We start from the raw sequence: 113,739 nt of genomic DNA, 5'->3' as shown, positions 1-113,739 counted from the left end.
ACGAGAGGACGACAGTTCGGCGAGGCTCAAATAAATCGCGTGCTTCTTGCCAGGCGAGAGTCGGGAGCAGCCGCAGATACAGCGATTAGCTGCGATACTGTTGCGGCTGTTTCTCAATCAGAAGCTCTTTGAAGTCAATGGTTATAGCGGCTGCGCCCTGCGATCTCAAAGCGCATTCGTTGTTTGATCTCTAGTACCACGGCCGTTGGGTAAAAAAAAGCTATATTGACTTTCCGGACAGAGGGTGCGTCGCAGGAAATTCGAAGATCTCTCACGTGTATGTTTGCAGCCTGTGCGCCGCTTGCATCCTACGGTTCCCACAGCGCGTCGGATGCTCGAAGGTAGTGTCGTCACGTGTCGGCGCCTGCCTTATTGCGGGCCGCGCTGCCGCCGTGTCTACTTTTGGGGAACTCCACATGCGCGTAGTCACCGTATTTGCGAGTGAACTTCGCATTCTTCTGCTCCCCGAAACGTGCTCATTTTGGATGGTACCAATTGCTATGTCATCTAGTGTATGTTAAAACGACGATGGCATTTGTACACCGGCGAAGAAATAAATCGTTATGAACTTGGGCGGTCAGGAAGCTAGTCTAACGCTGTAGTTTTTACAGAGCGAAAACCGCTACCAAAGTGGAGCGGTCCCGGAGATAGGTGCTTGAAAGCGCCAGCTGTAGCAACAGCACGAGGAAGTAGCACGCTGCGCACGCGCCAAGCATTTCAGAACTTACTGGCTTTCGAACGAGAGGAGCATGCGCGCGTTCGTGGCCTAATGGTTAGAGCACCGGGCTCGACGGCCGACGTTCAATGCCACCCCATCGGTAACACATCATTTCCTTTTTATGAAAACGAGGCGAAAGAAGAACCTACCTGCCGCAAAGTGAAAGGAATGAGGTTGGAATGCTTCGCATTAAATTTTTCGAATGTCTTCATATGCGAGTCCTAATTATTGTATACTGGACTCAACTGCTACACAACAAAAAACCACTGCAAAAATGAACACAAGTTACCCAATAAATTGTTTATTGAGAGCACTCAATGGTAATATTGATGTGCAAATGTTGAGCGAACTAAATTGCTTTTGAAAATTTGAAGTCCGTTGTTTCAACAATTCCCCAACAATATATCAATGGTTAATCAACAGTCATTTTTGTACGGGATCGCTCAGCGCGAGACTCGCCTTCTTCTACCAAGTTTCCTAAATATTACGGATGGCTTCATCCGTTGTCTGTTGTCACCAAACCTTGCGTAACCAGATTTTATGCGCGACCCGAATTGTGTAGTATTTTCTGGAAGGCACGCGGGTACCAGCTATTACGCTGGAACCTTCGATGAATTATATATAAAACCTGACGAACTCGACCCGTAGATCGGATTTCGGTGATCGCCGCGGGTACACGCCGCTATCGGGGTGCTTGAGTGTTAGTTGTTTTGTAGGCACAAGAGTTAGTTTCGCGACTCACAGTGATGCCACCGTGTTATGCTTCAACGTCATGACAACGTGACAATACATATAAAATATAGTGTTTGTATGTTTTACGCCAGCATCATGGTACTGTGAAGTGCATTTCTTTATCCTGAAGTGGCGAATCCATTGACCCTCTAATGCAGGTGAGATGCTGGAACCATGGAAGTGGCTGCATGAAGGTGATGGCTGTCTCTGAAGTCTCGAAGCACTTTCACAAGGAATGCGAGTACCACTGCACCCCATGTCCAAGATGCTCAGCAACGGTCCTGTGCAGCTGTATGCGCGAGCACCTCGGAGCGAACTGCCACACCCTTACAGTACCTGACGTAACAGAGTCTGATAAACACTTAGTCGACGCTGTCGAAAGAGGAAGCTTTACAGACTTAGAAAGGGCACTGGAAGAGCGGGCAGGTGAAATTAAGGCACTTCTGGAGCGAGCATTCTGTCATAATGGCGCCATTTGCGACAGCCTCACCGAGCTATCCCAGACCATGAACGCTTTGAAGGAATCAGTCAGTCAAAATGCTAGACCCGTTGGGCGAATCAGTGATGAATTACAACGCATTCTGAACGACATCAGCACACTACATAAGCAGCTTAACATTAAAGTAGCAGATGCCAAAAAGCACAGCACACAACAATTTTCCCGTTTCGTAGCTGCTGTCGAAAGCGCAAAAGAAGATACAAAAGTAAGCAACAAAGCAGTGATGCAGAAGGTGGAGGAAGCACTAGCACACATGAAAAAAAATGTAAAGCGTTGCGAGTTTTTTGTTCGTGGAGTTAATTCACTTGAAGCCGCGGCGATGGAAAAAGGCGGCGCGAAACACCTCAGTGGGCCTGTCTACCTGCGCGGTTACAACATATCGCCTGGTGTTGAGCTCGGAAAGAATGAAAAGTCTACTGTGTCCCTTTTTATATGTATTAAACTGCACAGAGGGGACCTCGACGAAGTCGTTCAGTGGCCATTTGAGCACCAAATCAAGCTAACTATCCTACACCCGCTGCAAAGGGGAGACAAAGCAATAACAGTTAAGACATCCCGTAATATAAACTATTATCGGAAGCCAACTGAATCTAACAACGAAGTGATTCGGATCGATCATGCGTCCATAGATTTAGAAGAGCTAAAGTGCGGCGGCTATGTTTGTGACGACGAGCTACGCGTTGTGTGGGAGCTTCTTTAGGGGTCACTGGAACCCGCCGTGGACGTCCAGGAAACGTGCAATGGATGAACGAGTAGGAAGGGAGCGCAATGGGGTGCTACAGACTGTTAAATGGAGGCTGTACCATAAAACATTGGTTGGAACTGTTGGAATTACAAATGTTGACAAACACTCTACGTCTGTGACGTCACATTTGGATTTCTCTTTCTCTTGGATAAAAGGCAGATGGAGGGGCAAGTAAGCCCTAAAAGAAGAGTTCTATATATTTGAAATCATGCACCGTCTCTATCCACGGACCAGTGATCGTTGAAATGCGTGGGTACGCAGCGCATGTTTGCCAAGTGGTTGCTGCCAGTAATCTCGCCTACGAAGTGTGCGAACACTCGCAGTTACGCAAATATAGTTTGCAGGATGAGTAACCAGGGAGCTAAATAAACCTATTTAAGACGCGATGATTTATTTGCCCCACATTTTAGTGTAGACACCAGAACATCATTGAAGATTTATGCACTGTTGCAGTGTTATCAAGAGCACACGAGCAGCACGCTCCAGAAAAACGAAAGCGCTGGTCAAGCGTCATCGCTTTCAAAGTGCAACGCTAGCAGCGTATTCTGATCTGCTATCTCGCGAGCCAAACTGAAGAAAGAACGAGGACGGGAAAGAGCGTCGCTCGTAACTAAGTTTATCTAAACTGGCTGTTTCAGTTTTATATGAAAAATATGGCAAGGTGCGCGAAAGCGTTCGCGCACAACAATAGGACAACGGTATTGAAATTACGAAAAACACATTTTCATTAAAGGATACAACCAAAGAATCGACGTTCTGTGCTGTGCAGAGGAACATACGTATCACTAATACAAATTTCGTGTTCTATTCTGATAAAACCAGCCTCTATTATTTATCGTAGCAAAATATTTTCTCCTGTCGAATATGTGAATGTCGGGAAAGCTTGGCTGACATATGCGGGAAACATACAGGAAACGTGTTGCAACGTTTGTCTTGACAGAAATCTCCTGTTCCCTTGTCCTGTCATTCACGCAGCAGCCTTCACGTCCGTGTGATGTATCAAGCTTAGTTCGCGTCGTAATGCATCGGAATAAGTATGAACTAAGTTGGCCCAGCAACGATTAGTAATACTTTAGCAGCGTAGCCACGAATGCACCTGAGCGCGCTACATTGATGAGACCAGCCGGCCCTGCCAAGCCATGCAGCGCGCCCACCCGAGCTGGCTTCTCGCATGCTCCACGCAGAAGGTATGGTGTCCGTACATGCTACGTACATTTACAACACTGATTAGTGTCAAAATACTCGTCGGAGTATGACAGACCGACATAAGAGGGATTTTTTGAACCGCCGCTTTTTATCCTCTTGCCCTCAATTTGACCACCATTTATATCCTCTCGACTTGATAGAAGCCCACATCACATGTTCTCACTTATGCGGAGTTGAAGCTGTCGCTTAATAAAACAAAAACGAAATGTCCGATGGATGGATTCAAACCTGGTTCTCACAGCAATAAAGTATGCTACAATGGGGGAGTGGGTCCAGCGAACGCCGTGCAAGCGGCGAGGTTGATGCAAAAGACGTTAAAATTGCGGCGGCACGTCCGTCGTCTTATCTTGAAGCTGTCCTCTTTTTCAGTGTAAGAAGTAGCAAGAACAAGGGTGCTCAATGCACCGTCGTTTTTGTCTCGTTTTCAACGTTTTCTCCGCTGTTTTTCCGTCTTATTGACCACAGGTTGGTGTGGAATAAAATCAGTTTCCGCCAGCGGGTATCAAAAGTAGATGCAGCAGAGTGAAATGCCTGTCAAAGCTTCATGCAGCTGTGGTGGGGCATCCGACTCGACAAGCGTCCAGCCGGTACGCAGGGCCGCTCATTCAGGGGAAGGCGACTGTGTCGCCACCAACTTTTCAATAAGAAAAGCCTCAGCCGAGAGCCCGTGCTGGACCCTCTCCCCTTAAGTACACTCTACCCCGCACGAAGCACGGTGCTCTAACATTTTCTTTTACTGAATACGCTTTATTTAACGTTATTAATCAATGCTTCAATTTATTTTACTTCCCCATCCCATTTGCGTAAAGGTCGTATTATTGCTATTCTTAAACCCTACCTCCCTCCCAACTTTCCTTCCTCATGTGACTCCATCGTTATGAATTCGTTGTTCGGAAAAATCCTAGAACGATTAATAAATTCCAGCCTTTATTATGTTCTCTATTCTAACCACGTTCTTCATACGAATCAACCCCGTTTTACCCGTGGGAAGAGTGCGCCCCTTGCTTTATATCGCTTTAGGAAAACACTCGACACTTACAAAAGCAAAAAGACTACTCGCCCTAATCATTTCTTTGGACTTTAAAAGCGCTTTTGACAGCGTTTGACACCCTGCGGTCCTCCACTTTTTAAGTTCGCACAAGTGCTCGCATAACTTGTATCACCTTCTCGGACACTCCTACATAACCGCACAATCGCTTTTCGCTCGCAAGCCGGCGAAGTATCCGCCGCACCTACGTTAGGTGCGGCGGATACTTCGACAGCTTGGTTACTTCACCAGCTTGGTTACTTCGCCGGCTTGGCTACGTTAGGTGTGACGGAGCTCGCAAAGTTCGCCTATTGGCCCTCTTCTTTGGAACATTGTGATACATGGTCTACTGAAACTTCCCTTTCCTTCAAACGCGTTTTCCAGGCTTATGCCAACGACACTGTCATGGTGATCTCCACTGCGAACCGGTTGGAACTAGAATGGAAAGCCTCGACTGCTCTTAATCTCATATCTGATTGCACACACAGAAATGAGGTAAATATCACTACCTAAAAATTGTATTTTCCCCACTGCCCAAATTGCCACTCATCTTCATCACGCACGCGTTGACTCATTGTTCGATTTAATGGTACTACACTGAAATCGTAGTCAAGCATTAAAATTCAAGGCGTTTTCTTCGACACACAACTCACGTTCAATGACCACTTAAACTACCTTCGAACCAAATCAGATCTCTCTTCCAGTCTCCTCCTCTTTCTCAGAATGCACTATTCGCTGTCTCCATCTGTTATCTGTCTCTTCTATAACCAGGTTCTCCTTCCTTCCTTAACCTAGTCATCCTCTGTCTGGTGGACGACTTCTCCTACGTCGAAATTGAAATCCAAAATTACTTCTATTCAACGCACTCTCTTATTAGCAATAACCGGCTCATTTCGCACGACGCGAACGACATCTTTGCAGGTCCTAGCTAATGCCCTTCCACTCCCCATAAAAGGAAATCGCTTGAACGCCCAGTTTTCGCTATTTGCGCCTAAAGCCCTCACTTTCCATGGTCCTACCACGTACAACTTAGCGGGCGTTCAACACTCCTTCAAACCTTGGGATTTTCATCCTTGCCCTAAAGATCGCTTTATTTTTTACCGCATTGAACTCAACCAGGTTCACACGGTAACAGCGCTTCCTGTTTACCATCTGTACACAGATGGCTCTTATTTTACTTATTTCGCAGGCTCAGCTTTACTATTCCATACTCGTGGCCCCGTTACAAAAGTTGGCTGAATCAAAATCATCGGCGCCGCAAGCTCTTATTTATTTATTTATTTATCTATTAATTAATTAATTATTTATTTATTTATGTAAGAATACTGCAGAGTCTCTTGACTCCAAGTAGGAGTAGGCACAAATGGAAATAAATCAGAAATTCACAACATCAATAAAAAGCAAATACAATAAATCAAGACATGAAACACTGCATATAACACAATGCAAGTACCCTTTATCCATGCATTTTGAAGTTTGTAAAAAATGCTTCGACACTTGTACTGTCTACAATATGTTTCGGTAATTTATTCCAGGAGCGTATGGTTTTCGGAAAAAATGAATATTTAGAAGTATCATTTAGAGCACTGTCTTCCTGTAACATTTTCCGATTATCAAAACGCGAGCTTGTGCGCAGAGTATGGGGAGTAATGGAATGGGGATCGTTGATTCGTATTATGTTGTTATACATTAAGTACAAGTATCTTAATCTGCGTTCGGTATGTCTAGCTTTAAGCGCATCGATACCAAGATAAGCAATCGTTTCTGTCACGCTGTCAGTGCGCTTATACCCGTTGCAAATGAATCTAGCTGCGGTTCTCTGAACGCTTTCTAATTTGGCAACGTTTTTTTTCTGTATAAGGGTCCCATATACACGAAGCATACTCAAACGGCTGGTCCAACGCTTTGTATGCTGCTAATTTTACGTTCATAGGGGGTTTTGAAAGCTTTCGTCGAATGAACTAGAGAGATTTAAAAGCTTTGGTGCAGACTGTATCAATATGAAGGTCCCAACTCAGATTTTCTGTAATAGTGATTCCGAGGTACTAAAACGCAGGTGATTCCTTAAGCACAATGCCATCCACACAATAAGAATGTTGTAAAATGGTTTTGTTGCTGCACACACGGAGGACTAAGCACTTGTCAACGTTTAAGAACATGTCCCATTTCTTGCACCAGACTGAAACTTCTGCGAGCGTTTCGTTAAGCGTAATTTGGTCGTCTACAGATTTAACCGAGGTATAAAGAACGCAGTTGTCCGCGAAAAGCTTTATCTTAATACCACTGTGTATGACTTTCACAATGTCGTTAACATAAATGAGGAATAAGATCGGTCCTAGAACTGACCCTTGCGGTACCCCTGATGACACCTGTAAATTATCCGAGCAGTACTTGTCAACTTGGACATACTGATAGCTATTTTCTAGATAAGCCCTAGTTATTTAATCTGATGGCGGAGAGTTCCTGTAATAATTTATTATGGGGCACTTTATCGAATGCTTTCGCATAGTCTAAAACTATAGCATCGATCTGTTCTTTATGATTAATCTCGAGGGCAAAATCATGGCACGTGCCAAGCAGCTGCGTCATCCTTGACAAACCGCGCCTAGACCTGTGCTTGGCATCTGATAAGTTTGTAATCTTCGAGAAATACGCTCAGGTATCAGCAGATTATATGCTCTAATATTTTGCAGCTTGTTGAGGTCAGGGAAATCAGGCGGTAATTTGATGCGCACAAGCGATCAGTTAATTGACTTGAATATGGGAATGATACGAGCACCTCTCCAGTCTAACGGAAGAGAACACTGAGCAAGGGACGCATTATAAATGACAAACAAGTAGTGCGAAATCCATTCTGCTAATGGTGCAAGAAAACTGTTGGATTATCAGGGCCTCCGGCCTTTTTGGGATCAAGGTTAAGAAGTGTGTTAAGAATACTTTTGCGACTCACAATGACGTCTGGCATAGAAGAAAGAAACCCTTCTGGCTCGGCAACAAGATCAGTATCTCTACGGGCGTACACGGATTCAAATTATCTATATATATATCTATAATTGTATGAGGCTGGGACACGTGAGTGCCGTGTGCGAGAACACGAAAGTTTGCTCACGCTGCAGCGAACCCCACGCTGCAGACTCTTGTGCAGCCAAGGTTCTGAAATGCACAAATTGCCTTGGGTCCCATGATGCTTCCTCGAAGGACTGCCCCAAAATGAAGAAGGAAAAGGCGATCTTGAAGCAGATGGCGAGAGACCATTCGTCTCGTCGGGAAGCTGTTGCAGCCGTTAGAAAGCGACGCTCCCGACGCCGCCGGACTTCAAAGAACGCTGATGGCTCTGTGAAAAGTACGCCCCTTCCGACAACACCTCGTCCTCTGCCCCCTAGGCCTGGGGCAATTCAATCTAAATTTGACAAGGCCATGGCAGAGAACAATATAGCTTGGTCCTCACTACTAAAGCAACATCCAAAGCCAGAACAACAGCGGAAGTCACAACCGAAGTCACAGCTGATGCCGCAGCCGATGCCACAGCCGGAGGAGATGTCACAACCGGAGGCGATACCGCAGCCGATGCCACAACCAGAGGCGACGCCGCAGCTGATGCCATAGCCGGAGCCGGAGCCACGTCAAGTGATACAGCTGCGCACACCTGTAGAGCGAACACCACGTGTTCCTGACAAATTGCCCAAAGAAGACCGGCAAGTGGTTATGATGCTCCTGTCTCTGATGAATACCTTTCGAATGCTCTTAAATAACCTGCACACTCCGTCAGCGCGAAGTGCAATGCAAGTGCTGGATGCTCTGAATTCAGTACTTGCAACACTTGAGTAAGCATCATGGCTCATCCGCATCATTATATTCCCACTGAAGTCAAAACGGCTGGGGTTTAGCTTTAAAAAAAAATATACTGCCACGCGCTGCAACGTACTGCTGACGCCCACGAGATCCTTGGTCTTCAATGGTGACTTCAACGTGCATCACCAGCTATATGAGCCACCAAGATTGACGGCAGCCTAACGTATTGACGGAGCACTTGCTTTGACTTGACTGATTTCCACGCACTTTGCTGCGTGCACAGACAGTGTTCCCTCTATCCCGCTTTCCTCTTTGTTCCCCCTTTCCCTTCACCGGTGTAGGGTAGCAAACCGGATGCTCGTCTGGTTGACCTCCCTGCCTTTCCTCTCTTTGCTATCTCTGTCTCTCTCAAATTATCCATTAAATTCATCGGCTCTTGCTTTTGTATCCGAGACTGGTGAGCCGTTGATCATTCATGATATACTACTGGGTTTGTTGCCACCTATATACCTCCAAAATTTCCCTGGTGCTTCCTTGAGAAATTGAGTAAGGTGACAGTGAAGAAATTGTCCTTAGATTTTTTAACCTCAGTTTTCAGTGCTGCTCTTAGCGCGTTAATAGCGGAGTCTCGAGGCCTTCCTGAGCGTCTCAATCTCTTAAGCTTTCTTTTCATGTGAATTTTATGTGAATGTGATTCTATAGAGACTATCGTACTATTAGAAGCCTTAGTATATATCGGCACCCTTTGCGTCAAAACGACACACTACACATTTATGCAGATTGCCTCTCATTACGGAGGATGATGACAAAGTGTCTTTTGGCAGAGTGTTGTTTTTCTACCTCCGTCTATTTCTGTGAAACCTTCAGTATATCTAACAGCCGTCGCGCCTAGTTCGGTGGTGATGGAAATGGACCGTCCAGGGCATCTGCCGGAACCGGTGGCGTCAGCGATGGCCATCTCAAGGAAACAGATCGGATTACAGACTGAGAGCGACAGCGAAGGCACCCATGTCTACTTGCTCAGCAGCGAGGACCCTTCTGAGGACCCCGACTTCGAGCTTGTGTGGAGCCGCAAGGCGAATAGATGAAACATTAAGACGTCTTCGTCGCGCAGTACACAAACTGTTGGGCCCACGCGGAGCCCCGATGCCAACACCATCTTGTTTGTGCCTGTGATACCCAACGGTAGCATGAAGCAGCTTAATAGGCAATCTGTCTCGATCCTGCTAGAGACCGTTGTGCCAAACGAAATCACGGAAATTAGTGTGAATACGCGCAGCAATGTACTGGCGGTTGATCTTCTGCATGCGGGTGCTTTTAGCGCCCTACGCAAGGTAACAGATCTTGGTGGCATGCAGGTGCCATATCACATCCCGCTGGGCTCTGATGTCAACACAGGTGTCATATATGGCGTAGACGTGGCTATCCTCAGCAATGCCTTTTCGATTCTGCTTAAAGCAGCGAGTGATCATGACGTCATTGTCGATTTCTTGCACCTGGGAAACTCACGTTGCGTGAAGATTGAGTTCGATGACAACTGCCTGCCGTCGCACGCTGAGGTAGGCCACTTTCGTCTTTTTGTACGGCCCTTTATGCCGAAGCCTCTGCAGTGCCGCAACTGCATGAAACTAGGACACGTGAGGAGCGTCTGTGAGAGCGAAACAGTGTGCCTCTGCTGCGCTCAGCCACACGCCGCGGATAAATGTGCTGCTACTGTCATGAAATGTCCAAACTGCCATGGACTTCCTGAGGCTTCATCAAAGGATTGCCCTGAAGTTAAGAAATTGCTATATTAAAAGAAATGGCAAGAGATCATTCATCTCATCGGGAAGCCGCCACTAAAATCGGGAAGCGACGTGAGCGTCGCTGACGTTCTTCAAGGAAAGCTGCGTCGGTGATGCATGTGCGAAGTCGCAGACGCATTTAAGTATTAGAAGACAAGCTGTCGTAATTAATTATGTGCGTTCGTCATTTCAACCTGTTCAGTCCGGTGTGCCTCAAGGTTCCGTTTTGGGACTCACTCTATCTTTAATTTATATAAATGATATTCATCGGGGTATAGACTCGGAGATCCGGTTATATGCCGACGACTGCGTTCTGTATCGGCCATTAAAATGTAAGGCTTACTGTGATAAATCACAAAATGACCTGAACAGGATTGAAAGATGGTGCTAAGACTGGCAAGTGAGCGTAAACACCTCGAAACGTAAACTTATGAGATTTACTACTTGCAGTGAAATTATGAAACACACATACTTTCTTAATGGTGAGGCTCTAGAAACTGCAGAATGATTTAAATATCTAGGTATTCATCTTTTTCCGACTTTGTCTTGGCATAATCATGTGGGTTGTATTGTTTCCGCTGCATGCAAATCTCTTGGCTTCATTCGACGAACGCTTCGTCAGGCTAATAGCTTCTTGCATATACCACCGTACTTCGTTCAAAGCTTGAGTATGCCTCATTTTATGGGACCCGCACCAAACGCATCTTATTAACAAATTGGAATCTTTTCAGAACAAGGCAGCGCGATTTATTACAGGTGACTATTCACAACATTCAAGCATCACCAAAATAAAGCATGACCTAGGAATCATCCCATTGCAGACTACAAGAAAGATATCTCGGTTAACTTTCTTCCATCAGCTTTTTTATCACCCAAATATCTTCTCTCAGGCACACATCTTACCAGCCAAAATACGATTCCTATGAATTGATCACGAATATAAGGTTAGACAACCATTTGCACGTGCTCAACTATTGCAGTTTTCATGTCTGCCCTAAGCCATTTCGGAATGGAATCATCTCCCAAGTAATATAGCCGAAATAACTGACCCTATTATATTCAAACAAGCACTTAATGAAACATTCAGAAATTAGAAACATTAACATTTCTTCCTGCAGTTCTTCAGATGTCGGAGATGTAATATTATTGTTTGTATAATGTAAGAATTATTGGCGTACGATGTTGTCGAATGAGAAGTGATGTAAAGGTTGCATAGCATGTACGACTTCATATAAGGATATGTGACTAACATGCACGTTGCCTTATACCTCTGCATATCACTTGTTCCCCCCCCCCCCCCCTACGTAATGCACAAGCTGGGCCTTTAGCGTAAATAAATGAAAAAAAAAACGTCCACTCTCCTCGTCCAATGCCACGCAGGCCTCGCTCAACAGAAAGGTCCACAAAGGACAAGGGCACTGAGAAGAACATGAACACCGAAGCCTGGCTTGCGTTGCCAAAACGGCAACCACCAGCAGAATCACTGCACTCCTACGAAAGTAGTCCATCCCCAGCATCTCCTGCCGGTGAATTGACTGAACAGGATTGGCAAGTGGTTATGATGGTGCGATCACTAATAAATACGATTCGCATGCTACTGAACAAGCTGCAGACACCGGCAGCTCAAAGCGCATTGTAAATACTGGATCCAGTACTTGCGTGCCTAATATGAGCACCATGGCTCACCGAAACCTTTTTTTTCGCACTGAAGTTAGAAGTGCGACGATTTTTAATGGAATGCCAGAGGGCTTGAAGTCCCGCATCTCGGATTTGCGCCAACTTGCCTTGAAAAATCGATTTCCTATATTTGCTACTTGCAAACCGAACGTATCAACTCCTTACAGGTTATCTGGTTAAGAAGCTTTTGCTTCTTCCAAATGCGAGAAACGAAGTAACGTTCTCATTTACATCCGCACAGACTTGACCTATGTTTCGCATACTGTTCAGCCTCATGACTACAACCAATACGTATGCCTCCGCGTCAAAAAGAGCAGTGTCTTTCACTCTTATTGGTTGTTACATCTCCCGATCAAGGCAGTTTGCCTGTGAAAGACTGAAATACATATGAAAGAAAACCCGGGAGGGCCCCTGGGTCATTACTGGGGACTTGAATGCGTATCACATGCTTTGGGGAAGCACCAAGGTCAACTCCAGGAGAAGGAATGTTGTGTCGCTTGCCTCTGATTAAAATCTCAGCACCATGAACGATGGTAGCCCGAAGTATCTGCGGGGTCCTGCGTATAGTGGCTTCCTCAACTTGACCTTAGTGTCACGGAGCTTCACGTCACATGTTAAATGCCTTTGTGACATCGAGACTCACGCGAGTGATCACATTCCCACCTACCTAAAAGAATAATGGACTCACTCTGTCTTTCTCTTGTGGTGTCTCGACGAGCACTGACTGGACTGTGTTTGCGTCGCTTATGGAAGAAGCGCGTCGGGCAGATTTCACCGGGAACGCCAACGACACCATCACAGAATCGATGAAAGCTGAAAAGTGTTTATGATCACTGTCCTCAAACCGAAAGGATTTCGACACTGAACTTGAGAGACATCGTGCGATTCGATGGCGTGCAGAGTGAGGATATAGACGCAGTAAATCAATTTATGGTCTCAGAAACGCACGACACATTCAGAAGAAAGTTCAGCGTCGCATAGACAAACTAGACAATGAGCGATGGCAGACATCCTGTGAATCACTGGACCCTCGCAAGCCGCTTCCACATATCTGGAGGACAGTCCGTGCTCTTTGTTCATCCCCGCAACAACGACACCCATTCGCAGCTTTGGCCCTCCAGCTTCGCCAAACTGAGCTTGGTGTGGCAGAGGAATTCTGTGCGAGAGTCACTGGCGGGTCTGTCAACTCCAACATTGATGTAAGTGACCTCCCTGCGGCTCACGTACAAGAAATGGGCGTTTGCTTTACCATGGAAGAACTCGAAGCTGCTCTGGCGGTTTCTAAACGAGCATCCTCACCAGGCCCTGACGGCGTCACCTACGCTGCCCTGGGACACCTTGAACAAAAAGCAAGAACGCTTCTGAACAGTTTCAACAACTTATGGCATAGAGGTACATTTTCCCGCCAATGGAACTTAATTCAGCTGGTACCTTTGTTAAAGCTGGGAAAATCTCCCTTGGGCTTGGCGGCATATCGCCCTATCGCTCTGGCCAGTTGCATAGGTAAGGTGATGGAAAGGATTGTCCTTGCACATCTATAGAATGGCATCTCGACGGTTACAATGTCTACCTCGCTTCCATGGCAGGCTTGCGTGGGGGTCGTTCCTCAATTGATAGCGTCATTTACTTGAGAACGTTTGCGCAACAGGATTCAATTATTGGGTTTTACGTGCCAAAACCACTTTCTAATTATGAGGCACGCCGTAGTGGAGGACTCCGGAAATTTTGACCACCTGGGGTTCTTTAACGTGCACCTAAATCTAAGTACACGGGTGTTTTCGCATTTCGCCCCCAGCGAAATGCGGCCGCCGTGGCCGGGATTCGATCCCGCGACCTCGTGCTCAGCAGCCTAACACCATAGCCACTGAGCAATCACGGCGGGTGTTTGCGCAACAGGAGAAAAGCCGTAAGCGCATATCGTTTGCGCTCTTCCTAGACGCGAAAGGCGCGTATGACAACGTTGCACATGACGCCGTTGTCAAATCCTGGGATACTTTTGGAATCGGCGGCCGCATGCTTCGCTGGTTGTCCGACTACATAACTCACCGGTCGTTTCTTGTGCGAACAGAAGATGGCCCCACAGCTGAATATTACACTTACTGCGGCTTGCCTCAAAGAAGAGTATTGTGTCCCATGCTATTCAATGTGACACTCATTCGACTAACTGAAGTTTTACCCAAAATAACCTACCTCTCGATATACGCAGATGACATCTGCGTTTAGACTTCTGCGGTCACTGCCTTCCGGTTCGCACGCGATTGCAGCGGGCAGCAACTTGGACATTGGCATACCTTCAAACACAAGGCTTGACTGTATCGACCGAGAAATGTGCATTGATTGCATTCACATGTAAACCTATGGTACCATACCCAGTCTCCATTAATGGGCACACTATCACCTACGGAAAGACTCATCGATTCTTGGGTGTGATATGTAATTGGGTGTGTTTGTTTTCATCATTGAAAACGGAAAATATTTTCAAGAATACTGCGATTTAAAAAAAAAGTCGTAGTTTGGCCCGAAAGAGAAACCATCGATTGCGATAACAAATTAGTAGACATCTATGCGAAGTAAGAACAGTAGTTTTATCGCCCGTATACATTTCTAAGCATTCGCTTACTAACTAAATTAACAAGTACGGTGTCACGCACCCACACGTAAACATGAACACATCTCACTCGATGACCGCGGAAGCTCTGTTAAAACGCTGGAGTGAGTAATCGCGGCAGTAGCAGCGAGCGAATTGGCCTTCGTGCATCTCTCGCTTCAACGCGAACAAAACGTCGAAAGCACAGCGCATGCGAAGCTGCTGGCACTGCGCGCACTTTGCAAACATCGCAGATCGCTTTGAAGATGAGGCCCGCGCAGGCGCGCTCTTTGGCCACGTCGCTCATCGCTTTCAAGAAACGGCGCCCGCACGGCCGCCCCGTAAGCAGCAGCTGTCGCAAAGGAACGTCCCTCGCCCTCCCTCGCCTCACTCCCGTGCCTCGCGCGGCGCGACAGAATTGGGTGCGGTTCCGTCCCGCCTTCCTCGCTTTCGTACGTGACATTGATCCGCGTCGCCAGCTCACCCTCGCACGCTTTTGCTCGCACATACGGCACACGGCGCGCGGCGGCAATTTTATCGCCCTTGGACTTTGTGCGGAACCTCTGACCTCGTTGAAGCCCTTGGGTTCAGCGAGAGCAGGTGGAAGCAAACTTATCGGAGTAGAGATGAGTAAAAGGTGATTAGAAGATTGGTGGAAGAAAAGTAGTGAAACGACAAACAACGGAGGCATACAAAAATGAAGTTCACAATAGGGGCTCAGAAAGTTTGCTTATTGGAATTCACCGTGGTGCTTTTTCCTTTTTTTCCCTTTTTTAACATATGTAGGACGCTAGGCAATATAATAGCAAGAGCTTGTGGCGCCACCCACCGCCCCGTTTTAAAGGGGACGCTCATGATCTAAGCACCTATCCATCCATCGCGGCCCACTCAAAAGGCCGCATTTCCAACAGAAAGCTCGCCTTCGTGCTTAGCGTTCGCCGCCAGCGTTTCCCGGTAAACATTACGGTTACATAAGCTGCAGTTGCCGCGAAACGTGAGAAGCAGTCGGGGATCTTTGAATGCTATCGCGTTCCACTCTTAAAGGCGAAGCTTAAGTGTCCTCCAAATTCACGAAATAATCGGTGTGTGATGTTGCTTGTCTGCCGCTTGTGGGGTGCAAAATAAGCGCGCGTCATATTTCAGCGCACTGCCTGATTCTACATCGCTGTTTCGATCCAGATCCAGCAATGGGGCGTGCATGTACGATTGGAAGGCGAGTCTGGCACGGAACTGAAGCTGCTTTCGCAGGCATTGTGGTCGTGTGGTGGCTGCCGGCGTGTTGTCCACGAGTACATGTGGCATTTTTTGACCGCGTCCGAGTCTGCGTTCTCGCTGTTTCGCACTGTTTATTTACTAAGACGCCAATTCGTTCAGTGAGAAACGCGTTTCGAGTACCCGAACGACAAATACTCCAAGAGCGTTTTCTCAAAACCCACGTCTACGCAGGCCGTGTTTAGTGGTGCGTACACCGTACACAATCGGCCCAGCTACGCGATCGGTCACGCAACCGTCTGCCTCGGTTAGGGCGCATACAGCCCAAAACACTTGTGTTCCTACGCCGCGGCAAAGCACGAGGCACTTACGAAATTGCTAGTCGCGGCTGTCGACGCGCGTTCGGTGATGGAGGCTCGTTGTCCTCGCTGTCTCTTGACGAAGCGAAAGGGTCATACGCATAGGGCTGTATTTCGCGCATCCGCTGTGGAGGCCCCTCTGCATCTGAGTCGCAATCGCCACTGGTGCAGGCGCCTTCACTCGCACCTTTGCATGGTTGCGCGTTAACGAAACTAACAGTCGGACGTCAGGCAAGCCTGCTGCTGCAAGCCGGCACACGTGACGTCACTGCAGTCGGCGCGCAGTCCCACTCGTCCGGGCGTGCAGCCGCCGAGCGCTCACAATCCACCAAAAATACAGGCATCCGTTAAAAATATGTGAAATAAACACTGCGTTTTGGAACAGTAACGTCGTCCGATTCAAATTTTGATGTTTCCTTCCTTTTTTTTCATATTTTTGTTCAGTATTCCTTTAATGTGGCCGGATTCCTCGGACGCCAAAGAGGGACGGAATGATTAGCGGAGGGGAGAGCGAGAGATAGCATCTAGAGTAAATATTTTTTGCAAATGGTTCATGTCGAGGAAAATGTTTTTCCAAGCTGTTCAATAAATTCCCGCTTGAATTTGCTGGCCACTGTTCCGCGTACACCACATTTATGATAAGCGATACAGCATGTAGACGGCGTCGTCAATACGCTTTGGCTTGGCTACGCTGCGGCAGCCAACACATTAAGTTTATTATCGCTGGATCGAGGAAGCGTACAAGCCGCAAACGGTCGTGCGTTCTAGGAGGGGTGCCATCTTGTAACGGTTCGGAAAGCGAACCACTCCCTTGTCCTTGAGTGCTTGATCAAAACGGCGTTTCGTCAGCGAAAGCGCCATTCTGACCAATCATTATAAGATTGTACCAAAGGTGCTGCTGCCTGATTTTCGGCAGTATTCTGCTTTGCCACATGCTTCTCGAGTAGTTTTGAAGGTGGCGTCACCAAACCTCACAAAGTGAACAGCCAATTCAGCACCAAAGGTCAAGCAAGCATTTTGGACAACTCGAGGTCTCGAGAGGTCAGAGCGGGACACAATACCGTCCCAAACTGAAGACGTGAGACAGCAGGACCAGGGCAGTAGAAGCCCGCTTTAATCAGTACGCCTGGTCAGATTATATACCGGGTCTTCCAGCGAACGCTTTCAAAAAATTTTAAAATTGCCTTTGGCAGATGGCACAATATTCTAGTCCATGATATGGTCTACCCGAAAAGGCGGACATGCACACAAATTTGACATGCATAATAGAGTAATTAATTTAATACGCTAATTAAGGTTTTAGCTAATTACTTTGTGGAAGATATAGCAATTTACAATTTCTAACCGGGCAGTTCGCAAGGCTGGTCTACCTGGAACGAATTCTCAGGATGACACCGTTTTCTAGATATTAATTCCCGAACCTTGCGGAGAAATGCATCGGCCTTCAAGTTACCTTTGTGCTTCAATGCGTAAAACGACTTTTTTTAAGAAAGTAAGTGGAACGACAGTGCATTTTCACCGCAAGTTTGACGGCGCATATCTCGTAAATGGTGTCATCCACGAAGTTTTCTTATGGTGGATATGCTTAGCAGTCTTATACGCTAGAATTTGAAAATTGCATTACGTGCCATAATTGGTTGAAAACTTAATGAGTGAATTTTTCCTAATTAATATTTCATGTGTTTTATTTTTTTTTTTTGTGGAAGTAATGTCCACCTGTTCGCCAATACCAACTCATGGACTAGGATTGTGCCATCTGCCACAGGCAATCTTTTTAAAAGTATTTCGAAAGTGTTCACTGAAATACCATGTATATGTGTACTATTCGGCGCCTCGTCCATCCAAAGAAATTGAAGCACTACCTTACATAATGCAGACTAAAAGACGCAGGCTCGCATATTTCAAGCGACAACGTACGCGGTCCTCATTGTCGCGAGACAACAAGCTGGAATTTTCGTGGGCCGCACAGGCGCAAGTCGATTGGTCAGCGTAGGATTCGAACAAATTTGAACCTAGACCATGCGCGAAGGCAAGGGGCAGAAGTAAAAAAAGAAGCAACGACGTGGGAGACGAACTGCCCAATGCTTGGTTTAGAATTGTACGCATTTGGGCGGGCGGGTTCATGATTACGAGTAGTAAACAGCGCTAAACAACAGGACAAACAGAAGGACACAAACAACAGCACTCACTGACGACAACCAAGTGTCTTTATTCTTTCAGTTAGCATATATATACTCCACCGCTATCTCAAAGCACAGAATCAACAGAATCCTGCATGCAGCAGGGTTAGACATTGCAATTAGCCCGCCGTGGTTGCTCAGTGGCTATGGTGTTGGGCTGCTGAGCACGAGGTCGCGGGATCGAATCCCGGCCACGGCGGCCGCATTTCGATGGTGGCGAAATGCGAAAAAACCCGTGTACTTTGATTTAGGTGCACGTTAAAGAACCCCAGGTGGTCGAAATTTCCGCAGTCCTCCACTACGGCGTGCCTCACAATCAGAAAGTGGTTCTGGCACGTAAAATCTCATATTTAAAAAAGATTGCAATTAATGCGATAGGAAGTCAATCTCCTTCGGAAGGAGAGAAATAGAGGGAAGGCTTACACATGATTCGCTGTAATTGTGAATGTGGAATGCTTCGGAAATAAGACGTGCGCGGTCATCGCGGTGTTATGACAGATAGGTCACATCTTTAAAAGACGGCTTGCAGCGGCATTGATTGCAGTGCAGTGATAATTCACTTTCTCTAGCTGGTTTTTGAACTTTGTTTGAGTGTTCGCGCATGTGGTCATTGATTCACTGCCTCGTTTGACCGATATAAAAACGCTTTCATGAAAAAGGAATTTTATAAACCACACAGTCAAAACAGTCAACAACAAACCTCTGCCTGTGCTGCTTTTTACAACTTTTTTGTTGTTCTCGGTCACCCGATTGACTTGATGACACAGGCACCCTAACTTATTTCTTGCAGTGAACAGCAACCTAACGCCTGCCCTGCTGACAACCTTATTGAGATTATGCGCAACCTGATGCACATATGGGATGATCGCAACCATATGCCGTGAACGATTCTCAGATTGTGCAGCTGCCGATTGTTTTCTTTTAAGGCTTGTTGCGAGGCTTTCAGCGATGCCAGTGCCTGGCTACTTGCAATTCGAAGCTTGCATCTACTTGCTGGCCAAGAGACCTGATGAGGGCCGCCTTCATGCAAGATCTTACAATACCGCGCTTAACTATCTTTGAGTGTGCGGAGGAAAAGGGAAGAAGGCTCTTATGAGGCTGAGGAGTATAACCCCAACATACATGGTAGCTTGAGAACGATAGCTCCAAGTCTAAGAAACGCAGCTTGTTTGAAGGATGCTCCGTTCTCAATCCACAGGAATCCAAAACGATGCGGAACAGGTCAAATATTATAGCAGCAGCAGGCTGCGCGTCAGTAGTGTTAGTATTGTAAAAAATAAAAAAGTCATCTACGTATCGCATCACTTCTACAGTGCTCATCTGACTGAGCTTAGTTCGAAGATTGCGGTCATAGCTGACCAATAAAGTGTCGCTAAGAACAGGGGCTGTACATGAACCGATGCACATACCTTTCTTTTATATAAAAAACTTATCCTCCACGGAGACAAAAGTGGAAAACATATAAAACCCTAAGAGCTCTAAAAACCTGTCGACATTGATACTACATGCATTCTGAACCCGCCGTGGTTGCTCAGTGGCTATGGTGTTGGGCTGCTGCGCACGAGGTTGCGGGATCGAATCCCGGCCACGGCGGCCGCATTTCGATGGGGACGAAATGCGAAAACACCCGTGTACTTAGATTTAGGTGCACGTTAAAGAACCCCAGCTGGTCGAAATTTCCGGAGTCCCCCACTACGGCGTGCCTCATAATCAGAAAGTGGTTTTGGCACGTAAAACCCCATAATTACAATTACATGCATTCTGAAACTTAAGAACACCCTATTTGTCAATGCAATGGCCAACTTCGATGCATACATCTTTTTGACGCTGGTGTTAGGCTGCTGAGCACGAGGTCGCGGGATCGAATCCCGGCCACGGCGGCCGCATTTCGATGGGGGCGAAATGCGAAAACACCCGTGTACTTAGATTTAGGTGCACGTTAAAGAACCCCTGGAGGTCGAAATTTCCGGAGTCCCCCACTACGGCGTGCCTCATAATCAGAAAGTGGTTTTGGCACGTAAAACCCCACAATCTAATCTAATCTAATCTAATCTTTTTGACGCAAAGAGTAATATAAGTCCTTGATGTCGACGGAAAAAGCTCGGACAGTTTTTGGACATTCCTCACGGAGAAAGGTGGCGACAATACCTAGCGCCTTTATGAGGCAGGGGTCATCGATGTCGAGGAAGCACAACAACATTTATATTGGTCAAACAGGGTGGTGCATCAATGAGCACATGCGCGTACACTCAATCAAAGTTAAAGAACGAGCTAGAGATAGTCAATTATCATTGCATTGCAACGAATGCGGCTACAAGCCCTCTTTTAAAGATGTGACCTACTTGTCAATATACCGCGATGATAGCGCACGTCTTATTTCCGAAGCTTTCCACATTCATAATAGCGGCGAAGCATGGGTAAGCCTTCCCTCCATTTTTGTCCTTCCGAAGGAGATTGCCTTCCTATCGCATTAATTGCAATGTTCACCCCTGCGAATGCTGAAACCTGCTGATTCTGCGCTTGGAGATAACGGTGGAGTATCTTTATGCTTGCTGAATGAATAAAGACACTTGATTGTTAGCCAGCGCTGTTTTCTGTGTCCCTCTCTTTCTCCTGTTGTTTAGCGCTGTTTACTGCTCGTAATTGGATTAGATTGTTTGCCTTTTATCTATTTTGGTATTTCGTTGGGCGTACTTTTCAATCAGTGCACTGTGGCCCATACCCTTTGTGGGAATGAGCCATGTTTTTAGGTAAGAACAACAAACACCACCACCGACATCTGACTACCACCACAGCCTGCACTCAACTACCCCCAACAGCTGCTGCGGTAGCTCAGCGGCTGGGACCTTGCACTTCTGTGCTCTAGGTCACTGGTTCAATTCCAGTCATGGCGGCCGTATTCCAATGGGCGTGGAATTTCAAAAGCGCTCGTGTGCTGTCCATAGAGTGCAAGTTCGAAACGACGATTATTTTATTTGTGTATGCGCGAGCAGTCTCTCCTCAAATTGAGCGAGTGATTTTTTTCTATTCCTGTAATAAACTAAAAAGAAATGATTGCTTCACCTGGTTGTCTGCTGTCTCCAACTACGTATGCTTTTCATAAGCAATTTTATTATTTCTGGTGCAAATGTATATCTGCTGTTAATTAGACTACGGTGCGAAAATAGGTCCGTCGTTAGAACAATGGGCTGCGAAAACTAAAGCGTTAATGATCGAAAGCTTTCGTTTCTAAATGAAAACCCACTTTCTTTATTTCACACTGCGTAAAAATCCCACGAGTCCCTATCACGAGGCAGGCAGTGCAAAGCCCACGCTGCCTCAACAGTCTGTCATTCTCAAGGATGGGCACTTCGTCTGCTTTCAACCGAGGACACCGGAGCACGCACCTGTCTACCCGCAGCCGATCACCGTAGAGACGATAAGGAGGCAATCTCGCGCGCAAACCCGAGTGACGTCATGTGCATCGCGCAGGGGGCACTTCGGTATTGTTCGTGTCGAACGCACTCAGTCGCTGGCTCGGCGCCTGCTCCAGCGCCACACGCGGCAGTTGAAAGTCGCCATGGCGAGCGTCCAGGCGATGCAAGGCAGCATGATCTTGGCAGCCCGGTCGTTGATGGGCAGGTACATGTGGGCCAGGAGCGCCACTGAGCCGCAGAGCAGGTTCATGTCCACCATGGCCTGCAACCCATTGTCAGTCCAGCGTAAGCATCAAAGCTCACCACTCAGTCGGGCCGCAGACGTCACTCATGGCGACGCGACGGGGTTTGCCTAATCAGGGACTGTTGAGTACGTGCACTAAAATTCGCTTCTGTGAAGCGTACTTCTTTTTAGGGAATAACATATTTCGCCTGCAAATGACCGGTTTCCTGCCACGCTGAAAAGTGTCTACAAATTGACATGAAACGCCACACCGCCCAATTTCAGGCCAATGCAGGCTGACTTGAAGGCATACAAACGGGAATCTCTAGAGTGGCGGTAGCACTTTCTGTTTCATATTCTCGGAGAATGAGAATCAATCGTTACTCTCGGCTGCCACAATTGTTTCATTTAGTCCATTCACAAAAGGGTTGCGATCTGACTCGCGCAAGAAGAGCCGGAATGGCGGTCTCCTCCTACATTGTTAAGGAAACCCTGGTGCCAGGATTAATTATACTTTAAGACGACTATATAATTTTTTTTACATACCTCAATAAAACGACGGGAGCAGTTGAAATAGGCACCTCAGTTTTGCAATAACGGTTGAAAATTACCACGCACTATTTATTTTCTTTTGCTTAGTAATCTTGTAGTCTTAAAAAAAAATTGTCCAGTCATTTTGTTCTTCCGGTACCCACATAAAGGGTAGAAGCTTAAAAGGACTGACAAACGATATTTAAGGACCCTGTTTTTTGAGGCGCCACGAAAAGCTCACCCTCGCCAGTATTTACACCCGAATCGGCTACATCCAAAAGCGCGTGGGCAGTTTGTAAGCAGAATCTTTCGATCTAGGCAGCCTCTAAGAATGAAAGAGCCCCTCTTCCAGGAACGCTGAGAAGTGAGAGTGATGCTGATGCCCTCCTCGCTAATTGTGAAAGCCGCCCATCGTTTTGCTTTCACAGGAGGGAGTGCAACTGTGGTTAACCGCTTATATTTTGAACTTTTCAACCACTTTATAAAATGAAAAGCCGGTGCGATAAGTTTGACTTGTTGTACAGACCTCTTTTATATTTGTACCGCGTTTCGCGCCAAGTAGACGCCTGTATTAAGACTGGCTGGCCCCCATCGTTATTCTGTCAATAGACGAGCCGAGCCAACTGATCGAAAACAAAAGCGAAGGAGGCGCCACTTTTCTACTCACTACAAATGAAGGCTTATGCCTGTGCTTATGCCTTACAGGCATTTTATGCCTGTAATAAATAAAAAAAAAACGTACTGCGTTTCAATACTAATAAACACGCCAGGAACGGCGTATACTAGTAGAAGGTCACAAGATAGAACACTTACGCATCTTCATGTTTTTGCCGCGTGGGTCTTGAAAGGTCGGTTTTCGCGACTTTTAGTGATGAATTTAATTTGTAAATCCACGTTATAATGAGAAAAACGGTGCTAGTTCTAGTCAATACGATGGGCAGTTTTTCCCATCAACAAGGTTATCTCGATTCATGTTCTGAGCGGTTGTTGGTCTCTTTAAAATTTAACAAAGAAGCCCGATAATAAGTTTAGGAGCCCGCAAAAAGCGAAGGAACGAAAAATGATACGTGCTACTTTACGAGAGAGGAATACATCGGCATGACAAATAGAAAACGGAGGTAGCTGATATTCAAGGCGAGATTAGGAAAGAAATGGGAGTCGTGAAATAACATATCTACTGTGCACGGAAGATAACCTCTCTTCTATTACAGCTGCAGAGGTAACGCTACAGACAAGCAAAGAAGCGCTGTCGCGAACAGCAGGTAATAAATGGTACGATTAAATAAGAACACTTGCAGACACAAGAAGGCCTTAGCTAACGCAAGGCGGGGGTAATGGGAGAGCGCTTTGAGAGGCCTTCGTCTTGCAGTACTCATAAATACGCTGATGACGAGGATGAAGATGAGTGTGGTATTACCCCGCATAATTAATATATATATGAACAGGTTACCAGACCACGTGTGGCATTACTTCGCTTTTCTGGTACTTCTCGACGTATGGAAGAGGGATAATTGTTTTAAGATCAGCGACGTCCTTCAAGGACGCCGCTACAAGAAGGCTCGAGTGGTTCTAGAAATTTTTTTTCGCAATAATTTAGCAATAGCAATACGTAGCTTCGAAAACATTTATATGAGGATAGGCAAGCTGGTCTGAAACCCGAAGGAACAAAGTTAAGTAAACGCAGGTATAGCCCAATATACCGGCACTGGATGAACAGCTAAATCGAGAGAGAGAGAAAGCGAGAAACGAAGCAAAGACTGGTAGGTTAACCAGAATAAATTTGTTTTCTGCCATGCATCGGGAGAAGGGAAACATATTTAAAAATATAGGAAGGGGAGAACTCAGTGCCGAAATCGAAATCGGCACATTGAAGTCTAGGCGGCCTCACACGTGGCTTCAGACGTGGCTTCAGACTTGACTATCACAGTCTATCTCGGGGCCCGTACACCGCAGGAAGGCAACAAGCGCGCTGGCTGCCTTCCGAGCGCACGTCCGTCGTGACCAATTTCCTGTTATCGCGGCCACATCCGTGGTGAACGAACACAGAAGTGCAAAATGTCGCTGTAGTATTCTTGTCACGAAACTCTATTAGAACTTCTGTCGCCACGTTAGGAAACCGCGTGCCAATCGTTCACGATTCACAGCGTCCCCAACTGAAAGGCGTCCTCACCAGCGCGAACTTCTGCTTCGAATAGAAGAAGGCCGGCCATGCCCAGTTGTAGCAGAGTCCGGCGGCGAACACGGCCAGAGCAGGCCTGGCTGGACCATGCAGGCCGCCTCCGTCCTTGAAAACCAGGTAGGCGGCGTAGCCCATGGCGCTGTTGAACGTCACCCACAGCACAAGCTGGCCGCTACTTCCCGGGTAGTTGCGCACCAACAAACACCGCTGCACCATTTCGAGAGAGGGATGGTATTCGGCGAAAATCTCGAAGTCACAGGGTACATGTGGTCAATCCCGTTCTCTTCCATTAGGTGGGTACACGCGAGACTTTTCAGTATTTCTATCGTCAAACGTACTGTCATGCTTAATAACGGCTGGGTAAGTTATCTTAGGTAGTCTCAAATAGATAGATAACGGAAAAAAAACGGAAGCACACAAAATGGTGGTATGACATGTGCTGACCGGTGCTGTCATTTTTTGTTCTTTGTGTCCTGTCATCATTTTCAGAGCCCCTTCTGCCTTCATCATGTTGTCTTCGTTTTTTCAGCACAGTAAATGTGTCAGACTGTCATGCGTAAGTCGTTTTATATTTGCATGGTTGCAGCTTCTTGGAGGTATCACTATTACAGGAAGCTTTAGCTCGGGGTATCCTGTCTAAATACATTGTACAGGAGAAATGGTTTTTTGCGGCAACCACTACACTAAATCTGATAAGGTTTGTTATATCTTCAAGAAAAAGTTAAAATCTAGTCATTGTTGGTTAGAAAATTTTGATTTATGCCGTGAGTTTAAAAAGAAATCTGTTGAAAATCGCAAATGTTCAGAAAGCGAAACTATTAAGTTTACAACTCTGGAACTGAGCAATGAAAGCCGATATCACAATTAAGAAAATTGCAGCTAATAGAAAATATAAAGCGGACAAAACTGTTATATTTTATACAGCTCTGAAGTAAACAACTAATATGTGAGTTGAACTTTTGCAAAAGCCTTGCAAACAATGCAACTAATTCATGTAAGATGTAAATTGATAAATCAAATTTGTCCGATTTGGATGCTCTGACGGATTCAGTTTACAGAACAGCGAAGTATGTTGTTTGTGCAGGGCTACGAATTTGTAAATTTCGTGCTTCCGTTTATTTCAAGCTTTCCTATATTTGAAAGTTCCTTTTAGAAAATTCACGCCCTAAATGAAGTTTTCCGCTTCCAAGAATACTTTAACATTTCCTCTCAAATGCAACAACTATCAGTAAAATCGGCCCAGTGGTTATCTCAAAAAAGCGTTTCTGCGTTTTGCACCTACTTGAATAGGCCGCGTCAGAGTTGGGCCTGAGCCGCAGAGTTAGAAATAGGTCCTGAGCTAAAGCTGTCTCTTAATTTTCTCCCACAAAATGTCCTTGATTGGCCGAGCGAAAACACGGGGAAGTGGGAGATGGAAATTGTAGACGATGAGCAAAATGAGAACAAAGTGAAAGCCAACGTTACGGCAAGTGAACTTGTCTGTTTCAAAGCGACATATGCTCTCCTCGGCCCAGTATACGTAGTTAGCTTGTGCCGAGACATTCGCCACCATTGTTGCTAATTTTATAATGACAGCATATAAAACTGCATACCATGTCGTAAAAGCTGTAGCAATTTCTACAACTAGCCTGAACGCCGCGGTCTTTCTCGTATTGAACGAGGACGCGTGCATATGTAGTATAAGTACTCAACCAGCACTCGCCCGACGGCAGCTGCGCCTGCTGTTAATTATTAACAGGCAAGAATTATATGGTCCATTACGCGAAAATCCGGCGTCGTAGTCGGCGACGCGACCGAATGATCGTACCAAAAATGACCGACGGCGAAAAAGTAAAAAAAAAAAATGCTCGATCAACGCCCTATTACTCAGGGAAGTTCCTGTAAACAAAGTAAATTAAGAGATGCGAGAAGAAAAATTAGTAAATTTCGGTCTGAGTTTGAATCGAACCCCGGCTTCCGGGGCGCCAGACACCACGGCGGGTCACCGACGCCACGGCGGGTCCGCGGTTCTGGTTGACAAAAGGTGTGCGTAGACAGCGCCTCCTCTAACTTGGATGCCTAGAACACGAGGCGAAATCACGCAGCCCTTTCCTTTCCTTTTTCCTACTTTCCACTCGGTATGGTCACTAGAGCCCCTTGCGGTGGCCGATTGCGACACGCCGGCAGCTGCATCGCCGCGGCCACGACGACCGCAACCTGTGATCTACGCGTAAGCATACAACATCCATGCCCTCGTTAGCGCGGCTTGACACCGTGTGTTTTGCTGTGCATCAAAAATAAACGCTGCAGCTTGGTGAAAAGGGCCGAATAATACCACCTATCTTGCAGACGGTGTGCTTATTCTCTGCCAGGCACATTAAGTTTGTCTTTTCGACCGAGAACCTGGTGCTTAATGCCGCGTCCGTATTTCTGAGTTTTTCGCCTTGTTGTTATGCTTTCATGCACAGGTTATGTTTTATTGAGCCGCGCGTCATTTTTTTTTATTCACAAATTCTCCAGTTTGCTTGCAGAAAACCAAAAGGGTCAGGACTAAAGACGCCAGCATGCGCCTGAGTGAGGTCCTGACCCCTGTACAATATGCGCTCCAGCGAAGCAATCAAGACAGCGTAAGAATAAGGAGAAAAGGAAAAAAAAAGACGTGGGGGGGGCGATTTGAACAAGGAATTCATCAGGCAAGTTCGACAAAGAAGTTATACACTGCAAGCTAAGAAAAATAAGCACACGATGTGCAACCATAAAAACACAGCCGCAATCACATCCCCACAGTGCTCGCTCAGTCAGAGGAAAAGATACCCGGGCGTGTCTTTCTAGGAAATACCTTCCGACAGAAGTTTGCGGACCAGTGGCTAAGGGAATGTCTAAGGATTAAGTGCCATCAAGTTAGCCTGTAATGCCCTGTAATGTTCAGTGAGCAATTAGACGCTGTGGACTTCAGGAAAGACTTACGAAACGGGTGCTGAAGGCAGCTGTCGTGCCCGGTGTTTTCCATCAACACGTACCTTACTAGACCGCGGCCTCCTGCGCCGGGCGAGAGTGCCGAAGCTACCGACCCGGCCTGCCGGCATCAAGCTGCGCCGCTGGGAGTCAGGTGACTCGAGGGGGATAAAACCCCTTAAACTTCGTAAAGTAGCGACACTCTCCTCCTCCGCCTTCACTCCGCCTCGTTTCTTCTCTCTTTCACGTTCCCTCCTCGACCGTGGCGCCGCCTACACTGCTCTAGCGTAGCAACGGCGCCAACATGCGCTCCTCGCCACTCCGTAGACGCTGCTCGAGCAAAAATGGCGCCGATGCACGGCACGAGGGCTCACGTGATGCTGTTAGGCCAATAGCGACGTGGCGTCGGCCTCGACCAGAGCGCGCGAGGAGGAAGCGCAATTCTTCAAAGCGTGACACTACGTAGTTTAAGGGGTTTTAGAATGTGGGACGGTTGCGAGTGCTACCCCGCGACTTCTGCTCGCAATGCGCAGCAGGGCGCCTCTAAAGGGAAAGGAAGGGACGCCCCAGGCATTTAGTTAGAGGAGGCGTAACGTAGTGTGTGCATCATTGCACCCTTCACGTCGGAGGCATTTGCCTGACTAAACATGTGCCGCGTGCGCATTTGGACACGTGAAGGCGCAGATAATGGGGAGGAGGTGCCGCTACGTCATGAGGGCGTAAAATGAGCGTATGCAATAAAAAGCGTTAGTCAATACGAGGAAAATGAGACATCCACCCGATTTGGCCTAACCGAGGCCACGGTGGAAGATATATACTCGTTAGGTGGCGCACTTCTCGGTGCGAGGCGCGATCGACCAGATAAGGTTAGCAACGTCGCCCGCCCGTCGGTACACTCATGGCAGCGGCTACCTCTCGGCGGTACAACGCAACTTCAAGACACAAAACTTTTTAACGCGAGAGCGTTAAGGGCTCCGTGTCGCAAAAAATCTAGCGTTGGTGTCCGGCGTCCACCGTGGGTCGTCGCTTCGGCAAAAAAGAATTTTCGCACCAAATTTTGAACAACGCATATCCAACCACTCTTCAAACAGCAAAGTTACTCATTTCTTGTCTTTAATTCTTTACAAAGTTATTGCTCAGAATTTTGAGAACAGCAGCCCACAAACAAATGCAATGAAAAAAAAAAGACACCGATAGAGCATATCTTTTATGTCTGCTCTTCTCAGACTGAAATATTAAAAGTGCGAAACAATAACAGGAGATCGACCTACGCAAGAGAGCGCGTTTCTACCAGAAAGCTTGCCTTCGTGCATAGCGTCCAACGGCAGCGATTCCCGGTGAACATTACGGTTACACAAGCTGCAGTTGCCGGGAAGCATGAAAAGAGTCAGGGATCTTTTAATGCTCTCGCGTTCCACTCCTAAAGGCGAAGCTTAAGCACCCTGGAATTTTTTTTTCTGTCTCCCGTTGGTATAGCAACCGGCACTTCAAGCGAAATTCTAAATGAACAAACGACGCGCAAGTAGGCCACCCTGGTTAGGGGAGAGGGCATCGCCTCCATGAAGCGGATATGGCGATGCGACACCGCGTGGACACCGGTGTTTGCTTACATTACCCACCCGTTCCTTGTCCGCGCCTGCGTTATAACAGAACCAGCCGATAGATATCCGCGCCGTTGCTGCTTGATCTGATCGATCACGCCTCGCGAGTGTCCTCGCCAAAAATGTGCTAGGTGTTCTTAGCTATCGCCTTAGAGACGTGGGGCGAAAGCCTTATAAAGCCTACTGTAATTCACCTTACTCCACTTTAATCCGCCTTAATCCTCATTCACCCACATTTATTCACCCTAATACACCATAATCCACCCTGCTCCACCTTAATCCACTCACTTATCAATCATTAACTTTGCTAATCCTTAATCATCTTTTATACAAGGCTGGACATGCTCTGTTTCGCTTCTGGCCTTCCTTGGATTACGTGGTGCTTCTCTGTACCTCACAACGCGACCTTGAAACTTACAGATTTAAGGATTTCGCCTTTAAAGAATGTTTGCTTACACACTGAAGGAAGCGCAGTTTGAACGCAGTCGAAAACTTGCGCGGACAAGAAAGGCGCGGCAAAAAGAAAGATCACCTAGGATTACGATACTCCCTAATGCAAAATTTGAGCGCCGCTCTATACTTGTTTTAATTTCGCGGTGCATTGGCTGGCGCGGTCAATCTGACTCACGCGGCACGTTGCAAACAGAGCGATGTGTGAAGCGACTGCCTCGCTAATCTCTGGATCGCGAGAGCCAGCGCGTGGCTGACGTGTCGGTGCTATTCACAGCAGCCGCCGCCGCCGACAGACCTCGCAGACTACGCGCGCTACTCTGGCGCCATCTCGTAGCTATCGCCGCCTCACTACGCTTTTGTTATCATCCTTTCACCGTTCTCTCCTCCTCCACTTTCTGCCCCATGGTTCAGCTGCACTCGCCTCCTCAGCTTTCCTCCTCGCATCTTTCGTCCCCCGCTGAGCTTCAGGTTTGTTTTCATCTTTATCTGTGTTCATTCGCTTCGTTACGACCATGATCGCTGCAGGAACGGGCGCCTAAGAGCTGCGCTCTAAAACAGTTCACCAAAGGACCTATAATGATTTCGAATTGCTGCACTAAGCAGTCTTAACTATATCTGCCGAGTTTGGTCACTACTACCTTTCAGTTGCTGGGCAAACGTTCGTGCCGCAGTTGCCACTAATCCAAGTTCGCGGAAAGAGTTCTTTGGGTTCTCCTTGTGAGAATAGCATTTCGGCCTGAAGCTATTCCTTGACATTACTGGCGCGGACATACACAACACCGTTGCGCTAAATGTTTCTAAATAACGACACCGTTCCGCTAAATATTCCCGTGGTCTTGTTCACGTCAGGTGGACAATGACTTGCTATGTAAGGAGCACTGCTGCTCAAGCTACTTTGTGCCAGATAAGTTTTTGCTACAAATCATAGTGTGATGTAAAAGAAAATCGCAGATATTCAATTTATACGTTGTGCACTTCTTGAGCTAGCCTCTTTTAACGTGTTCATACGAAGGCTGTATGGCAACAAGAAATATTGGGTGGAAGAAGTAGGAAGGCATAGGACGAAAGCCAGGAGTGCAGACAGAAGTTTTTCGCCAGGTCGCGACATGCGACCGCTTTCGAAAATATTTGCCGCGCGCTGTTGGAAATATGCGTCGCGCATACTGAGCTTCCCTCCCCACGAAATTCACGTCAAAACGGAGGCGGCTACAACATTCTGCTGCCGAGAACTAAGTCGTGGGTACGATTCTTGTGCACGTGAAAGAATCCCAGCTAGTAAAAATTAGTGCGGTGCCCCCAGCTGGTCAAATTAATCTCAGACGTTAAACTTTCGTGGATGTACGTTGACGTCGAAAGAGCACATTTTTTTTTTTCGTATTCTATTGTCACAGCCATGCAACGCCGAATTTGTGACGTCATTCTCCGTGGCTTGCCGGCACGTGACCGACTGACCTTGATAACGTCGTCGTGCCTGGTCTTGATGATGTACAGGCCGGCCAGGCCACCCAGGTTGGGTAGAATTACCCAGCAGGCGGCCTGGGTGGCGTCCTTGTATTCCATGCTTGCCCGACGTCACGCCTGCGACGAAACTTCGTCACAACATGCTCCTTCGCTCATTAGCTACGTTTGCGTGGGCCCGATAACGCCACGTCGAGTCGGCCTGTCAAGCTGCAAAAACAGATGCTCAGGTTCATGCAAACGCATGAACGATCATCGAAGAGCGATCATCGAAGAGCGATCATCGAAGCAAGTTCGGGCAAACCGCCTGCGACAGTTGAGTTGACTCGGCCAACCGGCATGGCATGACGCGTTGAGACGCGGTTGGGTGGGGCCGAGTCAACTCGCCTTCTCACTCGACCGCCGCGCGTGGGATACATCTAAACGAAGCTAATGCCGTCTTCAAAGTGCTACTGCACACAAGGTCACTCACCACTCTGTGCCGATATTCGAATGTGTCTTTTCGGTCAGCTGTAACGTTTAGCCACACTGGCATCACGGGCAACCTGCAGGCCGATAGAGCAGCTCGAGGATTCGTACATAACCGAGCACTCATCATGTCGGCTGCAGAAGACCTGGACCCTGTCGACCTCGAGTATTCAGCCATCGTGAACTTCCACAGAGGGCGTCGCTTGCGATATCCACCACCACCCCATAGAAATCTAAAGACAGAAGATGCCGCTGCCTGGCGTAGGCTCCAGACAGGCACTTACACTAACTTACACATATTACATAGGATACACCTCACAGCCTACAGGGACGAATGCCCATGGTGTGGGGCCACACCAACCCTATACCGCATTACGTGGGAGTGCACACTACACAACATAGAACACCCAGACACGAAGACCACGAGGGAGCAATGGGAGGCACTGCTGTCCAGCTCGGCCCTCGACGACCAGCCCAAGCTGATAAAGAGAGCTGAGAAGATGGCGAGAGCCAGCGGAGCCCTGGACTAAGGGCCCCGACCATTGGAGGTTTTTCTGATTATTCTTTTAATAAAGTCTATCTATCTATCTATCTATCTATCTATCTATCTATCTATCTATCTATCTATCTATCTATCTATCTATCTATCTATCTATCTATCTATCTATCTATCTATCTATCTATCTATCTATCTATCTATCTATCTATCTATCTATCTATGCTTATGTAGAATGCATTTACGTGTGTTTACAGCACGACATCTCGATTATCTGTCAGTATTATTGCGAAGAAATTGAAAACAGCTACGCCGTCAGTTTCGACGCTACGAAATTGATGACGTTGGAGCGAGTACAGCTGCGGAAACCGAATTATGCGATGAACGCTACATATTGACTTCCTTAAAGTCCAAGGCGTACCCGCTGTGGTAGCTCAGTGGCCTTGGCGTTCTTGTAGTGTGCACGAGGTGGCGGTTATTAGTGCCGGCCACGTCAGCCGCATTCCGATGGGCAAGAAATACGTAAACGCTGGCACACCGTGCATTAAGTGTACGTCAGATAGTACCGGGTTCTCGAAATTCTTTCGGAAACAAACAACGCCGTTAATCCACTCTGCTGTTTGTAGACGTTAAACGCCCCGACCAAATCAAATCAGGAATGAAGCGCATCAGTTAGGTCGACCGGAGCTGCACTTCTGACCGTTTGTTACCGTCGTCGTTCACCACCGGTCGAATTTCGAGCGGCACTTGTACATTGCTCTAACAAGCTATGGTAATAATTATCTCATCGCGTTATCTGGTCCTGATGACTTCGGTTTAGCGCATACATCTGAAGACGCCCTTAGCCAGAAATCGCAGAGTGGTCTGACGCGCAGCCGACCGCAAACGCTCACCATTACTGGCTCAGGCGTGTTTTTCAGGCGCCATGCAGACTCCCGTGTCGCTTCCGAAGAGTCGTCATCTTTCTTTTCTTCAAATGGGCGAGCGTGCCGTTTCCGCATGCGGTTGCGGCTCATTTTCGTACTCAGTGTGGCTGCCGGAGCCCTCCGAAGATCTCAGGCTTTCAAAAGGGCAATTTAGCCGCAGATTTATTAGCTTTTCTTTTTTTTTTTTTTGCTACCGGTACATTTTCACTTTTTTTTTTGCAGAGCTATGGCGTACATACTCTGGGAAGCAATTAACTCGAATTGCGCATTGCCTTTCACCATTAATTGTTACCATTGGTATTAGCGCAAGGGATGAGAAAGAACGGCCTTGGATGCGGGCGATCATGCCTGTGATTATTGTTTATATTGGGTGAAATTCGGAATGGTATAAAATGCCAGGACGTTAATAAGGCACCTCGTTTAGGATGATGACGAAGAAGATGATGATGATGACGTTAAAGTATTTGGCACATACCCACTCACGGGTATTGACCAAGTGTCGGGCAAATTTTACATATGTGCTAAGTGGATCAAATCAGAAATCCATAATTTTGATGAATAAAATAAAGCGAGTAATATACAAGACGATTAAGTAAAAAGTCATTCTAATTGAACGCTGAAAAAGAAAGCCAGTGTGTATACATTTTATAAATGAGGCAACGGGAGAAGAATGAAATCAACAACACTATTAACAATGAAATCGGTTTGATTCAACAAGGAATTTCTCTAGTGCGATGAATACATCCCTGTATGAATGTCCAAGCACAGAAGCTCCGAAGGACAGCAGCACCGGAGAGTTCAACGGCAAGATGAGCTGTCGCATTATAATTTGCAATGTCCTTTTTCTCAGGGAGGAAAAACGTCGGTAGTCCATTAAGTAATTTTCGATTGTTTCTAATGCGTTGGAAAAGTGACACAAAGGAGAAATTTCCAGAGGAGATCCGTGCATATATAAATTTAGGGGTGGGACTCGACATCGAAGTCTCGTTGATGTCACTTCTGTCTGTCTTGTTTTGCAACATTTCCTGCTCCAAGGGAATTGTAAGCGGTACGGTTCCGTGGATGTCCGTGAGTTTGATTTTGACGACAAAAGGGTGTATCTCCAAAACCTGACAAACGCGATAAAACCCGTCGTCGGAAGACGGGTAAACACAGACCCTGCAAGGAAGCCTTGGCCAAACTGTCTGCCGTTTCATTCATAAATGTACCTCTGTGTCCAAGTACCCATACTAATCGTAAACACCGCAAATGACTTGGAGCCAGTGAGTGTATTCTCTTTTTGGTCCTTCAGCGCACTTCATGACGTCCCATGTAGTTCCATTGGAGCAGTGCATTCAATTCAATTAATATTACCTCCTCAGCAAAAAAAAAGTTGTTATAAGAATAATAATAATCACGTTATCTATTACGTTGAGCTTTAACTTTCGCACTCTGCACTTTTATACAACTACTGCAACTTCACCTTAATTACGATCCTCCTGTTTTTTTCTTTCGCGTACGTAGTCCGGGATATTTATTTACTTGTTTATTACTATTGTTAATATTTTGCCGGTCCAAGATTTTTCATTTATTTCGCAGGTTTCGTGCAATTAACTGGATGGTCATGTTCGCGGTAGAGAATTTGCGCTCACATTATGCATGACTGAAGTTTAAAAAAATGGTAGTGAACCTTACGGCCTGCTTCCTGCGTCACACTTATGTCGGCATCGATCCCTGCTCGCCATTTTCTCCTCGGCCAACATAAAACATTGCCTCCGTCTGCGCTACATCACTGCATGAACACATCACAATGTAAATCGGTATCATTGCGGCACAGATTGTTAATGGTGTAGCGCCTAAACAAACATATCATGAGATTATCGTAGTGGCCAGCAGAATGTATAAAAATAAACGTTGCATGATATTACACGTTGCCAAATGAAGATAAAAAAATTTTACGCATTTTATTTTGTATGAAAGCATTCAATTAATCACTTCACGAAAGCTTCGCATCACATAGAATCGAACATGTGAGCTGGATCTGCTTACTTGTAATAATAATTTTACAGCAAACCCTTAAGCGCCCCTTGCTGCGGCAAGCGTCGGCGTTGGCGGCGTCAACGAGCATAGCGGCGGAAGAAAAAAAGCGGCGAGAAAGAAGAGCAGCGGATTGGGCGAGTTGGTGTTCCATGGTAACAATAAAATTCTAACAGTTCCTCCCAAATTCCTTTATCTTGTGGACAAACTTACATAGGCTGGACAGGCCGTTGCAGCAATATTAGACTAATGGAGCATGCCAATTCATTGGACAAAAAAGACACTAACCTGGCAAAGCATTGCAGTATTTGTAAATGGGTACCTTTCTTTGACGATACACAATTGTTAGTTTTTCATAGTGACAAGACTACCAGAGAAGTCGCTGAAGCATTCCATATCATCAGAAAATCTAATAGTTGCGTTAGCGAAACATCTTTAACCTTGTCAGCGAAAGAAATGGCATTGCTGCATAAAGGGTAGATTGCTAGGCAGGTACAACGCGTGCGTATGTTGGCTGTCCGGAATCTGATCATCGATGTATGACCGGGCGCATGCGTGCCCAGTTTTGTACCTATAAATGTTGACTTCTTACTTCAAATAAATAAGTTGTAAGTTCAGCGCCGTGCTTGTCTCCTCCTCTTTGTGGTCCTGTCGTCTAGGGCTGTTTGAATTTTATTGTTACCGAGAAAGAAGAGGCGCGAGGAGGAAAGCGGAGAAGGAAGGTGCAGCGGAACCATGAAGCGGAAAGCGTAGGACGGTATGGCGAAAGCGGGACAAGAAAAGCGCACTGCGGGCGACGGTGGCTACGAGATTGCGCCAGAGGTAGTGCGCGTCTATGCGCGTCTTGCGCGTCGTCTGAGTGCTTTGTAGGCGGAGGCTTCGGTGAATCACGCCCACGCGTCACCCAAGCGCTGGCCCCACACGCTGGCGCTCGCGATCTCCAGATTAGCGAAACAGTGGCGCCACACTTCGCTCCGTTTGCAAGGTGCCGTACGAGACCGATTGCCCGCGCCACCCGATATATCGCCAAACGGAAACACCTAAAGAGGTACGCTTGAATTTGGCCTTAGGGAGTATCGCGACCGTCGGTGAATTTTCTAGGCCCACCTTTATATTCATGGCTCCCCAGCCGAAAAAGGCATATTTCTGTACAGCCATTTACGCAGCACAATAATGTCCTATTTCTTCTTGCGCATTTTAATGCATTTATAAAAAGCAGTGCAGCGTCCACACGAGCGTGCTCCTGTATCACGCGCTTGTGTGCGCCTGTGCTAGTGCATTCAAAGAAGAAGAACGAAGAAGAACGGCAGTTCCCAGCATTCGTCACACGGACCGTTGGCACCTGGCTGTTAAGGTGAGCGAACGTCGTGCGCCTCATTCCACCCGAAATGGGCGACGCAAGCGCGATGAGCTAATGAGGTGAAACGAATCTTTATACGGCAGCCACTCTCGTTTCGGCGAGGATTTCCTCATAGGCGATGCTCGAAGGCTCGAGTTAAGCACAGGGTTCGACCTAGTCACAGCAGAATGCAGCCCGTTAGCGTGGCTGTGCCTGGCTGTTGCTATGGGCACCTCAAGCTGTCGGCAGGAATTTCATAGCATATTCCCAGAAATGTTAGCTGACAATTACCGGCTGACTTGAGCAACGCCAGATTGAGGCACCTACAGTGCTAGATCGCGGTCGCTTTCTTCGCTTGGACCCGCGCCGATGATGACTGAATGCGTCGGTTAATGCCGTGTGCAGTTGGACTAGTGTGAATACATAGCAAACAAGCAAAATGATCGCAATGGATAAGTCGTACCCCTAAAACAAGAAGCGCTGCGTAAGGTAACCCTGGCGGAACCTCCATTTATCGCTTCATGATAAACTATTAGGCGATTTGGGGTGTCGTACATGGTGATTGAAGATTGAGAAGAATATTCGTACCGCATTTCATGTTATCCGAAAGCATGGTGTGAGGAATTGGCTGGCAATATATGTGCGGCCATGCCACGAATGTCGTCATGATTAAAATCGTGTTATCTGGCAGGCTTCAGGACCCAGCGAAGCCTTATCGTGCTTTGGACAGGCCGGCCTTGATTGCTACCACGCATGACCCTAAGTGTTAACAGGGAATGGTGGTTTTCTTTATTAATTTCACACGTTTACATGGGGGCCAGACTTTCACCGCCGGTTGAAAATCGCCGATACAGATAGCACGAGTTCCCACGTAACCAAATTGCGGCCCATGTTCGTCGCCTAGCACCAAATGTGACCTAGCTCTTTGTGATACAAGTGGCATCGCTTGAGAGCTCTACAAGTTAACATGCTTTGGCGGAGTGCTCGATAAGGAGAACCTTAATTTCCCGCCACCTCCTCTCTTTCTGTGTCGAGACTATGCAGAGGGGCTCTAATGGCTTGAGAGGAGAATGACAATGAGGAAACTGAGGTTTTGCCTGCCATGAACGCGATCTCATTATGAGGCAAGGGGTAGTGCAGGACTACAGATATTTCAACCACCTGGAATTCTCTGACGTGCACCAACATTTTCAGTACATGCGCATTTTTGCGTTTCACCCCCATCAAAAGGCGGTCATGGCGTCCGGGAATGTGTCGGCGACCTCTAGCGCAGGAGCACAAGGCCATAACCACTGGGCTACCGCGATGGGCTGAGTACGGCAGTTGCCTTCTGCCGAATGTTGAGGTGGCTCGCACGCCACATGCGAAGAAGAAGCACATCTACCCCCTTGATCGTCACAACATTAGGTCTCTTTATTGTCGCGTCGCAATCTCGGTCGCTACACAGGCAACTCCACCAGACAGCTCATAGAAGCATAGGTGTCGACCACAACACTTCCTTCCTTTAAGAACTTGTAGCACCTGTAGCACCACTTAAAAGTTCAGACGCACAGGTGAAACAACGTGGCGGCCACTCCGTGTTCTCATAACGTGGCCTTTGGTACTCTGGTATATGCAGAGCCTGGAGTTTCCTCTTTCAGACCTGCAGATGAAGCAACCTGCGTTGTGTCTTCAGGGTCCATCTGGTTCTCTTATGAGAACCCTGGTAGGTTACGCCGGTTACGCTTCAGGACTGTACCTTGATCTGTCTCCACGATGTAAAAGTGATGTCATTGGCCCTATCTCAACACAGTAGCTCGAACTCTTTCAGGTCGAGCCCAGGATTGTTCTCCCGTTTCTAGTGCAGGGAGCGCCTTAACCCGATGACGCTGGCTAAAGTTGTACTCACTTTCGTATTGTAAGTTGCACCTCTTGTTGCTACGGTGTCTCTAGCAGGCCAAGTTGGTTGCAGCAACTGTTTCATCTTCGGAATGCGAGTTCTCAATTGTCTGCCTGTCAAGAATTGTGTGGGGCTGAAGTCTTTCACACTCGGTGTGTGCTTACAGCGGCGTAAAGCCAGCTGTGTGTCACTGGATTTGCCAAGCTCTTGCTTCACTGCGCGTACCATTATTTCAGCCTCTTCGTTCGACTGAGGAAAGTGTGGGCTGCTGGTCACGAGAGTAAAACCATAGCCTTTGGCAAATATCTTGAGTTCATGAGAGGAAAATGATGCAACATTATCTGCTCCCACGACTTCCCAGATACTTTGCCGAGCAAATATGCTCTTAAGTACCTCGACGACCATAGAAGCAGTTGATAATCGAAGGGTAATAACTCCGGGGAAGCGATAGTAGTAATCTATAACGAGCAAAACTGTTTGTCCCTTGCTGTGGAAGAGGTCCTCAGCAAGAAATTCCTATGGGTGACAAGGCAAATGCGTGAAAATAAGTGGCCTTGCTGGATTTATGCTAGTATATACACACTGCTCGCATCCGGCCACTATGGACTCTGTGTCTCTTGAAGTTCCAGGCCACAACACCAGAGCTCTAGCTTTCGCCTTGCACCGGTATACATCTTGATGACTATCGTGCAGTGAATTCAGGACTGTAGGTCTCAAAGAAGTGGGAACCACTACGCATGGGCCTTTGAGCAGAAGCCCATCACAGTCTGTGATTTCATTAGCTACGGCAGCATACTTCATTAAGTGCAATGGCAGCTCCTCCTTCTGAGACCAAGCGTGTTGGGCGTATGATATTCGGGACGTGCACTACCCATTCATGTTTTGGGCGCTCTCAAAGTCTGGCGGACTCAACGGCAAAGTTGAGGATGCGCCGTTAACAACTTCCGTTGCAAATAATTCCACCGTGTCCAGGGGAGACGAAACCTTGGGTGGTATCCTCGAGAGAGCACCCGCAGTCGCTAGTAGTTTCCCTGGAACAGATTGCATGGTGAACTGGTAGTGCATACGCTTGAGGCGCAGTATTTGGTTACAAGAAGGGAGCATATCAAGTTCCATTTCGCTCAACAGCTCGACTAGTGGTTGATGGTCCGTTTCCACAACGAAATCAATACCACGTACGAGGTCATCGAATTTCCGTATTGGCCATGTAGTCGCTAGAGCTTCTTGACTCTTGATCCGACTCTTGATTCTTAGCCAACCTTGACTCTAGGTTGACTCTTGGTTCGGTTGCCACACCCAGGCCGTTTTGTTTCCTCAGAAGAGCCCGCAGGGGAGATGTCACCTCGGAATACCGAGAGGAAACCAGGGTTCACTATCCCAAAAAGTCGACGAACTTCGTCAATATCCTTGGGAGCTTCAAGAGCCTTGATAGCCTCCAGGTTGGCTGGATCGTGTTTGGTTCCATCAGCTTAGACGACCATATTCAGGAAAAATACTGATCTAAGCCTGATCTGGTACTCATCTTCCAGCATGCCAAGGCCTTTTAACAGTTCCGCATGATGCTGTGGTCGAGGGGTCTCTACGCATTCCAGGAATCTGACGACCTCGAGTGCTTGGAGTGCTGGAAAACCTAGTAGTGGAGTAGAAAGAGACTGCACCAGATACAATCGCTGGGCACTTCTTTTCTCTTGCCACATGAGCTGGGCGACGTACGATCCGATTCCTCGAAGCGGTTGACCTCCTGGACCTGTCCAGTGTACCGAGCTGCGGGGGCACTGTAGGCAAACCTTCTGGCACAGCTGAGACTTCCGCACCAGAGACAACATTGATAGAGGCAGTATAATTGTCTGCTGTGACGTCGTCGTACTTGGCGTTCTCAGGCACCCCGACAGTATCCAGGCAGATGGTAGCAAGGTTGGTCGGCTCTGCTTTGCGGGAAGGACATACCTCCACGAAATGATCTTTCTTTCGACAGTGATTGCAGAGCGACGCACTTGCTGGGCATTCTGAGCGTGGATGCAGCGAACGCCCGCAGATCAAGTAGCGCCGCCTGAGCGTTCCATCCTGGGTGGCGCGTCTCGCTGCCGAGCATCCGAGCGTCGAGGGTCGTTACAAAATTTGGTTGCGCCTGCTTGAACTGATGTGGAAGCTTCTGCCGTTACCTTTGTGGATCTTTCTTTCTCGGCTTCTTCCCGTTGGCGCGCTTGAGTCCCTGGATCCTTTAGCGTCAACTCGGAGTTATGGCGCAGCCGATCCGAAAGACGAGCGTCTCTTAAGCCTTCTACAAGTTTGTCCCAGACGAGACGGGTCGACGGGTAGTTGCAATGCTTGGCTAATCTGCACTGTTCCACGTAGTAAGCGTCAACGCTTTCGCCCGATTATTGAGTACGCTTGTGAAAGCGAGAAGTTTCGTAGAGCTCGTTAGCCGCGTGAACAAAGTGCTCCGTGAAACGCTGGACAACGGTCTTGTGGGATAGCAGTTCATCCGCAGAAAGCGAGAGAGTATCGAGCAGGGGATGACATTCGGGGCCCATACAGTATAAAAGTGAGCGTACTTGAACTTCGGCGGGAGCGTGGCAATCTCCAAAGACAGCGGCGTAGTCTTCATAACGTGTTTTCCGCGTTGACCAAGGCGTAGCGATGGTGAAGCCGAACCCATCGGGTTGTAGAAGAGAAACAGACACTTGGAATCGGGAGTGTGACGCTCACTGGTCATGGTTTCTGCTTGTGCAGATGAAGCACAATGTAGGCGTTTATTCGGCTACCTCTGACATGATGTAGAATGTTGACGTAGCTCGCCCGGTGCGGGTGAAAAAGAGACACGTCTACCCCTCTGAGCTTCGCCAAATGAAGTGCCTTTATTATCGCGTAGCAATCCCGGCCCCGACACAGGCGGCACCACCAGACAGCTCATAGAAGCATCGGTGGCCACCTCAACACCTTCCCACCGGCTGTCCTGCCACTGGATACAACATGCACAATGAATTGACTCATCTGTATAGCCACCTATACTACGTACTGCTACAAATATGCTGGCTATTGGCTCTCTTCCCTATGGAATTACACAATGAAACAACAAATGCTACCTAGAGGGCAAATCAGAAAGTCTTTGGTCTTTGCCGCCATTGTTTATCAGCCGAGATAAGGTACGTACAGGTAATTACAAACATATGTAATATTCTATTTAACTTGCACTACTTTTTCCACATAGTCCGCACATCGGTTCAGACATTTGCTCCATCGCAGCACTAAATTTGAGATGCCCCTGGGGCAGAATTTGTCCGGCTGACTGTGGCACCACTGTATAGGACTGCCATGACAAGCGTAGCTTTCTAGGGACGTCAGATGATCAGCTTACGTTAACAGTTATCGTCGAATGTTTCTGGACATTTTTTTTATCACCACACAAAAAGCTGCCTTATGTATATATTTGCGAAATTTTAGAGTTACTTTGTGGTAGCCTCTTTGTCGCGTGGACGAATAGGCTCTGGTAAAATAAGCGCGAACAGCTTGCACAAGGACACAAACCTATGTGTCTTTCAGTAATTTATTTCTGCTTAGTTTCCTAGTGAACATGTTTGACCATCTAGCCCTTCTGAATGGATTCCGCTTGTAAAAACAGTCGCTGGGGCAGTTTATTTTTGTGGTGGCTTTTGCAGGCGTTACCTCCTTCGAAACGCGCTTTGGACTGGTGCAGGCTCGTTCTCATGCCAGATCACATACCTTTTGTTCTTGATTTTTTTCGAATGCCATGTTTTAGCCGTCAAAACGAACAATTCTTGTATAAGACAGATCGTATCTATATTCTGGTAGTTGGAATCTAGTCATTCTCGAAGCGTACTGCCGCGGTGAGAATCCTCCCAGCAATTAATTAGTTTTTCGTCCGGAGTATTCGCATTGCTTAGAATCGCCTAGCCGTGAGAGAGCTAGCGAGAGACACAATGTATCTCATGACGCGGTGGTCTACCAGAATGCCGAAGCTGTGCAAAGAACTCAAAAAGCTGCGGCGTGCATAGCCGTGCTCAACGCTAGAGGATATTTCATACAACACGTTCACGACGAATGCATTGAGGGTTTTCCTGGTTAAGCGATCCCGAGAGCGTGGTCACGCGTTCCAGCAGCACCAGTTCAGCAGCATTAGTTCAATTAGCATATACTCTCTCGTATTCACTCACCAACAACGTTCACAACTCCTTCACACTCATGTACACTCACACTCATGCTCCCTCGCTGTCCTAACCACACACATTAATACACCGCAACATTCACTCAAGCTTACAGACACTTCCACTTTTACTTACCAGCCCACCTTCGCACTCAAACGCGTCCACTCTCCTCACCGGTACTCACTCACATAAGTGCTCTCAATCGCGTTCACGCCCACGTCCACTCAATACGACCGTAAAGGACAGTCGTTAAAGCTTACGCAAACCGACACTGACTCCTGTTCATACTCCCGTCTGCTCAATGTCACCGGCACTCACTCCGTCCATACTCGCGTCTGCTCCCGCTGTTAGCCACTCGCTAACGCTATATCTCACGCCTGTGAAATGAGTGTGGGGTGATCGTGCGGGAGCGTACTATAAGCGAGTATTCCAACCTATGATTTGTGCTCTTCATTGCCATTCGCTTTCCAGAAAGCCGTAGTGCACCCGGCTGATATCACTCGCCGTCTCCGCTAGCTGCAGCAGTCGTACCACAGTGCACACGTAGCCATGGTGGAGCTAGACCGCGCTGAGTGGGCTGAAAAGACGGACTTGTTCCTGCTCTTCATCACGGCCACCGTGGGACTGGGCAACGTGTACGCTTTCCCGTACGCCATCTACACCAACGGTTTCGGTGAGAGGACCTATCTGCGAATTAGTTTCAGGAGGAGAGAGAACAGCTTCTGGGCAAGCATGTTGTAGTAAACCATAAAATGATAAACCATGGATTTCATTTTAAAAAGGTGTGGATATAGATCACTTCGTATCTACGGATTGTGTGACAATGGAACTGTAAAATTAGGGGAATTAAGCAATTGTGTAAGTAAAGACATTAAGCTCGAATGATATGGTTCCGGTTTCGTTTCCCAGCTGGTTACTTTGTAGTGATATGATGGTGCAGTAAGTGATCACGTGGGAACAGCACATCACGATGTTTTGACACTCGATCCAGCTAGTTAGGTCACTTCTACTGCTACTCGCTGTGAAGGCCGATGTAGCAGCGTAGCGAACGACTGAGCGAACCAATGCGACCGTCAAAGCGCAATGTCCTGCTGTCGTGTGACTACCTTCTGCATCATAGTGTCAGGACACAATACAATCGAAACCGAAACTGTCCATAGAAAAGCTAAAAGTGCAATTATTTAGGGCGCTGTGAGTCTTGCTAGCAATCTTCCTAGATTTTAGAGGTTGCTGACCTGCATTTAACGTACACACAAAAACAATTGAGTGCTCGCTTTTTTACGTCACAGCAGCAGTCAGAAATTTTGCTATTCGTATGCAGGCTGTGTGACCGAACATACCAGCCTGCACACGAAAAATACAAAAATATTTGTTGTTACAAGGAACTCGTACGATCTCGGAGAATCGACGTGCAGATGGCGCTCGGCTCGTACCTCGTAACCAGCGTTTTACTTCCTTTTTCAGGTTTCTGCGACTATGCAGAACTATTCGTAGCGTCGTGCTGCATTAGGCCGGATGCTAATTTTCCATTTCGTGTGCATCGGAAATGTGCGCGATTCGTTGCAGGCGCTTACCTGATTCTGTACGTGCTCTTCATGGTGGTCGTGGGCCAGCCGCTGTATCTGCTCGAGGCGATCATGGGCCAGTTCAGCTCGTGCGGGCCCCTGCACGTGTTCGCCTGCTTCCCGCTGGCCAAGGGACTCGGGCTGAGCATGTGCATGCTGGCTGCCATGCGCATCATGGACGCCGGACTGGTGCTCACGCAGGGCATGCTCTACTGGGTCGGCTCGTTCACGCCGCGCATGCCCTGGATGACCTGCGACGCCGGCTGGGGCGCCGATCTGGCAACCTGCTACGTTCGCTCCACGGGCATAGTGAGCTTCCTTTAGTTGATCTGCTCTTTCCTAGCAGACTTCAAGAGACTTCCAAATGTGATATGCGCAAAGTTATGTCCGCAGAGAAGAAAGGCGCACATTTTATCGCGATAGTGATTATATAAAAATTTCAGGTGCATTTTTGCCGTCGTCGTGATGTTCTGTATGAAGTCGAAGTGTTATAGCGCCGTCGTCGCGCGTCGTATGCTGTATGTGCAAGTGAAAGCACGCGACAGAAGCCGACGATCGCGGCACAGTCTAGCGCGCGCGAAGGAAGAAAGCGGAGAGCAAACGCGCCGTCTTTCGTCGCGCAAAAGGCCGTGGTGGGATGGGAGGGAGCGAGGGATGGAGGACGGCGTTGTGCTGCTGCAGCAGCTACTCGTTTTGCGACCCGGCGCTAGGGGAACTGACGATTGCGGCTCAATCTAGCGCTCCATGTATGGAGGAAAGCGGGGAGGCAGCCTGGAAGGAAGAGGAGGGGGGGCGGCTTCAACTCCGCCAACAAGTGCGTACTTTGCACAGCCGCTCAAGGTCGCGCGCCCCCGAATTTGAAAGGGATCTGCAGGCGGTTCATACCTTTGTGCGCGCTGTGTTCTCGCCGCTTTTGCGTTGAAGCGATAGACCGCACTAAGGTCACTTGGCTCGCTGCTGTTGCCACGCTTGCAGCGTTTTGACAGCGAGTTTCCACGCTCATCGAATGTCACGTGTTAATGTTTGCTTGTGCGCGCTGATATCATGCTTCTTATTTCAGTTATTAAGCGAATGTTTCTAAATTTACAAGGCCGATAAAACTACTATCCTTACTGCGTATACGTGTACTAATTTGCTATCGCAATCGATGCTTCGCCTTTCGGGCGAAACTGCGAATTTTTATTTATCGCCACTACGACTAGGCATCCTTGAATTGAGTTGCGTTTACTCTGCAACAATAAGGTTGCGAGGATGGCCAGCCAACTAGTAGCTTAAGGGGAACCTGGCCACCTCATACACAGGGCAGCTTCATAGCGGCTAAGCAAAAGCAGACGTTATACATAATGCATAACCTTCATACTAAAAGAAAGAAAAACCACGGCCAGAAACAATAAGGTTATCGTGGAAACATATCGCACAGCTTTAATAGAGAAAATGGAATAGTGACGAAAGAAAGGAAAAGAACATGAACTTATCACGGCGGCAAACGCCATCACACAAATATATCGCGTAGCTGTTTCAGAGGCGGAATAGATACATTGAGACAATGAGACCATTCTCATTGCGTAGTAGATTTTACAATGTCGGGGAAGGAAAACAGCCATTTGGTCGCCGTCGTTAGTTCTGCTCTTGTTAGCATTCTAAGGTTCTAGCTGACGTACTTTATAAAAAGAAATATGATGCTGTAAGTATGCCAGTTTTGTTAATGCGGCATCATTCTTAATTTTTCCAATTCTATGTAAGCGCCAAAGCCTGTATCTGTAGAAGAATTCAGCTTTAAAGCGTTAAGCTTAGAAAACAAAGGAGTGGTGTGGCAGATATATGGTGCTTGGTAGACGAGGTGTATTGCTCTTGTTCGGAATACTGTTAGTTTATGCATGTTCTCTACTGAAGTCGTTCTCCAGGCAAGAATTCCGTACTGAATTCAAGGCAAAGACATTGCATTACAATAAAAGCATATTAATGAAAGTAGGAAAATAATTACAATGACCACGCATACTATAAGTTACTCTAGACAATTTATAAAGTGATTTACCTTGCATTCCCATGACATTGTTTCCGAGAAATATGCGCCAAGTGATTTGCAAGACGTTACTAGTTCTATTTCAGTATTGTTTTAATTATTGGGGGATAGTTGAAGCTGTTACGTGGGTTTATTTTTCCCCTTCTTCGAATCTTTGCCATCTTCACATTCTCTCTCTCTTTGTCGCCACGTCGAATCATTGAATCATTTTTATGCTCTGAATAAATCTCCACGATTTCCGATAGTCTATTTGCATCACACCTGCTAGACTTACATCCCCTAAACACCATATGAATATACGATACCTTCTTGTCATCACCGCATCTAGCCGTTTAAATAGCTTTTTGTCTGCAGTATACTGTGTGCCCGAGCTAATGCTAGCCAAGCTGTCCCACGAAAAAAAGAAAGATTACAAAAAACACTGCGAGGTACGATCTTAAGACCTGCGGTGTTCCGTCATCATACGCCTGATGACTAAACACCGTAGGCCTGAAAGTCGTATCTTGCACCAAGTTTTTTAATGTGTTTTTTTTCGCAGAATAGCTTGGCTAAAGTTAGCTGGGGCAACCTATAGCACCCAGAAATACTTAATTTGACCATTTTTGATCTTTCGAGTTTGCTGAATTCCTTGGCCAGTTACCACCGCTTTTTATATTCAGTATGTCAATTTCTAACCTTTCTTTAGCCTCCTTCGTGGGTCGATTCTGGGAATAGTGCAGTTTGGATACCGTAACTTTTTCCGAAGGCTAACAGAAAATCCTGACGATGTGAATAACATTGCGAATATTTAGAATAGTGATTATGGCAAGCGGGACATGCCACGAAACAGGGTACGTATTTTAATTTTGTCGCTACTTTCCTAAATGCACTAAAAGATCGATATTTAGCACAGCTACGTGACTATTGACCATTTAACGTTTGTAGCTACTGAGGAGGAGGGCTAATTTCAGTTTTTAAGTTGCGCTAGAAGTCCTCATTTTTGACCCTGCAGCAGGAGGAAGTTTTTCTTTTTTTTTTACGAGAAACTTGAAGCGAGCGCTTGAGGAGCGCAGGAAACGGCATGCACGAGCAAGGTCAGCTGTTGACGTCTTCTGAGGTCTCCCAGTATGCACCTCATCCGGAATGTGTGTCTGCGCCGCGCAAACCGACCCATCAATTTTTTTAACTTGATGATTCTGACTAGTGGCAGGCGCTTCCCGTATCACGCCATCGATACGCCAAAACGAGGCATAGCGCATTGCTGTTTGGTCCCGCTTGTGAAGACTGTGCCCTTCGTGACTATGCAGTTACTATCTTGCTTGAGAATTATATATGATGGCCAATGTTCTGGAGTGCCGACGTCAGAGTGAAACCGTGGTGACGCCCCGATACGCAAGCAATACGCCGAAAGAAGATTGGTCTGCTTACGTAGCCTAAACCGGGAAAAGTAAGATGTCAGCGTCTCAGGCTTCTTGCGCTTCTCCTGAAGTGCCCAGGTTCAGTTACCCAATGAAAAGCGAGAAAGCTTATCCTGCTGCACGGCCCTAGCAGAAGCGCTATTTCATAACTAGTGAGGTCAACTCATCAGTAGCTGCAAACTCGACATTGTCAGTAGCAGCTGCGCTCTGTGAATTAGATTAAATAGTGCATTTAACTAATTAGCAAGGCAGTTGAACCATAGCCCATTGCCTGACGTCCGTCAGTCACGATAATCTGCTTTCTAAATAAAGGCTTCCTTATCTAGAGGGCTCTACTTTAGGAATTTTCGGCAGTCTACAGAAAAGCACCTAGCACGTTAAAGAACAATATTGTATTAGTTTACATTTTATTTTGGGGCGGGCAGGGGCTAGAGCGGGAATACAAAGTATTCTTCAAGGACTTCAAAATGATTTGAGCTTCGTGAGATTTGGGTACGTAATCATTTTCGTCTCACCGAATCAGATAATGTGAAGCTTTTTATTACACGTAGGATAACGAAAGAAAAATTAGGTGTATAAACGACATTTCGAACAAAAGACGCACCAAGTTGGCGTAGAGCTACGTACGAAACAGTGATAGTGCGCGGCTATCGCAAAAAGAGGGCGAAATTACGCTCGGATGCGTCGTGCTAACTGCGCGCACGCCAAATCTGAACTGTGAGTCTGGCTACCTGCCGTGGTGGCCTAGGGACTTTGGCGATGCGCCACTAAGCCCGAGAGCGAGGGATGTCATCCCAGTTGCGGCAGCCGTATTTAGATGGGAGCGAAAAACAAAATAAAAGAACAGGAAACGCCCTTGTAAACGGTAAATTGGGTGCACGTTGAAGAATCCTGGGTACACCCAAAATCAGTCTGGTGTCCCCCACTACGACGTGACGCATACTCGTATCGTGATCTTGGCACGTGTAAACCCAGAACCTAATGTAATGTGAAAATAAAAGGAAGGCGAAGCTGTCGCTGCACGGCGAGTGTCCGCGCAACCTGCTGGCTGATCTGGTGCGCGTATCTGTGTCTGCAGTGAGCGCTGTGCTACATTTAGCTATGTCTTAGAGCAAGCTCTGCGCTGTTGGCGTTTTTATTTTGCGCCGTAAGAAAGTATTACCAAAACAGGCAGAATGCACGGCCGGTCGCCTGGAGGCACCCCGCAATAACGCGACAACCTAAGACGTTTGAAAGCCACAGCGAGCTTTTTTGATCTTCCGCAGCTGCTGCTACATAAGCGTACAGTATGTTCGTGTGGCATTGTTTGCGATAAGTCACGCGTTTACCCAGCGTCTGTGCGAGCCTGCGCTGGAGGGCGTGATGGCTGACAACGCGGCGCTCAACCTGACTGACGAGAACCGGCTACACGCGGTCCCCATGCTCTACCACGGAAACGTCGTGCTCGTCAAGTACGAGTACTACGTCAGGGACCTGCATGGGTGCGTGCTCGCCAACCAGTCGTCCGCCGAGCAGTACTACACGTAAGTGCTGCGCTCTCTCTTGGCACGCTGCTCTGAAATTCTGAACCGAAATCAAATGCAGCATTTATTCGAACATGGGTCGGCCTTTTATCAATGATGTTGCCCAAGATCAGCTGTCGAACTATACTCGTGAAAAAAAAAAAATCTAGCAGAAGTACTGAACTAAATGGAATTTCTCCATCGCACCCACGGTAAAACCAATCTGGAGATTACCCAGACTGGCTCGAAGGCTCTCAAAATGCCGTGATTTGAAGTGTCGGGGACGCCTGCGAAGCAGTGGAGGAGGGCCAATTAAGTTCCTACGAAGCTGCAGATTTTGGCATCGACAGGTGAAGTTTACAAGTAGGGCTCACGGTAAATAAAGATATGGCACGTTAAAATTCACTCTTTCTTCTCGAAATATATTGGTTGGCCTATATTCGAAATATGACCTTTTATTTCTCCGATAGTTAAGTATGCAGGGATCAACTTACATTGGTGTTCGACCTGTCTTCGAGGAAATACCGTAATATTTCAACAGAAAAATTATGTGCACTTATCAGATGTCTGGAATAACGGATGCGTATATTTTCTGCGGCATCACTGCGCCAAAACATTTTTTTTTCTGGAAAGATAAAGCCTTTTGTTCGTTGAATGAAAGCCATGGTTCCACTCTCATCTGAATTAATGTGCTGTATAGGCGGCCTGTTCAAGCCTTGCAAGTTCGGAGCGAACTAAAAACTGATAATATTAATCACAAGTGACAGAATATGCTTGAGGAAGGGAAAAATGTGCTCACAATACATCGCCATCTGCATGAAGAATCGAGTGCTCCCAAAACACTTGTCACATTTCTGACTTGCAAGAAAATTCAAAACTTCGTAAGCTGTTTTCACTACTTTGCCGTCAAGAACAATTTCGAGCCACTCCTGTTTCATAACTTTTGATCGACGTATCGCGACTTATCGCATGAGGATAACTTTATTTTCACATTCATATTCTGGAAGGTACAAGATGGGGAAACGTGGAGCAGGTTAATGAGAAAAGCTTACAGTGACTAGTATACACGCGTGGAGGAGTAATGTGGTGCGAAAAATGTGCCAAAAATAGCCAGAGATTATTACCCTAAAGAGGCGTTGTCATGAATCCTCGTAGGGTGCTTAGAAAAGACGCACATTACATAAGGGCAGAGGAGCAAGGCGACGTTTAGGTAGCCACCTCTGTTTTGAACCCAGCTGACGTAAACTACAGGTCGCTCTCCTCCGCATAAATATGTCTAACGTGTAACACTGCGCATAAATTCAAAGCAAACATCACTCAAGTGATTTCATCATTCGCACGTAGAAAGTGTAGACATTATAGGGCCCCGTTTGCCGACTTTGCCAGCCGGTACGTAATGCACCGCGACAGATCAAAAAAAAAAAAATTATGTAAGAGTTGTGGTAGCATAGATGCAGCATGTGCTCTAGAAAAAATGCCATTACTATTTTACAACTCCTATTCAGCGGTGGAGTAGAGCACCATGAAGGATTTGCAGCAAACTGGTTTATCGTACGCGCAATTGCAGTGTGCATCGTCGGCGAGAACTCTGCAATAGCCTGTCGCAGTAGAACTGCTTCATGGTAGCGAAGCCACGCAACAGTACCGTCGCGTAACGGTAATGAAATGCCACGGTTTGAGCACCACTTCACTGTGTCTGGTTCATCAACTGCTTGCACAAAAATGTGCACGGCTCGGCTCTTCATGCTGAAGAGCCACCCTTCGTGCGACGCATACTCGACGGATGAGAAGGAGCTGCGCATTTGATTGCACGATGACGTCTCTCCTGAAGTCCACATCAGCTCCGACGGAAGCCATGACACTCGAATGGCGTGATATCCTTGCCAGGTCGTCGAGGGTGGCTAGTGTGGCGCGGTGTTTATATTACTCGGGTGGCATCGATTGGCTAGTAGATAGAGTCATTGACTTTGGTTTCAGTTTGATAACTGCAGAGTTTTCACTGAGAAAGTCCACGCCAAGGATCACTTCTCGAGATCACTGTTGCAGGGTGACAAAGCTTGTTGCGAACATCTGGTCACGAACTTTCAGTCAGGCCGTGCACATTCCTGACGGCCCTACGAGGTGACCTCCTGCAGCACGAAATTGCGGGTCGTCTTACGTCGTCTTGACCTTCCTGAGCTGCGCCACCAGTCGTCCGTCCATGACTGAATAATGAGCTCCAGTGTCCAGGAGAGCGGTTACTGGTCGTCCGTCGATTATCCCGTGCAAATCAGCCCTTGGCGTTCTAGTTCGGCGTTGGTTGGCCACAGACTGCACTGTGCTTCGCGTCCTCCTGTCACGGTTTCGTCTGGTGGAAGCGTCGTGGAATCGTGATGTAATAATGTCGGGTCGTGGCGTCGTCGTTGGAGGGTCATTCGTTTTTCCCTGGGGAGTGGATTCACCTCCAGGCGGTGCTTCCTTTAGTTTCTCCCACGTGATCTCGGCGACCCTCCCGTAGTGTTAGCGTAGGCTTGGTATGGCGATGACGAGCGGTGTGCATTCCGTGACAGGGATCTACAGCGACCGGAAGTCGCGTCTTGCGTCTCCCGTATATAACACTCGATGTATCGAGGCAGTTGGTGTGGGTGGTGCCTGGAGCGTTAACGGTGAGCCCACGAAAACAGGTGACCGGGCTCATCGTGGCGGAAGCATAGTTGTCAATAGTCGGATGTGCGCCACGCGCCAGTTTTATTTATTTATTTAGCCATACGGTTAACCCTCACTTGAGGGTCGTTACAAGGAAGGTCAGTAACTGAATTATACATTGAACAAACATTGAAGACCATTTGCAGAAGAATATTCGTAACACATAGAACATTTGTAGAAAAAACACAGTTGCATGCAAGCAATAAATAATAAGCTGTTCAGTTTGACCGAAATACTTATCAAGACTAACCTCAAAGTCCCTCACAGTATTTTGTTATATCACATCGTTCGGTAATTCATTCCACTGTTTAATAGCGTCAGGCGTGCGGGGCTGAAAAGTATGCGGGTGGATCGTCGACACTTGTCGTCCCAGCAACATGTAGTGCCGCAGGCTTGGCGGCGACGAGTAAAGTTGAGGGTGGGCTGGCGGCCTGCAAGGTTCCCACCCCGAGCTGGATGGTCATGTTTCGCTTCTTGCAGTGCGGATGCGTAATTCATGACTTCGGGTGCAGGTGCTTCAGGCTGCTGCACCTGCGCTGCGAGTGAAGAGGGACCTGACTTGTGGTTAAGTCGTCGTGATTCCGCAATTCTCCACAATTCTCCGCAATTTACCGCAATTCTTCGCTGACGACAGCTCCAAGCATTGCGCCGTCGTACGCTAAGATAAGGTTTCTGAGGCCGGTTCTGTCGATTCCACTGAAATTCGTGTTGGGGGTTTGGATTGCATCTAGGAGATCGTACTGTTGTCCCCGGATGGTGAATGCTTTTTCGATAGTAGCTGCTTCAGTGATGAATTCCTCGATGGTGGTTAGAGAACTACGTATTAACCTGGCGTCTAATTAACGTGGCGTCCATGCATATCCAATGGTTTCCGCAGGTAAGTGCTGGGTGTCGTGATCCACTGCATATATTCAAACACACTGGGCGTCGCATTCCAATAGCCATGGCAGGCCAATATCTTTTGCTAAATACTTAGGCGGCCAACTGTTTAGTAATTACGGTATTGAGCTAACACTCTCCCTTAATACACTTAATAGGGCAACGTCATCGTCGTAATGTAGAACACACGCTTCACACGATAGTATATTTGACCTCCTGATTCCTGTACTAACGATCCATCTACAGACCGTCTTCGAGAATGAAAGAATAAAACAAAAAGTAAACGACTAAATGGAGAACCCTGTCGAACGGAAGAAAGTGCTTGTATGCTGTGTGAAAGTTCACTATGAGCAATTTAATTGGTAGCTGAGCTTTGATATGCCATTTTGATGTATTTGCGCATGACGAAACTACGACTTACGTTAATAACACGCTCGCACATACACACAAAGAATATAGTGTGGTACCATGTCAAAGGCCTTAGCTAGGCCTACATACAGTGCGCTACCTTGAGGAGAGCGCTAACATTGTGAAATGCTTCGAGCTACATAAATATTTGTGAATATTGCCACGTACACTCCTGTTCATCTTCGGCGCTGCTTTGTAATTGGGTTTTAGTTATAGCGCTACAATGCGCCAGCGATATCTTACTATTGATTCGTCATTAACTTTCGTCAGACGGGCCCATCAGATCAGATGGACCCGCATGCTCAAAGGTTCTTGGAGCAAGTTATAAATAACGAACGAGTGAGCTGTTCGGATGGACTCGACGCCCGATGTTCTAGCTTGCTACCTCTGCCGCCGTCGAGTTTCCTTGCAGGCACAAGTTCTCTCAATAAACTGCAGTCGTTTATTGCTCTTCGACTCATTATTCTGACCTTCTTGCGCACCGCCGCTACTACGTGATATTTGGTGGGGGTGCTTATTCTCCAAAGGACACTCCCAGAGAGGAACCACAGCAGCGCGGACCCCTTTCGGGCCACCGCCGACAAAGATCACAGCCACGAAGCAGAAACTTAGGAGCTGCGAAGAAGCCTACGAGGGCAGCAGCCGCGGCTAAAATTCGGAGCGTTGTCTGTTCCAGTCCGTCAGTCGAAGAAAGCAACAATCACCACGATGGCGACCGCATCGACGGGCCCACTCATCCTGCATCAGCCACGGCAGCAACCCTCCTTTCGAGGAGCCGCGTCCGGCGACCCCGAAGAGTAGCTCGATAAATTTGAACGGCTCGCAACATTCAACTGCTTGTGCGACATGGAGAAGCTACACAGCGTGTTCTTCTCGTTAAGGAAACCTGCCAGGACGTGGTTGTAAAACGAGGAAGCGACCCTGACCTCCTGGACAGCGTTTCGAAGGAAGCTCACGCAGACGTCTACGAATGCCATTCGAAAGGATCGCGCTCAACGTTTGCTTTAGACGAGAATTGTATGACCAACCGAGAGTGTTACGGTCAATGCAGAAGAAAAGAAGTGTCTCCTTCGTAGAGCGAATCCAGAGATGCCTGAGGATAAGTGCCGTCAGTGCATGAGGGGCGTTCGGCAGGATCTCCTCGCCGGGTTAATACGTAGTCCTCCAACCGCCGTCAAGGAATTCATCACTGAAGCAGCTACTATCGAGAAGGCACTCACCATGCTGGGAAAACAGTCCTACCTCCTAGACGCGATCCAACCCCCCGACACGAATTTCAGTGGAATCGACACAACAGGCTTGAAAAACCTTATCTTCGCGCACAACGGCGCTGTCGTGCGCGAAGAATTGCAGAAAATCTGCTCGACGAGTCACCCACAAGTCACGTGCCCCTCTCGGACTTTGTTATAGAGGAGTTACAACAAGCCCTAGGCTCAACTCAACTGGCACCGCAGGTGCAGCAGTCCGAAGGACCAGCACCCGAAGTCATGAGTTACGCATCTGCACTGCAAAGCCAAACATGATCATCCAGCTCGGGATAGGAACATTACAGGCCGCCAGCCCACCCTCAACCTTACACGTCGACGTCACGCCCACAGCTCTTCATGTCACTGCTGCGACACTCGCAGACTACTCAGCCCTATACGCCATGGAAAACTGACGTGTGGCGCATATCTGACCCCCGGCAACTATGCTTCCGTCTCGGTGAGCCCGGCCATCTGTTTCGAGAGCGCCCCTACCGCGTAATGGGCCTTCGTGGTTTCGCCGTTAACACTCCTGGCTCCTCCCAGGCCAACTGCCACGATACATCGAGTGTTATATACGAGAGTGCAAGACGTGACTTCAGGTCGCTCTAGATCTCCGTCCCGGAATGCAGGCCGCTCGTCGTCGCCGTACTAAGCCTAGGCTAACACTAGGGGAGGGTCGCCGAGCCCACGTGGGAGAAACTAAAGGAAGCGTCGCCTGGAGGTGAAGCCGCTCCCCAGGGAAAAACGAATGACCCTCCAACGACGACGCCACGACCCGACATTATTACATCACGATTCCACAACGCTTCCGCCAGACGAAACCGTGACAGGAGGACGCGAAGCACAGTACAGTCTGTGGCCAACCAACGCCGAACCAGAACGCCAAGGGCTGACTTGCACGGGATAATCGACGGACGACCAGTAACCGCTCTCCTGGACACTGGAGCTCATTATTCAGTCATGGTCGGACGACTAGTGGCGCAGCTCAGGAAGGTCAAGACGACGTAAGACGACCCGCAATTTCGGACTGCAGGAGGTCACCTCGTAGGGCCGTCAGGAGTGTGCACGGCCTGACTAACAGTTCGTGACCAGATGTTCGCAACAAGCTTTGTCATCCTGCAACAGTGATCTCGAGAAGTGATCCTTGGCGTGGACTTTCTCAGTGAAAACGCTGCAGTTATCAACCTGAAACCAAGGTCAATATATCTGTCAACTAGCCAATCCCTGCCGCCGGAGCAAAATCAACACCGCGTTACCGCCGAGCTGAAGTGCTCATAACAAACTTCAGTTCAGATCGCAAACATCTTAATAAGGGCGCGTTGGTCGCGTTCTTGGAAGACGCCGCAGAAATAGGCAAAACACGTATATTGTTTGATTCACGTGAAACATCAGAGGTGGTTAATGACTACACAAAATGTGAAATATACGCCGCCCTGCCGAAGCACAGGCAGGAAGGCCAACGCGACCATCTTCCCAAATATGCGGAATGTTTCCCCAAGTCTTCGAAGATTCGACAGAGGGCCACTATAGATGAATTCACTACCGATGAATTCACTACCACTACCGACGAATTGGACACACCTGTCCGTTGGAGTCCGTACCACGTTTCAGCATGAGTACGACGCAGTCAAGGTGCAAGTTGAAGAAATGCTTCGCGACGATATTATCCAACCACAAGTCATCACTCGTCATGTTTGAATAAATGAATGAGTGAAACAACTGCAATATATCACATTTTAACCGCCCGATTTGAAGATCTTTGACATTGGATGTGGTCCAAGTGACAAGAAAGTAGCTCATGACATTCCCATTTTTAAATCTGGTCACTCATGTAACGCCTTAAACTACAGACGAATTTCATTAATACGCACGTGTTGAAAACTTCGTGAAAATATGCTTTCATCCATGCGGACAGGGAGCAATGCTGCAACACATGCTTTGGGAATGCGCCAGCAACAACGGTACTGAAGCCGCCGCCGTTCGCGACGCGTCCATAGCCACAGCCATTACCAGCGTACAGGAAGCCTCGAGCTTCCCGACGCCGCCCCGGCTGCGTATTTCCAACTGCTCGTAGGTACAACGGGGCGTGGAACTTGCGGAGACGACGGACGTTTGCGCGCATGCGCGAGTGAGAGCGGGTGCGAGAGAGGAAATGTGGGGAGTTTTGATTCTTGAAAATACGACTCTGCCTAGGTACTACGGAGGAGTCCCTTGGGGCGCGGTGTATGCGCTTGTCCCTAGGCGCGCCGTGCCGGCAGAAGTCGCGGTTGTGCTGAACTTAGCATCGCAAGTTGGCGGCTCGACGCAATCATATTTAATCGATCATGTTTTTACTAATGAAAACAACGTGTCATTATTTCGCATTATTGGCGGCGCCTCCAGGACACCAAAGCGGCAACGGGGATATCAAAGCTAGAAGCCGGACTGGTCCGTGGGTTGGGGCTCGCAGAGGCCTGCGCGTGCCAGGGGAGTATAAGATCGGCTGTCCGCTATCGCGGACAGCCAATGTTTTATGCGAACACCCCCAGGCACGCTTCGGCCTCTGCGGCCCCAACCCACGGGCCGCCCGGCTTCCAGCTTTGATCCCCCCGCTACCGCTTGGGTGCCCCGGAGATCCTGCGCCGCCTGCTTTAATATAATCTCAGGTGCTCTCCTGAGGCCTCCGTTTGCCGGTTACATGTGCCCTCCTGGAGCAGTGCTTGTAAAAAATCCGATCTATCGTCGCGACGAAAAATTCGACCCGTGACTTATAAAACACCAGTCAGAACATTGTCCCTTCAGACACAGCGATCACCAAGCGGCGTCCGCGCCCACTGCCTCACCGCGCGGGCAGCCAGCGGCGGAGCGTATAAACCAACTCGACCGAACTCCGCAATGCCGGCATGTCAGGGGACAAACGAATACAACGCAATCTAAGAAACCTCCTCCGTAGTGCCTAGGCTGAGTCATATATTCAAGGAGCAAAAGCCCCCAGATTTTCTCTCTCGCGCCCGCTCTTACTCGCGCCTGCGCAGAAACGTCGAGCTCCGTCAAAAGTGGCACGCCCCGTTGTAGCTGCTAGCGGATGAAAATACGCGCCCCGGCTGTGGGGGCACCGGGCACCTTCTACGTTGGCGTCGCCACCGCTGTCAGGAGTCTCTCAAAAGTTCAGCATTAAAAGACCAGCTCTTGGCCGTCTGGCAAGCCGAAGATGCAGCCCGAGTCCAAGGACTTCGAGCCACCTACTGGGGCCACCACAAACGAAACTACCGGACCGCTCTTTTTAATAAAATTTATTTTCTTCTTCCACTATCATGAAGTTTCTAACAGAGCCTAACTTTTTGTCAATAAGCATAAATTTCTACACGGTCGGTCCTTTGAAACACAACTCTGAATTCACTCTTCATCACTCTTCATTCTCTACACAAAGTTGGTGTTATATGCGGACGTCGCGAAAGCTTTTGACAAGGTTCCTTCCTCACTTGCGCGTAATTCAACAATAATGTGTGAATCATTACGTGCATTACCGATTTCTTAACTAGCCACTACCAATCAGTTTTTGTGAATGAACATTCGTCTTCATTAATCCACGTTAAATCTGGTGCATGACAACGTTCCGTGCTCGGGGCAATTTTGATTTCAATTTATATCGACGATGACAGTAGTGGTCCGCGCGTTCCACACTCAGATTATTTGCTTATGATTGCGTTATTTGTAGAGAAATTACTGGCCCTATGTACACTTGATATTTACTATCTGATTTAGACGAGCTGTGAAAATGGTCTAATGTGTCGCAAATGGAAATTAACGTTAATAATACAAAAGCCATTAGATTTACGACAATCGCTAACCACATGTTATGCAACTATAAATTAAACAATATGTCTAAAAGCTCAGCCGTGCGCCTGCGCACACACCGTGCGCCTGCGCGACTTGATAATCAGCTTAACGTGGAGCCTATCTTCGCCCGAACTTATCTGTCTTTTTGATAGCAATTATATGGACACTCCAGGCGGATTTCTGTCGTCGCCGTCGCCGTGAGGTTCCGTATGAGTGAAAGCGCGTGAGGGTGCGTCGGCGAACGCGGTTCAATCTCGAGTGCGCCAGCGAGGATCGCGGCCCGGATGCGTGCCCTCTCGTGTGAGGGGTGGGGCGAGGGAGGAGGGACCTTCTCTGGCGGCTGCTACGGTGCCTCGATGTGCTCCTCGCTCGCCGCTCTTACAGAGTGGACACAACCGCGGCGTCTACTACGGCGTTGGCCACGCGAATTGCAGACGCCGTAGGGACGCGTTGCCGGCGCTCATGTGTCTTGCAAGCGGTGTGCGACCTGGCTAAAGTGCGCGCCCGCGCGGGCCTCGTCTTCAAAGCGATCTGTGATCTTTGTAGAATGCGCGTAGTGCCGGTGGCTTCGTATGCGCTGTGCGTTTGATGTTTTGTACACGTTGAAGCGGCATGTGCACGGCGGTCAATTGGCTCACGGCTGCTGCCGCGATTCTTAACTCCAGCGTTTTCACAGATAGTCCGTTGTCATCGAGCGGTCTGTTTTCATGTTTACCTGTACGAGCGTGACACCGTGCTGCTTAACTTAGCTAAAACACGTTGACGGGCTAGTTGGTCTGAATCCATGATAGAATGTGTAAGCGCGACAGAACAAAGACGCAGAAAGAAGCAGACACACAAGGAGAGCGCTCTCTCTGTGTGTCTGTTACTTTCTACGTCCTCGTTGAGTCACGCTTACGCATTCTACGTTAATTTAGTAAGCGAATGTTTACAAGTTTATACGGCCGATAGTACTACCCTTACTTCGTACAGCTATCTACTAATTTCCGGTCGCATTCGGTGCTTCGCTTTTCCGGCGGAACTACATATTTTATTTTTTTCACTCACGCCGACTTTTCGCCATCCGTCAGTGAAATGAGCACCCGGCTCACATCGCTCGCAGTGATGATCGTAACGCATTTGTAAACAGTCTGAAATGTATTTACAAAATGCAAACTTGTCTTTGTTAATGATACTTTCAAAACATTTAGCATCTTCTTTACGCATTGCAGATACATTACAAAAAGTCATTCCCGCTGTCCTCTTGAAGGCTTTTCTTGTAGTTCTCATTTTTGGTTATTGCATCGGATGTATTCCTGGTTACGACTTATTTGTAAATCATTTCGGAAGTGCTTCCAGTTGCTGTTCTAATTAATTGCACATTTACTGATGATATGCAACCTTAGTTTTGTTGGAACTCAACGTTTGCTGTATTTATTTAGCTTGTTTTTATGCTTACTTGTGTATGTTAAGAAGTTGCGCTGCCCTCCTTTATTCACGTTTGTGTCCCCCCTATTTAATGCTATCGGGCTTTGGGGTACTTGAATAAATAAATAAATAAATAAATACATAAATAAATAAATAAATAAATAAATAAATAGGTCGGATACATCCTGCCCACGTCTCTTACATCACCGTTTGGCCGCATTTCCCGTGTCCTACAGACATCCCTTGCATGTCCGCGAAGGACATCATGTGGACACGCTGCATACACTTCACGGACATGTCAGGTACTTTTGAACAGTGATCGCAGCGCACCCTTTAAGACAGATGCAACGGACACTACCCACGCATCTGAATACGTTTTGTGCAGACGTTACGTGCGCACACACGTGTGAAGAAGTGCAGCATACTTCAATTATTGGGGTTTACGTGCCAAAAGCACGATCTGATTTTGACGCACGCCGTAGTGGGGGGGGGGGGGGGGGGGGAGGCTCCGGAAGAATTTGGACCGCTGGGGGTTCTGTAACACGCAAGTAAGTACACGGGTGTTCTCACATTTCGCGTCCATCGAAATGCGGTCGCCGTCACCGGGTTTCGATCCCGCGACCTCGTGCTTAGCAGGCCAACACCATAGGGACTAAGCAACCACAGTGGGTGCAGCATACTGCTACGCCTTCCGCCAAGCGCAAATGACCTATTGAGTTGAAATGTTTAAAGTCAATTGCGTCAGAACATTTGTAAAGTACGACGTACACGCGAGCCGCAGACGCGATAGCTTTGGATTGTAATTCGAACACGCGAGCAAACAAAATTTTGTAACGAAGACTGAATTGGAGGACGAGTATTCACGCGCATGCCGTAGAAGGCGGATATGTGATAACCTTGGTTCAACCGTGGTAGGATATGCCAAGCACGTCCATGTACGATATCCTTAAGACATTCAAGATATCTGAAACTGCAAGTCCGGCGGAGATGCTATTGTTCTCCTAAATGACGCATGGACATTGGGGCCATGATACGCATGTCCTACGTACGAAGAGTCTTCACTGGGATGGCCCACGACAATTTGTAAGTCGGCTTATGTCTGGGCTTACGTTGGGCTTAGATGGATTTCTGGCATGTGTTACACTTATGAAACTGCATATTCCTTGCCGATAGCAAGCAAGCATCCATCCTTCTTTCTGCACAGCATGTACAGTACAAAATGTGCGGCAAAGCAGAAAGCATATTCATTAGAAAATTTATTTCGAAACAGTTATCTTACAATATTCACACTACACACTGAAGCTCGCGCCGCATAACCCTGTGCCCACACACTCGAACAAATCGATCACTGCAACCACGTTAACAAAATATGAATTTCCCTTTTAAAGAGACTGTGTTAAAGAGACTTGAATTAAAGGCAACGCTTGGTGCTGCTGAAATTTGTGATTAAGAAAACAATCATACGAAATACGAAACGACGTATAGGCAAACAAAAACATAAGAGAAAAGGATGTAGGTAAATCGAGAGGTACACTGGTTTCGGAAAGGCACTATACTGCAATCAACGAAGCAATGAAAGAAATCATTATTTTGATCATAAAGTAGAAAAAAAAAACGCACTGGTCAGTCCAGAAAATTCTCTAAATTATTATTACGTCAAATATTACATAAATTAGGCGCTTGCGAAGAAGCCTCATGCTGGGTTTGAAAGGGGCAAAATGTCTTTTGAATGTGCCTGATACGGTGCGTTGGCAACGTACTTTGGCAGGGCGTAGTTCGCACTTCGCCTACTACCCTGTCACAGCCGGCCCTGGAGAATGTTCCTAAAGCAACCTCGGTCCCACGTATTTTGGCCAGTCATGTACGGACGTACTTGGCAAACAACATTGGCCCAAATATACACCTTCTATGGCTGCCCACTATCGTGGCCAGCCGATATCCCTCCGGCAGTTTTCTAGTTGTCGGCCGTCAGCCAATTCGCTTAGGTAATATATCTACGTGCCTACTCTGAAACTAGCGGTCGGAAATAGACGAGGTGGCGCCACTAACATGTGCGAGGGTTCTCATTAGGGTGCCGCCGTTGCGCTTGATAAAGGGCTTCTATTGCTTGAGCTGTTAGGTCGGACGGCTTGGATGTGTTCAGCAGATAACTACCTACCTATACACTACCTTTCCAAACTATTTCAATCTGTGCAACACCACTTTGTGCCCCTTCAATGAGCTACCACCATTCGTTCTTCCCGAGATTCGCTTGACAAAAGAGTACCGCTGAATATATATGGACACCACAACATTGACACGCGAGCAGATATCGATCTTGGCAGTATCGTAAATGTTAAGCGGTGACAGCCACACACGTTCCATTGCACAATGCTCAAATTTTGAAGCATCACTTGGTTGCCGCAAGTTCTTTTAGACGTCCTTGCTTGGGAAATTATTGCCTATTGTACTTGATTGCTAACATTAGTACTTCAGTTTCGCTAAAGTGTATCATTTTTCCATTTATTTAGTGTTGATTAGTATAGGAAATTGGCCATAAGAGTAACAGCCACACATGTATGATGAAATCTGTACAGCCAGTTTTTCATACTGCCCAGCGCATGCTCTCATGCTTACAGATCATTCTCCCAGAGTTAGAAAAAAATCGGACCATATATTTGACTAAACACTTGCGCAGGAACCACATCCTGAACAAAGGCCTAAAGACCCTCAGCCGAGACCTGGTGTACTGCTCGGCCGCCGTCTGGCTGCTCATATTCCTCGCTTCGCTTAACATACGCACATTCATGTGGGTGAGTGCACCTCTCCATGCCCATACCATTGGGATGCCAGTGCCTGTCATACTCTTAGGTAACTGCAGCTACACCTGTATACCTAAAAAAATCAAATCACCCCGAACATAAGGCAGCCTGTTGGTACATGAAGTTAAACAAACTCTATTGATAAAAGTACTTGATACTGAACAAATTTGTGCTGTTTATTGTACATTAACTGTAGGGGCGTAAATATAGGCTCCATGTAAAGAAAACGACGCTTATAAGCATCACACCAACTCTTTATTGAAGGGCAGGCGTCAGGAGAGCACACTTTCTTCACTGCTTGGGTAATGCGCAAGCAATCAAGACACAAAGGCACAATTTGCCCGCACGTTATTTTATCTGTTTATCCTAATTAGTTATGGCGTCTTCATACAGAGGCACAACGCACTTTTGAATGCTTCGATCAGTAAAGGCCATCAAAATTAATAAATATAACGCTGGATGTAATGACTTCTAACTATGGACGCGCGGGTAGACAGCGCACATAGAGCCACAAGTCATCTGGGATCGGTCAAACTTTGCACATGCCGCAGATTTGCACCAGCCAAGATATGCCGCCGAGTCACGTCATGCGAAGCCACGGCTGCGCTGAATTATGGGATACGTGCGCTCACCTGCCCCCCCTTCTAGCGGGGGTTTGATAACATTACCGCGCAATCAGCTCCCCGCGCACCTTTGCGCGCGCTTAAACGTGGCCTCCAAGACCAGGGCGAAGACGGCGCGCATAAAGCCGTCGTCCATCTCTGTTGACCTTCGCAAGCTTTCGTTCCTACCCTCAGCTTGCGGCGGGTGGGCCCCGTTATTACCGCATTTGGACTTGATAACGGTACATCAGCCGACGCCGCCGGCGAACATCTGCTTGAAGTGTCCCTATAATTTCTATTGTAATAAAAGATACACTTGTTCTCAAGAAAGTTCCCGTACATTACAATTCTACTAAAAGGGTCCGCATTAGCGATAAGTCGACCGGTCATGGATCTAGCAACGTCTCTTTCCAGCTGGCTCTTACACATAGAGTTCACGTTGGTCGCTCGAGGACTATTCAGTTAATCTTTTAATCATCAATAATTTATCAACCATTGTTAAAGCGTACGACGAAAGGATTTGGACAGGGGTCCTCTAACACAAAAGCCCGATATTGAAGTCATTACGGCACTCACGTGTGGACGAGCGGAAGCACTGCAATCGGCCGCGATTACGAGTGCTTCCAGAGTCTTACTTTCTGCATTAAAAGTATAAATTGTTTTGCAATTTTGTCCCATTTAGACCCAGATAGGTCGTAATAAACGCAGCCACAAGAACATCTGAAGCTCCAATTACAAAGATATACAAATGCATGCAGTATCCATCATTTCCATCGTAACTCAACGATTCAGAGTTCGTTCGAGTAATTCTAGGAAACTCTTTTGCCTTGGGTGACATTCACGCAAAAATGTCACCCTAGCCATGTCCAGTTAGGATGACTAAGGGCCTACGGAGATAGCAACTCTGTATTTCGTGTGTTCAGAAATAAGCATTTTGATGGGAAGTTTTTTAATGGAAGTTCCAAGCCCGTCCTCGACCCACGGCGGCATACGGTGGGAGTGGTCATCATCAAAGGCCAGTCAAGTTAGAGCCGGTAACATAGCCTTCGTCGAGGCGCCGAGGCGCCGAGGCGGCCGTTTGACCCGGGGCATCGGCCACGAACCGCAGCCGGACGCCCGTGTCGTTAAAGACGGCGTAGCATGCTGGAAAGTGCGTAAGGCATAATGGAGAATATAGAAGTACTATAAGCTCGGCTTTAACGAAGCGTTCGAAGATGCTCTGGTAACGCCAATGAATCGTATCAGACATTGTGAAACTTTTGCGCACTCTACCGTTTTGGGCAGTGGCAAAACAGTCCCGTAAGATTTTTGCAAAGGGGAATGCAGAAGCGTTTCGAAAAAAGGAGACAGGAAAGACGCTCACTTGCAATAAAGTATATCTTCAGAGACAAACCCCCATGAACGTTATTGCGCATGCGCTGTCGCCGAGAATTGTAAAAAAAAATTAAGGTTTTTTTACATATAAAATACGCCTAACAGCGTCTGTCCCGTCCTCGTCTCGTTTTTTCCCAAGGCTTCTGCGCTCGCCTTTGGAAAAATCATGTCAGGACAACTAGCCAAACAGCTTACTAAAGTCCCGTAAGACATCAGAAGGTCGTGATCATTCGCTAACTCATCTTCGCCTTTTTTGATGTATAGGTTACCAAATCTGACTTACATCTGCGAAAGCTCTATTTTGATTATTCGATTCATTGACCGATTGATTAACTCTTGCGCGGATGCCGCATTTGTCATGTCTGCCACGCACAGCTTCTTCGACTGGTGGCGCCCTCCCCCCTGGTGATCCTCACCCTGTTCCTGTTCTTCACCATGCAAAAGAGCGGCGCCATACTGGGCATCTTCACCATGCTTCATGTGCGCGAGAACGCCTTCTACGACCTCAACCTGTGGCACAACGCGGCCGCCGACGTGCTCGGGTCACTGGGCATCGCGACGGGCGCCATATTCGTCTTCGGCAGCTTCAACCCGCTACGGACGCCCTTACGAGGGTAGGTGCAGCACGGCGCCTCCTCCTCCTCTCATTGCGAATGCGACAATGTGGACGCACCACGGGGACTTTCGCCGTCGTCACCGCCATCGGCGTCGCCGAGACGTTACGTACAAAGAAAAGTTGCGGTAACATCACGGCCGCGCGCCATGCGCCGTAGGTGCGAGGGAAAGAATGCCAGGCTCGGATAGGGAGACAGGCATGGTAGTACGCATCTCCGCTTCTGCTACGGACTTGGTTGCGCATTGCGCGACTGATCGTGGCAGGGAGAGCCCTATCGTGAAAGTAATCTGCGGTGGGTTCGGAGGATAACCAACCAGTGATAGCTGATCGCTTCATGTGGGCTGCGTTCTCGCGCCCCTAGTTCGCGTTGAAGCAAGAGAATGCACGGAGGGTAATTCACTCGCCGCTGCTACCGCTCTTGATTACGTCAGCATTTTGAGAGAGGCTCTCCGCAGCCGTGGAGTCAAATGTGTTCATATTTGCCGGTGCCTGTGCTTAATAAACTCGAATATTTTTTTAATCTGAACAAAATGTTAAAAATCACTTCAGGAATTTAGCAGAAGCCTGCTTATTGAACTGAAATACTCGAACAGGTACACACTACTTACACTGAAAATTCAATACGCGTCATTGAATAATTAACAAAATCTTACCAAATGCCCTTCAACTAAGTATTTTAGCACGCATATAGCAATACATGAATTCAAGCCAGTCATATCGCAAGGCGCATTCACTTGGGATGAATTTTGATACGAGCAACAGTATTGAGTTAGACGCAGTCAAACGTGCCGTAAAAAGGCACTGTTGTTGCACTTACTTCTTTGACCAAATGCATTTTTACGCGTGGAAGATAGAAAGTTACTGGAACACTAAGGCATTTCGTCACAAATTTGGGAGTGTATATCGTAAGTGGTGTCATCTTCAGAACTCGTTCTAAGTGGCTTCAAAAGTGGCTGGCTTCAATTTGTAAACTGCAAGATATAGCTCAAAGTAAATTGAACTGATTTTATAAGGATATGCCTTTAAAAGTGACAGGCTTAAACTCCTAAACTGCTCCATCTGCTTCAGAGCTAGTTCAAGTTTGCTCATTGTTCTAATATACACATTTATTTTTGATGCAAACAATGTCTGCCTTGGAGAGTAGTCTAGCTCAATAACTAGATTTGTGATATATGTCACGGGTGGGTTTGAAAACTTCTATAGACGATGATATGAAACACTTCGTAAACGTTTCTATTAATTTTACCTCCTTATTGAACCACAGGATTAAATAATAATTGATATATTGACTGATTGATTTATTAAATGAGCAAGAGGCTAGCATAATAATACGACCAAGCTTTCACGTATTAAAGGCCATACTTATTTCTCCGCCCATGGAAACGAGGTACGAAAGCGAGTTTTCGTTGTCACTGCTGCGAGCTCTTGGTGAAACGATGATTGTCGTTTTGCCTTTAGAAGAAACGTGGTATTTCGCTTAGTATAGATCACGTAGTGTCCACATAGTGCGAGCGATGATGACTTTCGTAGGGAAGTCGCTCTTGACTCCGAGAAATAAATAGCACAAAAGATGAGAACAATTCCCACTGGTTAAAAAGACCCGTGCGTGAATGTCGCGAGCAACTTGCGTTAACAGGCGTGAATACCTTGCATGTTTATACTGGCCTCACCAAAATCCCCTTTTATGATCAATCAGTAAAACTCTGGCGGCTTGCGTTTGCACGTGCGGTGCCTGTAATATTGCAGCATCAAATATTGCTGGCAGCTTTGCAAAACATCTAAGGTAACTTCAGCTAAACAAATCAGACAAGGAATTATCTTTACTACATTGAACTAGACCTAGTTGCCAGAGTGAGTCTATTTGGTAGGCTTAGGTTCCCAGATCCTACATGCCTCGACAACTGCAATTCTGCGTTTAGGATATGAGCGCTACGTTTTGTATTGCAAATGTGAGTTGGTAAATATTTAATAAATAGCCTTCGATATTCACACTTCTATTGATGGTAACTATCTCCGACAAAAAATCTGACCGATCTTCTTGAAGAATAAAAAAAAAAGTTGTGATTTGCGTGTCTTCGATTGGTTAGAAAAGCGTGAAAATGACAAAGCATTACAATCTGTACATAGATGTAGAGTCAAGTGGGTTTGTTCTGGTAAATCATGTCTTCTACCTTCATAATGCTACATACTCCGTGTGCTCGCATAAGCATGCCTTAAGCCAATGTGGTGGCCTTCTCCAGTTGAGAAGCTATCCCTGCTCAAACAAACAGAAAACTTTAATGCAAGCGCCACAAGTGTTCACTTGAAAAGCACAGCATTTGAAAACGTCCGAGCCTCCACAAAACCGGCATCCTTTGCGCGTGGTGCTGAATCGTGTGGTTTTCAAGCATCTGCAGGCGTAGTTTTATATGCGCGAGCTAATTAGATGCACTACAGCTAATGGTGTTAGGTGCTTGCAAGATGCATCATTGCACGCTGTGGAAATGAGCTCACGAAGTGGTGAGGACGTGGAGTGAGTGCGCTGGTCACACTAATAGCTTCAATTGCAATGAATGACGAACAAAATTTCACAAGCAGGCTTTCCCACACATCTCATTTGTTTTACCTAAGATGGCCGCGTTCCTTGTATAACCACTGTTAGAGCTGAGACACGAATTTTAAGAACTTGAATGGTGGAGGGACAGAAAGCGGCAAGAGCGATGCCACCAGCCCGCATGTTTGCGCCTAAATTATGATTTTGCCTGGAAGGCCGCCATTATAGTTAGGTCCAAGGAGGTCACGTGAAATGCACGCGTAGGCTTCGCGTAAAAATTTTTCGTCATCGTCATCATTAGCATATATTTCTGTCCACTGCACAAGGAAGGTATCTCGCAATAATGTTCATTATCTCTTTAAGGCGCTAGCTGATTCCAACTTGCGCTAGCAAATGTCTTAACTTCATGACCTCTCTTAATTTACAGCCGTCTTCCATTGCGTTTTCTTCCCTTGCAACCCATTCTGTAACTCTAATCTTCTACTGGTTATCTGTTACATCGCCTTCCGAGCTCCATTTTTTCTCTTAACGTCTACTAGATTATCGGCTATCCCAGTTTGCTCTCGGACCCACGCCGCTCTCTTCGTGTCTCTTACGTTACGCCTAACACTTCTCATCCCACTTCTCAGCGCATTCCTTAACTTGCCCTCGAGTTTCGTTGCTAACCTCGAAGTTCCTGCTCCATATGATAGCGCCGGCAGAACGTGTAGAAAGAGTAGACTACATACTTTTCTACGCATCAAGCTTACAGCATCGTAAATATATAACTTCGCAAACACAGGGCAGGACTTGTTCTTTTGTCTTATTGCGATATCAATTATACGGACACTTCAGGTACATTTTAATTGTCGGCGTCGCCATGCTGTTCCTTATTAACCCTAAGTACTAGAACAGCATGGACGTGCGCCGTGCGCTGTGGGTGCGAGTGAAAGCATGCAAGGGGGAGCCGAGGATGGCGACTCGATTGCGCGCGCGCCAGAGAGGAAAGCGCGGAGGAAGCTTGCCGTCTTGCATCGCGAGAGATGCACAGGAAGGGAGGAGGGCTTCCACTCAGGCAGCCCCTGCGTACGACACGGTTAGCTCGGCCGCGCGGGCCCTATCTTGAAAGGTATAGCGTCTAGTTGCGCCAAAGGTTGATAGCCTCATGCACGTTGTGTTCTCACCGTTTAGTTCGCGCTGAAGCGCGAGACAGCAGGAATATCAAATCGCTCGCTGCTGCTGCCGCTTTTATAGCGTTTTGACCGTCATTGTGCGCTCATCGATTGAGAAGTGCTCATGTTTGCCTGTGCTCTCGTGACGCCATGCTTGGTAATTTAGTTAGTAAGCGAATGTTCGCGGTTCAATATGGCCGATAGAACTACCATCCTTATTTCGTATAACTGTCTAGTAGTTTGCTATCGCAATCGGTGCTTCGCCTTTCAGGCGAAACTGCGACTTTTTGGTGGCAGCAAGGCCAATTGGCCTTACATATGTGCTGAATCTCACTTTGCAATCAGTATACCTCATGTGCGTGCGCCTTCACCTCGTGCATTTGTGTTCTTGCACGGCTGAGTTTGCTTGCCTCGGCGCGAGAAAGCGTATTGCCCGCCATGGCGCTGTTACCGCAGCGTGGTGCAGAGCGTCATCGCAATGGACATCGCGACAAGCATGGTGTCGGCCTGCCTCATGTTCTCCGTGCTGGGCAACCTGGCCTTCGTGACAGGTCAGGCGACGGAGACGTACATCGAAGGCGGCTCGACCAAGATGTTCTTCATGCTCATCAGCGAGTACATCGGAGAGGCCAACTACCCGCAACTGTTCGCCTCCCTGTTCACTCTGACTTTGCTCCAGCTGGGACTCTGTCAGGCGGTACGCTTCGTCCATGTTATCACTTAGACAGCCAAGTTTCTTTGTGGATAATTACATCAAAATTCATTGAAAGGAAATGCGAAAAATTCAGTACTTCTTGTGGGAACGTGTTTGTCACAATATAACAATTTTTGTTTGCTGGTCGTATTCATTTGTCATAGGAATTACAGGCCTGTAATGACATTGAGTCAACTTCATTTGTACTGTATTCATTCCCTGCAAACTAATAGAGCAGGTTGAGTGCGCCTTGAGGCTCACACCAATGCTGTAACACCCGCAAACGGTGACAATATTGTTGAGGCTGGCAATAGTTGTCAACTAGCTAACGCAATTATGTAGCGCACAGCTGCCTATTCGATAACTGTTGCAGGAGTATTTTTGTCATATAATGCAAGTAGTCATATAGGACGAAATCACTTGTTACAAATATTGACATATTGTAGACAACATATTATGTAGTTAAAATAACTGAAACATTTGTTACAAGCAGATGGGCAGCTCAATATTCAGGTAACAAACTTCTGATGCAGGAAAGAACACTAATTTACAGCTACGTGACGAAGAACCACAACTAATTTCTCGTCACACCTTGTGGTGCACCTGATTAACAACAATTGCTTTGCATTACTCTGTGCATCCACATGACTTATCCTATTGTTGGTTATCACATGGTTACGCATATCTTCTCGTTGCCAAACGTAACACATAAAAAGTAAGTTGTGTCTCTTTATGGAAACACCGTGATCGAAAAGCATAACGAAATTAGAATGTGCTAAATTGAAAGCGTGCACATACGGTGTGATGTGGGAATCTAAATGATTCGAAGCTTGTTTGAGTTAGCCAGGCAGCAGCGGTATTGGACGATGTTGATACATGCATATTGCGTGTTTCTTGGAGCCGATGCGCATGGGCGCCCCCACGAAGACGACTAACGCTGTCTGGCTCTAGAGCTGTCGGCTGAACTGGTCAGCGCTGCAGTAACATTTTGTAAATATACTTTGTAAATAGTCTCCAGTCTTATTCCTTTGTTCACGTAGCAATATGGTTACGGCCTGATCCCCTTTAGCTGTTAACTCTCTGCATCACGAGGACCAAGGTATCTTTTACCCACTTCTAGAAAAAAACAACACAGTTAAGGTAACTTATAGATGTCATATGAGCATGAAAATGACGTTAAAGGATACCGAGTCATGTAGAGACTACTTAGTAAGTGTCAGCAACTAATTATGTAACAAATAAATCGAGTGTAAGAAGCGCTAACCGAGTCTAATGCGAGTCCCTGTGTTTCTCTCGCCTTATAGCGTGCCGCGACTTGGTGACATCTCACATAGCGGCCGCGATCTCGCTTAGATTGCGTTGAGCGCCCGTGTTCGATAGATGAACGACTTGGGAATACGAAAGAAAGTGGGTTGCGGGAGTGCTCAGGGTACTTATGAAGGAAAAACATCGACTCGCAGTGGACGCAAAGAACTAGGAAACAAGGAACTAGGAAGTATGCGACCTATGCCGGTCGCGCACTGGCACGCTGAAAACGCCAGTTTTATGATAAACTGCAGGATTCGTAGCGGGAATATGCTACCGCATCGAAACATAGCTGTGGACGCTGAAGAGACGAAACGCAAGCGCGCCGAAGCGGCACGTGCCAGCCACGCCAAGAAGACGGCCGACATTCTCGACACCCGTCTCGACCAAGTGCATGATTCGTATCATGCCCACCTGGAGTCGCAGAACATCGGGGTGGGTTTGGCAGCCCCAGGTGAAGAAAGTCGCCCGACACATGCGTGGCTGTAGAGACTTTCGAAGAATACAACGAGCGTCTCTTACGTTGCCAAATAGAACGGTTGGAATCATCATAATTGCGCATGAAATACGATACGATTGAGCTAAGTGTTAGGTTGATAAACACGAAAAAGAGACAATTATCACAATCATAAACAACATCAATTTGTCGACATTGTCTTCGCAGCGAGCGTTCGTAATTATACGTTTTCCTCGCTTCAGGGAAATCGAAGTTTACCTCGTCTTGCCTCCACGTAGGGGTCATTGCTCCCTGTATTTTCTTGCTAGCGAGGTGGCTGCCCGACTGGGGCGCCACCACAGCCATTCGCAAACCTACTTTTACTTTAGAATAAAGCCAGTCGACTCACCGCTCTCAACCTGTCAAAACGTGTATTGCTTGCCTCCTCTAAACCGAGCTGCCAATAAGTGGTCACCCAGGCCACTGATGTTGTTTTTTTTCAACCACTAGCTATGGACGACGCTGCTCCTACTCTTGCTGACAGAGAGGACGCCACTATCACGTCTCCTATCACCGCAGAGATTCAGCTTGTCAGCTTTTGGCCCAATAATCCTCGAGTTTGGTTTATGCAAGTAGAGGTCTGTTTTCAACTCCAGCGCATGACTTCGGACTCAGCAAATACCTGCACATCGTCACCGTGCTGCCCTACGACGTCGCTGATGCCATAGACGACTTGGTAACTGGTACGCCTTCAGTCACTGCATACGACGACCTGCAACGCATGGTCCTGCAGCACTTCGAGCCTTCGAAACAAAGTAGGCTCCAACAGCTCCTCTCCGAGGAACTCTGCCAACAACGACCATCACAACTTCTGCACCGGATGCATCACTTACTGGGCGAGCCCTCTGCAAATGAGAGCCAGCTTCTAATTTTGCGCGAGCTGTTCTGCAACACCTCCCACAGTCCGCACGCATGGTACTGGCGGGTTCCGACGAGACGAGTCTCGATCCGCTAGCTGCACTCGCTGACCGTATATGGGACTGCTCGTTTTTGGCACAGCTACCTATCGGCGCTGCAAGAATCAGAGCCAGGATACCGGCTCTAGGGCCTGGAGGAAACAGTCTACCGCCTTACCAGTGTACTGAAGAAGCTGACGACTGGTGGCAACACTGGCAACCAACTTCGGCGCAACCATTCACCTTCACAGTCTCGCAGCGCATTTAGAGGCTCGCCGTGGCAGGTGTGCAGTTACCACCGTCGCTTTCGCGAACAAGCAAGTCGCTGCACGCAGCCCTGATTGTGGACGGGAAACGCACCTGCCAGTCGCTAACGGTGGTATGCGGTGTTGGCCCTCGCGCAAGCCGCCTAGTTTTCGTAGTCGACTGCATCACCAGCACCCGCATCCTAGTCGACACCGGAGCCGAGATGTCTATCGTTCCCGTCACTGCCGCAGATCGCCAACGCGACAAGTCCACACCCACACTCCACGCAGTAAACACTGCCATCGCGTCGTATGGGCTCCGGTCAATAACGTGAGACATCGGACTCCGGTGCTTGCACAGATGGGTGTTTGTGACCGCCGACGTCAGATATGCCATACTGGGAACGGGCTTTCATAGCCATTTCAACCTTGAAGTGAGTGCTCGCGATGAGCGCCTAAAGGATAACGCCACATTTCTCCATGTACTTCACTTGCAGTCCAACCTCGCTTCATCTGGCATCCGTACGCTTCGGCAGGTCTCAACGTATGACAAGATACTTGCTGAGTACCCGCAACTCGCGAAGCCCCGAAACAATGCGCTGCCCGTGAAACACAAGATGACGCATCATATCGCCACCACCGGCCCACCTATTGCTGCGCGGCCACGGAGGCTCGCTGGACGGGGGTTGGAAGTCGCCCATCATGATTTCCAACACATGCTTCAGGTCGGCGTTATTCGTCCTCCCTCAAGCAATTGGTTAACCTCTCCATCTGGTTCCAGATCAGGACACTGGCGAATGACAACCTTTTCGGGATTACCGAGCTTGGAATGCTATCATTACTCCGGATCAATATCCCTTGCCCCATATAGATTACTTCGGCGCTCATCTCAGAGGAAGCACAATATCAGCAAGATCGATTTCACGAAGACGCACCACCACATTCCAGACGGAAGCAGCGACATTGCGAAGACAGCAACCACTACTCCATTTGGCCTGTTTGAGTTTGTCAGTATACCTTACGGCAAACATATCAAAGGTTCACGGACGAGGATACGGGCGGACTCCCATTAATTTTCGTCTACCTTGACGACATTCTCGTTGCAAGTCGCACAGCCGAAGAGCACAAAGAGCGCCTTCGCTTTCTATCTGAGCAACTGGATGAATGCGGCCTGGTCCTAAAGCCACAGAAATTGATTTTCGGAATTGAAGCCCCTGGATTTTCTGTGCCATCGTATTTAACCCAAAGGCATCGAGCCATTGGAATCACGGTGAGGTAATCGAGGTCTTCCCCTCTCCAACCTCTATCCGAAAGTTGCGCGAGTTTCTGGGGCTCTTAAATTTTCAAAGGCGCTTCATGCCATTCTGTGCGCAAGTTCTTCAGCCGCTGACCGGGCTGCTAGGTCGCGACTCTAAAAAAACCGCCTACCTTCCTGTGGTCCTCGGAGCATGAACATTCCTTCCAGGAAGCCAAACCCTTGTTGCCCGTTATCGCCATTGCCCAACGCGTCAACTCGCGTTATGGTAGACGCGCCGACCACGGTAGTGGGTGCAGTAATGTGCACCCACTACCTGACAATGGACACAACCGCGCACGTCTTTCTGCAGCGCGGTTTCCACCATTGGCGTCTTCCTATGAAGAACACGTTGGTGTGGTTTTGCGTTGAGAGAAAACCTTCAATATTAACGTACGCTGCAAAGAAGAGACAGATTTGCGCGACCGCGTGAAACCAGCCTATCTTGAACATTACCTGTTCATTCCTTCCGCCATTTACACCTAAGGCTCCGGAAATTTAGGGGGGGGGGGGGGGGGGAGGGGCTTATATCGAGTGGCCGTCACTATGCATTGTCACTGCTTCTGGGAAATCGCATTTTACCTCGCCTTGCCTCCACGTGAAGGCAACACCTTCACGTGGAGCATTGCCTGCTCCAGAGGAGCAGAGGAGCAATGCCTCCAGAGGAGCATTGCCTGCTCCTCTTCCTTGGAAGGGAGGTGGCTGCCCGAATGGGACGCCGCTACAGCCACTCGGCAAAGCTACTTTTACTTTAAAATAAAGCCAGTCGACTCTCCGTTCTGAAGCTGCGAAAACGTGTTACTTGCCTCTTCTAAGCCGAGCTCCGAACATCTTCATTAGCCTGGACACTTCGTTGACAGTTCCCTTTTTCGTTCCACCGCTCTTTGCGAGTTTCTTACCTTCTTCTGAAACTTTTGTGTGAAGATAGAGTTTCTTCCCCGTAGAATGAAATGATTGGACAGTTTTCTTTTCAAGTCTAGGGGTAAGCTGCTGTCCGTCATGATCTGGTAATGCGTGCCGTATGCTATCCAAGCTATTTTCATTGTGCAAATTTCATTTTCATGATCACTGTCACCTGTCAGTAACTCATCTGGATAAACTATGGTATAGAGGTTTCATAAACAGAGATAACGTGCCCAAGAAATGCTGGTCAACATTTCGATATGTGCTCCTGTCTTCTTCAAAGGCAACCTTGTTATGCTCGGCGGGTTAGTTAAAGGTGACGTGTCTTGCGGTCTTTGTGGGTAGCGTCTGGCTGTAAAGGCAGAGACTGAAAAGTCGCAGTTTTGCCCAGAAGGCGAAGTATTGATTGCAATAGCAATTTAGTGGGCAGCTATACAAAGTAAGGATTCTAGTTTTATCGGCCGTATAACGTTGTAAACATAGACATACGAACTCTGCTAACAAGCATGGTGTCATGCGATAAAAAAAAAAACACGAACACATCTCGTTCGATGGTCGCCGAAACTCGCTGTCAAAACGCTGGAGGGAGTAAGCGCGGCAGCAGCGGCGAGCGAATTGATGTGCTTGCTGCCGCTCATATCAACGCCAAATAAGCGAAAACATAGTGCGCGGCGGACTCTGTAGATGTCGCAGATGGCTTTCATGACACAGCGGCCTGGGCAGGCGCATGTGGTCGACGGCGCCGCCCAGAGTAGAACGCATGTCCCACCTCCTCCCTACCCATGGCTGGCGTGGTCCACGCCGCAGATGGCTTTCAAGATACAAGCGGCCCGGGCGGGCGCGAACGGACACCCTGGCCACCCGGAGGAGAACGCGCCCCACCTACCTACCCTACTCACGCAGCCTTGCGCGTGACAGAAGACAGCGCGCTTCCTCCTTTTCGTGCGCGAGATTAAGCCGCGATCGCAGGCTCACCCTTGCCGGATTTCGCTCGCCGATACAGCATACGGCGGCCCCCGAGGATTTTATTGCGTTTTGACTTTATACAAAACGTCATGGCGATGGCGACGCCGATGGCTGACATTCACTTGGAGTGTCCATATAGTTGCTATCGCAATAAAGTGGGCGCTGTCATTTGCCATTTATAGGCATCCCGGTGGTAAGGACGGGGTTGGAATACCTGGGAAAGTGAGCGCAGGAGGGGAACACGGGAAAAAGAAGGAGACAAAGAGGGAGCGGATAGGAATCCTTTAGCGAACTTGACGGAAACTGCAGGCGTCGTAGGCGGTGTGCGTTTGTGGTTTTCGAAGAATGGTCCGGTCAACCGGTCGGGCAGGAGCAACCAAAGGGACACGAGTTGAAAAAATTACCTGAGTGGCCTAGTAGTAGGCCGACGGGAATGTTTTAAAAGTGTTAGGATGGGCGACATGGAGGTCATGGAAAAGAATGGGGAGGGAGGGTGTGAGCAGACGCAGTGGATAGGAGCGGGTTGGTCCCTGAAGGGACCTCCACCTCTGTATATGGGCGCAGGCATCTTCGCTACGGTATACAGTAGAAAAAGCATTACTCTGTGGTGCGGAGGCATCAAAAAAGCTACGTTCATCATTGGGGCTTTGAAATTTGTAGGGGCCGGTTGGTAAAAAATATATTAAAAAAGCTGAAAAAAGGGAGAGCAGCAGACGAGGCGGGAGTGGGCAGATGTACATGGGAAGAGGGCTCGTATGGTTAGCTCTATCTTTTCTTCTTTTTTGAGGAGTTATGAATACGTAGAAGCGCGGAAAGAAATTGAGTCGTTGGGGAGGGCCAAGAAAGAGCTTGAAAGAGAGGAAGAAGTGAACTTCAGAAGTGAAGGTATTTGCAGGGATAAATTGTTTCTTTTTTGGCAGGGATATGAAAATTGCGTAGTTAGACGTTTTGAGGGATTCTAGCCGGTTTTCCTTGTAGTGCGAAAACCGATACAGCCAAAGTAGTTCATAACACGTACACACATCTTGACTTTTTGCGCAGATCGTTTTTAAACCCCAATAGCATTATTTGCCTACTTCATCCGTTTTGTACCCATCCGTACGTCCGTCTGTCCATCCGTCCACCCACCCGCCCACCCATTCATACATCCTTCCATTCCAGCTTTGTGGCGTTCCACTTGTCGTGCCGTCGTCGTCCCGCCTCTTACCTCGACCCAATTACCCATGTAGTCCTATAGCGTGAGCCACTAAGCATGGTGCCGTGGTCGCGATACCATCGTGTTCCTTGCATCGCTTTCGTATCAGCTTTGCCATCCGACACTCGTCATGTCGTCATCATCACGCCATCGTCGTGATACAATCGCCATGAGTTCTCTGTCGCACTCTGATAGTGACGTTGTTGTGGTCGTTCAATCATCATTATTTGATCTGCGAGATCTGGCTCGTCATGCTGTCATCGTCACGCCTTCTACTCCGACCTAGTGGTTTAAGTTGCCTAATAGCTTGGATCACAGATTTGGGTACAGGGCCGTAATGTCATCGTAGTTACTTGCATCGTCGTCATTCAAACATTGTCACCTGACTCTCGTCATGCGGTTGTCATCACGTCATCGTCGTAACACAGTCGTCGTCATGCTGTCATGGTCAGGCTGTTTTTGTCATTGCCATCCCTTAATAATGTCATGCTGTGGTCGTCATGCTGTCGTCGTCATACTGCCTTCGCCTTTCCGTGGACGTGAATCTTTCTGCGTCATTGCGTTGTAACCATACTGTCGCCATTCAGTCATGATTGTGTCACCCTTGACAGGCCGTCATCGTCGGACAGTCGCTATCGTGCCTCCATTATGAGCCCGTCGTGTGCCGTTGTGATCGGGCCATTATCGTCACTTCAGCTTCGTCGGTTGACTTTTGTGATGCCGTTGTCGTCATTAAGGTGTATGACAAGTCATCGCCATGCCATTGTCATCATACACGCATCGTCTTCGCATTGTTTTCATGTCGTTGTCATGCTGTCATCGTAACTGTATTGTCATGCATTCGTTGTTAAATTGTAGTCGGGATGCCGTCGCGGTCGTTCCGTCACTATCACTTTAACTTTGATATCCGACTCTCATCGGGCTATAGGCGTCACACCATTGTTGTCACACCCATTATTGTCACACTGCCGTTTCACCGTCATTATCACTTTCGTATCCTCATCCCACTGTCGTCATACCACCTTCGTCACTCCATCGACCCCATTTCTTCTTCGTCATTCCATCGTAACCATGCTGTCGTCATTCAATCATGATCGTGTTCCATTGACATGCCACAGTCGTCATCGCGTCGTCGTCGCACAGGCGCTCTCATGCATCAGTTGTCATAGCGTCGGCGTCATGCCGGCTTGGCGCTGCGATCGCGCTCATTACCGCTTGATAATGAGGTTTTCGTGAGACAGATGTCGTCGCGCTATCGCCTTCATGCAGTCGTCTTTATCTCATTGTCTTGATTACGTCGTCGTCACGTTGTGGCCGTTGTAGCATCCTAATTATTTATGAATTGACATCTCATTGTCGTCATGCCGCCATCGTTGTACGCCTTTTTGGTTCCACTGATATCATTCCTTCTACGTCATTCCATCATAACTGCGTCGGCGTGATACAGTCGTCATTAAGCCGCCCCACACATGGGTGACCTTGGCAAGCGAGTGCCATAGCAAAGTTGGACGATATTGAAGTATGTGGCATTTGGCGAAGGAAAAAAGTATAAGAGTTACCACGGCACATGTTCAATAAGCGGGATTTCAAATGCATGGTTTCTCGCTACATTGGACGATTGCTACTTGCATAACTATCAACCATACATTTGTTTTGTGCGTCGAATAAATTGTCCTCATAGGGCGGTGATTGCACCAAAAGGGTACACGGTGGTTCCTAGACTACCTTACATGAAATGACAACACAAAGTTCACAGAGACTGAGCTGAAACATCTCCTAATTATTTCGTGGCATGCGACAGCAACCCATTTAATCAGCGTCGCACCGACTCGTACAATTCAGAGAAAAGGCTTGTCGCGTGCCCGTTCCTCCTCACCCGATGAAAAGTTTTATACAGAATTGTCTTTAACTTCCTATGGCCGATATTTATTGTTGTGTCCAAAAAGTTTATGATGCTTAGTTGAAGCTTACGATGTGAATGCTGTCGTTGGGGAAAAAGAATTCAGCAATGTTGCAAATTTATCCAGAGTCTCTAACCATGTCCCCGTATTATAATATGACATCTGTATGCAGTAGGTATGTGTGCGCCTTGTCTGTGCAGCGAGATAGGGAATATGTTTCCAGAGGCTCAATAAGTATGTTCGCGTAGGTTGGTGCAAATTGTGGACCCATACTTGTCTCATGTATTTGTAGGTAGCAAACGTCCTCAATTTCGAAGTAGTCATAGGTGTGAACTAATTATAGAAGACATACTCATAGAATGTTCTGCATTTTGTTTGAATAGAGTTTCTTTTTTCATCGAACACAAATCATCAGGGATTTTAATGCTGGTGTATGAGGCCATGACGTCTACTATGTCGAGAAATATACTTTGTGGTGGTGTGGCTTTAGTACTAATGTCCTCCGTAATTCTCAGTAGGTAGGGGGTATATTCTACAAATGACGGAAGTGTTTTGCGCAAAAAAATAAATAAATAATGTGGTTTTACGTGCCGAAACCACTTTCTGATTATGAGGCACGCCGTAGTGGGAGACTCCGGAAATTCGGACCACCTGGGGTTTTTTAACGTGCACCTAAATCCAAGTACACGGATGTTTTTTGCATTTTGCCCCCATCTAAACGTGGCCGACGTGACCGGCATTGGATCCCTCGACCACGTGCTTAGCAGCCCAACACCATAGCCACTAAGCAACCACGACGAGTGCATTTTAGGTAAATCATCGAGAAAGTGGTGAAGAAATGTGGACAGGCTCTTTGTCGGTTTGTTATGTATTGATACCCTACGGTATGCAGACATTAACGATGCTTACTTCAGTAGGTGTTATTTAATGAATTTTCGGAATTAAGCAAAATAATTCCACTGTTTTCTTGCTGGGTTTGAGAAATCTCAGTTCTGACGACGCTATGAATCTATTAGCTAAAAGCGATTTCTGCCTGTTGGTAATCTTGAGCATGTATCCTAATGTCGGATTGTTCTGTAGGTCTCCGTACTGTTCAGGCTGTTTAACTGTCTGGATGATTCGTGCTAGTTCTTATCTACTGGCCAGATAACTGTACATCCACCCTTATCTGCTTCTTTAATGACAATGTCCTTCTACAAACTAAGAATTGAAATGATGCGACTCTCTCAGGCGGTTGTTTTTAGGTCACTTAGCTGCCTAGGACTGGCTTATAATTTTTTAGTAACAGTGGTAAGACATGGGTGAAGTTTTACGGACTATACTAGAAGGGATACTCGGGCGAGTTGGTGGTAATTCATGTTTCGAAAAGCAACAGTGCTAAACGCACAAGGACATCGGCAACCAATACCACACTGGCGCTGACTCACAATTGAAATTTATTTCGAGGAACGTCACTTTTATAAACACCTTGTTCTTGTATGTTTAGTGATGTTACTTTTTGAAGCAGGAAAATTTATGGTTTGCTCTGGCTTAGAAGCCCGAGTGTATTATGCTCTATATGGTGTCGTCCTGGTGTTTGGTGCGTTGTTGTCTGCGAAAGAATTCCTAATGCACCCTTGGAAACCTTCAATTTATTTATTGTATTGTTTGTGGGGCGAAAGTTTAGGCACTTGCTAAGGACGCCTATTTCCTACCTGCTTATGTTCTTGAAATGTCTACCACATTAGACTGGTTAAATTTTGAGGAGACTTCCGCCGTGTGTGATGTTTCTACATTCCAGTTCACACTTGTTGGCCTCAAGGCGCTACTTGTATGGAATATTGTTTTGTGATTAGGGTTCTCCTTTTCTCTTTGTTGTCGAATGAATTTTCTCATCTGTCTTTCGGGGGAATGCTCTAAGTTTTTTTCTCTCATCTGGTGTCAGAGCTATGTTCCGAAGTTTGTGGCTAAAACTTTCCATTTGTTCTTCACAGTGTTTGTTGAGGATATTCAAAAAATGAGAGTGAGGCAGAGTTTAATGTTATTGCCAGTTTGCATGATGTTGTGGTGGGAGTGTGCCTAGAGCAGATACAGCTTTCAGTGTTAGCGCTTGAGGGATTATGCTATTCTGTTTACAATGAGTGCCTAGAAACGTCAAAAGACAGCGCTTATTTTCTTTTGAGTCTCTTTTTACAGCCAGACACCTGTTAAACGACCGTACATGACCTCACTCTACCAACCTATTAAAACTAACCAACTGAGCATAACAAGGCCGCCTTTGAGAAAGATAGGCCCATCTATTGAAACATTGGCAAACCTTTCTGACGCACCTGTTTATGTAATTTTAATATCACTGTGGGCTACTCCCATTTGTTAGCGACCTTCTTGACATAGATAAACGAAGTTTTTCACATATTCTAGTAGGTAAGAACCAATCATGATTTCTTGCTTTCTTCCCAGGCTACTCAGCATTACCATTGCCTTCTGCGTGGTAATCTTCAACCCAACGTTTATGCTTTTTCCTCTAAGGCGTTCAATCATTGGTTGCCATTCGTCAACAATGTTTGTCCACAGGACAATCTTTTTTGCAAACACTAGGTTGTTGAGATATTCGCCATTAATGCTCACTAATAATCATTCCAAGTCTAACAGTTTGAATACCTTAAGCAAGCAGCGAATAACATGGGAGAGATTGTGTCGCCTTTCTGACCCCTTCCTAATCGCTATTTTTCCTCTTGTGGAAAACTGAGGCAGGCGCGGAGTTTTTATGTATATTTTGTAAGATATTCGCGCTCTGTATATATACCCAGAAATATATGTGGCGAGGTATCTATGACAAACACATTTTTCTTAGGAAAGAGAAAAATTACTTCGAATAAGAAAAAAATTATGAGCTATTCCACTCTCTGAAGGTGCATGACCAGCGAAGCTGTGTAGCACACGGCATAGAGGTGACATATACTTTTGAACAAAAGTACGAACTCATTTACTGTCTTGATCGGTGGCCACCGTGACGAAAGGTAGGCGCACATATTTATTTTATGCACATTCGCGTGGACGACGGGACAGTCGTCCCGAGAAGCCGGAAAAAGGTAGACACAGCTGACGTTTCGACGGGACCGCCATCACGGGAGAGCAGAAGGAAAGGAAACAGGATACGCGAGCGCTTGGAACGCCGACAAAGAGAGGGCGGGCGTAGACATGCCCGACGCGGGTCGCACAGCGGCAAATCTCTGAGAAACGTTTATTAACGTCCTGAGAGTACACGTTTCTTGAAAATGGTGCCTATTGTTAACTAATCTACTCAAAATGCATATACGAGTGATGAGACGTATAAGCTTTTGCACAGAACCAAACAATCTTGCAGAACAAGAACGCACGCAACCCTAGTCATAAACAGCTTAGCCGTAAAATACTTAGTCAGTCTGAACCGACGCATTGTTTCTCTTTCGTGTCCGTTCAGATTAATGTGCGACGACGTGCACTGCTACAACAGTATAGTCACACTGCCAGGACTGGTGCCGAAAGCGCTAACCCAACTCGCCTGTTCTTCGCGTGCAGGTGGCCGGCGTGTGGATGCTGGTGACCAGCATGACGGACGAGTTCCCGTCGCTGCGGCCACTCACGGGTTCCCTCATAGCGGCGGTCTGCATGGTGGGATGCGTGGCGAGCGTGCCGTACGCCACGCCGTACGGATATGTGATCGCCCTGCTGGTCAATCGGTTCGCCGTGCAGGTGTGTGGGCCTTTTTTGAATGCTCGGTTAATTGCAGTGTTGTTGAAGGGCCCCAACCGCACATCTGAGCTCGCAGGCGAGCAAGCGCTTCGCTACCCTCCCTAAGCGCCCCCTGTCCCCTCGCCGCGTACTTCTCTATTAGAGTGGACATCGCTTCAGGACTAAACGTCATACATCATGTTGGTGCTTTTTTGTTCTTTTTTTTTAGAAAAGCTGTAGTAATCTTCGCTTATATTGTCTGTGCGATTTTTCTGCTACACGCTTTTGCCGCCGTGAACGCAGTGCAGAGGAAGCCACACGACGAGAAATAAATTGCCTGTGCACAAGAGGGGAAGGAGACGATGAGGAAGAGGGCATGTGCGACTGAGTCGCAAATGCCGTCAAGTTTCCTGGAATAGTTACTATAAGGAACTCAGGCGCTGCAATCGTGAGCGATGGTTCTTACATGGATTTGCCTGATCTTCGTGATTGAGGATTCAGACGTTCTTCTGGCTTTGCTTATTACACTTTATCAGCGTTCATTGTCATAAATGTAAGAGTAATGTCCACTTTTTCAAGTGCACAATGCTCTGCGAACACGCACTATCGCTACAAATTGTAGCGGCGCAACCTGCCGAGGGGGCCTACTTGGAACGCGCGAAGCGACCGAACGCGCTGGTTTTCCCCGCGAGAAATTCATAAGGGCGTGCTACGTCACATGTCGGTGAATGCGTCCGTGGCATCGTTCTGCTTTGTCACTTCATGCCACTGTCGCGTACGGAGACAAAACGAAGGTTCTGCACGAGCTGCGACGGTGGCCGCCACCGGCGTTGGTAACCCGGGCTCCTCCGTACCGAAGGACTACCCTGTTGTTCTGCTCTCTATGCGTACCTGTGACGCACAGAAAAGCATTGTCGTCCTGTAATCACGACATTGCAGGGCTTCCTGACAGGATCGACGCGTTGAGCAAGCCCTTAAGTGGAGCCACTATCATACAGCAGGTTAGCAGAATAGGCGCCTACAATACGTCACATGTCTGGTTGATAAATTTCTGAACCCATGACACCAAGAAGAGGCTACTTCGTGCAGACCACATTTTTGTTAATGAGCGTACGTGCTTAATGATTGATCCCGAAAAGCAGGAGCTGTGCGTGAAGAGGAATTCCAAGAGGTCAAGAGGGCAAGTGGAAGGCTGCTGGCTTTGAATCCGTTGACTCAACAAGTAGGGTTGTTCGTCTTATCCTCCGAGGTGTAGGAAGGGTCGAGCGCATTCCCCATCAGATGCCAGGGCGGGCAGGGGCAGGGCTGGTTGTTCCAGGTCTTGTACTCCTCTGGCTAGAATGCCGTGCTACACGCCATATTCGCCGAGGCTGCAGACGCTCGAGCTGCGTAGAGTACAATACGCTCGCATCGCCGGTAGCGGCGCGGTCTGCAACAAGACTGCATTTTTAACGGAAAAGAAAGACTGTCCGAGCATGTGCATCTGCAAGGCTGCCGCGTAGTAGGACTGCAGCCGTCATACTGTAGTCAGTACTGAAGTGCTGTAAATTTTGTCGTGCCATTAAGATTTGTCATATGTAATTGCTTAATAAAAAAATTGAGTATGGCTGGCTTAATATCCGAAATTTCGAACACGTATCGAATACTGCACACTTACCTTTCGTATTTGTATTCGAACCGGAGCTATTCCATATTTTGACATATTTGAAACTAAATATCTTACAAATGCGATTGTTAAAGTTTTGGTACTGTCCTTCGTCACTAAAAGTATCAGGTGTGAAGCAAGGAGTTAAATGTTTGCTAGAATCCGGAAACACAGTGGAAAATGCAAGCTTTGTTTTTGGTTTCACGATGGAAGCCTTCATGATAACCTTTGAATTTTGCTCTGTCATTTGGTGTTTCTGGCTGTGTAGGCTACAAAATATTTTTATTTTACGCTGCGACCAGTCATGTCTTCCTTGCAACGAATCCTGTTGGATGTGTCTGCGGCACACATGTGCTTTACAAGGTTAATTTTTTAGAGTACTGATATCTTTTTGCACTTATATATTTAGCGTTTTTAAAAAGCTGCATTCTGTATAACAGCCATTAATTCTCAGAAAGCTTGTTTGCAAACAGGCTCTAAAGATTTTGTGGGGCTTTCGTGCAGTTTCTGACTGACATTTAGAGATCTTGCGCTAGAAACTTCATAATTTGTACTTGATAATTAGCTGTGTTTTATAGACTAGTCAGCACAGACGTTGCACCTAATATGGAAATAAATATTCCGACTAAATATGCGTCTGCATTTTACTGCTCAGCATTCGATGCAATATGCCTTGCTTATTATTCGTGCTTGATCTGAATTCGAAAAATTCGAATCTAACACGTTACACGTTGTTACGCTGGGCTTTGCTACGTAAGGTACGTAATCGATCCAATAAAAGAAAAGCTACCTAAACTGCAATTGTTTAATATAATTCGGGGGTGTGCAATTACTGAAAACTCCAAATTGAATCGAATACAAATATTTGAGGAAAGCGACCTCTGAATATCGAATCCAATATGAAATGATAGCCCATTTCTGAAGTGGCATAAAACACGGATATACTGAGGAGCCCGTTTCGGAAAAGAGGAAATAAAGCTTGAGTACAGTCGACCATAAAGGTTTATGGACTACGGGATCTCGGTAAAACGTTTTATTTCCGAGCGGCCTCTTGCACTAGCCAGTGAAGCCGTACATCAGGATGGTATTCGCATATACTAGTAGAGGTAGGAAGTGCGAACACCGCGCTGCGTTGTGAGGCTGTGGAAATATTAAGCTTTTTCTGAGGTCCCGTGGTCTGTATTCTCTTGTGGTCAACTGTGTAAGGACACTGCAGTGCCATTCACAATTAGACATCCGCAAAACAGAGCACCCCGTAAATGATAAACTGCTTTGCATTTTCTGGTGCATGATGGCAATGCTAGTAGTGAAACAGGCGAACAGCACGTTAACTGAGGCACGTGCCTTGTTGTGATTGCTGAAGGAGGTAAGCGTGATACTACAGCAGGGTAGATTGTTTAAAGGAATTTAAACCTGGCGTGAGTGGCCAAATAATACATTGAAACAACTTCATATACTGGCGGCCTAAAAGCGAGCAGTTTTTATTGAATGAATAGAAATTACTGCGCCAAGGTTATCTGCCGCGTGAACAGGAAGTGGCACTCCTGCGCAGAAACCGCAGCTCAGAATCAATGGACTGGAAATAGTCCTCACATCTATCGATGCTACTCCCTCAAGACTACAATCAGCGTGTGTATCTGCTCTTTATGCGAAAATCGGCTATACAGAATCCCCTGCTTGTTCCGATATAAATCGTATAGGAACGAGCAGTATTAAGTAACGGGACATTCGGGATTTTCCGAAATATTTATATATTCGAATGTCGCGCATACCCGGCAACTTATAATAGTGAATCGTCGAATTGAATACGAATCTAATGGCCAGTACTAGCCGTTTCGTGTTCGAAATCTGACTATTCGAATATTCGCAAACCCATAAGAGCCATTATTAACGTGCAATCAGTTAAGTACAAGTCCGATCGCACTGTGTGCGTTTGACGCGAACTTAAATGACGTGGCTACTGTTGGGTTTAGCTTAGATGTTTGAAGAAAGCAAGCGAGAAAAAACATGCAATGTGAGGTGATCTGCGACTAAGTGTTAGGAATGCTATATACTTATGCTGATTTCACGTTGTATACCTTAAAACGAGTAAGAAGGTTGCATTCTGGCAATGAAATAGTAAAATTTCATGAACCTCGGTCCATCGTGAAGGCTGTGCAAGGTCGCACAGTTTCTACGCAGCGTTGGCTGCTACGAGGAAAATATTGTGGGAATGTGGGCCTATCCCGAACACAGTGCTTTCTAGCAGTCTCAAAGTGCGAGCTTTCAAGAAGAAAGCACAAAAACAAAACACGAGTAACTTGCACGTAACGAAAGCGCCAAATGCCTTAAGAGCTAGTCGGCTTTGACACGATATGGGTACGTATGCTATCGAACAGGTATTTAGCAATATGAAATGCAGGGGAAACAGCTTTTTACCTTATAAGGATCGTTGACTTCTACAGCATATGAGGCTCCGCTATGGCTGACTGCTACTGCGATCCAGTTAGAACACTTGTTTGTATGTACATTCTGGGGCATATAAGTCATTATAACTTAAAGCATACGGTAGTCCTTGGTCGTGGCTGACGAGGGTGGAACCCGTAGCAAGTTTACAATAACTTTAAATGACCACGCCAGTAACGATGTGACTTGAGACTTAATGCGCTCCCTGTCTGCAATGTATATTATGTTGTCTCGAGTGTACATATTTTGGACACGCTATTAACTATTTAGGTTGATTAAATCCTTCAACAAAGAAATAAAATCGAAGCGATCGCGTTGTAGTGCTTTGAGCATTGGCGCTGCTGTGCTCGAAGGCAGAGGCTCAATTGCTTTGTCAGTCATGCATTTCTTTTCACTGCAGAAGTCTCAAATGAGGTGATACATGATCTACCTACTTAACGAAAAACGCCTGGAATGAAGCGAAGAATGCTTCATACTATTACAAGAATGTGTCCGGAAGTTGATTATTTGTAAATACTGTCGTAGCTGCGTGTTGCCCATTTCTGCAAGTACATGAATACTTGTGCCGCTCTCGTGCTGCCCTTGCTGTTGCTTGCTGTACAAGGAGTGCAGATGTGTCAATGGGATTGTTATCATTTTCTTTCAAGTCAAGAAAGCTTCTAAATACATTTTCATACTTTATTTGCAGCTTTGGCATGCCTGTATGAGTAGTCGGTTGACTTCTTTCGCTTTGCTTTGGAATAGCATTTATTACAATAGTTTTGCACAACAGTCGCTTTTGATCTAAGGCGTGCAATGAAACTGACCACATTGCTATTAGCAATGCTGCTTCGCAGAGACAAACAAGCGAGCTTTGCTTCGACGGGCCTGCTTCATATTTCTTCATTAAAATGAAGAATGTTATTATTATTTTATTCTTATATTATTTTAATTTATTTTAATTTTTCCGAAAGGAGGCGCCTAGTACGGGCGTTTGTATTCTGTGCTGGCAGCGTTTTTATGGCAAACAGCGTTTCATCGCTGTATGTTTCGCGAAAAACGTACACACTTGAACTGTATTGTAGTATTGTATGGCCCGACGAGGACCTAGTGCTTCTGAAGCACGGTGAGGGTGCTTTCACATGTAACCTGTGCCAGAACTCCAACGTTCCAGTGCTGAAGCTTAACGATGCCAACACGCCCGCTGCTTCCCAATCGGCGACTTCTGCACAGGGTGTTCCTCTCTTCCGGACTGGCTTTGAGGCGGTCGGGGACATAGCTTACCTTTGCGGCCTTCTAATTCAGCCTCTCTAGGAAATATCGTTCCTCAGTGTTGAAGTGGCCCGACTGTTGAGTGCCAACCAGCGTCGCGGCAGTGAAAATGCACTGGTATCCGCACAGCAGGCCGAGGCTACAGGTATGCTACGGGTCAAGGGGCGTTCCCTGCGTGGTGGGTTGGCACTCAGCGCAAACCGCCTTCGCCTATTTCTCTTGACGCGCTGCGGGTCCAATCGTCCAAAGCAATGTATGCTGCGACCGTTCGGACTGCTTCGCCGAGGGCTGGCGCCATTGACCAGCTCTCCAAGGCAGGAAGGAGTAAACGTAAGCTGGAGTAAGCTGGAGAGAGCAAGGAAATATCGGTGGTTAACTCTAAGAGCGCCCTGCGACCGTAAGCCATTTTTATGTCCGGACCTTCTCCAGAAACCGCGTCTATTGATCTGAATGGGCGCCTTCCAAACGTTGGAGCACCACCCGTTGCCTACATACGCTTCAAAACGAAGCATCATTCGCATGCCTCGTTCCACGTCTGCACCCATGAAGTCGTCAATGATGACGAATTTATGCGTCTGAACGACGCGTGAATGTGGCCGATGGGATGCCTGGTCAAGCTATTCGGTAGAGTGCTACACGACGACATGCTTCAAGCTTCCGCGATAACCCCTGTTACGTTCTCCAGGGTAGCGTAGCCCACCGCTGCCGACCAGTTGTTGCGACGCCGGTTACTTGAAGCTCGACCGGTGTTACTATTGGGTAGCGTGGCGTTGTCGGCAGGTTGCAGGCGTCCGGTAGACCATGGCTATCAGTCAGCGACGAGACAATTTCTAGTGCGAAACTTGCACCGTTTATTCGATGGTTGGTGAAAGATAAGAACAAGACAATGAATTTAAAAAGTACATTTCGGGGCCCTTTCAATAGGCCCACTAAAATCGTAGGCGGGATCTTGCTCACGTCAATGCCATGTGACATGCACTGAGTCCCACGGTCTTGGCGGCGGCACCCACATTCCCAGGACGAGGTTTTCCCGAGCTTGCCGCCGCTGGTGGCAACCCACGGGTGATGAGGATCGTAGGCAGCGGATCCCTTCCCTTTCGCGCGTCCTTGGTTCGCGGAAAGGGCGTCCGGTTGTGGATGGGCGATTAATCCATTCTCCCAGTTGACATCTTCACCAGCGTGCCTCCGCTGGCGGCAGTGTGCGGGTCCTGGGAATCGTAGGCAGCTGATCACTTCTCTTTCGCGCGTCGCTGGTACGCAAGGGCCTGTGAACACAGGAGGGCGTCCGCCAGACCGGCATCCACTCGAGACAACTATAGCAAATTAGAAATCCACACTTCGTTTCGATGAGGCATGGTGGTGGATCATCCTTCTTGCCCGGGGTGTTACGCGCCAACCGTAACACCCCCAAGGATCAAAGTGGTGTGTAATCCGGACATCTTTTAGCAAACCCTCGCGAACTTTCCACCAAAGCATGTGAACTTTTTATCCAAAGTAATTTCGTCTTTTCCTATTTTGTTTTCCCCGAAACTTGGCTCTGCTGCGAAATTCCCTCTTCCGATTATTTTCCAACAGACTACAATGTCTTCCGTTGTAACCTGGACTTCAGTGGATCTAAACAAAAAGGTTGTGGTGTACTGATTGCTGTTGACAGTTCACTAAGATGTGTTCGGTGAAACGACATAGAGAGTGTAAAGGAGTCGGCTTGGGTAGACGCAGCCTAGCGCGCTGTGAAAAATTATTTGGAACTGCCTAATATTTCCCCTGCCTTGTTTGATGAGGTCACCTTTTCTATTGCAAGTGTAATACCTTCCCCTAGAGAGCATATAGTAATCGTTCTTGGTCAGTTTAATTACACCTGGAATTAGTTGCAGCATGCTCAGATATTCAAATTACAATACACAAAGAACAGACGCCGACTGCTGTTGGACTACCTGCCCGATTCCTGTGTCGCTCGTCGCTCGACGCTCACCGCGTGATTGGTGGGTGAAAAGTCGGATGCGTGGCGCCTCGTAAGTGATCGCTGCGCCGTAGCGCATTGTCTTATACCCCTTGGCGGGTCGACGGGAACGCTGTCGCGTTCCATTCTTGAAGGCGAAGCTTAAGCGTCCTCCAATTTTTGAACGCAATCTGCAGACGGCTCCACCTTTTCGCGTGCTGTGTTCTCGCCGCTCTCAGTGCGTCAAAGCGATAGACTGCACGAAGGTCACTTCGCTCGCTGCTGCTGCCCTGCTTGCTCAAACCAGTGTCCAACGTTTTGCAGCGAGTGTCCGCGCTCATCGAGTGGGATGTGTTGATGTTTGCTTGTGCGAACTGACACCGTCCTTGGTAACTCAGTTATGAATGTTTTCATGTTTAGGTGGCCGATAAAAATACTATCCTTACTTCGTATAGCTGTGTACTAATTTGTAATCGCAATCGATGCTTCGCTAGATCGTGCTTCGTTGGCGTAAATGAATGGTGCTTTGTTAGCTATCAGGTCTTTAGCGCAGTTCCTCTTCTCTTCTTGTACTGTTCGTAACTGACATTTCATCAGCAGTTCAACACTGTTCATTACTTGTTTATGCTTACGACCTAAAGTTATTTAAGACTGTCGTCAGTGTTCACGACTGCACGGGCTTAGAAAAATGTATTTCTACAGCGAAAGTAGTGCGCAGGCAAATAATCTACTCTTCATTGCTTCCTAAGCCATTGTAGTAAGTTGTACGCGGAGAACGACATGTGCACTCTTCATACAGCTCTCGTGATGCTACATTCCTCAGGGTCAATGAAATTAAAGAATAAATTAAAACGCTATGCTTGTCTTCGCACGCTGAATATCCGAAACAACGTGCCCTTCGCGCTCTTGGTATTGTTTGTCTAGATTGCATTACTTCAATTTCCCTGCTGGTTTTCTGAAATTGTGTTCCACTGCGTGATTTCCATTACAAGAGTGTTCGTCTGTAGTGATGGACGAAAGCTGGAAGTGCAATTCTAGCCTCATTGAAGGCGTCCTAAAATATAAATACATATTTTCAAGCGCCACTTTTACGTTCTGGCGACCATAGCCTAGTCCTCTCCAATATACCTCAACTCGTACATCTAACATCAATACGTATAAAACCTACCCTTTTTTTATAAGTGGTTCATGGCACGAGACATTGTCCAAAGATTCTCGATCATGTACAATTTTCCGTCCCGCTAAAGCACACCAGGAAGCACTCATCGTTTCCTGCCTGGTCTTGTTGCAGAAGTCGCTGTCGTATTGCTCATCTTCAAAAAACACGTAATAAGAATTCTGCCCATATTGATACACTTGTAAGTTCATTGCTATTGTTTTCGGTGTGTGCAGAAAAAAATGAATAATGATCTTGCACAGTTAAGTACCCTTTACGCCCGCATCGTCGTTTCCATTTTTCCTACTTGTTTGTCTGCCTCCTTTTTTTTTGTTGACCACATTCATCTTCTCTGTACATTTTGCCTAGCGTATCACTTTTTAAGTGCACCAGTATGGAGGCTCCTTAGCTGGTTTTGGACGCCACAATAAATATATGAATAATTTATTCTTTGATTACCTGATTCGTGATTCACTGAGCCTATTTTCCAACTGCAATCCTCTCTACTCCAACGTTTTCCTCTCCTTCCGTAAATTTTCTCTTTATCTGAATTTTATGCTTACTGTTAAATCATTGCTCATTACGCACCTGTTTATCCTGTCGTATTTTTATTCAATATTTTGTGTGCCATAACTATTAGTCCTACTTGTTTTACCTTTCTTTTTTGTTTTTATATCTCGGTCGCGTGAGTATTTAGATCGCCAGTTGTTGCAAAGCACGCAAAAGAAAGGTTGTTTTATTTTTGTTTTCGCTGAATGCACACAGATTCCAGTGCTGCTGGTGGCCTGTTTGGAGACGCTGTCGTTCGTCTGGGGATACGGCGTCGACAGGCTGCTGTTCGATGTGAATTTCATGGAGCAGGGCATGCTGAGCCGTTACTGGATCCGCTGCTGGAGCCTGTGGACGCCATGCGCTCTGCTCGGAGTCGTTGTGGCGACGTTCGCCACCCTCCAGGACTTCGTCAAAGAGCTGGAGGTCCACCACGACGTGCAGGCCAAACTGGCGTGCCAGTTCCTGCTCATCGGCTCGCTCGCCGGCATCCCAGTCCTGCTCATCACCTGGCTCCTGGAGAACAACCTGGTAAACAGGCCACGCGCGCGTAATGGCGCCCGTTTCGTTCGAGTTTTGAATCTGAACTGAGGTAATGAAGTGCCTTGGATAGAATTGACCTCACCAACACATTTTAATGCATGAGAATTGTAAGGCAACTTAATTAAGAGCCAAATCAGTCCATCCGTATGGCTGTTGTGTGTGACACAATGGGCTATAGATATGCATGGGGTTCTGTAGGCTATATATGAGGGTGCCTTATGATTACTGAGACTACTATGACTATGGCCAGAAACTTGGAGGTTGACAAAGAAGCTCGAGAAAAAGTTAAGGACCGCGCAAATGCGATGGAACGAAGAATGCTAGGCGTAACGTTAAGAGACAGGAGGAGAGCGGTGTTGATTCGAGAGCAATGGGGAATAGCCGATATTATAATTGACATCAAGAGAAAAAAGTGGATCTGGGAAGGCCATGTAATGTGTAGGATAGATAACCGGTTGATCATTAGAGTTACAGAATTGGCGCCAAGAGAAGGGAAGCGCAGTCGAGCACGGCAGACAACTAGGTGGGGGGATGAGATTAGGAAATTCGCAGGCGGAATTTAGAATCGGTTGGCGCAGGACAGGGGTAATTGGAAATCACAGGGATAGGCCTTCGTACTGCAGTGGACATAAAATAGGCTGATGGATATGACGATGAGAGACGGGAAGAAATGCTTACGTGCTGTCCGACAAGTCCCACTAGGGAGTTTCTGCAGTCATGTTTCTACAGATATTTTTTCTATGCAGTCGATAGGCTGTACGCTGAAGGCTTGAAGAAAATGGAGCTAGTAAGAACCAAGACCAGTAAGTTGATAACAGATCGTACAATGGTCGTGTAACAGAGCGCACAAGACTTTGGGAGCTAGAGAGATCTGTCAACTATAGGTCGGACAACACCCTCATGAGTAAAGTCACTTACTCAGACCACCTCGTGAGGCGGAGTCTTAGTTCATCCGGCTGAGTAGAATTTCGGTGAGTCTGAGTCAACGCAGCTTATTGGAATTTTCGTGAGTTTGAGCCAGTGGAATTTTGGTGCGTTTGAGTCCGAGTGAGCCCTAAACAGAAAATATATTTTTTTAGTGTCTGAGCGATTTCTCCTTATTTATCAGGCATAAAAGCAAGAAAGAGAAAAGGAAAAGCTACGCTAAAGTCACGGCGACGGCATAACGCCACGCGGCCTACATCGTACGAGTGCATAAAAAACGAAAAGGTAGAGCGCTCGAATACGGGGCCATCGTTCGCAATGTCGTCTGGCTCTGCACATACAACAAAGCATATCTGTGTTACGCGGAAACCCAAACACAGACCCCCTTTGCACCTGCCGTTTTTTTTTTTTTTGGTAAGCACGCCACGAAGAGTCCCGACCAACTAGAGGCTAACAGCGCCGCTGTAAAAAAAGATTGTAATTCCCGGGATCATCGAGCAGTCCAGTGAGTCTCTCTATATAGCAGTCATCTTGAATGCACGTGGTGAAGTGAGCATGCTTGACACTGTGACTACGAAAGATGCACAGTTCTCTATAGATTCACAATAAATCTCGAAAGACGTAATCGTGTTTGCCTGTATATAAGGTGTATTCAAAGTTAACGGGAGATGCAGTAAGATCACTTATGGCATGTAGCAGAATTTTGCTCCGTGAGCTGGAGTATATTCCTGGAGTGGGGCATTATTTTCCAGATGAGTTGAATTATATAATCGAATGAATAATCAGAATTTGCTAATAAACTTTCAACCTCATTACTTTACCGCTCAGGAAGATATTTAGCCGTGGAGTTCGCTACCAACTGTACGCCTTTCATATTTAAATTTTCAGGGTGACACCAATTTCGAGATATGCTCCTTGACGATGTGCGACGACACCTATTCCGTTCCCAATTATTCTTAGCTCCATTGCACAAGAGTGTCTTGTGTAAGGAGTAAATGAAATTTTTATTAAAGGGTTAGTGGCGACTATCTCAAAACTGGTGTTAATTTGAACATTCGCTGCAAGTGAATGTGCCATGAGAAGTCGCTCATTTCAATTTGTTATTTGCAATATGTGCCCTAAATTGAACATGGAAAAGTTCGATAATGCAATAATTAATCGATTATGGAATTTTATCTCTTCAGCAAGTAGTATCTGCCTAGTTTGGTAGTGCAGCTCTAAAAGTAGAATTGCGGTGTGTGTCGTAGGCATGTTCTAAATATTTCGGTGAAGTAAAATAAAAAGCTGGCATTGTAAACCATGGTCCGAAAGTAGAAATGTTTGCCTTTCTCTTGAAATTATATATACATATATATATATATATATGTATATATATATATATATATATATATATATATATATATATATTTATACATGCATGCAATGGGCGCTCACGGGAAGACTACAAATGAAGCTGTGCAGGGTGATATGGGCTGGACTAGTTTTGAAGTGAGGGAAGCTCGCAGTAAAATTGAGTATGAAGAACGGCTGAGGAATATGGAAGAAATTAAATGGGCTGGGAGAGTGTTCACGTATCTGTACAGGAAAAACATAGATTCACAGTGGAGGAAAAGAACTAGGAAGTTTACCAGCAAGTATGCTGCCTGTAGGGTGGGCAACACAGCAACAAAGAAGGTCAAGCGGAAAGTCAGAGTGGCTGAAATAATCTCATGGTTGGCGGCAATGGAAAATAAACCTGCCATGAGTAACTACTTAAGAGAAAAAAAAACGAAATCAGGAAAGAAACAATTTGTGATAGCTCAAAGGGAAGGAAGGAAAACTTTATTCGGTCCTGCAAGTAGTGATAATTAACCACTAAGCGGGCCGCTCCCACGTCGGGACCGGAAGGCCAAGTCTCACGGCCACGTCGTGAGCCTGCTGGACAGCCCAGAATTGTTCATCCAGGTCCGGGCTGCGAAGTACAGCCTCCCGCCTGGACGCATCCTTGATCGCCGAGTCTTCAATTCTTTCGCAAGACCGGAGCATGTGTTCGAGCGTGGCTAAAGCACCACAATCTTAGCAATAAGGCTCTGTATACGTCTCCGGATAAAACATGTTCAGTCTCCGTGGGCAAGGATAAGTACCAGTCTGTAGTAAGCGTAATGTAAGTGCCTGAGCCCTGTTTAGTTTAGGATGCGGCAAACTGTAAACCCTGCGATTAAGAAGGTAATACTTCGTGATTTCATTGTATGTCTAAGGGGAGTCTCTGTTCTCGGGGAGTACCGCCACGCCGTTGCGCGGGGCAGAGCGGAGGGTAAGATCTCGTGCTGCCTCATGAGCGGACTCATTGAGATTCGGAGGGGCTCTCTCGATCAACCGAAGGTGAGCAGGGAACCGACATAAGTAGTGTGGAGAGATATCACATGTCTGCATAATATTAAAAGCAGCGTTAGCCACCAAGCCCTTCTCAAAGGCCGTAACGCCGACTTTCAATCGCTATATGCAAAAGACCTGCGCCTGTCAACCAGGGCGAGCGCAATAGCCGCTTGCTCCGCGACCTCTGGCCTATCAGTCCGAATGGTAGCAGCGTTAACGACCCTGCCCTCATTGTCCACGACAACTATGGTAAACTCCTTTCTCTCCTCGTTAAAAGAAGCATTGACGAAGCCAACCTTCTGATTCTCATCACTAATGAGTCTCAGCAGGCAAGCTCCCCTGGCTTTTCTTCTACCAACATTTCGCTCCGGATGCATGTTCCTGAGAACAGGCTTGACATGATACCGATTACGGATCTTCAAGGGAATACCGACATGAAGCTGCGAAATCATCTCCTGAGGAACACCCAACTCTCTCAGAATTTGCCGACCCGTGCTAGTCGAAGAGAGACGCACCATCTGCGTCCTCTCCTGAGCCTCAGCTATCTCATCCAAAGTATTATGAATTCCCAGCTGGAGAAGTCGGTCGGTGCTGGTGCACATTGGCACTTTCAACACTTTCTTCGTGATCTTCGTAATCTGCGTGCATAAGTCTAATCAGACTATCGTCCTTGAACCCCGTCTGCCTGTTGGCCACCCTCTTCACTAGGCGTACCGCATTTTCTGTCCTGGCAATGATCTTCTGGATCGTCAGCGTGTTGGCGCCGTTCGACTCAATAATCATCCCAAGAACCCTGATCTTATCAACCCTAGGTAGGAGATCGCCACTTCTTGAACGAAGCTGAATGCTCTGCTCGTCCACGGGGATCCATCCCCTTGGCTTGGGTCCCCTTCTAGTGGGACTGTAGAACAACAGCTCCTACTTGGAAGGGCAGCACCTTAACCCCGTCGGGTCCAAATAATTCTCAATTACATCTACTGCCTCCTGCAGAACACTTTCGATATAGCCCTCACTACCACCGGGACACCATATGGTCACGTCATCTGCATACATGGTGTGCCTAATCCCCTCCATCTCCAAGAGCTTCTTAGTCAATCCGACCATGGCCAGATTTAACAATGTGGGCGAGATGGCGGCCCCCTGAGGAGGCCGGCTTTAACGTCTTTGACTCCAGCTCCGCAACCTTCAAGGTAGCCTTCCTTCCTGACAGGAAGGACCTGACATAGTCATGAAAGCGCGCGCCGAGGCCAAGATCCGAAATTGACTTAAGAATATAAGAGTGCCGAACGTTGTCAAAAGCCTTCTCCAGGTCCAGCCCTAGGATGGCCTTAACGCCCCTTCCATCTCCATCAATGACCTGATGCTTGATGAGCTTCATTGCGTCTTGAGTCGACAGCCCGGCCCGAAAACCAATCATAGTATGGGGGTAGACCTGGTTCTACTCAAAGTACCTTGTAAGCCGATTAAGCACCGCATGCTCGGCTACCTTGCCCACACACGAAGCGAGCGAATTAGGCCTTAAGTTATCAACGCTCGGGACTTTGCCAGCCTTGGGAATCAGCACAGTGAGAGCTGTCTTCCACTCCTCCGGAACCACCCCGTCTCTCCACATAGCGTTAAACCTCCCCAGTTAGGTACTTGATTGACCTATCGTGCAGATTCTTCAAAAGCTTCTTCGAAATCCCGTCTGGTCCGGGAACCGACTAGCTCTTAAAGTTATGCAAAACCGTGCGTACCTCATCCACAGGAAAGTCCTCATCTAGGGAAAAGTTGTCCTCTCCCATGTAGGCCTGCTCCGTCAGAACAGCATTCGGGTCCGCAAAAGGAAGGTATTTGTTGGCCAGCTTTTCAACCAGCACTTCCCCCGAGGCAGACCCCACTGCTTCGTGTACATCTCTAGCAAGGACGTGCCCCTGACTAACCCTCGTATTGGAGTCGTTCAGCAAATGCTTGAGCAAGCTCCACGACCTCCCGCTGCGCACCTGCTCGTCCACCGAGTTGCATACCTCATCCCACTGTTGCCTAGACAAAAGCTTGCAGTGCTGCTCGATCAGCTTATTCAGCTCGCAAATCTTTTTACGCAGCCTGCGATTAAGCTGCTGTCCCTTAGACATTGAAGCCAAGCACAGACCGCTTGGCTTCAATCAGATGGGCCAGCCTGCTATCAACACTGTCCACCTCCAAATACGTAGTGATCTCCTTCGTAGCCTCCCTTACATCCTCCCTCACCTGGGTGGCCCAATCCTCCAGGGACGGCCGGTACAGGACTTCGAATTCCTTCCCCCTTTCTCCTCTCTCCTTCCGGATCATCCGAAACTTATCCCAGTCTATAAACGTAACGCCCTAGGGCTCCTACCCTCAACCTCAAAAACGACTTGGTTAGTATGATGATCACTACCTAGGTCTTCGGCAAGATTGCACCAACTAGGCTTGGCCGCGTTCTTTACAAAGCAGAGGTCAGGGGTAGCATCCCTACACGTCGACGTCCCTATACGTGTCGGAAAGGCAGGGTCAGTGACCAGCGTAAGGTCAAACTCCGCAGCGTTCTGCCACAGGTCTCTCCCTTTAACTGTGTTATGCTTGTATCCCCACACGTGCTACGGAGCATTAAAATCCCCACCCACGATCAGCGGATGGTCCCCGGCAAGCTTAGAAGCCTTCTGCAGAAGCAGCTTGAATCTCTGCACCCTGTCCCTTGGGGCACTATACACGTTCAGAATAAACACGCTTTTCTTGTTCATCCGGTTAGGAATCACCTCAATCATGACATATTCCAGGGAACTGAAAGGTATCTTAAGATCATGGACCACCTGCGTCGGTTTGCTATCCAACAGAATGCAGGTCCCCCGAGCTTTGGATCTGCCGAAGACGGTTCGGTAGCCCGTCAGAGAAACTTCTTCCGTCATTGTCCCCTGCAGAAGAATAGCCTGCGGCCTACCCTTACACGCGCGAATATACTGCTGTAGAGGCGCCCGTTTACGAGCATGCCCCTAAAGTTCCATTGCCACACACAAAAAGCCTCATTTTGTCGCGCCATGTTGAAGCAGTTGGTGCGAGCCATCTTGCTGAACCTGAGACTTCCCTGTCGAGGAACCAGCCGACTGAGATCCGGACCTAAGACGGGGAGAGGCACTCAGACTGGATATGTTTTCGAACACCACTATTCTACATTGCAGCTTCTTGAACCTCTCATCAATCGAGGCGAGCGATTCTGTGAGACGCGTGTTCAGCTGCGCCAGACCATCGTTGACCTGCTTAACACTATCGACAACACTCGACAGCATCTCCTTCACCTCAGATCTCAGCTTCCTCGACGTGGGCTCAGCCTCATGAGTCATAGCCTTCCTCTTTAAGGGGCGCGACCCACTAGCCTCACCTACATCTGCAAAATCTATGCTCTCTATGGGCTCAGGCATTGCTCTCTCGGCCGGTGCAAGTCCTGCCACACCCTTAAGGGCCGAGATTTCTGTCTTAATCAGCCTCACCATTTCTCTCAACTCTGCGTTTTCCTGTTCTAGCCTCTTGAATCTCGCCTCATTCTTGCTTTGCTCTGGCTTTACCAAACTAGGCATCTCCGTTCAAGCACTTGTGGGCTTCGCCCAGGTAGTACCACTGGCCGCTCGACTGGGGCTCTTGCCTTGTAGACCCTGCAACACATCACTCTTGCGCACACTCTGTCCCGCAGTCCCGTTGGGGCCACGCGCAGTCTCACTTCCCAACTGTCCGTCCAGCCCGAAGCGCACCTTAGACGCCGATCTGCTGCCAGACCAGCCACCGGAGCGGCTGCGAGATGCTATACCTGGTCTCACTGATCTTGATCTTGAACGTCGATGCCCACGCTTGATAGGTGCGTGTTTTAAAGCATCCCTATCTCGCGTCGAAAAGTAATGAACTCAAAGGGAAGCTCATTACTTTTCGACGCGAGATAGGGATGCCTTAAAGCACGCACCTATAAAGCGAGATATACGAAGGAAGAAGAAGCATGTGCTTGCTGCGGTAAAGCTAGGGAAACTATGGAGCATGTTTTATTAGAATGTGAAGACGTCTACCCAGCGGTCGATTTAGGCACCACTGGCCTCCTTGAAGCCCTTTGGTTCAGGGGGAGCAGTGGAAAAATAAACATGTCCGCGATAGGCATTAGAAAGAGGCGATTGGAGGATTGGTGGAAGAAGATCAGGGCAACGACAAAAAACGGAGGCGTACAAAGGCACAATTCGCAATAGGGGATAATAAAATTTGGGTGCGGTAGTTTATAGTTTTCTTCCTTTTTCATTGTTTAACCTAGGTAGGACATTAGGCAGTATAATAGCAAGAGTTGGTGGCGCAACCTACCGCCCCGTTCCAAACGGTACGCTCTTAACATCCATCCATCCACCCATCCATGGTGGCGCCCATTAAAAAAAGCATTCATACGCAATTTTGACAGGAAACAAAAAATGCAGATCGGACGCACATATTGGAATCTCCATGAAGCGAAGCTTTTGTGAACCGGTAAAGAATTGAATGCTGTCAGGCTATAATTCCTCTTGAGTGCCGCATTTTGAATCATACTGATTAGCGTGCCTGCACGAGAAGACGTGGTGGTGCCCACCACGTGAACCACGTCACTGACGAGACGGTCGATGATACCGTCGCCAGGATTGGCCCGCTTTTTTCCTGTGTGCCTCCAGTACCTGTGTGCCTCAAGGGTCTGTCAACTTACTCCACAAGAACGCGGAAAGTAGACACGACATACTTCGGGGGAAAGGCAAAGAAATATTTGTTCATCAAGAAAATTGTGCTCCCGAAGTCCTATGATTTCTCACAGCATATTTGAATATCGTTCGTTGTTTCACTGCGCTATACCGTAGCACACAGAGCGGGTCAGCGCCACATGTGTAGGAGTAGTGAAGACTAATCACATCTTCGCTAGTCATATCACCTGTATTCGTTATATGGGTACTGACCAGGGTGTGAGACACTCGACAAGAGATGGCGGCACCAGCCACAGACAGCAATGTCCAGGAAGATTCGCAAATGAAGCGTCGCTTTTCGATCCCGCAGGACGTGAACCTGTCTCTGCTTCCGTGCGCGCACTGGGGTCCTCGGGAGGCGCTCTACTTCCGCGCCTACCACGAGGCCATCAAGCACTCCGACCTGCCGGCGCAGAAGAAAGTCCACAAGACGGACAGAAAAGAGACGGTGGCCGAGCGCTTCACGCTGTACCTGGTGCGCCACAGCCCCAAGTACATGGGACGCTTCATCAAGGGCACCACCACCTCACCCGCCAAAATATTGTTCACGCGCCGGGTTAGGGACCCCTTCCCCTGCGAATAGCCGTCGCTCCAGCTGGAGAGCTCGAAAAGCGCCCCAACGCCTTTTCTTTCTTTTTCAATAAATGTCGATGTATTTCACACATTGGACAGCATGCTAGCATTTGTTGTTGTGCCGGCCTTTGTTGCCAGCCAAGGCACCAGGAGGTCGTGTGAATGGGTAACCGCTTTTTCCCTATATGGCCAACTTCCTTACCCTTCGGTTTGCGGATAGTAAAGAATCGGCGTCGCATTCGCAACAATTTCATAAACATATCTATCTGTTTGAATAAAACTCTGTGCGCCACTATAGCTACCTGCGTAGCCAGTGCGATTTTCTTGGAACGTGTTCACAATCGTGGTATATGAGATCGCAAGAATTCCCTTCTTGATTTCGACTCTCCAGGGCCACGTGATACTGCACTAGAATGTGGAATGTGTGGCCGGGGATGGGGGGGGGGGGGTGTAGCTTCAGAAAATTGCACATATCTTTAGACGGCTGATAGACAATTTATGAGAGCGTGGCCTTTGGTGAGGTTGAGAGGCCGAATATGTTCCCAGTGAGAAATATTTCGGTACGCTTTTATTCCCGCATGTAACGGAAGAGTCATCTATCACCTGTATGCGTAAAATTATCTTAACGCGCATGTATCTTGTTCTTGTTTAAGACATTCTGCCCGGTCCGAGTTGGTTAGCATTGCTTTTGCTCATGCCTGCAGTGTACAGTGATAAGGTATTTGTTGCAATTATCTTCGTTCCTCCTCTTGAAAAAGAAAATGAAATTCGGGTTAGCAATACGCAGTCTTGTGTACTATGGTATGACTATTGAGACAGGTAGTGACTGTAGATCCGGATCATGAGACTGAAATAATCAGAAGAATAAGAATGGGCTGGGGTGCGTTTGGCAGGCATTCTCAGATCATGAACAGCAGGTTGCCATTATCCCTCAAGAGAAAAGTTTATAACAGCTGTGTCTTACCAGTAGTCACGTACGGGGCAGAAACCTGGAGGCTTACGAAAAGGGTTCTACTTAAATTGAGGACGACGCAACGAGCTATGGAAAGAAGAATGATTGGTATAACGTTAAGGGATAAGAAAAGAGCAGATTGGGTGAGGGAACAAACGCGAGTTAATGATATCTTAGTTGAAATCAAGAAAAAGAAATGGGCATGGGCAGGACACGTAATGAGGAGGGAAGATAACCGATGGTCATTAAGAGTTACGGAATGGATTCCAAGGAAAGGAAAGCGTAGCAGAGGGCGGCAGAAAGTTAGGTGGGCGGATGAGATTAGGAAGTTTGCAGGGACAACATGGCCACAATTAGTACATGACCGGGGTAGTTGGAGAAGTATGGGAGAGGCCTTTGCCCTGCAGTGGGCATAACCAGGCTGATGATGATGATGATTGAGAAAGTTGCTGATGCGATGATTTTTTTACAAAGTGCTGTATTAAATTGCCTTAAATATAAAGTATAGAATTGTTATTCTAAGCAATTGTGTATCGCCTATAAGCCTGCCCGCATGCTTCATGCAACAGAGTATTTAGTTTGAGACAGCGTTTCGTTCGACCCCTATTAGTAGAAGATATGGGAAACGTCTAACGTCTTCTGCGCCTGTGGTGTTAAATGACTTGCCTCACGAGGCGTACTCCCTTTACAAACGTAAAAATTTTTATCAGCGATATCGACTAGTCCACGACAGCACGCGTATTCTCGCTCCAAGGGCAGCCAGTACTAGTAGTAGTTGTTGCCTCAAAACTCACTGAAACACTTTGCGCGTGCGCCACGTACCACCTTAGCGTCTTCGTTCAGCGTGACAGTACGCGCTTCGAGGCGCCGTGTCATATTGCACTATCTCGAGGACCGGTCTACATTCCCCGGCACTTTCCTCGTAGCTGTTTACGCTACGGAGACAATGTGCGACGCCGCACCAACCTGATTGTCGCCCAAGGCAATCATTTTTTTTTAATTTCTTCGTTGGAGTACAAATGACAACGTCGTTTTAACATCAGCACTTGACATAGCCAAAAGTACGTAAGATTCCATAGCACGTAGCTGATGACATCAGAATCCGTGTTTCTCTTGCGCTCCTTCCACTACCCAGGTAGCACCTGAGAGTCGTCTTGTCGTAAGCTTGCGTCGAATGACCGGTGAAGATTCAATGTCTTGCTGCCAAGCGATTGCCTGCGAAATGGTCGTCGCAGTGCTACTGTTGTCACACACGCGTATGCTCGTGACCCACACGCACAACTACTCAACCTACGTAAACATATTGGTTCGCCTGGTAATGGTTTGCGGAACCCCTACAATGCTGGCTACCAGGACACCTGCAAAATGCTTCGCATAACATCGATTCCAACAGTACATGGGATCTGCACAATTTTGTTCCGTATATTTTTGGCATGACGCTTTCAAACTAAGGTAATGGTGGCCATTCCACAGTTTTGCCGTCATCAGTTCTCAATTTTCATCGTTTTAGGCCGGACAAGGAAGGCTGTGCGATTTTTAAATGGCCTCCATCACTTGGAAGTTCCTCCGGCAAGCCATTGGGGCTACCACATAATAGATGTCATAGGTTGAACATGTTTCCTTGTTATTACCCCATGATTTACATTTTGCACAATGTTATGTGCATATGACATACGCGCTTTGGACTAGCGCAGGCGCCGGGCATTGCCACACAAGCCAAACAGATGACTTTGGCAGGGGCACCTTTCTGTACAAATTACTTTCAATAAAGCATTATTTATTTATTTATGTATTTATTTATTTATTTATTTATAATGTAGTTACCGGGAAAAGAGAAGGAAAGACAGACAGACGGACGGACGTACAGAGAACTTTAATTAGGTTCCGAGGTACTCTACCGCTCAAGGTGTTAGAGCAGCGGGCCGTTCCCGCGTCGCGACGCGCAGGCCGAGCCTCACCGCCGAGTCGTGGGCCCTTTGGATGGCCCTGAGTTGTTGTAGAAGGTCTGAGCTCCTGAGCATGAAGCTCCATTCCTCTTTGGTCGTGCGTTGAGAACCCTGTAATGAGGGGCACTGCCAGAGCATATGATCTAAAGTAAAAATGGCGCCACAATCTGGGCATGTTAGATCGAGGCCTTCGATGAAATGTTTGTGGCAATGAAGACTAGGGTATGACTTGGTATGAAGCATGCGAACAGCAGATGCCTGTCCTCTAGAGAGCTTCTCATGAGGAAGGGGGAAGACCCTCCTAATGTTTGACGATCTCATTAAAAGTCAGGAGTGCGTCCCTAAAGACCACTAGATCGGAGGCCGAAGATCCCCCATGCTGCTTAGCGTGGTATGATAGTTCGAGCGCTCGGACGTGGGCGGTCTCGTTCATGTGATCAGTGATGAATGCGTTCTGCCGGTCGTAGAAAGAGGAGCGGAACTTACCCACTGCCTAAACGAGAACCAGACACTCGCGTTCGTTAATAGAATACTTGCGCTCAGCAGGAGAAAGGAGGAGGCTGGCGTAGTCAATAACATGTTCTCGCCCTTGTTGTGTCCGGGCCAAAAAAGCTCTAATACCGTGGGCACTAGCATCCGAATCGACTTGTGTTGGAGCTGACGCATCAAAGTGAGGGAAATTGGAGGGAAAGCAAGCAGCGGGATGAAGTTAGTTGTAGGCCCGCCTGACAGAAAAGAAATAGCTACGTCGTTAGAGGTTTGAGGTGCATCGCAAAAGCCGGAGACAAAAACGATCACATGGAGGGCATATATGATTCAAGATGAGCCGGAAACCAGGTGAGTGTGTGAAGAGAAATATCTTTATGACCTGAAGTGCGAGTTACTTCAGCTGATACCGATCCGGACGCAAAGGCCCTGACGAGCAGCGGCTCGTGAAGCACGAAATAAATTTACAAATCTACAGACTGTAGCGGCTGACAAGATGGCAATTAGCTCGCGAAGTCCAAGAGCATCGTCTTTTTCTAATTTTAAACGTGTCTTCATCAGCCGGTCACATGACCCCCGATGACGGAAGCGCCAACCCCGTGCTGGTTAGGAGATGGTCGAATGATACGGCTTAAGACGCGCAACGGGGACTATGCCTGAGGGAGGCTGAGCCACCCAGGGGCCAAGAGGAGTAATTTCGTACGTGACATCAGTTACTAAGTACTTGAATTCTTGAAAGTGGAAAGCCTAGTAGCCAAGGCGCCCAGAATGATCTTTCGGGGACGAAAGCCACCACAGAGCGTGGTCATCAGTGATGAATGCGAATTGCCGGTCGTAGAAAGAGGAGCGGAACTTACCCACTGACAAAACGAGAACCAGGCCCTCGCGTTCGTTAACACAATACTTGCGCTCAGCAGGGAAAAGGAGGAGGCTGGCGTAGGCAATAACACGTTCTCGCCCTTGTTGTTTCTGGGCCAGGATAACTCTAATACCGCGGGCACTAGCATCCGCCTGGACTTCTGTTGGAGCTGACGCATCAAAGTGGAGGAAAATGGGAGGGGAGATAAGTAGCCGTATCAGCTCGATGAAAACATCAGCTTGCGCAGGGCACCAAATGAAGGTAACGTCTTTCTTGAGGAGCTGAGCAAGAGGGAGCGAAACATAAGTGGTCCCGGAAATGAATGGAAGTAGGACAGGTGTGAACGTCCTTGGCATACGCTGGTACGGGAAAGCCCTCCATTTCCCTTATTTTATCTTGATGAGGGTGGACACCAGGAGAATCGACAAGTGGTTTAGCGCAGAAGTTTCACGACGACAGAAGTGGAATTTGGATGAAGTTGGTTGTAGCGTCGTCTAACAGAAAACAAGTAGGATCGTCGATAGACGTTTGAGGTGCATCGCAAAAGCCGTAGACATAAACTATCACATCGTCCAAGTAGCAGAAGCAGACCCTTGAAGCCGTTTATCAGGGCGTCCATCATTCGTTTAAATATGGCCGGGACATTTCATAAACAGAAATGTATCACTTCGACTGATAAAGGCTATCGGAAGTATTAAAAGCCGTCTTCTCGCGGTTCTTGTTATCGACGGCAAATAGCCAGTACCCGGACCGAAGGTCTATGGACGAAAAATATTGTGCTCCCTGGAGGCAATCCAGACGTCCCTCTTGTTATATTGTTGAGGTGCCGATAACCCATGCAAAATCGCCAGCTGTTGTGTTGTTCTTTTTTTTTATCGAGTACAACAGGGGATGCTCATGAGCTGCATGCAAGTTCAGTGCTACATGATGTGTCACTCAGAAGGCGAGATGCGGTAAGAACGCCGGTGGACTGGGCTCGCATCACCGGTATTAATTATATGCTTCAGAACAGCCATTTGCCCTAGAGGAAAGTCCCTAAGGTCGAATATGTCCCGTTACTTGGCAAGGAGGTAACGTAGTTAGTGATGACTCTGGGGTGGAAGCTCGAGAGCAATCACTTTCATTAGAGGCATGCAAGTCTGATAGGGCAGGATGCAAAGCAAGAGTTGCATGAACTCTCACCTGCTAATGCCGAAATATGGCAGTTACGGTCCAGCGTGACTTACGCTGGTGACATGCGGCGCGGGAGCACTTCTGCAGAAAGTCCAAAGTTCACAAGGGGAATACAGGACAGGTGCTGTGCGTAATGGTGACGATGATGTTAGGAGATGCAATGTTGTGCGAGTACAGGAAACCCGGATTTGGGGATACGATGTAGTTACCGTCTTGGTATAGGTGGAACGAGCCAAACAGATAGTTTGCTAACGGCAAGATAAGGGAGGCGTATATGCTCTGCGAAAGGTAGCCGGATTGAAGTACTATCGGGGCGATCAGTAGCAACAGGTAGAGCGCGTTGTAGAATTAACACCAGCAGGGCAGTCTGTCAAGGCAGAGCATGCTGAAAGTAAGTCCCAGGATTAGGTCGTGAGGGCAGTCTTATAGAACATAGGATAAAACAGAACACCCTAATCACTGCCGGCTATCAAAAAACCCTTCTTTCTGCATGCAAAAGTAAAACTGATGCGTCGGTAGTACAAGACCAACCTCGCTGTTTAGTATGAAACGCCTCTAATAATTCGTGTGCCGTGGTGTCCCGGCTCCTTCCCAGAATCCGTATTCTGTCCAGTCGTGGCTCACACGGATATGACTTTCGGTGCTTAAGCAAATGTGCTCAGTCTTTACCTTTCAGTGACAGCTCATGTTCCCGCGCATGCTCACTTACGAATCGCCCAGTCTGGCCGACATGTGTCTTACCGCAAGACAGTAGAAGATACGCAAGATACCGAAAGATACGGATTCTTGGAAGAAGCAGGGACACCACGGCACTTGAATTGTTGGAGGTGTTTAACATTAAAGAGCGACGTTCATCTTGTAATAGCGACACATCACTTTTATGTTTGCATGCAGAAAGAAAGTTCTTCTTTATAGCCGGCTGTGATTAGGGTGTAGTGTGATTAAAGATGTTTTGTGTGTTGCGCATCCGCCTGCGTGTATGTATTGCACGCTATAGAATGCAGAATAAACAGTCGAAAGTTGGCGCTCCCTTTGGTTCCTTCCGTCCTTCCTTGTTTGCGCCAAAGCCATTATTTTATGGTCTACTCAGCACTATTAACCGACTAGCTCAGCAACATGTACTTCTGGTCTGCACATTATTTACAAAGAAGTTTCTTCCAGTCAGCGTTTCGTTTTCGGTGAGCCCACGTGCATACTCAATTCCACCACGTACTGAAAGATTTACCTGTGCCAGAGGGTAAATTGAAAGCTGGGTTCTTCAAGGAACGTTGTAAAACTGCACATAGGCTCATAGCCCGAATATCATCTCGCACACTCGCGCATAACAGCATCGTAAATTTCAAGTCCTTTGAAACTTGCTCTAATTTACAAATGTGTTATTTTTTCTTCTGAAAGATATCCCAGTGAAATCAGTCTGAACATAACTGGAATGTAGTCGCTGCTTGTAGCAGAGTGTATAGTATTCCACGAGGTCATAGTTAAAGACGAGCTGGAAAAAGTGAGATCTATGGCTGATTGAGATCCGCCACAAACAAACGCAGCATCTTCTGAATTTAGACAAGAAAGTTTATTACCAAGAGTCTATTCCCACAGGCGTTTTCTACGCAAATCTGTTTAAACCCCCAAGACACATGGGGAGAATTGATGTCTCCAGCAAGTAGTATGTCTTTTCTGCAGGAAGCTAATGCAATGTCTACAGATCGGGTATCTTGCACTTCTGCTGTGAAATATAAATTCAATTTGGAAGTGTAATGTCTAATGAAAAAAAATCCTCATTCTGTAGACATACACTGATACCATATCGTGGCCTTGTGACAGGGCCGGATTAAGAAAAATGGGGGCCCTGGGCTAATGCGCATGCAGGCCCCCTTTTCCTATACTGACCCGCCCCTATCGCCTGCTACACCACTGGAAATATGCCATGTTTCATTTTAATTCCACAAAATTAAAAAGAACGAAGTGCGATCAACGGGGTTAATATTGTTATTATTGTTATTATAATAAGGAAAACAACAAAACTTGCTTGAAACGCGTGCTGTTGTAAACACCAACACATACGTTCACTTTGTGATTAATCTGCATTCCATTTTCAGCAAAAGCTAGGCTTTAAGGAAACGTTTAGTGCACTCAAGACGGACAAGAACGTGGAAAAGACAACACAGTTCAGATGTCAATACTTCTGAAGGTAGGCTTTGTTTGCTTCACTAAATTTAATCCCGTGAGGAGACGCATGGTTGTATCCAAAGCATTCTTTATTAAAATTCAAGCATCCGACTGCAGAAATCGTTATAGACGTTACTATATAAATATGCAATAGGTATATACAATACTCAGGGCAATACAAACGCCATAAAAATGCACTAGAATACAGATGAAAATTACCAACTGTAATTAGAAAACATTATTTGAAAATATTTTCGTTAAAGGTAAGACAAGCAAGGACGACACCAAACAAACGTGGCACTATCGAAAACAGCATAAATACAGTTCTTTATAAGCACGGTAAATATCACAAGAAGAACAAACAAGAGAGGAACAACGAAGTTTTGCATATCTTGAATTACACTGCGCAGCGTTTCATTGGCAACGGGGAAGCTGGGAGGCGACACAACGAACTTATTGCAACTATTCATGTATAGCACAAACAGTCCTCTTTTAAAATGGCATCTTTCGCGCCTTTGCTTTGGCGAAATCAGATATAGCCTGCTCGAAGGATAGATCGCGGAGGATGTCACTTTCAATGGACATGATAACAAGCGAGTTCACCTTGTCGTCAAGGAGGCTCGAACGAAGGCAATTTTTATCAGCGACAACTTATAAAACGATCCTTCGGTCTTACAATTTGCCACGGGTACGCTTAAGTACATTCGCAAAGCAATAGAAAGGTTCGGAAACAAAACAATAAACTTTCTTTCGGGCAGCAACTTCATTATTCGCAGGGGAGTCGTGTCCTGGCAAACAGAGTCGTGCAAAAAGTTCGCAAACTGAACGATTTCAGCGGGAAATGCTTGCTCCAAATCATTTTCGTGTGTTTTCACCAACTTCTCAGCCTGCTGTGCCAAAGAGACCTCGCTCCCAACTTCTGTCAGCAATTTTAAGAATCCGAACCTTTCGCAGAGTTCAGTGTAGACAGCCTTTCGCACTCGCAAAGCAGAGCCTAGACTGTCAAGTACAACATTGTAGGTCTCTGCGATAAACTTTTTCCTACCTTATAGCGCACTATCGCTTTTTTTTTCCGACCGGGTGCTTACTAGGAATGATGCGTTTGCCCTCATCCTGGTAACATTGATTGGTACTTACGGCGCGTTCTCTCTTCGAAGGTATCAGAGATTTCGCAAGGTATTAACAAAGCCTTCTAGAGAGCTCAGCAGGCCTACAGCAGTTGAAATAACTAGTCCTCGTTTCTGAAGTGCTAAGCTCGTTTTGTCAAAACGCTTCAAGATTTCACTCTTCAAAATCACCATAAATCCATTCTCCAGTTTTGTTATTTTCTTGAAGAGAGAGTGCGCTTCGTTCCTAGTGTCACCGTTTTCTTCCTCGTTCTTTGATATAGCTTCAAGGCAACACAAGACTGTATTGAATTTTTTCAGAATGGTCTTTCATGATTCAGCGTGTCTTCACCACCTGGTCTCAGAGAGATTTTTCAAAACAAGCTGCTGGCCAGTTCCGCCCTCGCTGTTCAAAAGATACCTCCATCGCTTAGGTGAGGCAGCAAAGAAAACATACAGTCTCTGAATTACAGTGAAAAATTTGACTGCCTCAAGGAAACTGTCAACGCTACACGCGCCCACTAAGTTCAGTGAATGACCAGCACATGGGACGTAGACTGCTAATTCGTTCAGGTGTTTGATTTCAGCCTGCAGTCCTTTCTGCTTTCCTGACATATTACTGGAATTATCACAAGCTTTGCCCCTACAATCATCAATTGAGATGCCATTGGTCGTCAAGAGGGACATCACGATATCGAAAAGATACAAGCTGGTAAGCGATTCAACTGGAACACATCCAAGAAAGCGTTCGTACACTTTCCCATTTAAATAGTATCGTAAAACAACTGACAGCTGATCAACGTGAGGAAGGTCTGGAGTCGAATCAACAATTAAAGAGAAGTATTTTGCGCGTTTCACTTCGTCAACGAGACGTTCCTTGACAGCCTTTGGCATATGCTCGATAAATTCATCACAAATGGTTTTTGACAGATACGGTGGGTGACCTTTTCCTTTGTTCCCGTAGCGTTTGATGTGCTCCTCTAGAAAGGGATCAAACTTCGCAATGGCCTCAAGCACTCCCATATAATGGCCATTTCTCGGTCAACCGAAAATCTCCTCACTGCCCGAAAACGCTAGGTTGCGCTCAGCTAGAAGCTTCACTACAACGACTACGCGCTTCAACACCTCTGTCCAGCAAGCGGTCTCAGTGACAAGATGCTTAACCAGCTTCTTGACAATTGTGTTGCTCGAGTTAGAGCGGGCAAGCTATGCTGCCACGTAGTTCCGGTACTCGACGCTATTTTCATGTGCGCAAACATTTTCTTCTGCTCTTTTCCAATCAGAAAAGCCGTGCGTGGTAAAAGCACTGGGGTTGCTTGGAATCGAAAACAGTTTGCACATGAAGCGGTAAACGGAACCTTTGGACTCCGAGTACATTAACCAGTGTCGCTCATACGCCTCCCCATTTGCAGCCTTTTGCACGAAAAGATGAGGTGACATATAGCGTTTCTGAGTTTTGTATTGCCTTTCGGATAACGGAAAATTATTGCCTGATTTTGAAAATAAGATGGCCATTTCTCAAGGCATACACCCAGAAAGCTGTCAGTAATAACGTCTGGTCACTTATCAGGGATACTTCGGTGAATCTCAGAACGTACCTCTTGCTGCGGGGCTGTCTGTACTTCTCTGTTGTCGCAACGAAAAGCCGTCTCATTCGTCCTCTCGAGGCACACTTCGTGGGTGGGAACATGATTATTTGAAGCCAAACCAACAGGAAACAAGTGAGTCGGTTCTTGGAGTGTTGTTTCCTGGCCTTCGTGAGTAGGAGGAGGTTCATCGGGGAGCTTTGGCACCTGTTGATCAGCAGTAGTAGAAATCGTGCGTGGCGGACCGGACACCTGGAGCTCTGTGGCAGGGGCTCGGCCGAGAAGCGTAGACGTTGCTAACTCAGGAACAGGACAGGGCTCGGTCAGCGTCGGTTGCTCAGAAATATGGATGACCGAGTTCGGCACCGTTTTCACAGGATCGAGACAACCAACATGAGTAAACCTTGCTTCTTGCCAGGAAACCGTGGTGATGAAGTCGGCAAGTCTACCACAGAAGCACAGTCGGTACTATTGGGAGTTTGACATGGACTCTGGGTAGAGCGATCATACTGCTCCGTGGAAGCTGCATTCAGTAGGTACTTTGTCATCTTTGGTAGTTTCTTTTCACGCTCTTCTCTTTCTAACTTTACCTTCCGTTTAGACGCACAACTTAGATGCTTCCGACTGAGCATTTTCGCATGAATGGATGCTAATTGTTCATCAGGCGCTTCGTCAGTCCGACGCGACCGCAGCTGCCCAACGGTGGCCTTCCCGATGACTGGCGCACGCTGCCTGGATGGTCCGTGGCTGGCCGAGAGTGGTGCGTCCCCCGGGAGCTCCTCAGCGGGCGGGCTCATGCAAGCTTAACCGGCGGCTCGGGGCTGAATCGCAGCCCGCGATCAACTTCCTTTTTTAGACGCGCGCCGCGTCTGTTACTAGCGCCAAAACAGGCGTTCACATACGCATAGGGTTCTTTGTACAAATTCCCTCCTTCTCCGTGCAAACTCACTCCTTCTCCCCTTCCGGTCTCGTCTTCCTATTGGCTAGGAGCAATCGTCTGTTCTGGGAAGTTCTCGATATTTCTTTCGCCCCGTCGACGCCAAGCGCAAGAACGAAGGGGAGAGGGCGACTCCTAGCGGTGAGTCGGCGCTAGGAGTCGCCGTGGAGGCAGGCCTTTGTGTCCAGCTCTCCAACTTCCCCCTTAACTCTTCCACAACCCTAGCCCGAACAGTGAACGTTCCATGCCGCACGGTACGCGGACAAAAGCACGTGTGACGTCTTCTTTCCTTTGCTGCCTAGACTCTGCCATCAGACTCATGATGATCTGCTATCGGACTCATCCTTCCCCGCCCAAATTACCATCATGGTAAAGAAAAGTTGAATGGGAGGCACTGTTTGGTACTGCAGTACATTCTTTCTATTAGAAGGACAGCGGCGCAACTATTTGAGAGGTGGAGGGTGGCGTGGTGGTGACAAGGGGCAATGGAGATTTAGGTCCTCATCCCACATTACATGTTTGAGGTGTTTCCCTTTGCCCCTCCTCTCCAGACAGCACTGGACAGAGGGACTGACAGGAAACCACGAACCTCGCTTCTTAAGAAAGAGGGCGCCGCCGGGGTGGCGGGGGATTCCTGTTTTTGCAGCTCGACAAGCTCTCCCCAAATGATCAGGCTAAACGCTTGCTATTACATTAGGCGGGGGCCCCGTCTGTTCGTTCTGGTTTTCTAGCTTCATACAAGTCGCTCGAAGTTCCGTTGCCCATGGTTCCATATACTAAGCAGGTTAGAATAAATGGCCCCCTTCTTCTGTCCGAGGTAAGGCCCTGGGTTGCTGCCCCCTTAGCCCCCCCCCCCCCCCCTTTCATCCAGCGCTGGTCATGACGTCATTGAAATATACTTCCTATCATTTGCTAGGGCTTGCCCATGCACGTGGGCAGCCGTCTATGAATTCAACTTCTTTATCGAATAAACTGATTCAAGGTGCGCTCACAGAATTTGCTTTTTTTTCTTACGATTTTTAGGCTCGACAAAGTTTCTTGTTTCGTTGCAATGCGGACTTCTGTAAAATATTTGTATCCCTCAAACCCGGAAGGCAATCGTATTATTTGCAATGAAGGGTGAGCTTATACTGCCTGTCCCAGATTTTGAATAAGCCCTCACGTACCTTGTAGCAGATGTACCGCCTGTTTTTTTGTCAATGTAAGAGCGGCCACATATGACAAAGGCATGCCGCAGATAACTTCTGTAGTGCAATCGGCGTAGAGTTTCTCGTAACGCTTGATTCACGATGAGGCTTCTCGGACATCCGTATTGATGATTCTGCACTACTGTGATGCGAAAGCATTAAATGGCCCATTGAGAGAAAAACAAGGAAAGGTCTGTAGCAGTGAAACGACACCTAAATTCCCATTGGCTGTGACGCCACGTCACGCACGCGCCTCTATGAAGCAGGGCGGGCGAAACGGTACAATTTCTGGCAAGCCAGTTGTTGTGTGAAGTGGGAGGCCATCGTAGGGACGCGAAATCACTCTCGCTTTGAATCTCGGAACCCTAAGTGGTCTCGCGTTCCTTGGCCCCGCAAGTTGTTGTCTGCGTTCTAGCTTCGCCTCGGCAATCACCACAAAGGAAGGGATGTATTAAAATGCAGAAGAAATTACAAGGGCAAAGCCTTGGCAGAAGCGAGTTTTGAACCCACGACCCCACGCTCAAAAGCCGAGTGTCACCACTGGGCTAAACCAGCGCTTCCTAATAGCAGGTCTGTACACTCTTATTTATGACATCATGCCACGTGGACTGAAATTTCCATTGCCAAGCCCAGTTTGACGAAAGCGGTGACGTTAAAATCACCAGGGTTTACTCGACAGCGTCCCTATTGGTTTATATGGCAGTCGGGTAATGTACCATGACGTCACGGATCGAAGTGCACCAGGATTGCGCTATCTTAGAGGCGTGTGCCACAAGGAATTAAAAGGAATGGAATTGCGGCAAGTTCTGATTCACCGGAATGAAATTCGAATGGAATTGGGCGCCCATTCTGCAACACTGGTTCCGTTATCACGCGGCGATGCGCTAGTTTTGCTGGTTAGCGAAACTCGCACCAATGTGCTAGTGGCAGAGAATGCCACTTCCATGACATGTCGCGGGATACCCAAATGCTCGGCTCCACTTGACCAAGAGGAGCTGCAGCGGTGAATCCAAACCTTGCATTGGATTGGA

General features: G+C 47.4%; 3 protein-coding genes across 3 annotated transcripts in view; 2 read left to right on the top strand and 1 right to left on the bottom strand.

Annotated features, from left to right (window-relative positions):
• LOC126544243 (TNF receptor-associated factor 6-like) overlaps positions 1-2,799 on the top strand; it is a 30,482-nt gene extending 27,683 nt beyond the window's left edge. The window contains exon 2 of the mRNA XM_050191472.3: positions 1,609-2,799. Within this exon, the coding sequence (XP_050047429.2) occupies positions 1,609-2,649 (1,041 nt within the window). The 3' untranslated portion in view covers positions 2,650-2,799. The remainder of the gene's footprint in view (positions 1-1,608) is intronic.
• Positions 2,800-21,738: 18,939 nt separating this feature from the next.
• On the bottom strand, positions 21,739-33,596 carry LOC126545908 (translocator protein 2-like). Its single transcript, XM_050193949.3, has 4 exons — positions 33,171-33,596; positions 31,308-31,433; positions 24,859-25,074; positions 21,739-22,196 (listed from the first exon to the last, which is right to left on the bottom strand). The coding sequence occupies exons 2-4, from the start codon at positions 31,413-31,415 to the stop codon at positions 22,023-22,025; spliced, it is 498 nt and encodes a 165-aa protein (XP_050049906.2). The 5' UTR covers positions 31,416-31,433; positions 33,171-33,596; the 3' UTR covers positions 21,739-22,022.
• A 9,330-nt stretch (positions 33,597-42,926) lies between these two features.
• Positions 42,927-100,400, top strand: LOC126543513 (sodium-dependent nutrient amino acid transporter 1-like). Its single transcript, XM_050190627.3, has 9 exons — positions 42,927-43,276; positions 44,170-44,477; positions 48,921-49,111; positions 62,213-62,327; positions 64,688-64,926; positions 69,069-69,309; positions 82,048-82,221; positions 91,402-91,716; positions 100,051-100,400. Exons 1-9 carry the CDS (start codon positions 43,153-43,155, stop codon positions 100,321-100,323), a joined length of 1,980 nt encoding a protein of 659 aa, XP_050046584.1. The 5' UTR covers positions 42,927-43,152; the 3' UTR covers positions 100,324-100,400.
• The last annotated feature ends 13,339 nt before the right edge of the window (positions 100,401-113,739 follow it).

Source organism: Dermacentor andersoni, chromosome 10 (assembly GCF_023375885.2).
Source record: "Dermacentor andersoni chromosome 10, qqDerAnde1_hic_scaffold, whole genome shotgun sequence".
NCBI lineage: Eukaryota > Metazoa > Arthropoda > Arachnida > Ixodida > Ixodidae > Dermacentor > Dermacentor andersoni.
The sequence above is the reverse complement of the archived record's forward strand: the minus strand, read 5'-3'. Positions and strand labels throughout refer to the sequence as shown.

Bases quoted from the DNA above. Each gene is read 5' to 3' on its own strand.
- LOC126545908 (XM_050193949.3), bottom strand. From the start codon at position 31,415: ATGGAATACAAGGACGCCACCCAGGCCGCCTGCTGGGTAATTCTACCC. The intron at 25,075-31,307 runs GTCAGTCGGTCA...GAAATGGTGCAG, and splicing joins GGCACGACGACGTTATCAAG to CGGTGTTTGTTGGTGCGCAA. The intron at 22,197-24,858 runs GTGAGGACGCCT...AATGGGTTGCAG, and splicing joins CGAAGCAGAAGTTCGCGCTG to GCCATGGTGGACATGAACCT.
- LOC126543513 (XM_050190627.3), top strand. From the start codon at position 43,153: ATGGTGGAGCTAGACCGCGCTGAGTGGGCTGAAAAGACGGACTTGTTC. The intron at 62,328-64,687 runs GTGAGTGCACCT...TGCCACGCACAG, and splicing joins ACATACGCACATTCATGTGG to CTTCTTCGACTGGTGGCGCC. The intron at 82,222-91,401 runs GTGTGTGGGCCT...GAATGCACACAG, and splicing joins TCAATCGGTTCGCCGTGCAG to ATTCCAGTGCTGCTGGTGGC.